A 121,896-nucleotide genomic window follows, 5' to 3' on the forward strand; every position below is an offset into this window, starting at 1 on the left:
TGTCATCTTTTGTCAGGCCCTGCTCCACTCCTGCTCTCTTTACATGGCTGAAATTTCAGTCCAGCCGGCAGGGATTTGGCAGCAAAGCTGGTATCTGCCCCTGGAACAATGCCATTTGTCTTTCTTGAGAAACACTGAAACTTGGCTGGCGACGCGCCTCGTCACTTCCCCTCAAAAGCTGAAAGAGGGGAACCATAGACAGGGACATACACCGGTATACTGTATGCCCACATACAGTGTATACGTACACACACAGACACACACACACACACACACACACAGGACTGCATTTGACGACACAACTTAATGAAACACATCTCATATGCCTTTGCCAGATCTGCCCTGGAAATTGAAAGGAAATACTTCTGAAATGTGTTTAATCAGTGGCTCTTGGAGTCTGGAGGATATACCCTTTTGATCTCGGAGCGTGTGTGTCCAGGAAAAAGGGTCAATTACCCATGGAAAGTATTTATACTCATGTCAGATAATTCGTATTACAGTTCTCTCGTTGTCACGGGCTGCCAAGTCTGGGGAAAGTACAAACCAAATCAGAACATCAGAAGTCAGCCAGCGAAGTGGTCTTTTTTCTGAAAATACACAGATGATTGTGACCTATTAGCATTCTTGAGCCAGCTTAGCACTCTTTGACCGCAGTCCTTTTTTCTGAAACTTAAAGCATACAAACTGAGTGAGGTAAAGCCACGATCCTCCAAACAGTCCTCAATTTATTGAAAATGTGGTTAATTACAGAGTTATTATGCATCGAAAACCCAGTTGTTTAAAGTAGTAACCTTTTAAAAGTCATTTAATGTGGAAAATGAGCAGAAAGCTTGGGCTGCGGTCTTGTCGAACACATCATAGCCGTGTGTTTAACTGGTGTTAAATCCCCTCTCAAATGTCCCGTTAAGAATCAAATTCACAGCATCCATCAACACACCGGCCCCGCGCATTTTGCTCTCCTCCATCCGTGCACCTCACACTTTGTTTCACACGCTTTCTTTTCACACCACACATGCAATTTGTGGACTGGCTCTGCACAGTCTGTGGCTGTCTGCGACACACCAAATCAATTTCACAAATATGCTGAGGAATCAGGCGGCGCTGATTTTTAATGGAGGCAGAATATACTTTCCAGATCTCAGCGGGATTTAGCGCCTCGCAGACACTGGATGTCTGAGGTCAAAGCAATGTGTAGTGTGCAGGAACTTTCTAACAACTGACGGAAATTCTCAACGTTAAGTTCATCAATTTTGGCACGTACATTTATAAGGTGGTTTTTGGTTTCTCATGTGACACACACACGATAGTCTCTTGGTCAAAAGTCATGTGTTTGGCCCATCCCTCCAGTCTACGTGGTCTCTCTATTTATTCTACCTCACCTGAAACCATCCTTTGCTCCCCTCACAATTTCCCCTGTCGCCAGAGGTCGTGGACAACATTAACATCGGCCGCTTTGACACCAGTTTTGCCTGTGACGACGGACTGTTTATCGGCTGAAACTGAACTTATCAAGAGTGGGTTCAAACTTCCTCCACGCGACTTCTTGGATTCATTACATGATATGTTTTAGGAACTGATGCCGCTACTCAAGATTGTGATATACAAACACGTTCTCACTCCCAATAAGTTCAGCAGTTTGGTCAGGCTTCAAACTCTGATGTTCTACTTGCCCCTGTAGGGTAAGTTTTGCACATGAAGGGCTCTGCGGTTAAATGAGGCACAAAAACTATTTAGGAAATACATTTTGTTGCACTTTCAAAGTAAATCTTGCTGACAAACACGTTACATATGACTTATGACTTTTGGACGGCTATTAATGTTGTCAAATGGTTGTGGTTTGATGAGGTTTTGGAAAACATCCTGCTTTGTGTTAATTATTAATGTGACTAATTTCATTTCTATAACTCCTATTGGTGAGCTAGTTGATTCTTGAGTCTCAGTCCCAATGAATGGTGGCCAACCTGATCAACTATCCAAAAGCAGTATTTGACGAGTTGGGAAACCCAAAGCATCAGTATTATTATCTTAGCAACAGAAGCATTGACTTTCTTACAAACATAACTTAAAAACAAATCAGTATTGACACTTTTCACACAGAGAACTCAAACCCCAGTATCTCTTTAAAATAAGAGCCAGGGAAAGAAATAAAAATGTATGAGATGTAATGGAGACTCACAGAATGAGTGAAAATTAAATCCAGGACCCCCACGAGTGTACACTGTTACAGTATGAGTTCTTAAAGTACCTGAAAAGTATTCCATGTAGCTCACATCGATTTTACACAGGCCTTAGTGTCCTCTGGGAGGTCACCTGACATGTCAGATGAGCTAAAGCATACACCAAAAAGCTTGTAGGACAACATGTCGTGTCCTTGGCGAAATTGGACTGTTGTGTGTGCTTCTTTGTCATGGTTACACAAGGACAGCTTGTTGAATCTCTGTTTATAAAAGGATTTTTTTTTTTTTTTTTCCCCCGGATTTCCCGAGCAGAGTAGTCTCTTAGTCTGTCCTTTACACCCTTGCCAAAAACATCCATCGTTGTCTACTTGGACATGGTGGAAGAGGGTCCTGCAGAGGCTGATTCTGTGAAAACCCGTGACCAACAGGCTTCCAGCACGTCTCTGATCTGCAGCCTAACAATTTTACAATTTTCTTCATGGATGACTTAAAGAGATGCAGAAAGCACATGTTTTTAACAAGGCGTTGGAAGAAAAACATTGCCTTGAAAGGTCCGATATGTTTTTGGATTTGTTTGTGTTTTGATGCTAAGTCCTTACTAACGCCTGCACTTCTGAAACAACACTTCATTAAAGCTGAATCATGGGTTTACTGAGGTCGCGGAGGAGAAATCTAAACATGCATATTTGGCTATGGCTCACTGTAGTGGCCTCTGTTTGCTGAGGGTCAAATTCAAAATGATCACCAACTTTGCAGAATCCTAATGAGAAACTGCTTGTTGAGTCACAAATGTGGCATCTGCACAGACAGACAGAATCAATGTTTAGATCGTAACTGACAGCGTGTAGAACAAATATATTCCCATCATTTCATTCTAATGCCACTGCAGCTGCTCTGAGCCAAAGAGGCCGGCGTGTGAAAAGAGACAATGCTGGGAAAACAACAGGCCTTTGTCAGACACAGACAGACAGACAGACAGGAGCACTGCTGCCATTTGTAGCCAGTGAAGGAATGTGACAGCACCGAGGTCTATAGATATGATACAGAACATCACTGCTCCGAGCAGATACTTTTAGAATAGCTCAGTGGAGCAAGGAACTGCCATTATGCAGTGCGTCGAGTTGTCACTGTTTAAAAATAAGAATAAAAACCGTGTATATTTTAAGATACTGCACGGATCCACTGGGAATACTGAATAACACACTTTTATTATTCCACCTTTTTCTCATTGCCAGCTTCACTACTGCCCTGGAGAAAGTGTTCTCTTCCTTTCACCTGCCAGACAGCCAAACCAATCAGTAGGAGGGGCTATTGTGGCAGCAATAACATCGTCACTCAGTCCTGAGTTGTTCGATCTAAATCAGATTTTCAGATAGTATGCACAGGAAAAAGGAAATGAAAATGCCTTTTGCATTCACTCGTGTAAATATTAGAAATTGAGGGCAGCGAGATAAACTGTTGGTGGTGCGATGTGCTGCCCCTGTAGGTGAAAACATTTCTGATATCTTAGTGCATGTGCATATGTTTTTATCTTCAGGTGTACCTGCTCTGGCCTGATTGGGGCAAAACCTTTGTATATACACACAATGGGCAGCAGAGAAGAGGAGGGCACTCTGGTGGCACAATGCTACAAACCACGTAAAAACATGATGAAATATGAAAGTGCCTCTTTGGGGGATAATGAAACTGAAATATACTTCTTTTACTGCATCCAAAGTCCTCAATGAAATGGAAATGAATTTGGATATCAAAGGGTTCATTTAAGACAGAAAACAGAGGTAAACTTGCGGGTGCCAGGCCGTTGAAAAGCCACCTCAACCAGAAAGAACAAGAGCAGCGAAGAAATGTCAATAGGGCCTAAACAGACAAGAGTTTTTTTGGCTCATAATGTTTTTGGATGAGGTCTGCAGTGTATTAAGGAAAGAACCAGACTGACCTGGGAGCCATTCTCCACCTCTCTTAAGCCTTCACAAAAGGGCATTGTTAGATTCTGATTGGCCATGAGGGGAATGCCTCAAGCTGCTCTCACTCTTTGTCAAGTGTTTTAAAATGACTTCTCATTTTTTCCATGCATTAATTTAAAATGCACATAAGAACAGACACACAGTTTGAAGAAAAAAAAATTGTATTCACTGGCATCCCACCTGCCAATGTAATGCCGAAAGAAAGATGTAACCAAATTGTAGGCAAAGCTTCCAGGAACTGAACATTATCTCGAGCAGGGGTGCCCAGACTATAGCTACCCCAACTGACTCTAGTTCATTTTTGAATATTTGTGACTCAAATCCTTATATAATGAAACTTAAAAAGATTATATGTCTTTTCTCTAGTAATATCTGGTGGGACGAATCTAATTGTAGAACAACTTTGGCCCACGGGCACCACATTGGGCAGCGAGCTTTACCTCTGCAACACCCATCCACAAAAACTCAAAAACTCACAAACCATTATTTCTGCATAAGGATATGAGTCACCATAGATGTGAAGTATCTGTGTGATGTATTTTCGGTGGCAAAATGAGCAGCTGTCGTCCTTGTTTTTAGCCGTATGTCACTTGCTATCTTTTCTGAAAATTGCTTTTGGAATTGTGGGTAGGTTGAGACCTCAATCAGGGTCAGATTCCTTGTATATGACTATACTTGGCCAGTAGAGCCGATTCTGATGCAAGAGTTGCATGAGATTAGGATGGTTAATCTCATCTTGTCTGTTTGTATCCCTCACCAGGTGTATCTCACAGCTTGTCTCCATCTTGGTTTGCCGCTACAAATTCCAGATGGCTTGCATTCAGGGGATGAGCCTAAACAAACATTCCGGGAGAATCAGCTGTAGACAAAAGAAATGGGGGTAAACTCCAGTCCGCAAATACTGTAAAACAGGCCTATCATTTCCACTACAGCCACGGCTCTGTAATAAAAATGCTTCCATCAGCAAATTACCCATCCATGCACTTGCACCTGATATAAATCAGATGGAAGAAAAATTCCAACTCCTGCTCTAATAAGCATCTAGTGTGTGCAGACTCAACATTCAAGCAAAGATCAAACATTCCAGCAACATTCTTTGAGATATAGTGAGTGTGTGTGCCAACACAAAATTACAACTTGGCAAAAAGAGAAGAAGAAAAAAAAACAAAAAACATACATCTCATTGCTTATGATGTGCATTTTGAACAATAAGGCTTGACATGTAGGGCAAAAGCATTTAAGATTCTCCCAGATAGCTATAATACCTTTTGAAGAACACCCAGAAGAGATAATTTAGATAGTTTGAAGCCTTTGTCTCCGTCTGCAGGCCTATCTCCCACCGGAGAAAAGGATCCCTTAAGCTTTATTGTGTGCGCCGATTCATGCAGGGATGACAGCATGTCAGTGAAGGGCCGTGCAACAATAGTTCAAGATGAGAGAGGTGTAAAGGTGCGACGGAGAGCTAACAACACATGGTTTTGCTTTGACTATGCCATGCCTATCTAGCGAAACATCAACAACACTCCAATAGCCTCTCTGTGTGGCCCTGGTTTCATCCAATGTCTTTGAAAGCTGCTTTTTCTGCCGTGGCCTCACACTAGAAAAATACCTTGAAAAGTACTGAGACGACAAAAAAGATAAGAGCTTTGGGGAAAAGAAAAAACAAAAACGTGTGTTTGCTGGTTTTCTATTTGATGCCATGGAGACAAACCAGTTGAGTGAATTCCAGGCAAAAGTAAAAACACAAACACAAGTTAATCAAGGCAAACTGCAGACATTATGGTATCTCTAAATGAGAGGTATAAGATTAAATTGTTTCTGTATGAGACACATGCTATTTTAACTTCTTAATCAATCCTAAATGCAGCAATAATAGGCACAAAGTATGAGCTGGCTATAGAAAGCCACCTATAAAGTGTATATTTGGCTGTCTGCAGTCAGAGGTAATCAGACAGAAGAAAGAAATAGGAGATGATATAACAGTAACACTTCACTACTGTATATTACAATAGTAACTGAGAGTAAATCTCACTCACAAATCAGTATGCACCAAGCGTGTCTAATTAGAATACATCTAATCATGTGTCTAACAAGTCGTCTGGGCCAATTAATCTGAGTCAAATCTTGTCCTTATGGCAGCTGACAGACAGTCTGGTCAAAGTGGCCACTGATGCTGCACTTTGTGCCAATAAATGTGTCACAAGCAGCTGGGTAGTGTACGTTGCTGAGCTGCGGTACCATATGGAGTGCTAAAACGGAATCAGAAATCCTCCTGCCATCATGGCATGTTAAGCGCTCGTGAATCTTCCTTACAGGACACAGAATGTTTCGTTGAATGCTGTCTGGGATGCTAAATGGGAACAATGGCAAGAGGTAGTGGCATTAGGCTTGACAGACGGCAGACGGTGGCTACGTGGTTCATTTTTAGAGTGCCAGCAGACAAACGGATACAAAGTGCTCGGATGTGAAAGCAGAGAATATATGTTGGTTACTTCAGATGTTTCAGAGTAGCCATCGTCTATGTAAGTTCAAACATGCCTAGTTCGAACGTAATTTCTTAAGTAGGAATAGGTTACAACTTATTTGTAAGAATTAAGGATTGAAATGTCTATAAATTACTAAACCTTTGTTTAGCCAGACTATAGATAACTTTACATAATCTGTTAACTAGCAAACAACTGCACACAAAGGGTGTTTGTTAGTGTTGTGTCGGTTGCGAATGTGTCCTTCGAACGAACAAATCTTTTGAGTGAACGAAGTGAACAGAATCACTTCATGAACTGTAAATTCCTTTCTCAGTTCAGTTGAGCTCAGCCGCAAGCACATAGACATATTATACGTAGACGCCTCATGACGTGCTGGAACGTAACCCAGCGTCGCCGCCATCTTGGTTGGGTCTCCTCACTGTATGCTAGCACCAGAGTCAATCGGAATCAACGGAGAGCGAGCAACTATGCCCGTATTTTGTGCAGTTTACGGTTGCAATAACCGGCGCAGTATTGTTAGCAGATCGTGGTTGATTACCTTTCACAAGTAAGATTAAAAAAAAATGTTTTTTATAATTTCTGTGACAGCGCCCTGTATCATAACTAAAGCTCTGCCGTTTGTAACCGTGTGAAAATCCGGTAAAAATTCGGGGAGTTATGATTATTGTAGTTGTGGATAGACCTTCCTCAGTAGAAATAAATGCAGGGGGGGGCGCATTAGGGACCCATCCAAGATGGCGGCCACTCTGATACGTCAGCTCCAATAGGCAGCGTCAGTCTATGAGGCGTCTACGTATATTATGTCTATGCGCGAGCATGCCGGCCGGGAGTGGGACTGCAGCGACTCACACAGAGAACTGTGAGGACGTGATTCACGTTCGCGCTGTGATTCGTTCATGATTCGCGAACCTACTGCACACAGAGAACTGTCGCTGAGGACGTGATGATTCTCGTTCATGTACTTTGCTGAAAGTGGCGCTGTGTCACTCACTCACTCACTCAGGGCAGAGGAGTTGATTCACGTTCAGTAACCTGCTAAAATTAGCGCTGTGTTGCTAACATCCGTGTAGCATCATGTTAAGTCATTTTACTGCACAGTAAAAGTCACTCACGTTCGCGAACGACCTGCTGAGGACATGAATCACGTTTCTCAACAGGTCGTTCGCGAACGAGGGACGCCAGGACGTGAATCACGTTCGCGCCGTCACTCACTCATGATTCGAGTGGCTGAGGACGTGATTCTCGTTCACGTACTGTGCTGAAAGTGGCGCTGTGTCACTCACTCAGTCAGGGCGGAGGAGTTGATTCACGTTCAGCAACCATACTGCTAAAATCAGCGCTGTGTTGCTAACATCCGTGTAGCATCATGTCAAGGGATTTTACTGTGCACAGAGGACACTTTCACCGTGTAATAATTTAGTGTATGTATAACGTTACCACTCAAAGCAGCGCTGCGTCTCGAATGATTGTGTACTATAGTCCGTGAACGCACCGTCCCTCAGTAAGTGAACGTGAACCTCAGGGCTGGATCATGAACTGAATGACGGATCGTTTGGCTGCTTATCAGTTCAGGGAGTTGGAGAGCACTGAACGATTCGGTGAACGAATCTTTTGAACAAATTATTTTAATGAACAGATTCTAGAGATTCAGTACAGTAAAAAGAACTGCCGTTCCCATCACTAGTGTTTGTGTCAGTGTTTCTCGGTTCAGGTCAACTACCACTGCATTCAGCACTCACCAGAGACTATTTCACATTTTCCCCTCTCTTATCTGTATTGTTGTTCATGAAGTAAAGTGACATCCCCCCCTGCCAAGCTCCACTCGGCTGCAGACACCACAGTAAACACCCAACAATGGAGGCCTCCTCTGCAGATTGCTGCTGTAGTGAGCAATAACAGGTTGATAAATTGGATAAGAGTGAAGATAAATGTACTTTTTAGTTCCAAAAGTAAAAAAGGAAATGTCTAAGCTCTCTAAACATCTTTGGGTGTTTATTTTTCCACAGAGTTGTGGCCCTGCACCAGACTCTCGTCCCATACCGTTCCTTACAGTTTTACAGGTAATTAAAAAAAAAAGATTCAACAGTATATTCTTTAAGACAGATTTTCATTCATCATGTAAAGAAATTCAAAGCTGCCTGATTGCAGCATGTTAAGATCAATTGAAAACCTCAAAAACTGATCTCAAAGTTACACAAAATAAAGGTGTCTGCTACTGTTGCAGAGCACCCTTTCACTCTCTGGGTAATCAGCATCTCCGCTCCTCCTTCACTCCAGCTTGTAAAACGCGACTAATTCTCCCTCAAATCCTCCCCTCAAACCTCAGCGCAGGCATCAAGTGGATGGCTAAAGAAGTGCCTTGAATTTATTTGAGTACGTTTGAATTTAAGTGTACTCTATTATATCAAATTAGAACTTCCTCAGATGGCAAATGGAGGCTGGAGGGGCTTTGTTAGGGACTACAGTGTGATAAAAGCTTTTCGTGGCTATTGTACCGGCCTATTGAAGTGGCTTTGTCTGTGTTTGAGTAGCACTACCACCAGACAGACTGGAATGAGTGCCCCTCTTGCCACGCTAATAGACTAGCTGTGTGTGTGAGTGTGTGTGATTGTGGTCATACTTGAGTGTGTTGGAAGCACACGCACAGACACAATCAAACAAACAGACTTATTCAAAGAGATACCCAAACACACACACACACACACACACACACACACACACACACACACACACACACACACTGCCTGTGGCCCAGACAAGAAGACATGCTCAACAAGAGAGCAACCCTCAGACTGGCTCTTAATTAGAGCAGGTAGACAGAGGGGTGGGGATGTTTTGGGGGGGAAGGACATTGTTGGGTTTTGAGGGTCTTTTGAAGGATGACTAGCTGGACAATAGCGGAGCCTTTCTTGTGGGATAAATATGATCACGCCCTCATGCAAAGACAAAATGATTGATAACCAGAGCAGACGTTATTTTCATTGAGTCTCGGTGATAGAGAGTGAGCAACCAAACGTTTAAGTGTCGAGGAATTTCCCCATTTTTCTCCTGTCCAGAGATGGTATCTGTGTTTGACAGAAGAGGGCTAGTCTACATGTCTCTCGGGCACGAGAAACCAGAACCCATTATTTAGGCGAGCGCAGAGAAGCAGTGGACCTTCAGGGAAGTGATTGATGTGAGTTAACCCTGTCAAATGCAGGGTTATGGATCAGTGCAAAATGGGACATAAATCACTTCCAAATGGTTGTACCTACCATTGTTAGATCAGGCTGATACACTCTGTGCTCTTTCTGGGGCAATTATGAATGCCCAGAATATGTTGTTGTAAATCTATTCTGTAGGTATTTTTATAATAGCAGTAAAACAGCAGAAGTTAGATTGTGGCACACTTGTTGAGGATAACAGTGCCCTCCTTAGCTCATATGAAGCAAGGCCACTGTTTTATTTATTCATGTATTTTCTGAGTGTCCTCCAAATACAATTTACATGAGTAAAATATAGTGATATACAAAAATGTATTCGTCGGCATAAACAAAATGTTCATTTTGTTGTCCAACACAGCAACGTTACTTCTGTCAGGGGTCAGTTAGAGCCCAGAGAGGTGAAACTCCCTGTTAGACGCCCTGCCAACAAACTGCTCTCCAATAACTGCTCTCTGCTCTCTGTTTAATCTGGATAAGGAGGAGCTGGGATTCTGTAGTTCTGTCAACATCTATTGTTCTGGCTAATTTAATTAATTGATACACACCATCTAATTTAGGAGCAATTTTCATACAATTTGGACAAGTTATGAAGTATTAAGGTGGTAAAGCAATGTTAAGTACATTTGTGGAGCTGTTAAACTGGAGCTGGGGTCCCTGAGACCCCCAAACAGAACATAACAGCGTCGTTCGATCTAGTAACACTGGTTGGGCTTTTATCTTTTGATGCGTCCCCTCTAGTCCGGTCCTCTGCAGAAGGGAAACAATTGAGTAAATGGAAAAACGGACGTAATCTATTCTGAGCCACCTTGACAAGAATCCCCTCGTAACCGCTGGTGTCTGTTTTCCACTGAACACATTCAGCATGTCGCTTCTCATTCACACACAATGCGAAAACCCCAAAATGCTGAAGCCACAAGACAGAAAATGTGGTGTTTTCTTGGGAAGGATTTCAGTTGCTTGTATGGTCTCTTGTGTCATCACATGACAGGGTGTGTGTGTGTATGTGTGTGCGTGTGTGTGCGCGTATGTGTGTGTGTAACTGGATTGTACTGTACCACGCGGGCATCTTGTTAGTGTGAAATGCAGGGGAACAAAGGCGACATTCTGTTAAGGGGTTTAATGTACCCTGGTGACGTGAGCCACAACAGTGTGTAAAAATCTCCAGAAAGCTTGTTTGATTGGAGTGCTAAGCTGTTAAAAATAATTAGCTTTTTTCCCCCCTCCTCTCCTCTTATCCAGTGTCTTGCCCGCTAGGTTCACACACAAAAGAGCGGCAGCGGCTCTCAGCTGCAGCCGAGTCTGGCCTTTGCCTCATTCACTCTAACTATGCTGACATGGGGCAACATTTTCCAGGCTGCTTAACGGCCTACAGTTTTACAATGGGAAAGTATTTTCTGCAACCAAAACACTGCCACTGGTCATAATGTGTGCATTACCTAAATGACTGTCAGCAGGCTTTTATGACTATTTTGCTTTGTTCAGTGTGAGAACTAGAGCTTTACCCGTGCAAAGAAAGGAAACTTTAGCCTCAATAATGGCAACAGCATATGATTTGTCAAAATATATCTTGCCTTATTGCTCTGTTAGCATTAATGTGCGATTCACACCAGGGCCTCACGTTCAAACGATGACAATCGATTTTTCACCACACCACATGTGCCTATGAGGTATTGGCACATACATACAGACCCCAGGGGGCCAGACACCAACCCCCCCACCCCCTTCATACCTCCTCCAGTTGGACCATGCCTGTCTCTGACAACATACCATCCTGCCATGTGCAGCGAATAGGTGGTCAGCTTTGGACCGAGGCTGCCGTCCGCCACACATCGCACACAGCTGTTACAAAATGGACACTCTAGACGTGTAACATAATACCCAAAAATGACCTCATTCAGTCTCAGCCAGTTAAAGTCAAAGCTGACATGATTTCCTTCAAAAGCGCTGGCAGCCGAGCTGACAGTACAGTCTATAATGCCTGTGAGGGCAAAGTGCCAACAGCTTCAGAACTACTGATAGCCCAGTTGGCAGCAGAGATAACTGTGTAATCGTGTGTGGTTTTCATGGATTTTGAAGCAGACATGGTGCATCGAAAGATGAAACTGATACTGTTCGAGGCCAACTGTTCCACTATAGGATGGATGGATAGATGGATGTGTGTCAGTAGACCTTCTTCTACTGAAACAGCTTTCAGTGTTGTGAGAACATCTGAATTACAAAGCTTGATGGTTTCGACTTACTGTTTATGTAGTAGTACATATTGCTACCTGGGGGGAAAAAAAAAGAAATGCATGTAACACTGAAAAATTCCAGAACATATTGCCATTACCTGATGATAAAACCACTTGAATTAATCAAATCAGACTTAACAGCAGGCAGCATTTAATGACAGACATTAAGATTTCACAAACACAACAAAGTCTGTGCTATGACACATGGGGTGGATTTTAGAATTTGTAGGAATAACTAATGAAAAAATATACTAAACAAGACATAGACAAAATAGCAAGATCATTAACTGTGTGTCTGTTGTCACAGTTGAAGCTGTCAATAGGGAACCATGGAAGGAAGCCGGTTAGTGGCTCACTGATGCTTTACCACCATCTACTGGCCAGCGACAAAAGATGCAATACAAAGTTCACAGAAAACTTCAACATGTTACCACATTGATTCAGCTCCATTGGAGGTAAGTGAGGCTGATTTGAACTACAGTAAGAAGTGAAACAAAAATGTAAGGGTGTTCTTGCACTTCACCAAGAAGTCTGTGATTGGGCCATCACAATTAACATGTTCTGACCTGTTTAACTCAAAAATCATTAGACTTTTCTTTGTATATGCATTTCTTTTTCCAGTTTTGACACACAACATTGGGGTGGGGGGAAGCACACGTGCAAATAATACAGATATCGATGTCTGAGTTCCATTTAGCTGTTTAGTGGAACAAAACTGGAATAAGATTAAGCAATATTCTTTGTGATATCTGTGATTTTCCCACAGTGACAAGTGTTAATGTCTGCTGTGAAAAAGATGTAATTCCAAGGCAGTAGGTGCATCAGTCAACACTGTCCTTTGTTAGCTGACCGTTGAGAAAATGTTCCAGAAAACAATCGAACCAGTTTTGCTGCAGTGTCTCTTTCAATACAGTTTTACACTGGTGATAATGAGATGATGCTGCGAGCCAGCTGGTTCACCAAAGAGACATCATGCACAAATATATAAACACAGTATCAGTATACGACTGCTGGGCTGTAGTTTTATGCTTGCTCTAACTTTTTTTGCTAGAGCAAGCATTTTGTTGCAGCACTGTACATCATGATTCTATTGTTTGAGTGCTAAAGTTTTCTACAGACATTCCACTTTGTCTTTGTCTCATTCAGTTCTGCTCTTAAGAATTAAGCATAACGTAACATAACATAACCCATCACAGCTGCACAGCTATAGCAGAGGCAGGGAATGTAGGATCTCGTTTGATGCAATAGGGGTCACTGTCTGCTCAGTTTAAGGACGTGTTTCTTTGTGAAACTAGTTTGTTTACCTTTAAGAATATTATTCCCAACAGATATCACTGGAAGTAATGGTGTGTTATGAGAGCCCTATATTTATTTATTCATAAAATACATGGTTATATTTGTTGGAGAATTTAAATTAGGATTACATCTGTAGATACACTACTTCTTTTGAAGCCATATAGGATATTAAATTGTGGTCTGACAAAAAAACAAACAAAGAATCTGATATATGGTTCATTCAAATTGTGAAATGCCACTTACAACCTTCAGCGTTTGTCTGGATCCATGCTCTCTACTGCAGGTTGCAGCTGCAGATTGCACTGGAATGTCTGCGCTGTTACCTCGAAGCAGACTGTGCTTCATGGTAAACATCAATCATTAGTGTCTTTTATGGGGATTCTCTGCGCAGGTTTGTGTTTTTTTCGCCTCAGTCATTAAAGAAGTCTGGTTTATGCTCACAGCAAGCAGGCCGGGGGAAGCGTTTCTCCTTACTTGTCCATGGCCTGGAGAGTTGGGAAGTTTCACTGGAAAACTGCATTTGATGGGAGTTGTTGTCATGCTTCAGGACTCCTCCAAATCCTGAGATTAGATTTTTAAGAAACAAGGCAGGCTTCTGGCACGAAATCAAAGCTGTTCTTGAGGGACCAAAGTATCTGTTTTCATTTAAGCTATCTCTGTGCAATGAGCCCTGGAAAAGTGGCTTTCATATAAACAGTTTGCCTTTTGCTGAAGTACCTGCACCTTTATTATCGTCTTCCTGGTGACATAGGTACTTTCCACCTCTTGAAGTTTTCAAAGCTTACACGAAACTTACCTCATTGTTTGATTTGACATAACAATTTGATGAGTCATCGTGCAGTTGACAGCTGCAGCTGTTTCCAGAACTGGAGAATATGTGTACTTCACTGAGAAATGGACTTTAAAGGTGTTTGCTTTGTTTATGTGTCTCGTAAGTGGAGCTGAACTCTAGAAAGCCATGTTGTGGAAATGCAACCTGCACCACTAAGTGAATCCACATGGCTCTGGTGAGCACAGGCACCCACCCAGCGCTGACCTGCTGCCCTTCTCTATCAAGCAATTGGTGTCTTTGTAGTCGAGAGAAACTTTGCTATGGTGATAACAAAAACTTTGTTAAAGACAAAATTATGTTTTAAGCCTTGGTTTAATGTCACTTAAATTTTTGACCCACACTCTGCAGAATGATGTATGTGAAAACTTTGACGCAAGAAAGCTGTTTTTAATCTGCTGAAGGCGAGTTTTGTCCGTGGATATCTTAGATTAGGCTTATAGTTTAGATGTGAACATATGAGCGCGGTTTAGTGACATCAATTGATAATTTTTTTTCAAAATCTGGTGGGCAGCGTTATGCAGGAAGTCAGTTAATTAAGGGGACATGGGACACTATTTTTCTATTTTACAATACAACGTTGTTTTTACGCTTGTCTGTGCCTTTGTCCCACCATTAAGTGTCCGATTTGGCAACCAACAGAAATGATTCTGGGCACCCCTAACTTCGATGAACTTACAAGAGCTAAATGCTAAAGTAAGCATGTAACATGCTCACAATGACAATACTGTGCTGATTAGCAGGTATAATTTTCACTTGATGATGTTCACTTAATTACCAAATTTTTGATAATTCACCTGAGGTTAAAGGGAATGGAACTGACATCCATGTGGACATAAACCAATGTATTGGTCAACCTACAAATTTGACCTAATGACAGCTTGAAGAAAAATGCAGGTCCCTAAGTCTCAATAGATGATCTTTTTTAATATTGTGCAAACAACTCATTGTCTCATCTGTGCAATAGCTTTTTTACTGTGTGCACATGATAGAAAAAATTATCACCTCAGTTGACTTTTGGGTTTCCGTAAATAAAAGTCAGGGAATCTCCTAATTGATAACACCTTTTCCTGATGGGAACATTAATATCTGCGCCTAATTTCAATATTGGTAATCTAGCCAATAATTGTTGCGTTATTTCGCACACACAGAAAAAATGAAATGTCAACCTTATGCTGGTGCTAGAGGAAACATTCAAGATCAACAAAGTCGGTAGGATTCATCCTCTGGGGACCCTGAGTGTCCGTACAAATTGTCATGGAAATCCACTGAATAACTGTTGTAATACTGCTGGACCAGAGTGGTGAACCAGTGGAGTGACACTGCTGCCCCCCGAGTCATGCCGCTACTTAAGAATAGAGTGTCAATATTCAAAATGTTTATGCATTAAAAATAATCTTAAATAAACTTGTAAGTCAGCTGAAAAGCATCTTTTATTATTACTTATTTTATACAGCGTTAGTACAGTAGCAAGATGTACAGTATTGGTATGATTAATAATCATAGCACCAGAATCAATCATTCATCTCTTTTATACAGGCTACATACATACTGTAGGTATATATGATTCTTAAAAAACATCTTTGGATAAAGCATGGCAAACAAGCACACTGTTTCTCTATTCAGTACCAATGCCCATTCAATATTTAGCACACTGTTTACAATTCAAGTATGAATATTAAAAATACACATATATCATAAGTTACAAATCTTAACGGTTATTACAAAAAACAAACAGGATTACATTTCTACAAAATGTATGGCACATAGTGCATCAAGTATTCTTTAACTTTCTGATACAGACCTCATAGAACAATTGACCATCATAAAAATGAACGACGGTCAAAGGTTTGCTAGCTGCTCATTGACTTCTTTTTTTAATTGATTTTTCAGCCACTCTTTAAATCAAAAGAAGCTGCATTGTCTGAGAAGAAAAAAATATCTGCATCTATCTTCTAACTTTGGTTAAAGCTTAACATCAGAGTACCAGCTTGTTAGGTTGCTTTAAAACGTTGTAGTAGTGGTCATGGTGGAAAGTCATTTATGATGAGTTAAGTGCTCAATGGCAGATTTCCTCATGTAGTGGTTCATCTGATATATCTTGCAACCTTGCAGCTAGATTTTCAGCTATATTAATGAGAGGCCATTACATGCGTTAAAGGCAGATCCCACATCTGCTAAAGAGCCCAAAGCCAGTGTTTTCCTTCTCAAGATCAGAGGTAATTCCAGTAGTTCAAAAGCACCATTCAAAAGATCCTCATTTAAGGTTAGTGGTTACACACTACAAATAGTAGTCGGCTAACACCTTTTTTAGCAAAGCAGACACAGGACAAAAAAAAACATCAGACAATGGCTTCTCCATTGGTAGTAGTCATCGTACCTTAAAACATACATATCTACAGTCATTACAGAATAAATATGGTCAAACATAAATATATTACAACACATATCTCAGGAGAGTATGGATGTTTGTGAGAGGTAGGGGTTGCAGGTACCTACAGTAGGCCCAATGGAGGGTGTGAGGTGAGACATCACACCTGATACTGTGTCACGGCGTAACAGATGAGAACTTGTCTGTGTGGCGTAATAAAAGACAAAAAAATCCTTGTGGTTTTGAAAAAACAAAAAGCCACATAAAACTTTCACACTACACTTAAACACTAGGAAATAATGAAAGATTTCAGCTATTTCATCACAGCACTACTGTTTATCTCTATACGACAGTCACACGTCAGTCAGTAGACTGTCTAGGCAGGTATAAGTAGTTTCGTGAAATACCTGACAGCAGATGACAACAGACGGACTGTACAAATACACACAAAAATTGTTACTAAAATTATCTGTAGTTGTTCTAAAGGCTCCTCACGTTCTCTTAAGGTTGACCTCTGACATAAGGCAGGTCTGACAAGGATATCAGTGGTTAGTTGCTACCTTACTCTGAATGAATCTTGAGCCTCAAATGAATAGTTCGACATCCACAGAAATACTCTTAGTTAATTTCTTCTAGAGAGTCATATGAGAAGTTCAGTACCACTTATATGTCTACAGTAAATATGATGCTAGTCAGCCAGCAGCCAAATAGCATAGCTTAGCATAAAAACAACACGCGAAACAGATATCCTGGTGTTGTCCAAAGGTAAAGATGCTGAACTAAAGTCACTTCCTGAAGCTTCTGCTGTCTGCTTGGAAAGCTAGCTCCTAGCTGGTTACCCTTGCCCACTCTGCCTAGCCCAGAGACAATCTGGCGGCAAAGAGCTGCTCTGACCCTGTGACCCGGAAGGAGGCTGAAGAGGTTGATGTGTGTACTGGGGAAACTACAGCCCAAAAATTACCATAGTTAACAGTGTGAGTCAAGCGTAGAGAAAGCAAACAGTCACAGGCTGAGTAGGGCGGGTTCTGGCAATTAATAATTTTATATTCATGCTAAACTAAGCTAATGGCTGCTGGTCGTAGCTTCATTTTTACCAATGCTAACCCACCTGAGTAGTATTGATCTTCTGGTTTTACTCTTGACAAAAGAAGTAATTAAGTGTAATTTTGTCAGCATATGTCTTTAAACCCATGTAAAGCCAAGATTATCTGCAGTGTCTCATTTAGTAGTCGCAAACAAAAATAAAAAATTGTATTTTCACATCAGCATATTAGCTGTCATAACCGTGGAAGGTAACATACAACAAGATTAGTTCCAGGTACTTCATGACATTGTTTTTTGTACCAGACAATTTGTTTTACAGAATACACTTCACTTAACGGAACACTATAAGATATCTATATATATTTTTTTAAGATGAGAATTTCTTTCTAGCACAGAGAGAATAACATGAAATATTTTGCTGCTGTTCGTGTAGTTGCTTTCTCACTGTTTTAAAGTACTGTATCCCTTTGTATGATGCTAAGCAAAAATGCATAACAGCGCCAGAAAAAGAAACAATTTTCAATTCTAAAATGCAGACGAGTTTGATTGCAACACTGACAACAAGCACATGTAGCTGGCTCTTTTTCAGAGTTAGCAGTTTGGATGAAGGACCCGACAGTGGCCCTGTAGCACTGCACAGTATGTAGTGTCTTGTATTGTTTTAGCTGCCATGTGGGAACTGGGGATGTTACTGTAGGATGATTACTGTCAAATGCTCCTCCACCACACTCACAGATGACTACGGGGTCCAACAAATCATGATTATTGCATGTTCCTGGGCTACTGTCTGCAGGATAGATTTAGGGGTTTGTTCTCTGCAAGGCCTTCAGTGGACTTGAAGGAGTAGGCCGTTGTGAGCTTGGGGAATGCACTTCCCACAGAAACCACCACAGCGACCGTAGATTCTTGTTCCGTCCTACAGACAAAGACAAATGGAGAGAGGAAAGAGTGGGCAAAGGGCAGCTTTTTTACGCGGAGAATGGACGCTTCGTAAATGTCAGCAGGGATTCCTCCTCAGTGAATCAGACAGAAGTTCAACATGATAATTCAGATGACATTTCAGTGCAACAGTCTCACTCCAACATGAAGCACAGTGACATCACAGTAAACTGACAACGTTAGATGTATTCCATCATCATTTTTAAGAACATAATATCATCAGTCACACAAAGGAAAACCTTTCATCACATCGCCTGTTAGCTCCTTACCTCAGATCTGTGGACTTTGACGGAAACATAGTTGCCCTGAGATGTCCACTTGGTGGCCTCAGCTACTTTGAGGCCGGTGCCGATCAGATTAATGCTGAACTGGCCCTTAAAAAAACACACACACACACACACAGCAGTTATTTAACCAGGAAGTTCATTCATATCTGCAGAGAAGGTCTGTGGCATTAACACCTTTAGTGGTGTAATAGAGTAGTTAGAAGTTAGATCAAGAGCAGATTCCCTGCAGCAGTATAAGGGAATTATAGCGTCACTGTTTTTTATGTCTTAGATTCTCATTCCTTTCAAGTGAGCAAGAATTGCCTCACTGTACTCTTCCTTCACTTTTCCCTGAGAGCACAATATACAGTATTTCACCAACCTGCGGACACTTGGCTGCACTGTAACAGTCTCCGGCCGTAGCAAAGGGCACCGGTCGACCAAGCAGAGTCTGGGAAAACTGGAGATCTGTGACTGGTAAACGGCAAAGATACAAATCTGGAGTCACAATGTGCAGAAGTAAACATAGACTGAAGACAGCTGCTCTAAGGTAAATAACCACAAAGAGTACAACTACAGTTTATGCAACTAAATTACACCATAAGGTTCATGTCACATCACCAGATGTTTTCACTCTAGCTATGAAAAAAGTGCATGCTCTGAGATTCTCAGGTGGGGCTATTTTGAAGTTATAAACCTGGATATGTCCTCAGAAAAACACAAGTTAAGCGTCCCTTTTCAGTGACAGCGTTATTAAATTTGAACTCAGACAATGTACGACTATACAATGCGGTCTCATTGTGTTTTCCAGCTAACAGGGGCAGTTACAGGTCATCTCCAGGCTTGTTTCTGCATTAAAGAACTCAGGCGAGAAAAATAAATGAATAATTTGTAGTGTTTAAACATTGATGTGATGAATCCAGGGCTTTCACCAACCTGGATCCAGAACAAAACGATCCCCTATTTACAGTGCGCCCACCCTATTACGGCATATTTGTGAGTAAACTGGTGTAAATCAAATCTTTTGTTTCACATTTCAACCTAATTGATTCAATCTGAAGCTTAATTCCCTGAAGCTCCTGTTCATTCCCATTTTACTCTGTGTTGTCACACATGATAACCGTGACCGGTACCTTTTCCTGCCCTGTATAAAATGATGATAAAAGTTCAAGAGATGCTTCCCTTCATCTTGAACTCATTACGGCCCCATCCCCCGCTCCCTCCAAGCTGCCTGAAAGCCAAATTAGTACCATGCAGTTGGAGGGAGGGAACATGTGCTGTCAGGACTAAGACCAGACGAAGAGGATCGGAGGATGACAATGTAGGTTCTAATCCAACTTCCCCTCAGCGCGCGCACACACACACACACACACACACACACACACTGTACACTTACCCACATACTCTAATCAAAGGAATACTTGAACACAACAGGGAAGATGGAGCTGACTTAAGTAATGAGCAGAGGAATATGGCCTGAAGATGTGTGCGTATGTGTTTGCGAGTATTCCATCCTGATGCAGCTGCGTGCATGGGTGTGTGCGTTGTGTCTTCAGCCCTCCTCGTGTACCCCTGCCAAAGAAAAGACGTGCGAGGCAGCATCGCATATTGTCTGTCTGCGCTCGGGAGCAGGCACGCACTTCTCTACTGTATGTGCACGCATGCATTCCTTTATTCCCGTGCTCACGTGTTTGCGCTGAGAGGCCCCGGCTTTCAAGTCCTCGCCTAGTGATGTGAACACATAGCGCTGAAAGGTCATTATTTGGATTTCAGAGGGCGAGAGTGTAGGGAAAGCAGCGCACACTGCACTCGGACAGCCGGGGTGGTGTTAAACACTAGGGGGACGAGGCGTCTGAGGGTTAAAACAACACTGATGTGTGGTCTCATTACAGTAGACAGTGTAAGGCAATCACGCTGTAATTACGCACTCATTATCCTCAGGGAGCTCAGGTCCAGGCGAACTTTGTGGAAGAGTGTGTAGCCCGCTGCTGAGTAGTCGTTCCTACAGTCGCAGTCCTGTCTTCGGCTGCCATTGTATGGACATTCAAAGGGGTTTAGCAACCTTTATAGAAAGAAAGGGATTTAATTTAGACAAACAAAGTAATCTTAACACTATATTTTATACACGTGCTCCAATCTACAGCAGAGAAGTTCTGATTTACAAGATACATAATTCTATTTGAGTCACAGCTCAGGCAATTGCAGCGTTATACACACCTGTGTCCGTACACCTCGGAGTAGTTGTCCGTCTGACCGCTGCGCAAGGTCACATACTCCTTGGGGAAATCAGTCTGCATCTCAGCACAGTAAATCTGAGGCCAAACACATTGAGACAACACATGAGCACCTGTGGAGGAGCAGTGGGCTGAGTCATGATGGAGCAATCCTGACAGGACAGACGCACCTGTAGGATCCGGGACTTGACTTTGAGATAGTATTCCCCATCTATCTTCACGCCCTGTCTCATCTGGACCTCTCGACAGGAAGCGAACAACTGGCCTGGGAGAAGTTATATGAAGGGGAGGAAGTTTTAATGAAACAGCGAGGAAACGGGAAACTTTGACATTTAGCGCCATGCTCTTTGGCCGCCCGACTTGCGCAAGCCCGTCCATAAATCTGTCGTCAAGCTGTAGTCCAAAGCTGATAAATTAAACCCTACTGCGAGAAAGGATTGTGACCTGGCTCATACTTCTTAAAAAAAAAGAGCTGTTTCATTACTTGCGTTACCTCCTCTGTTTTTTCAGAGCGCTGCAGAGCTCATATCAAGCTGATTAACTGATTAGCATTAATACTTGACTGCAGAACTGGCTGTCACCAGAGCATATCGTTTTAATTTCGCCATTGCCTGACTTGGCAGAAGCCAAACCAGGGAATGTTCAGCCCAATGCGCCAGTACTGTAACAACAGAAATGTGGGGGGGCTGAACCTACAAACATTGGCCCGCTGCCGGGTTTTACAGCAAGTTCACAATGAAGGCTGCCTCAGCCCGGGCACACACCCCCGAGGCGTTTTGACAGACTGTCCGTATCACAATTTGTAGAAAACTGCTGACTGTCTATTTATTGTTCCGCTAAGTGATCACTCCAAGAGGCTTTAAGCGGAGGTCACTGTTCTGCCTAATGTGTTAAAACAAAGCAAAAAGTTGAGCTTCTATAAACACAATCAGATACGGTGCTGGGTGCCACATATGCAGCACAGTCGATTCAATACTGTACACATTCCTGCCTGGTAGTAAGTACTACGGATATCAGGAAAGTTGGACACAATGGAAGGAGGAGAGGAGAGGAGAGGAGAGGAGAAGAAAGGAGAGGAGAAGAGAAGAGAAGAGAAGTTTGACTCACATTCTCTTTCTTGACATGCAGCTTGAGACTCTGGTCTTTCTGAAGGACGGCAGTGTTTGGATGGTTGGCCTTTGGAAGTCAAACACTCCACTCTGCGCTCCATAACTCCTGCCCCGCAAGTCTGCGAGCACTGTTTCACACACACACACACACACACACCCACACACACACACACACACACACACACACACACACACACACACACACACACAGTAATAAACAAACAGGCATTAAGTCTCACACAGCTACAAACAATGAACAAATAATCTGCAGCCAGATCCAAATCCACAAATGAGATCTATCAGCAGAACCGTAAAAATGCTCAGGTCATCAAATGTTTTGTGAAAATGGCGATGAGCTCGAGAGGATTTCTCTCTGCCTAATGAGCATTTTTTTTTTCTGTTTCACCTTGCTCCAGGGGCCAACTTTCCAGTAGGTTGTGTGTAGGCAGTCCCTGAGGAGGCATGGCCGGGTGCCAGGAGGGTGGGGCTCGGGGCAATGGGTGCTGGCAGAGGAGGACTGGGCGGCAGTGTAAGGGCGCACAGCCTGAGAGGAGGGCGTCACGGAGCAGGAGACGATGCGCTGCTGGTAGCCCACACCGCAGCTGGCAGAGCACTGGGACACACATTTTCACGGACTCAAAATTAAGTATACAGCTAAAAATTAACATTTTGATGGACCTTTAAAAGTGCAATATGCAATTCTCATTTAGAACATTCCAAAAAATTATTCAAATTATCAACAGAATGAAAAGAAATACCAGTTTTGAAATCATGTAAAAGGCATCTATGGCTTATGTTGCAGTCACAGCTATTGAAGTTAGCATGCTATCCAGCTAGCCCCTAGCCACTTTGTAGGTTGATAGTCCATTAGTTAACAACAGAAAAACTCCCCCAGTGCCCCCAGTTTCCAGTCCAAGCAGAGTCAGCTAATACAACCGCTGGCTGCACGGTCAGCTGAGCTTTGCAGCTAATGGCAGCTACAGTTAGCAACAGGTAGCAGCTACCCTGATCATATATGCCCCCTATTTGTTTGGAGTTGGAATTTGATAGGTGGCCAATTCTTACATAGTGCACCTTTCAAGTAAATTAATAATTTGGAAGCATGACACACTAATCCACTCAAACGTGCAACATTTGCCATATAACAGTCCTTTGTCCTCATTTATTTCCCACCTGTGACCACTCCGCTGTAATCCACATGTAGTGGCAAGGCGCTCCTTTGCAGGGCTGGTGTGACGGTGGCCGGGATGATGGCTCGCAGTAATCGTCCTGGACAGATGTCATCCCTGGGCCCATGCACCCTAACTTCCTGCTCCTCACGCCTTCTCCACAGGTTGCATTACACTACGAGTTAATTATAACATGGGAAAAATTCAGTAAGCGTGAAGAAGACTTGGCAGAGGGAGCGGGCAGTGTTGTACTTTGGTTCCATATGTACACTCTTTATTACGTCAAGGTTTTGTAAGGCAAGTGCTGTGCGACAGTGGCAACCTTAGCTCTCAAGGAACACAATCCAAAACATGTGCTCTGGTTACTATAAAAGATAAAAGTTAAGCCAGTTTCCCTCAGGCCCAATAATAGTTTACAGGGGCATTTAAAAGTAATGATATGGGCCAGAATTTTAAAATTAATTCACGAAGAAAGTCTGCTGTGGGGATTTTTATGACAATGTCTTCGTATTTTTTGAGAACGGAACATTTTTTAGGGGTAAACTGTAAAAGAAACGAGGCTGTAAGTTCTCAAGGAAAGAGAGACAGGGATCTGAATGCTGCAAACATTCCTGCAGGAGGATACAGTGCTATGTCCCTACATGGTGCCCCTCTTTTATGCCTCACTTTCGAGAACAAAACGTAAGACATTAAAGAAAGATGCAAAAGCAAGGAAAGAAAAAAAAAAAACAGTCTGCTAGCGTGACACAGAGCAGTGATATCCAGCAGGACAAAAGAGATGATGGCCATCTGTATTTTGAGGTTGGATGTGATCTGCCGACTGATGGTTATCAAAAAAGCCTTTACGATTAACGCAAGAGGCCAAGGGTACCTGCAGGTTGTCCTTTTAATGGTGCGGGGGAAAAGAGAGAGAGTGAAGATGTCAGCCAATAAAAACCTTAATAAGATGTTTGAACATCCGCTCATCTGTCTCACACCGGGTGACTGAGAGCAAGGAAAGTAGAAGGGAGGTTGGACATAGGACAAGAGAGAAAAGATAAGTGGGTACTTACTTCCTCCCATTCGCCGGCAACCCAAGTGTAATGTGAGCATTCTGCAATTTGGCAAGGCCGGACAACGGCGGGACGCTGGTGACCATCACATAGATCCTCTCTGACCCACCCAGTGCCTTTTAGTCTACAGTAAACATCTCGGTTCTGAACGCCGACTCCACAGGTGACAGAACACTAGTAAAACAGAGACAGAACACACATCTGATTGAGAAAAAGGCAGTCAGTGGAAACAAAATTTGTGGGATATGTATTTGTTCTTGTGTTTGTTGTTGTTGTGTCATATTCTATAGTAAACAGCTAAGAATCTAAGTTATAATGGTTATCTCAGAGACTTACAATGTATATAATTCAATGCTTTTGGAGAATATTTTTGATTAAAAGTGCGGATATTTTGGACTCTGCTGTGTCTTGTGAATTTCCTTATGAAAGTATACTACTACTAACAATACTAAACACTAGAGCACCTCTTTAAATTGAAACTATGCAATTATGATGTAACTAATATCGCCATTTTGGTGTTGTTCCTAGAGCATCATAATTCATGTTGTTCCAGGACCATGACTGCAGCTGACTAATCACACTGTTGTGATGTCTTAGCTTTGCCATTCATGTTGGTGTTGGCTCTGGAGCATCATAATGAATGCTGCCCAAGGGCCATCATTTCAACCTACAAAACAGCAACAAACACACATTTGGAGGAAGCTATTTGTGACTTAATGGCTTAATTATATGACTATTTTTACTCTGTTCTCTGTCACTGTTTGGTAAGCTTTAGGGAACAAAAAGTCTTGGTTGGGTTCGAGGAACAATAATACTTTGTGGGTTTATTGAACACCAATGGTTAGGTCTAGGAAAACAGAGTTTGGGTTCAAATCTACCCCTTTACAACGTTAAATGTGTTTAAAATTATTCAAACTCCTGTGTGTAAATTTTTCAAGCCTTCCCTCCAAGTCCCTGGGCTAGGACATTAGAAAAATGGGACTAGCCACTTGCACTGATGGTCCTGGAGCAACCATAATTATGATGCTCGAGTAACAACACCCACACAGCAATATCAGAACACAGACAATTACATGATAATTGCACACTGAATTCCTCTATATCTCCCCAGATTCTCTTCTGTTAATTTTGTTAAAGGCGTCCTCATTAAGGGACCTGACAGAGAGTGACGCAAGTGCCTGGATGTATTATTTGATATGGCTAACCACAGTACTGCTGCGGGGGGAATCATGCATCATCATTCATTAGAAAAAGCCATCCTGTAAACAGCCGATGGGACACCTTGACATGCTAGGAAGTTCCAGTATTCCAGTAGGAGAAAACATCTAACATGCCTTCTGGTAATCCCAAACTCATATAAAAGAAAAAGAGTCTTTACAGCCACTAAAGTCACTTGTTAGGTTTCTTCGTAGTGACTGTCTGAAATCTGCTAACATGAGCCACCATTAGCAACTACTCATAAGAGATGAAGTAGCGCTGTAGCAGCAGAGTGTATTCAGTTAAAGTTACGGTGTTTTTTATTTCTTATGAACTCAAGTGTTCATTAGCAAGAGAAGGACTGTATGATCTCTTATTTTTAAAAGTTGTATTTACTCATTTTAATGGAACAGTGTTTTTGAATGTTTGTTTGGTCTTTAGTGTGCAGAGTCGCAGCTTTGATGCTCCTGCACAATGCACTAAATTACATCTGAAGTCCAAAGCCAGTTTGTCGCTTCTTTGTGAGAGACGTATATCTGGGGTCACACAGAGGTCTATCTCAGACATCTCTTTGATGTGCTCTGAGAAGCATACCTGCATACTGAGGAAGCACTCTGTAAGGCTTGAGCTGATCAGCCTGATTTCTCAACCGAGTCTCCTACAGACCTCAAAGAGCATTGCCAGTCCTCAGCGATTTCACACAGTCAGAAACTCAGCGCATTATACACCGAGTCTCGAGTTTCCCCCGAAAACTTCCAGATGTGTTTGTGTTGTTCGTGTTTCACTGCGGTCGCGTGTTATCATTACAGTGGGGCTGAATGTGAAGGGTCAAGTCTTTGAGTTTGGAAAGAGAACAAAAGGCACCATGGGAAATCTGACCTCCGAATAAAAAAAAAAAAATGCTTTTCTTTAAATCTTACAAAGCATGAAAATAGAACCTGCTGTTAGAGTGATTTCAGTCGGTGTTAACTGCTACAGCTAAAGAAACCTGATTCTCTGTTCGTGCAAAATACTGTGGCCCGCTTATCAGAGATGGTTTGGGCATCATGAAACAAGAGATGAAAAAAATGCTGGACTATTTTATGGTTTCATGATTGTGTTTAGTGAGCCTTGAAAGACTTTAAAGGGTAATTTCACCCAAATAAGAAACCACATTTTCTCACTTGCGTTACGTGGTATCTAGCCATGCAGATAATTTTGTTTTTTGCCCAGACCTTTGAGATTTCTGCCACTGTCTCAATACAATGGATGTTTCACACTGTATCTTTTCCAAAAATGTTTATTTTACTCTGGATAAATTACAAAACTAAATATTTTCCTTTGGAAACCACTTTATAGGTACTAAATAGACTGCTGACAGGCTCATCTATGGATTATCCATTGAAACTGGATCACTTTTATTGGAAAAAGATGTTTCTGATTATTTCTTATATGTATTTTCTGTATGCACTATAAAAAAAAAGTTCGTTCTCCTTCATTGTATGAGGGTGGAGGCATATATTTCAGAAAATCTGAGAAAACATGGGCAATTAAAACCAAACCAAAACTATCTCTATAGCTAAAAATGCTTGAGGCAAAATGCAGAAAATATATTCTTTGCGATTTGGATAAATTAACCAACAGAAATTTAACATATAACACTGAAAATGTGTACACAGCACATTACAAACAATCACTACAAGGTGGAAAGTGATTCTTTGATGGGCAGTCCTCATCCTCCCCCCAGGCTCCCCTAACACGTTGCCCATTAAACTCCCTAGTCAGAGGTGAGTGAGCGGGCCGGGTAGCTGTGGAACAGCTCCAACGGTGGGTACTGAGGTTTCAAAGTTGTCACATGCATGGATATTAAGATATAAAACATGTCTTTATGCTCTAGTTGAGGATTTCATGGTTGCTGGTGGTATGTAGACGAAGATGATTGCTTCCAGACACCGACGGGGGAGAGAGTGAGAGGGGAGGAGGACACCCTCAAAGAGTGGGGAGTGGCAGGAGTCCTGTGGTTGGAGGCAGACGTAGGTCTTCATGGACCTTCTGGGATATAACACTTTCTTGGACATGGGGGAGGGATATGTTTGATTTTCAAGCAGGATATGGAATGATTTTGGAGAGTATCTTTGGATTTTTGAAAATGTGGAAACATTTATCAGTCAATGAGTGACAGAGTAAACGTGTTAAATCATGTTTATCTCAACAACAGGGGTGACCTCAGCCTGATAGCATCTTTTTAATCATTATTTTGGCGTTCCTGTTCCAAACTTCAGTGTTTCAGTGTGATTTTAGAAAATAGGTTCTAAAAACCCACTGTATGCAACCTTCCCAGCACCGAATCCTGATGAACCTCCAATCTTTAGTCAAATAATCAAGTTGCTCCAAAGAAAATGTACTGCCAACAAAGTTAGCAACTAGCTGGGGAACAAAGTGGAACATTTTGCTGCTAAAGAGACAGATACTTTGCTCAGGAGAGCTGGCGAAGACCAAATCAGAGCTAAAAGGAGATCGAATACTGGATTTGCACAGAGCAGTTCATCTAGACAAATGCTAAGGATGGTCCATATCTGCTGGAATATTGATAGTACATTAGTCAGATTTTTCCCAATAGATTGCGGGTTTAAGAGGCAACTATGCAAGCACTTTGTGTGTGTGTGTGCGTGATGTTGTTCCTCCGGCTCGTTACAAAAAGCATGACGGCGCATTCCTCCATTAGTCTGCTCTACGACATGTGATAAATTTGGCCCTGAAGATTCTCCTCCCTGCAGGAGTTCGACATGACTTTGGTCGCAGGTATCAGGGCTCTGTGGTCGGCTCCACAATGACTGTGACCTTATCGCCCCGGGGCGACTCTATGCACGGCGGCCTTTAACCCCCCAGTCTCTGGCTGCTCGAGTGTACAATGGTCCAGAAACCTGCTGTGCTTCGGGATGTGTGTCATCCTTAACGTGCTTTCATCTGCATGGGAGGCCTTGGATCTCCATGTTTACTGTGTTTCATAACGATGGCTAGTTTAGATAGATAATTTCTACATAACACGCAGTCAGTGTGTGGTCTGATGAAAAGCTTCAAGAGAAGAACTCAGTCAGCATAAAGTTGTATTGCAGCTAAACAACTGTTTCAACGCTTTGAATAGCCGAAACCTCACATCTAAATGTGAAGTGCACGACATAAACAGCTTTAGAAATCCAGCCTGGGGTGTTTAGTTCACACTTGAGGAAATGACACATTGCTCTTGAACAAGAATAAACTGAGTCATGATTGGACAGGTGCTCCCTGTGTGTACATGTCCTACATCTGCGACCTTTGGGAAGTGTTTGTGCTTGTGTCTCAGCTGCTAGCACCATTTATTGTTAGTATGGTCACCGAAAGGCCTGGCAGGCTATTTTGTGAACCAGGAGAGATTGCGAGTACAGAAAAACATACCTCCTTCCACCTGTTGGCCTTCCACGTGGGGCATCCCCGCGCCCGACAGGCCTTCTGTGTCCGCGGCCGAGGCAGATGACTGCAGTGCTCCTCCTCTATTTTGGTTTGGTTCTGATAAACACAGGCTATCTCCCGCTGCTTGGTCCCCCGACCACAAGTCACTGAGCACTGCGGAGGGGAGGGGAAAGAAAGGGTGGTGTTGAGACAGAGAATGTGGGAAAAGAAGGGCATACGGCGGTCATGATCATGGTTGCTAACCGGTTTTTGAAAAACTGTAAGCTCTAAAGTTGCATTATGCTGTAATATGTTGCTGTTTGCCAGTTGGTTTGTCAGCAGGATTACACAAAAACTACGGAAAGGATTTCCATGAAACTTGGAAGGATGGAGGATGGGTCTCGTGGGTCCTGTTAACTTTCGTTGGGGACATTTTTGTTAACAACTCAAGGAACTCAACAAATGTGTTATTTCGATTTTAAATGATCATAAGAAACTATTTAAGGCTTGTATTAATGTTCTTAAGCTTCTAAAAACTCTTAACAATGTTTAACTTCACTCTTATAAGAGTTTATAAATGTAAAAATATGATGCTATCATCAACAACTGTATATTCCAATAAACACATAGTAATGTTAATTAGCATCTTTAAAAGGCTTTATTTCCTATTTACTAACGCTTATAAGAGAGATGTGGTTATAGACTGTATTAGGAATATCCAGAAATACAAGGACATTGTTTCTGAAGACACAATTCTGTTTAATGCTTAAATGCTGCGATAACCACAAAAAACCTTTAGTACTACACATACAGCGTGTAGACCTCAACACAAGGTGCATCCAACAGCCTCCTTGCTGCATTTCATGCCCAGATGAACACACTGCAAACAAATGCAACCAATCAACTTAAATGGATTTCACCAAAACCTTCTGGCAGACACTCGCAAGCCACTGGAATGCAGCCAGCTATTTAACCTGTAAACAGAGGAATTACTTTCAGAGCTGGTGTGAACAGCAGAGGCTGGGGCAACAGGAGGGAAAGATGCAAAGCATCAGAAACACGTATGCATGCGCACGGCTAGACAATCATCTGGTACGGATGAGGAACCAAGAAATACTTCAGGAAGGCTAGAGAGACGAGGAGAAAAAAAATATGATGAATAAAACCAGACTCTCTGACGAAAGCTCTGAAGAGGCCTTTGCCTGAGATCGTAGAGGAAAATATTCCAGAGTCTTCGGCCCCCATGAGGCCAGACAGCAATTAGGGTGCCTATTTCTACTTGACGAGTGAGCGCCCCTATACAAAGCCATTCTAAAAATGGGATGCTGGAATCGAATACACAAGACGAGGAGAGTTGCATTTTGTCTTAGCATATTTTCCAGTCCAGATAATAAACATAATATTGCATTGTCCTCTAATTATGATCTCAGAATGTTGCATAACACAAAACGCATTTTTCTTCCCTATGTGCTCATACTACAGATGATGGTCAATGGAAAGGAATAACCTAAAATTCATAATTGCCTTGGACCTCAAAGTCGTTTTTTTTTTGTTTTTTTTAAATATTAAAAATATCTACTGGTCATGGTTTGAGTATCCCTCAAACAAAGTCACCTCCAGCCTTTTCTTCCGAAGTGTGGTGCGGGCTTGCGGTTGACACTGTACACACATGCATCATACACGCTGTAATTATCGAGGCATTTTAAACACAGGGCTGGCTCAGCTGACGGAGAACATCAAAGCCGAGGCCAGAGCCGAGTGACTTAGTTCCTGAGCATGGCAGATTCCCATACCCGCTGCACACTCGCTCGAAAAATGATAACAGAACTCCCTCTACCTCAGACAAGAGCAGAGACAGGCAAACATGTTGGAGGTGGTGGGGGGTGGAGGATGGTGGGCTGGCCCCTCCTTACTGCTGTAAAAGCAGGAGGGGAAAAAAAAAGAAAAAAAAGGGGGGAAGAAAGGAAATCGCAGCCATACGGGCTACGCTCCCCCGGCTGAACTGTATCTGCATTTTGTAACGGTGGGAGAAAAAGACGCTATATGGCGATGTGCTCCTCCCTCTAGCCCTGCCAACCTCATCTGTCAGCCATTAGTTAATCAGCGCCCGTAACACAGAAAGCAGAGAGCTGGCACGGCTCGTGGGACCAGAGGACAGATTCACCTCTGAGAGCAAGAAGAGGGCAAGGACTCAGAGACCTCTGCTTCACCGATCTACAGCTGGGCTGCTTCACTCAGCAGCACTCACTCAGGTAAGACTCTTCCACTTATCACTTATTTTCAGCAGCTAAGAGTGCAACAAGTAAACGTCTCCGTACTTGAGAAAAGAGCTGTGCCTGTGTTTGGAGAAATGTGAAATGGATGTTTGAAAGATCATGATAGCATTTGGTGCTTTGTACCGATTAAGAATTAATCTGAACTTCTGTGTCATGTTAAATTCAAAGAGGTTGAATTCTGGTGGTATCTGATTAGTTGTTCTAAGAGAGTTTTGACTGTATTTGAAAAAAACATCTCAGGCTCACTTTAACGTGAAGGAGAAGAGCAACTCCAAGAGAAAAACACATAAATCAATGGGTCTCATGGGAAACAAAACACCCCTAGAGACGGATCCGCCCTCCCACGTTGTCCCGGCAATTAATTTCACATGATTAGGTGGGCTAAATCTCGTATAATCCGGTGAGTTTGATCTAGGCATACTGTGGATTACTACGAAATGGAATGACTCACCCGCTTTAGATTTTGGCACAAAGTTGAAAACCAGCCAAGTAAAACAGCTTTTGTAAAACAAGCAGAACAGAACTTCTGCAGGGAGAGATATAAGTGAGATTTAAAGCCATATCTGACGAACAGGGAGCTCCTAATTGTTCTACTTAGCGGCTCCGAGGCGGCATTCTTGATTTCACAGTTCTGGAACAAATCAGATAATTGAGTGATAACCAGACCCAGCTAATTCATGCAACTTTTTCTGCGTGCTGCGAAAACCATAAAACAGCCCGGGGACGTTTTTTGAAGATAGATGTCTGATTTAAATTAAATTAGCATACTACGATCTCACACAGACAGATTTATTACAGATAAATTCTAACAGACTGATTTCAGACACTTTTTTTTAAGAGCGTCAGTGTCATTCTGTCTAGGACCAGCAGCCTGCAAATCTGACATGACCCCACCTACTGCTCCGCCGCGAACAGGTAAGCCAACAAGACACATGGAAACTTTTAGACATCCAAGAGAAACTCCACTGGGGTTTAGATATCTGTCACTCAGCCAATATGGTAATCAAAGCAGCTAACACTGTTTAATACCTCACAGAGAGGAGCTGAATTCCCCCCCGAAACCAACTAACCCTTTTGGCTTGGATCAAAACGGGCTTTGTTTGATTACTGATCGCTACGGCCTCAAGCAGTTCGTGAAAACATTAATTACTGTGAAAACTATAATAAAAGTCCTTTTGTTTGGGGATAAAGATGAACTGAGTGTTTTGAAAATAATGGTTTATCTCGGGGGCTTAAAAAAATCAAACAGATGCTCTCAAACATCCCAATGAGAGCTCTGCCAAATGTCGGATCAGTGATAAAGATATCTGTGTTTAACATTATTGTTTGACATGCTGGTTTATTCCGAAATGTCATCTTTTTTTATAATCTAATATGGTATCCTGCGGAACAATGAAACATCAGCTGAAAGGACTACAGCCAGGTTAGTAACATACCATGAACGTTTACAAGAGATGATGCATAATTAGGTGCAAAGTGAAGGCTGCTAAAAGGCACGTTTTGACCATGCATTTCATTTTATTCTATGTTTCCTATATTCAGTGGTTCTAAGTGAGACCATATCTCAAAATGTCAGAGCCAAGGTCGAATTCCAATCACATTGCAGCACGTTTGTAATGCAAGAGGGTGGTAATACCGAGCATATGGTAACTGTAGTTGCATAGAATCTTCAAAGGAGCACAGTGTTGACCCGGAGCAAGAACAAACTTGCATAGAATTATACCTTGGGCTACATGTTGTCAAGGCTGTGAGATACAGAGTGTTCAAACAAAGATAAATGCTCTTTCGCATCAACCGTGCTCACGCAAAATACTGACTCATCTGCACGCTAAAATCAAGCGAGGAGCAAGTAGAAACAGTTTGAAACTGAACGCACTGTAAGATAATGTCCTGTCTCTTGTTTTATCAGTGTCACCGTGTTCTCTGGCGCATAGATTACACTGCAAATGACAGAAAGAAGGAGGCGAGAAGAAGGAACCTGAAGGGTCATAGAGGATTCAGGCTACTTTTCTGTTCGTGCTCTTGTTTTGCAGGGAGGTTTTAAACAACACATGTCAACACGGGAACAGCTGGTACGAGTGGCGTCATGGGGCAGAGGAATGTCAAGAGTCATAGATCTTTTATTCATCAGGCCAAAATGGCCACTGAGACGTGGTTGAAACCACGCACAGGAGCAGTGTGAAATCCTAACATTTACATATCCGACACAGCTCACGCTAATCTTCACTCGCTTTAACGATCTAAGAATCTTAAAATATGGTTTGAAATATAGACATGACATGACAAAATTCAAAGTACATGCAAATGTATCCACATGAGATGATGAATTTCAGATGTGACAAGTTGATTTTGCCATATTATTCATCCCAGGATGGGACTGATTGTAAGATGTGGGAATAATTTCCTGTCTCTGTCATTGCAGTTCCTGACAGACAGTCAGCTGCAGGAGCTGCAGTCGACTTCTGATTGGCCAAAAAAAGTAGAACTTTGCCATCTTTAAGGAGTTTAAATAAACAACTGGTTGAGTAGGCATATACAGTTTCTTCAACACGGTTTCCTTTTTAAGTCAACACCACTCAGAAAAGATACACCGAGCGACCATAAGTCAAAACGAAATGACAAAACAGCCGAGTTATTCCGCCTGTCTAAACATTCCACTAAGAGCTTTTTCCATGTTGTACTGAAACATCCAGCGCTGCTCAAGACTGTGCTGCAGATGTTGGGAATGAAGAATTACTGTAGAAAAGATAGAAGAAAAAAAAGCTGATTCTTGATGACAGAACTTGAAAAACACAAACAGCCGACCAGCCCAGAGTTATAAAGTGGTGACCTTTGACACGGGACGTTCAAGTCTAACTCCCTCTTTTCCTGCTAAATGTTACACAGCTGCTTTTCTAATCCGTCACAGCAACCAGCTTGCCACCACTTGCATGGAGGGTATGTAAGTATGGAGAAGGAACATCCTGACCTTACATTGACACTTACAAGAAAAAGCAATACAAATTCAAAGCAAATATAGAAAAAAAGGAGACTGATATAGTTTTTAATTGTTGTTGAAATAGAAATGTAAAAAGAAGTGGAGGAAAATCAACACCTGCTATGCTTTTGTCTTCTTATCACCAGAACGCTATGTACAATATTCAATTAATAGCAACATTATATACAGCCCTTTGGTATTTGAGTGCAAATGTCATTTGTTTGTTGTTGTTTTTTGTCCACCACTAACTCTTTCTTCCACGCCCTGCTAAACGTCTGTTTTCTGATCTCAGCAAAGTCCATGGATTGTGCCAAGTCCTGACGTAAGACAAAATTCTCCCTTTATCGGTGAAAAAATAAATAAATTAACTGATATTCTTAATGGACCCTTCAAGCACACCTACAAAAGATGCTTAACTGTCCACAACATCAAATAATAAACATCAGGGTCTGGTTTCAGCCCTCAGACCAACCAGTTCCCATCGAGGTAAACATTTAGCCAAGAGAAAAAACCATGGCTGAAAACAAGAGATCTTGGTAATGGTCGTAGCAGCTGGTGATTACTCAAGTGATATGCTGCCCCCTATTTGTTTGGAATATAAATTCCACAGGTGGCCAACTCTTACATATTGCACCTTTAACCAGGTAGTTAATACACAGAACATTTAATGGCAATCTTTTTGACAATTGATTAATTAAGTCAAAATTTTGCCTGGACTGGAAACTGAAAGGAACATTTTCACTATCTATGGACCCAACAATGGATCAGCCAGTCAGTTGCAGCCCAAAAAACATACAGCGAACGAATACTGAAGCATCAATTTTTCCTTTAATTGCTGGTGTATTTGAGCAGCCAGGAGAGAAGGGTCTCAAGAAATAAGACTGCATGAAGAGTGCATCAGGCACCGACAGACATACTGCCAACATAGAAACAGTGAACCATGAGAAACAGACCTGACTGGTAACCAACTACATATGCACTCAAATACTATGATGTGAGCACGGCTACATCCCTAACCCTCCCTGGTGTAGCTAAAATGTCACACTTGTAAGTTGCATGTTGGAGTTGAATTGAACCTGTCCATTAGCTCCCCCGTTACTTAAAGTGGGCTGGGACACCTAATCTATCACTGTCTCTCCCATACGAGGGAGAAAAAGCCCTCTTGACAGAGATGTCGAGTCCCACAGACTCCATTTCACTCCATCAACTTGATAGCATCGACAGGCCCAAACAGGACCAGGCCCCATCAAGTCTGACATGGTAGCCTCACGTGAGAAGAATATACATCTAACTGAAGGCTAAGAAGCGACTCCTAGAGGCCTAAAAGCACTTTATAATACTTGACGAGTTGAGGAAAAGCAGGCGCTCTCCTCTTGTGTCAAAGTAAGGCCATGTTCCCTATCATTCGATGAGCCTGGGGTGGACCAGCCTAAATGCTTCCAGACTTTCACACCCCGTCTCCCTTAATTTCATCCAACCGCATCTGCTCCCAACTCAGATCACCGACAAAATAACATCTAGCCTTACTGGATGGGCTCCGTTCTTAATTTTCTCCCATTGCCTGGCTCTCACTGCAGTTGGGAGTCAAATTCGTACTACCTCATGTACGGCTATTCTGCCACAGGGACAGCATTAATGTCTTTTAGAGGTCCAATGTGTAGGATAGTTGATTGTAAAGTCTCATTCCCAACTTGTCAAATACCGAAACTTTGAGTTGGTAGCTAGCCCAACTTGCCAACCCAAAGCGTCAGTATTTGACAACCCAAATAGCAAACAGAAGTATTGAGGACGACAAATAGAACTTACATAGTATTGGAGAAAGATTGGGGAGCATTTTCTAATTGGTAAGAAGTTATCAAGAAGTATGAGTGCTATTGGGGGAGTTGGGGAGTTGGGAATAACACCCAACTATCTTTGACATTTAAGTGCTCCCTGAGCTACAATAAATTGCAAAGATATTTATGCAAGTGCTGACAAAGAAAAATCTGACCTAAAAAGAGACTTCCATTCCTAATGTCCTTACGCCATGCTGTGATCCAAATATTTTAAATCTTCAGATAACATCTCACACCATCTGGTTGTTCTGCTTCCCAAGTCTGTATGGTTTGCCAAGATCTGTGGGCCATAGTCCTTGACTTGTAACCAGCAAATCATCAACTGAACTATTTAGCTTGCTCTCAAAGGCCGAAATGAAACATTATCCCCCAACTCAGATTTAAATTAAAGCCATAACAAGAACCATGCTTGTGTGTGTGTGTGTGTGTTGGGGGGGGGGGGGGGGGTGGGGGGGGGGGGGGTTTCAATTTCGATTGCTCACACTCGACTGGCATGTGGGCAGGATCAGGAAAGACAAGCCCAACGATGTCACGACCAACTGACCCCAGGGTGACAGGTTTGGAGTATGTTCATGCCTAATGCCCTCAGGCCAAAGTCAAGTATGTCAATGTTGTGCATGTGGATTTCATTTGAAGCAGCGTGATTAGCTCACAGACGCTCAGCTGCGATCCCCCCTCCATGGGAAACCCTCTCTCAACAGGAAACAGTATGTTTTTGTTAGCAACAAACAGACATAAATTACTAAAATGGTACCTCGGTTGCCAATTTATCACACACAGTCTTATTGTTGCTGCTCGCACACGTTTGACATTGACATCGCTTTTAAGGTAATCACCGTTAGTTAATGATATTTACCTTCCTGATAATTTATGTTGAAATATGTGCCTGTGATCCTGAAATTGTGCAATAAATGTGATAATTGTTTCGTGTCTTTTCTTTTTTATACATGATGAATGTGTTTTGATGATCTGTTTTTTGAAAATGAATGTTCTTTTGAAACCTATTAATATTCAAGCTGTCACTGCAATATTAAAATGATTGAGAGTCTAAAGGGGGGAAATAGGGCAGGTTATAGTGCAGAGACAAACAAATTAAAGGTGTGTTCAATCAGAACAGTTGCTTTCGGACATTGTGTCCTTGTATAGTCAAATGCCAACATACAAGATTACTCATCTTGACCAGGGAGCAATGCAAATCTGTGAATATTGTAGTATACCATCATTTATCAAGCCATTTCCCTATTCACAAGTCTTTAAGTTAATTTTCAGGATTTCAAGCTTCCTCTTAAACATGAATAAAGTTAAATATTGAAGAAATGGATCAGCTAGAATGCCTGACAAGTAACTGTTACTAAATAGAACTTAAATAATAAATCACAGTTTAACAGAACAGAGAATTTATGAGAGATTTTAGAGAATGTGTATTTTGATAAGAATATACCTGACTGATAAAATCATCTTTAATGACATAAAACAGGATTTCACTCAGGAGCTAATCCTGCCAGCTGACGTGATTGATTTTGTTGATAGCGGGTTTTGTTGAGCATAGTGAAATAACTGGGGGGAAACTACCGACAGAAGAGGCCATTAAATAAGGTAAGACAACCTTTGAAGCAACGAGAAATACTTTTATGGCGTTAAGTAAAGAAGAAGTCAATTTTATGTTCCTCTGGCCTCTTAAAGAGCATCAACAGGGGTCAATATTTGATTTTTGGTAATGGTACAGTATCTCCTGCGATGTACAAGAGAGGTCACATGTGTGAGAGTGATCAATCAATCAATATTGGCCTCTGATTTAAGTTTAATTATTCTGATAAGCACTTGATGCCTTAGGCTACACTGTTGCTTTATATGGAGCTATATAAATGAATGTGTCATTGCAGTTGTTAAATTAGAGATTTCCTAGTACAGAAACAGTAATGTGGTCTATTTGAGTTGCTTATAGCATTTGGTAATGTATTTACTTGAATTAATAAACTATTTGAGTGTACCACCTTATATCACGTTTGCTTTCCTTCAAAGAATGACTGCTCCTAAAGAAAGCAAATACTACATAATTCAATCAAGTCTGTAAATACTGGCTTTCTAGGGCTTTCTTTTGGATCCCCTCAACTAAACAACCTTCACCAGCATGAATTAATACCAATGATTGTTGTAGAAAAAGTAATACTCAGGCGGTCTCCTGCCAAATGCATTACAGAGAGCTCCATTAATGCAATGGTAAACAGATGTGCCACCCAGCGCCAAAGTTTGATTTGGACTGTGCAGGTCTTCTCCGGGGACATTACAAAATAAAATGTTAAAAACACATAAAAGGAGAACGCCTGCTGTGTTTTTACACCACATTATGCAGCGGTATGTAGCGTACTACACATGCTATAGAAAACAGATTTTTAAGTATTCCCCCAAAGGCCTAATTATTATAAGGATTACTGAAAAAAAGGCTGCTAAACAGATGGAAGTCAATTGAGGGTCAAATACCAAAATTCAAGTTAAGTTAAGTCTTTTCTCTGAGCTGTTTACAGTAACTCACCTACACCATATACTGCATTAACATGATGTACTTGTATTGTATAGAAGTATTCTGTGAAGCCATCTTATATAAAAGAATAACTGCTATCTAAACAACAAGCTGTTCCCCTGTTAAAGCAATAAACTTTATTGTCCATGATTTACTATTTTGCAGATTCTTGTGTCTTATTTTCTTGTCGCATCTTGTAAGGCTGTTCCCCAGAGAGATGTGTCTAAGATTTATGTGTGTTTATAACCTACATAACGTATATTATGCTCCTAAAAAGTACAATTACTTAAGTTGTTAAAGGTGCAGTCTAGTATCTTTTTTTGTCAGGAAAATATTGCATTGAGAAACAACACAAATTTCAGTTATGTTTCTTTAATAATCTTTACAATGGGAGAAAAAAGCTAATTCAACATGTTCATGTATTTTTTGCACGTGAATGAAATAAATAGCAAAAAAAAAGAGGACAACAACGAACCAAAATATGCAAAATAACGTCTTTGCACCACGGCGTTAAAAAAAGAAAATGAAGGAGCGGGAGTGAAACTGCCAGGGCTGAGGAGTCTTGGTTGCAGCGGAAGTCTTGGTTGAGCATGACACACACACAGCGAGAGAGGCAAAGAAACAAAGGAGGAGACTGCAGACATCCTCACTGAGAGGACATAAATAAAGACCCAACTGCAACACTTAACCTGAAATATGTGTCATGATGAGTTCATGTTGCCATAACCATGATGCTAGTCAGGATGCTTACGTGGCACATTTTTGCAGGAGCCTAAATCTGCACAACCGCTGCAGAGTGCCAAACTCAGAATGCAACACATACTCTATAAGGCAAATGTATTGTGGATCCTGTCTTGGGTGAGAGCAGTAAGTTTGGTCTTAATATGTTACTTTGTTGTCATTTAAACCATGAACTGACCTTGATAGCTGCAGGAATAAGTCCTGACTTGGAAATAAGTTTGCATTTTTTGCACTTGTAGTGAAAAGGTTAACGTGATCACTCCGAACACGGACACTTATCCACTCACTCGCCCCTTCTTGTGGGCAGATTTTTACCTGCAAACAATTCTAACTCAAACTTTCCAACCTGTGGATGTCATCAGTTTATAGTCAAGTAAAGTATTATGTAGTACAAAACTTGGTCGCGGTGGTGTTGAAGTCATGCACGTAGTTTGTTTATAGCCTAATGTTCGCTTTTTATTTGTGGCAAATACATGCATTTCATAATAGTAGTGTTCATCTGTGAAGATTGCCTTGCTGAACAAATAGGGGAGCATGTTGATCTTAGACACTGACGGCGGTGGCTTGGGGTAATATTTGTTTTATTTTTGACTGTAAATGGCCCCAACCAGTAGTGTTCAGGTGACATGGGTGTATAATGACAAATAATTCAAGTTCAGTGTTACATCAATCTGGAACAAAAACATTAAAGCTGCAACAATTAGTAATCTATTGTAAACAAATAAATAAGTTTAATTTGAAAAAAAAAAAATCCTTCAGGAAAAAAAAAAAAAAAAAAAACTGGCCAAAGGAATAAAGAGGCACAGCAACAAATGACTATAACTTTATAAGGAGGAGGTATCTGTGTGTGTTATGTTGCTTTATGGAAAATGATGAAAGCTGTAAAAGAGCGGCACAATGAAAACCTCGATTCACTGCGCCAGCATTTTTTATATTATATAAGCTGCACTGATGCTGCATACCATTAACAGAATAAATAAACTCTTCTTAGCCACAGAAACATGATACAACTCTGTCTTCATGATACCAACAATGCACCATTGTATAATGTAAAAATGAAATAGTACCATATCATCAAGACAGGCAAAAATAGCACAATATCAGCATAAACTGCATTTTAAGAGAAACCGGGTTTAACCTCAGACTGTCGTCCTCTCACAGATGTATTGTAAGGCTTAAGTCCAAAGTGATTTAAATTAACACATAAGATGATTTATTCCGACAGGCCAACACAATTGCTTGTGCCCAAAAGCTTGAATGAAGCACCAGGTGAAGAAAGAATGTGTAGTAACTGTGCAGTTAATAAGCATTTATGCCTGTTTTCCTATGTGACGTAGACTACATCATTTAACGGAAAATATACCTTATTGAAACATAAAATAAAAACTTATATTTCAATAAAAGAATCTTTCTTGTATGGCTTATTTTTCAAGGCACTTACTTTTTCATGTAGTTTTTGGATATAGTTTTTAAAAGTGTATTTGTATCTTTTGCTTAATATGTTTTGTTGCTATTCTGTTAATGTTTAACCTGACAGAGATGAAGCCTTTCTAAATTGCATTTCAACTTAAGTAAAAAAAAAACAACAAATTATCAAAAATAGGAATGAAACATGTTTTGAAAATATTTTCCTCTGTACAAACTGCATTTACTCATAAAGAGATATGAGAGGTCTGACCAAAAGCACCAGCAAAAATATTAAATATAATATTCAGTAATGAAAAACTAGCTACTTGATAAACAAAGTCATACTGTACAAAGATACATATACAAGATACACTGACAGTCATTTGTTGCTGTTCAATAAAGTTCATAATATTAACTCTTATACACAAATATACACTTGTGTACTGCGGATACAGGGTGAAGATAGCAATAACAACAAAGAACATTTACTTCACGCCTCATATATGAAATAAATATCTTCTAGAGTTATGCCTCTACAAATATATGGCATTGTTGGACAACACTGTCCTGATTTATACGTTTTAATTTGGAGCCTTGGCTCAAAATGGGATCCATGTGTTTTTAATGATCCCCTAAGTGGAGCAGCATTGTGTTTTTGTGTATTTTTCTCTTTTTTTTTCTTCTTGATCCTAATCAGCACCATGCCACTGCAGGGCCCATCTGGGTGGGCTGGAGCTGGCTAGCCAACAGTGGCGCGAGAATACCCGCACTCACTTCAGGATTCCCTACAGTTTTAGGCTAAAAAGCACGCTCAGTACACAGGTCTGATGTCATTTTAGCACACACCATGTCTACTCACAGTGACGCGCCTTCAGTGAGGAGGATAAGTGTTGGAGGAAAACAAGTTAGTACTATCGTACCGGCTTCCATGGTCGGCGGTGCCAGGAGGCAGAGCCTGGACAGGGCTGCAGGTTGCATTGCTCCATGTTGGGCGGCTTGTCCAGGACGTCGCAGTTGTAGTCATTGAGCCTCTGTCCGTTGGGCCTTTGACAAACCACAAGTCGAGTCCTCCGCCCTCCACCACAGGTCAGTGTGCACTGAGGTTAGCAAACAAAAGATGATGTTTAACAATGATGCATAATAACATTCTATAATAATAGTGTGACTCATAATGTGTGTATGTGTGTGTGTGACTTTATAAGACCAGCGTCCTTTGACCCAACTAACAGTTCTCTCAGAGTGAGAGGAGACAAATTCCTGTGTTTAAGTGATAAGACGGCGAGTTACATGTAGACAGAGAAGACACAACAGACGATAAGGGTGAAACTCAGGAGTTGTGTGGGAATCGTAATGAGGTTCACAATGAGTGAGTGGTGCTTTGAACTCTAGATCGAGCCTCACCTCTCCCCAGACGCCGTAGTTCCACAGAGGGCACGGCCCAGAGTCGCAGCTCTTAGACTCGGCAGGTTTGACCCTCTCGTCACAGTAGCTGTTGCTGCGTCCATCAGCATCCTGACAGACCACCACTCGCCTCTGGAAGCCTCCGGCACAGGTACTGGAACACTACAGAGCACATAAAATGTGTCAGTTCGGACTATAACACACACTAATAGACAGAGAAAACTCACAGACCATAATCCATTGGATTTAGTTGGTCGTCAAGTACTTTAATTTGCATAAAGATACTTTATGCACAAAGGCCCATTATGAGTCATGGAAATTCATTTTAATGGAAGTGGTGGGATGGAAATATATATTTTGTTTTGCCATGTAGTATATACTATGATACTTTACTCCAGTAAAATATTCTTAACTCAAACTTTGTAGATGTGTTTGTGAAAATGTATCTATTAGTATTTTATAATTGTCTTTCTCAGTCTTTCTTTTTATATCCAGGTCAAATACAACACATTTAAAAAAATGGGATGATGGGAATTTGGTTTCTTCAGTGTTCACCAGCCAGGAAACACAGGTGCACATATAAAAACACAAACAGAAGTACATACGCAGCACAGAGCCTGCATTACTGAATTTACCTGAGTTTGACTGAAAGCAAACCCAGCTGCACTGTTCAAAATGGAAACATCAGTCCATGAAAGACTGTTCTCAGACATCGAACAACACAGCCTTGGACGGAGCAGCAGGTACACTCTGCATCCAATTAAAATGACACATCCCCACTGTCAACGGGAGTGAGTACATTCAGTGCTCTCAACATGTGAGGGAGGACATCACAGAGTGAGAATGAACAGCAGTGCTTCCAGTCAAGTTCATTATGTGAGACTGAACAGTGTACTGCGATGAATGCCTCTGCTGGGGGGGGGAGGATTCAGAAAACAGAACAATGTTTTTCCTCATGGCTTTCAGAAGAAGAAACTGCACAAAACAGGTATCTACTCTAAAGGAGAGTTTCACGGTAAAATAGCCAGGTGTTTTTAACCTATTCAAAATTCACCACTTTTGTCAATTAGAACAAATTAGTACTCTATTTAAAACTACACACTGGGCTCCCCACAAATGCAAATGCAACATGAGGAAAAAACTTATACTGAAAGAGTACATGGCTCCAGGGATTACATCAACTGAAAATGAAGGGCCGCATGCATTCTACAAGTGGTTGGGGAAGCCATCGTTCGTAACAATCACCCGTTACTTTTGGTCATGTGCAAGTCACAATTTGTTAAAGGTTCATTTGCACCTTCACCATACAAAGCCAGAAATAGATCTTTCCACTTGATGAAGGGAAGATAAAACAGGTTTCAACCGACACATGGAGCTGAAGGCCTGTCTTTCGCTCTGTTCACTCTTGGTCCACGAGGGCTATTGATGGCAAAATGGATGACAGAATATTTGTTTGTGTCCAATCAATTTCAGCTTAAGAATCAAGAGTTTAGCTGGAAGTAACCTATAATTTTTTCTGGGTTATACACCTACTGGATAGAGCCCTGAATGGTGAAACATGCACTGAACCATGTATATACAGTATACTCTAGTCGTATACTCTATAGCCCTTGTATTGCATTGCAATCGGGCCCTTGGTGCTTTTTCTAAAATCCTTTACCATGTACGGCTCCCTGACATGAAAACATCTGCTACCTCCATGTTAATGGACAACACCTATGAACTCTGCTGTCCATAAATAACAAAAACATTTAATTCTTCATTGGATTCTCTATTAACGATAAGTCATGCGGGCATTCAAAGATATTAATTAGTGCCTTGATACTTGACAAGTGGGACATTTTAGTTTCTGTGCAAGTTTTTTTTGATTAGGCATGTTAAGCCCCATATCTTGTTCAATTTAAATATGGAGACAACGTGGAAGGAGCCTTGGCTTGCCATACTTGCCATATCTTGAATTCTGATGGTGTTATAGCTCTTGAAACTTGGTACAACATCAATCAAACACTATTTTAGCAAGCAAAATGGAAGTATCCATATGTATTTACTAGCTGAGATTCCATTTTCAAGAGCGAGTAATGAAAAACAAGGCATCTGCTTTTGCCTTTCAATCATTTGGATCCATTGAACACCATTTTCTCTGTGTCCCTTCCAAATGGCATGGCTCTCTGAGTTATATTTCAAAACATATTGAACCCTAAAAATGACTTCCCATCTTAGACATGGAGCAAACACCTATATCTGACTAACACAGAATGACCAAAGCAAATAATGCAAAATCTGACTGGAATTTCTTAAATGAATCTATCACAAGAAAAAAAACATCTCTGCACAAGATCACAGTCTGAACATACTGCTCCCCAGGGTCCGGTCCTCCACTGGTTGTCTGCTGAGGGCACATTCCAGCTGCTGTGGCCGGGATGGCGTCCTGGATCCTGAGGATATCCGTAAGGCTGGTCGTTGATGCGCTGGCGATGGTAGGAGCAGGGTGCAACGTTACACTCCTGTTCTGTTGCAGGCTTCTCGTCTGGGTCACAGAAAGACTCTCCCACCGGCTGGTGGTAGTTGGAGCAGACCACCTGTCGAGTGAGTCGTCCCACGCCACAAGTCACTGAACACTGGGGCAAAAGGGGAGAGACCATGGTGTTAAAAACTGAGGTGATGGGGAGGCTGTCAATTTCACAAGAAAACAATGATTTACACCATTTAAAAGTAATTTAATCTTGAAATAGGTCGAAATCTCATTTAAGATAATGACTACATCACCTGCAATGCTATGAGAACTTTGTAATTGACTGATGTGATGAGAGGGAGTAAGGAAATGTCACAATATCCCGTTGTTTACCCATTTTCAGTTATCTTTTCAAGACATTTCCTTCATGTATTTCCCTAGTGGGATTACTGTAGGACATTTTCAGGTTCTAAATCAGTTTTTTGTGAGTGTTGTTTTTATTGATTGCTCCCATGTATTGATTCATGATGTGCAGCCTTGTGATGTGAAGCCCCTTGAGTCCGGAACTGCGACTACAGCAGGAGTAGAAATCATCTTAAAAAGATGTGAATTCAATTAACTTAGACGTTGTGGTCAGAGATGTTTTTTGAGGCGCTTTCATTTCACATGAACACATGATTAAAAGATTTGCGACAGCATCACTGTAAATCATCCCTGGCTCCCCTGACTGCCAGTTAAACAGTCCCAATGCTGGTATGTTGGTGTCGTCATCGAGAGTTTTGGCTCCCTTGCCTTGCCGTTATTCACGAACCAATACCGAAATGCCCAAAATCACAGCAAATGCCAACTTTGTTTCAGGGTGATTTTAACACTGTCAGAAGAGTGAACATGCGGGTGATCACTGGAAGTCTCCAGAGTGGAAAACATCTGTATTGATTAGACACAGTGATGGATGTTTTAACTCACAGGAGACCATTCCCCGGAACGCCACTGGCCACAGGGGCTGAAGCAGGAGGAGGTCTCTGGGGGGCGGGGCAGGTGGACGCAGTGTGATTCGTCAGCCACTCCTCCCTGGGCATCTCTGCAGCTGACATAACGCGCTCGCTTCCCCTTGCCACAGGACACCGAGCACTGGAGGACATGCAGATAGAAACAGAGCTGGGATAAATATGTGTCTAATGTAGAATTTTAAAATGGTTTGGTTCACCCATTGCGTTCCACTTGTTTCTGATTGCATTTCGGTGCAATAAGATTTTTGTGTCTGCATCTCATTCATCTGAACTACATGTCTGATGCTTTAACATCTCATTAATAACAACACTTTCACTAACATTAGTTTGGAGACCATAGTCTGGGGTTCCTTTCAAAGATGCTCACAAAGCAACACGGTACATGAAGAAGCACAGCAAAAGCTCTGGTAAGTCAGAGCGAAGTATTTAACTATATGTTACAGTAAAAACTGCAACAGAAATAAACAAGTTTGCAGATTTCACGCATGACTGCTTTGCAAATCAAACACCAGTTGTACACCCAGAATTGACTGTTAGCACAACGTTGGTATATATTGCAGTGAGTTAGGGTTAGGGGGTAGGGCTGGAACTCGAGGTGGAGCTAGACCAGACCAGACCACTTGTAGGCCTCTCCTGTATTGTAGATTATTTACCTGATGTCACAAATGCATGTATGATTTTCTCAAACATTACTCTTGTCCTGAAATGACTGTTTCTGAGCTACTTCCACCCACTTAAACTCTCTATAGAAGTATCCCTACCACCTCTGTGACACATCACAGTAAATACATGTGAGGGGATGAATACCTAATGCAATCAAATGGCTCCAGCTCAAATAGGCACTTTAATATCCCCCTCATATCAATGACACCCTGAAGAGGATGGGAGTTCGGCTTGCTCTGGGGGAATGTAGGCATGTGTTTGTATGCATGTGTTGTGTGTAATATGTGTGTGGTGTCTCTAAGACCACACTGGCGCTGGCCTCTTTGACATGTGAGCTCATACCGACGTTCAGATTGACAGACGGGGTTCAATCTAAGAAACCGTAGACTCGTGTTTAGATGGAATCTGGTTTTCATTTGCGACAAGTAACAATGCAAAGTATCAGAGAGACAGAGGGGCCTCTCAGCCCAGACAGTGGAGCCTGTGTGTGTGTGTGTGTGTGTGTGTGTGTGAGTGTGTAGATGCAGCAGGGGGTAGAAGAGACAATGCCAAAGAGGATCATGGTCCTGTACAGTCTGTACTATCTGAAGGAATGCTGGGGTATACAATAAAGTTTAATACCTCAACCTAATATGTGCACACACACATGCAGGTGACCCATCACACACACACACACACACAAAAATGTTTACAAACTTTTTCATCGCTATTCCCAATTTGCATACAGAGCTTAATTTGATTCCAGAGCCCAGCAGATCATTTTCCTTCAAGCTACAAATGCAGAGAGATGAATTTGTTTACCTTGCTTTAGTATATTCTCTGGACTCTTTAAAGTAAACCTACAGGCTGTAATATGCTCAGATGGACCCAATAAACCCTTTTTGATTCCTTACCGCGGTCCAGGATCCGTATCTCCACTGGGTCAGCAGCTGGGCGGAGTTGTCGGGCCGAGGTGTGCTCTGTGCCGGAGAGGCCCATGGACAAGCCGGCATCTCACAGTCCTACGAATCCAAACATGTAAAATAAAGTCAAATACACTGAAGTGGTGGTCTTAAATGTGCCAAAGACATTTCTAAACAAATTTAAAAGACTCCCTTTGATGCAACGATTTAGTACGTTTTGGGACACTAATAATTAAAGTTGTCCTGAAGGAAGAGGTCATAGAGAAAAACATTGAGGGCAAACAAAATGCTCATGGACATCATGTACACATCGGTAGAGGATGCCGACAGCTGTAAAATGCTTTTTAAATGTTTAGTTCCAACTTCCAAAAGCTTGTAGACCCGCCTCATACATCGGCTGTCCGTACTGATGTGACTTCACTTCCAGCTGCTGAGACAGATCCCTATCTGGAGACTGAAAGGTCATCAGCTCAACGCGCTCTGTGTCCATCACTGTCAAAGAGCCCTCATGCAATACACTTGAACTGCTACGGTAGGCGTGTGCTGCAGCCTCATGCTCTTTGTCCACTTTGACACTGGACTTTGGGTCAAAGCACAGCAGGACAGGCGAACATATAAAGAGGCTGCTGACGTAAACCAGGTCACGACTTTTGCTTCACTTAAGTTTGTATAGAGGTCATTTGGGAGCATCATCAAAGAGAGCAGATCAGGGGCACTTTGCAGGTGATTGGATCTGCTTTGAATGACCACATGACTGACAAGAGCTCTCTAAATCTAAAACATCCAAATAAATCAATAATTGTGGTGGTTCACTGAGCAGTAAAATTGCACCAAAATTTTCCCTCTTAATAGACTCTGATTAACAGAAGATATATCATGTAGTTGCTTGACGCTTAATTTTTGGACTTAATGTGATTGGTTTAAGTCATTGCTCACAAAGAATGTGAGCTGTCATTATCTAAGCCATTGAAGTTCCTGATTGGTCTAGCAGTTGTGAGGCTCAATTAACCCACAGTATGTGTCTACTGGCTCAAATCATATTGCAAACAATAAACTGATGAGATTTAAAGTTGTACTAATACAATTTTGATCGAATGAAACCTCACAGTGATGAACCTAAGAATTACATTAGTACATTAGTACATTTTACAGTTCTTTCCTGTCAGCTGAGACATATTCTGAGCTGTCATAGAGCACCCTGCTTATTACAAACTGCATTCTCGACTTATTGGATACATAAAATCAGGATGAAAATAACTTCTAACCATTGCACTCCTTGTAAAAAAAATCTGAGCAGTAAAATTTCAATTACAGTAATTATGATGAGCTCCACGTCTTGTTTTCAATCTCATATGATGTACATGACATCTGCACTCAATCTTGTGTGCAGCATTTTATGCTATTAAGACATGCATTTTTATTTTTTTACCCCAAGAGCAAACTGCCGACTCTGGAACAAATAAGGGTGAAATCTTGATTCAGTTAAGAGTGTGTGAGAAGCTATGAACAGTTTTGTTTTTTTCGTGTGTTTTTTTTCACCTGACTGTCTCTGGGCCTCGCCGCTGCATTGCACTCCCTGTCGTCTACCGTGTCACCATAGTTCCCCGACACACACCTCACAGCTCTCATCTGGTAGCCATGGCCACAGGTCACTGCACACTGGAAGACAAAATCACACACATACACAGAGAAGTCCAGTCAACGAAAGCTATCTCAAACTCTATCTAAGTATGTCAAGGTTGATATCTCAGACGGGGCCTCAAGTCAAGGTTCAGCTCAGTCGAGCCTGGGTAAGCCTTTAACATGCACACTCACACACATATGGACACATGCGTTCGCGTACGCTTCCAGAGTCTCGTCTCGACCCTTAACCCAATTCTGTGAGGCAGTGTGACCACACTAAGGTACAACGCGAGAGCAGAGGAAGTGCCACAGGATAGGTTTATTTGAGCAGCAAATTATAATCACACAGGCATTAACCAGCCAATATATTCCAGCTCTGTAAATACCACTAACTTCATTCAAACATGTGTGGGGAGGGAATTAGATTTATATGTATAATCTAGACTATGAATGGCCAAAGACGCCCATTCATACGCGTTTCATTCAATTTGTGCTAAATCTATACAGAAACAGTTGGAAACGTAGAAATTTGAATGCACGGAAAAGTGTGTACGTGTGTGCGTGCATGTGTGTGTGTGTGTGTGTGTGTGTGTGTGTGTGTGCACCATGGGTCAGGTTTAGTCTGACAGGATATGAGGGCAAAGTGAAAGCACCGTGGAGGAAATGGCAGCTGGAGTCGGAGCACACTCCTCCGTAACTCGCCGGTATATCATGTTACAAACACACTCACTCACTCACACACACACACACGCACACACACGCACACACACACACACACACACACACACACACACACACACACACACACACACAAACTTGAAATATACACTGTCACTCCCACACACCACATTCACTCACTGTGACCACACACACACATGCACACACTCACTCACAGAGTATCAGATACGAGTCAAACTCCTAGACAGCGAGAAGCACGTGAAACCCATTTCCTCAGTCAAACACTGCAAGTCACAGTGTGTCTGTGTCTTATCTGTGTGTGTGTGCATGTATGTGTTTGTGTGTGTCTGCATGACTTACCGCTCCCCAGACGCCGACCTGCCAGGACGCACACTCGGGCAGCTCGCAGCTCCCGACGGCGGAGGGTTTGCTGGACAGGTCGCAGAAGTGCTCACTCAGTTTTTCTTGCCCGGCTCCCGAGCTGCAGGACACTTGTCTGTGCCTCATCCCCTTCCCACAAGTTACCAGGCACTGAGCGAGGAAGGTGGGGGTGACGCGATGATGGAGAATGTAGAGAAAAAAATGTGATTCATTTTAAAATGTGAGTATGTGTTGACAACACGACTGCATTTCTACCCTGTTTCTGCCATTGGGGGAGAACAACTATGACGGAAAGCATCTAAGTATCGTACTTGTGTACAATTTGCAGGTACTTTTACTCTTACTTGAGTATGATCTGTATTGATGAGTATAATCTCTAGTATGTGTGATGTTTGTGAAGCGTTCCTACCTCACTCCACTCGCTAAGAGTCCACTTCGGACACAGCTGTTCGTTGCAGGCCTCAGTGTCCCCCCTCTGGTATTCGTTGCACTCCCTGTCAACCAGCCGTCTTCCCAGGTTGTTCATACAGTACGACTCTCTCCTGCGGCTCCCACGTCCACACGTCTTAGAGCACTGAGGAGAAGAGAGCATTTGACATGTTCAGTTAATCATTGTGGTCATCCAAGTTGAACTTTTGATTTTTTTTAATGTCCAAAAAGGATATTTTGCAGATACAATGTACACTATCCTATATCCATGGAACTAAATAAATGTACAGAATAAACAGTACATACATTATTATATGTTTCACAGCTTTCAAGATGGCCTGAGATGTTCCATAAACCTTTCCCTGCAAAAGGTGACATAAGATCGACCCAAAAGATGCAGACAGGGGACAAATTAAAGGAAAAGGGACTCATACTTGTATCAATTTGCAAAGACCCTTCCATCGAAGGGGACAAGTTGACTGAAATCATACCAACAAAAAAAGAAAGTGTCACTGTTTCTTCTCCACTCAATTATTTAGGTTTTTCCTTTAATTTGACACCTGCCTATCTGGGCACAGTGTAACCCTTGAAAATATGCCCAAAATTAGACCGGGGCCTCACGTTTGATTCCTTTCAAAGTCTAAAATTCTTCCATTGACTGTACCTGTGACCAGGCACTGTACTGCCAGCTCTTAAGCAGACAGTCCCCGTGGCAGGGCTCTCTGGTCTGAGGTTTGACAGCATCTCCACAGGCGCTGGTCTCCATCCTCTCACTCTGCCTCTTCATCAGGCTGTACTTCATACACTGGACATCCAGGCTGCGGTAGCCTGGGCCACATTTAGCAGAACATTCGCTCTTTCCAGCAACATGCCACCTGTGTGAGAGGAGATGCAGATAAATGTTTCTCTGTGTGTGATCAGTAGGCAGCTGTTTTCTATGTGTGTGTGTGTGTGTGTGTCTTTGTGTATTAATGCGCACCTGACTTCACAGTCAGCGTTGCAGGGCTCAGCAACAGCAAGAGGACGAGGTAAATGTTCACAGCGTTGGTCCGACACCTCGAGGTGGTCACTCTTACGCACGCACACTGCCTTTCGTCTTCGCTCACCTGCAAACACCACACGTGCACAGAGACAGATGAGGAAAAGCCGAGCTTAAATCTGACAACATCTGGCAGACAGGTCACTCGACAAAATATCACATTTTTCCACCTTTAGCAAGTCTAACCAGCTTTCTGACATCGGGTTCTTCATCGCACAGCCTTAGGGGTCCATGTTGGTCCCAGACCCCACAAATATATCCTTTACTGGATCCCACTGTGCACTCTGACCTGCTGGAAGCCTGACTAGCTTGCTTCTTAAAGGGAAATTTGAGGAGCTTAGTCGGGTTAAGGCACAGGGCTAAAGGGAAGGTGTCGGGCGATGTGATAGGCCGGGGTCATATTGGGGTTGCCAGGAAAGGGGATTTATGGAGGGAGGGGTGAGTGAGTACATTTTTTAAATCCAGAGGTGTGTGTAAGTGATGCAAGAGAAATGCTAATCCTAATGTGGTCTGACACTTGGATCCATGTTCATGTAATAAGAGTTGCAGGACACAGTGTGGTTCCTATAAATCTCACACTTTTTAGAGTTTTGGTAGTAAATTTCTTGGGTTTGTATCAAAAGGAGGGGTGAAATTTGTGTGTCAGGGGGACCATGAGGCTCCACGACAATAAACCTTTCTAGACAAGAATGAATATTGCAAAATGTGAAACAAATATAGCCCTAATGTGCCTGAAATATGTCCTTGTTCATGTATAATGGGTGCACAACAGCTCCTAGATCTTAAGTGCACTTGTAACACTCTGACAAATGAACGGAAACCAAACAGAAATTATCATGTTGTAAAGATTTGGCGGAGCATTTACCCTGACAGATGCGGCTGCACTCAAGCCAGGAGCCTGAGGGATCCCACACAAACTGCTCCCTGTGTTCCTCGATGGGTATGTTGAAGGAGTAACGGACATCAGGGTTGTAGAGGTTTCCAACACACAAGACCTGCGTAAAAAAAAAAAAAAAGCATTATGGTAAAGGCAAAGTCGCAACACTGATAAAGAAAACAAAGATGGGAAAGCTTCCTGCCAATACCTGCAGAATGAGCTCCTCCTCGATGCGGTCAGTGCAATTGATGCGCTCCACTTTTGTGTCCGAGCCGCTGTACTCGATGACGGTTCCCTTGAAGGTGATTTCCCTTTTGAACATGGCCACCACAAAGTTCCCATTCAGGAGGGAGTTGGACTGGCTATCAGATAATGCTGGAATAAGAAATGGGTAGATAAGAACAACGTTGTGTGACCACAAACCATAAACAAAACAGGGCTCCATATGCGAAAGAGCTCAGCGTTAAGTAAAGGAATGTTTCCTAAAGTGAGTTTGTTTCTCTTGCATAATTGAGGTTTTGGGAATGTTTACGAGATGTGGCATTTATCATTTCAGACTATATGTTAAGTAAACAGTCTCCAGGCTGCCAAACCATTGTTCTGCAAAGCCATCGTTGCAGTGGAGGTATGTTGTAACACTGGTGGCACTAAATTGCAGTTATTTGGAGTTAGACTGTGTGACTCTTCTTAATGGCTGACATTGCAATTCAAACAAGGGAGTACAAAAACATACAAATAACACACACTCACACAAGCAAACTAGCATATAAGCCCACAATGAAGCGACCACCTCCTTTTCTCTACCTCGAACACTGTGGTTTCGAGAAACATGCAGTTAATTACAATCTGCGCGAGCATGCCAGAACAATGTATGTGATTAAGTCTCTAGACGCAGCTTTGTTTACATTTAAGTCTGCACAATGTTGGATGCCAGCTAGTCTTTAGCCTAAAGACGACTGTGGGGGTTTGACAATAATCTGCAGACTCTGGTTGTCATCACTGATGCTTTGCAGAAATGGAAAAAAAACAACAATGCCTCAGAAAATGCACATGCACACATACACACACACACACACACACTAACAGTGAACTTGATGGGTAAAACATAAGAACAGCTTCAGCTCTCCCTGAGCTTTTCAACGATTATTCAACTCTCTGTTACTCAGCTGAAAGGATTAACATCTTTCTTCCAGGAGATTTACTCTCATATGGTGCTGTGAGGATTGGTGAGGAGCGCTGCCTGTTACGTCGTTCCAAAATCTTCCATAGGTGTGCCTGGTTGCGATTTGAGCGACTATGGCAAATGCTAGAAGAGGTAGTAGAAGTACTACTGACAATAACGTCTGTCATCACCCGGAAAATAAGTTTTTGAGAGAATCATCGGAATCTTAACGCAGCGCTGCAGCTCTTTAAAAGAATGGAATGTATTCACATTATTTTATTTTCATGATTGACCTCCAGCATTGATTTATCCTCCTCTTTTCTACATTTTGCATTTGTAGACTTTCATTGGGAATGACAACTGTGAACTGCTTCTATTATTACAATTATTTTCATTATAATAAAATTCTTATAAATCGGTGAAAAATGCTGATCACTGTTTCCTAAAGCAAGAGGTGACAACCACACGTCTTGTTTTGTCCACAATCCAAAGATACTCAGTTTACTATGATAGAGGAAATAATCAAGAACATATTCACATTTAAAAAGCTAGAATCACAGTCCAAATAACATTAAAAGAGTATCAAAGCAGTGCAATTAATCTAACAGTTGACAACAAATCTTATTAACCATTGCAACTGTGCACTGGACCCTAAGGCTACCTCCACAGTAATATAAGTGAAAACAAAGTTTTAAAACATCAACAGTCTTCGTCCAGATGAGTGTTTTACCACTTTTTCAGATCTAATCTCCATCCATAACAGCATTATCGTTCATCCACACTGGGAAAGCACATGCGGATGGTAATAATGCAAATATGCTACAAATACCACAGTTTATGCTCTTTTTGCATCATAGCATTGTAAGAAAAATGTATTGTTATATAGCAAAATAGAGATTAAAAATAAGTTAAAAGAACTAGGCAAAGGTGAAATGAGACAGGTGGGACGCTGCTTTTTAAAAGTGAAGTCAGTTCTCTATGCCAAGTCCAACAGGCGAGAGCTTCAAAGCGGAGGAGTCACAACTTCAAAGCCTCCTTTTTATGTCATGACTGCTGTGGTCTTCTCCAAATCGTTTTCTACACACTGTACGAGCCGGAATGACAAAATCGACAAGGCGTTGCAAATAGCAACCACGTTTAATTCAGACACCACCCGCCCAGTGTGCGGCTGCGGCACTCGTCAAACAGCGGGAGTCGACCTGTTCACAGCAGCACGTCGACGAGATTCTGCCAGATGTGTTTTCGGACAATCTGGCTTAAAACATCTTGAACCTGACTTGAACCATCTGAAAATGGGAGGCCGCCCTTACAGCAAAACTCCTTTTTATGCTTTTTTTTTCTCTTTCTGTCTGTCTCTTTCCCTCACATGCACGCACACACACAGACAGAAACGCACACACACACAAACACACTCACACACACACACAAACACACACACACACACACACACGCACACACACACACTGAGCCTGGTGGGTCCATCTAACCCTATACCCCTATATCCACTTTCATGCGGCCTGGGCTCCACATGCCTCTAATTAGCACCTATTGCTGCCTCATTTATCTTTCTCCTGAGCTGACACTCCATTTGCTTTCCCAACCAACCCTCTCTGCCATGTCCAGATGGACCAACGCCCCTCCACGTTTCCTCCGTATACGCTCAGTACAAATGACAGTTTCCTTTCCTTTATGCAAACGCTCTGACAACAGTTTACCCCATGTCTCCTTTACTAAAAGCCTGCCTCTACAGCTCAGGGTCACCAAGCCTGGGTGGTTTATGGTCATGTTAGGGGATAATGGCATTGACCTATGAGATGGGAACTGAAGGGGCGTAATATATACATCTTATTAGCTTGGACGGCTTCCATTTTGGTTTGAGTTTCCCAAGAAGACCATGCAATTCGATACGGTGTTGCTTAAAACCACATCGTTTCACTGACACACACATGCGGCACACTCACCGAGGTAGTTGTCGTCTTCTGGCTTTCCAGAGTAGCTGACCTGTTTGATATCAATGTTGGTGGCTCCGGCTGGGATCCGCACCACTGTGTTGTAACCTGTGGGAAAAGACAGAAAACAGAGTAAGACAGAGAGTTCCACAATTTTTTTAAGCGGTCTCAAAGGGGAACAAAGCAGCCACAATACCAGCAGTGAGCAGTCCCACCTTGATTTTCATAATAGCTTCACTATGGTACACCAAACTCCAGTCAGGGAAGTCCGCTTCCAACCTTCAGGGATTTAAATGTCACACTTGAAAAAATAAAAAAAAGGGTCTAGTCCTCTCAAATATCCTGCAGGAGACCTTGTTTTAGCCTCAGGGGCCCGACCGCGAAATGATATGTAATTATTCCCTGGACCTACCTTTGGCCTGTAATTACTACACCGGGACTGTTGTCCCATGATAAACTAACATAGAAAACGAATGAGCATGAGGGAGAGAGATCACGTGAAAGCTGACAACACAAATGTAGGGCCGGAGACTGAACAGGGGGCGAGGGGTGTGAATTAGAAAAAAATAAAGAAGATGAGACCAGTTAGTGGAGAAAATAAGGAGAAAATCAAGAATCTGTATCTTGATGTGAGAAGCGTGAAACCTAAATGCTTTTGTGTTACAGCGACTGAAAAGGATATTTCAAGGCAAGTGTAAATTTGAAGAGCCACTGAAAGCACGGGTGACTGCCCTGCTCATGAGAGTAACTGCTACAAGTTATGTACATCATAGTCAACATCAAACAGATAATAAATGTGACATTTAACAGGTAAGACTCAAAGACGCAGCTGCATTTTAACTGCTGAATGGGGATGCAACAAACGATTTTCATTATCAGAGATTTCTATGATTAATTGTTTTAAAAAAATCACAATTTTATTGTCCAAACCAACAAACCAAAGATTCCTCATTTACTATCATGAATTACATAAAAATAGTAGTATTATTTAGTAAATCCATGTATTTGAGGAACTGGAACCAGCAAATGTTTTACAATGTTTGTTGAAAAATTATTATTTATATATAATGTATATAGTGTTTTTGGCCACTAATTAAGTCCACTAAAATCAGAGGAGATTCAAAGAGGTTACCACAAGTGGAATAATGGTTAATGAGACTGTTAGTATTAACTCTATTCTTTGAGCTTGAGAGTTCAGGTTAGGGATTTGAACCAACAACTGTTTGCTCAGAACGTCCACATATTTCCTTCAACCTGAATGGAACGAGAGGAAAGGTGTGGGCTGGTGATGGTTAGTCTGACACCTTGAGCCACTCGGGGGCAGCACTTGGTTTACATATCTTTCTCTCATCAGTCATGTAGATCTTTTCACACACAGACACAGAAACATACACAAGTACTCTACTGTAATTCCATCACAAGCCAATCATGACAGAAAAGCTTCTCCCTCTACTTTACAGTCATAAAAAAACGCAGTGAAAAGAAACTACTTTGCATATTCCTTCAAAATGAAACCACAAGACAAAGAAAAATTAAAATACCATGTGTCATGTCAAATTTCCTCCCTAAACACTGGGGACAGGATAAGCTCATAGAAAAAACAGGGGCACATGAACTCTGAGGAAATATGGTATCCACAAGCCACCAGAGGCCTCAGAGATCCCCCGGCTCAGCAACTGACCACACAGACAATCCTCCGTCACCACAGAGTGACCCAGGAAAGAACAGTGAACACAACCGTACTGCACTGGGAATGCTTGGGTTTACCTCAAACATCGCTTCTCTATGCCAATATCAAGAACTAAGATGATGTATTAATGGGCTGCGGAGTAAAATTAGAGGGTGTCACAAGCTCACCCTGATGGAAGCTGTCAGTGGGTACTGGCTGAGTCGATGACAAATGTTTGCTTGATTTGTAGCGGCCGTGATTCAAGTAGCTTTCAATTCTGAAGCAGGATGCATTTAACCTCCAAGTTTTTCTTTTTCTTTTTCTTGATTTCAACACTCGCTGCTTTAGTTTTTGTCAAGAAAACATAAGCATGTACAAACTCTTCTTATAAATCTCCTGTAAAATGTCCAGACATCCACTATGTAGCATTAAGCTGTTTATAACGGAAACTTATCCTCCTGATTTCATCCAGAATCAGTAGAGTGCTGAGATTTAAGTTTATGCAGAGATGAAACTACACAACATTTATGTCTTCTGAGATCATCAAGGTGCTGGAGACTGACTTAAACCTGGAACAAAAGGTTTTCTTCAACTATGATGAACTACATGGGGAAAAAGTAAAGCACCAGCACATCATCAAGACCTGATTGCTTTGAGTCAGGCTGAGCTGCATGGCTGACTGAGGCAACTAGCTAAACATGTCTTCAGTTAGCAGCAGTTAACAGTTGGTCAGATAATATGCTGCACCCTGTTTGTTGGGAGCGTGAATTCAACAAAAATGTTCAAATGCTGTGTCATTTCAATGGTCTGTATTCATAATGTAAGACATCTTGAAGCATCTTTGCGTGTGACTAAGACTAAAAAAATTAGAAAGAAATGCTCAAATTCAGTTTGTCTAGTCTGGCGATGAGAACAAAGACAGACACAGAAAGCAAAGTAAAAAAAAAAAAAAAAAAAGACAGAGACAAAAATAGCGAGGCATTATCAGAAAAGGACAAAGGGCTGAAAGACAGAACGACAGGCCTCGGCCCAGGAGCAGAGGGATATCCCGCCTGGGCAGCACTCCCACTCGCGTTCTCTGTTTTAAGGTCCAGCCACACTACCAAGGCTGAGGACAGTGCCGGGTTCAGTTCAATATAGTTCTTAAACTACCCCTAGCCAAGAGAAAGAGTGTGGGGAGAGAGAAGATGATAGAGACGCTAAAGCTCAGTGCCAAACTAATACGGAGTAAAAATGATGAGGCCACACCCAGAGCTTTTATGCTAATGTCTCTGCTGTTGTGCTGCCCAGACCTAAGAAGGATTGCATACAATCAGCAGTTGGCCCACATCAAAGCACCACATTAAGCGGGACAGTGCAAAAGGCTGACGTCAGATTTCTGTTTGCTATCGAAGGACCCACCCGAGTGAGATTGCTCTGTTAATCAGTTTCGAAAGCTTTAGTAATGATTGGTATTCTACATTTTTCAAAGTTTTGGCTGAGGCGCACGTTGCTGCTGAAAGTCAAGCGCAATAAAGTTTAAACATATCCAGACGTGACATCAGCACCTAAAGTGTGTATCATGTCAGCGTTGCAGTCACGTGGAACTAAAGTCTTTCTTAGCTCGTCTATGTTTACTGCACATCAGATATATCATGGCTCATGTGCAGAAGCCGCTGACATACAGTGTGTTTAATAGCAACACCGTTTTTGTGGACAGTCAGCTATTAGTATGCCTTACATGTAATCTGAGCAGCGGGACTCACCATACTGAGCATCGTTGAAGGTCCCTGCCAGAGTTTTACACGACGAGTTGTCCCCGCCACACACTCCGCACTTGTCATTCCTGGCCTTCGAGTTGAGAACGTGGTCGCAGCCTGCTTGCTGAAGAGGCACGGATGAGAAGATGCAAATTTGTGATTTAGGATGATGACATGCTGTACTTAAAAAGATTGGTTTGAATGATACATTTGTCAGCGGTGTTTCACCTTGACATCATGAACTTTGCAAATGCAGGTGTTTCTAAACCGTGAACTACAAACACTTCACTGAAAACTCAAGCTTAATCCTTTCCCGTAATCAAAAACATGAATCGAGCATGTGTGGGGCGGGAGCGGTAAGTTTGATTGCTCATGATAGCATGAGGAGAAGTTAAGGCTAAGCCGACGTTGATGTTGAAGCTTGCGTGTGCGTGTTGTTGTGTACACTCATCATAAAAGATGAAACGGACAGAAATACCCTGCAGAGGCCTTGAACACAGATGTCGTAAGTATCTGGCCCACACGGCGTGCCGTCGATGACACGGTCCTTCAGCTGATAGTACGCCGTCGTCCCAGCGACCCGGCAGAAGAGCTTGCAGCGATCCTTCATTAGTACTGGATGGAGAAAAAGAAAACAAATCATGGAAAAAGCTGGACTATAGCTCATTAAGTTAATGACATTAATAAAAACACAAATCCTGAGCAGTAACAAGATGAAAAGAATGTTTTTGATATTACTCCTATTTACACTTTTTTTTTGCAAAGCTCAGCAAACTCTTGCTAAGAAGTGCCAATTTTTGATCTGCTGTTTGGAAAAAAATCACATTCTCTCTGACGGCACACTGGCCCCAGGGCTTGGCCTGTTCGCTTGTCTAGCATCAATTAAATAAATGAATCACTTGCAGTAACTTAGACATGGTGGGCTTTGCCAGATGGTAATCTTACGTAGCTGGGCAGGCCATCTCGGAAAGGAATGAGATACGGCTGCAAGAGGGACTGCTGCCAGGACCTTCATATGGAAGGGCTGTGTTGCTTTAATGTTGTTGTGTGTGTCAAATAAAAGTGTACCCCGGCTGGCTCTTATCATGGGTATGCGAAGTATGACAAAAGAATGACACAACAGATGCGTGCTTTCTATCTTCTCGCCTCACAATTTAGCATGTTTCTGCTCGACACCCCAGCTACACACACTGTGGACTGTGTGAAACTGCAGGAGATGTTTACCCAAATAACAACTGAGACGAGAAAAAAAATGATTTTGAAATGGAGACATGCAGTGTTTAAGTTAAATGTACCAAATTTACTGCATCACTATGCTCAAACTTTATTGTGTAGTTGGATGTAAATAGTATCTGTCTCTGATGTAGGAGCTCAGGTGACCACAAGACTCAAATGACATGCTCTTTGATTACATTGGTGTACTTACTGCCGCTGTACTTGGGGACCCAGCGGACGGTGGGAGGTAGACCGTTGATGTTGAAGTGCTTGCCGTCAAACTGAGAGCACTGCTCTTCGCGGAAATCTTTCCGTCCACGCGGACATGGCTCAGTGTTGCAGGAGCGGAACTTCATCCTGCGACCCACACAGAACTTCCCGCCATTTCTGGGCCTAAGTGTGAGACGGGACGGATCAGGACAGGAGCGCTACACTTAGTTTCAGTCTACAGATCGTGTCTGCTTCTGTTTGACTGGCGCTTTATGACTTCAAACTCACTGTGTTTACATATAAATTCAAACTAATGAAAAAAGCGTCCTCTAACTGTTGCTGAAAATCAAGCAGAGACTAACTGAATCTGACATGCCAGTTTGCTACTCACTTTAGGTTGTTTACGAATCTTATTCAGTCATGACTTCTCTTACACATATTTAGTTTCTGTATTGACTTGGATTGTCATAACTGTCCGATCCTTTCTTACTCAGGCTTGTTGCAGTCTCTGCTGGTGCTCCGGGTTCCTCCACCACAGGACCTGGAGCAAGCATTGTAGGGCCCCCAAGGACCCCACTCCCCGTGAACTGGCTGCAGGTCCAACTCCTTGTTTACACACATCCCGTGTCTGCAGTACTGCATGTGAATAGACAGGTAGATCCTGTTAAAAACCATGACTGCTACTCCTGCAATCCCGAACGCAAACACAGACTGTTTTGTGCATGACTCTACAGCAGAATTAGTCCACGCACAGCTGGGAGTGGTGTTCCTCTTTGAATACTTAATCCTCTGTTTAGATCTCAAGCTATATTTAAAAAGAAATCCTAATTCAGCTATTGTTTACCCTCACTGAAGGCGTCCAACTCCTCCAGCTGTCCAAAGAGAAATAGGAGAGGGAGGGAGCGAGATGGATACAGACAAAGTAGAGAAAAACCATAACATGTATAGTTCAATATGTGAGACACTACTTTCCTTTTACAGCATCTATACTGTATTTGGTAATGCCCTTCTTGAAGGGAGGGATGTCAAAAGTTCAGTTCCTGCTCTGTTGATGACATCACAACTATTTTTAGTCACGAACTAATCAAAAAGTAAGAAAGATGCATTTTATCATCACAATATGGGAGTCTTCAGTTAGTTGCTGTAGTTGTTGTTAGTCTGAAATTAAGAAACATGTCAAATTAAAAAATATTTGCTTTTCCAACAGAAAATGGAAGAAATCCAGACTAAAATCACTTCTTAAATCAGCTTCAGCTTATACGGGAAATACTGAATTATATAATACAGATCTTTCATGCAGCAGACCTGCTTGGACATAGAAAATAAGGTCCCTGATATCAAACAGTGTGTACCAAGCGACCAGCCTTTGCCAAGATGTGCTAACACAGCTTTCATAAGCAAAGCACGGCAGGCCCATTTGCCTTTGTGTGTAACCGAATCCCCTTCTCAGTGGCTAAGATATCGGTGGGTCCTGTTCGCTGAAAGAATGCAGGACAAGACGGCGTCTGTCTGGGTACGTAGCCCTGCCGTCCGGGCACACAGGCACGGGGAGCAGTGGCACAGTGATAAGGAAACTCTAGAGTTGCGATAACAAGAGGAACAAAGTTCATTACTGGCTTGACATCAGGAACTCCCTTCTCTTGCTCGGCTGTCTATCTACTCATGTCCACAGCTTTAAAACTGTAACCTGAAAAGGAGGATGCTCCACTTCAGTTTATCCATTTTCTCACCGTGTTATAGAGTTGGGTGTGTGAGGTTGATGCACCAGGTCTTTACTTCCATTACTGACTCGTTCCAGATGAGAAATGCAACTGCTATTATTTCCACTGGCCAAACGCCCAATCCAATGCAAGATATTCAATCCCGTACTCCAGATAAAAAGAAAAAACTTAGACTGCCAGACTCCAGAGAACTGAGAGCAAACATCTCTTGAGTGGACTTTCATAATTACACCAACAAACAAGGGAGGATATCAATCAAAGTCATCTCCTGGACAATAGTCAATCTGGCCAGTTTCTACTTAAGCATCATTTCACAACTTGAACACCTGCAAAAGTGCAAAGTCATACACGCAAACACGTGTAAATACGCACAGAATTTGGCACGGCTGCCTCTACTACCCTGGCCTGGTTTGCATGTGTTTTTTACACACTTGTGGGCCTAATGATGGAGTGTAAAGTCTGCGCACAACGACAGACAGGTGTTAACAGCTGCAGGGTATGGACTAAACAAGCCACAAACATTTCCATCGCCGAGACCTGGTTTGAGTCATGGCCTGGCCCTTTCTTCCTGTCTCGCCCCACTGTAAATGCAAACTGAAGGTACTGATAATGTTGACATTGGATTTAGAGAACAATTCAAATAAAAGGCACTAAAAGGAATGTGATAAAACATCCATATGAGTTAAAATGGCTTCCACACCGTGAAAAAAGGGCAAACAGAGGATGGCCCTTGTTGGTTGAGCAACTTCCTTCATAGAGAAATAGCGCTTAACAACCAGAGTTCATCGGAAAACATTTTTTAAAGAATTTTTTCAAGAGTTTTCCTCTTGTCACAAAAAAGAGTTTCCCTTCTCTTATAGCCCTCATACCCCCTTCCCCCACCTCAGCTTAAGGACTGTCCCCCCAGACCTGTGCATCCCTTCTATACCTCCTCTCCACAGCCTCCCATCCCCCTTACCCCCTTATGGGAAACTGCAAGGGCCACACAGGGACCACCGCAGTGCAACCAGGCGGCAGGACCCAAGGAACTGTCAAACACAAGGCGGACTGTCTGTCAGAGAGGACCAAAGCCTGTGTAAGCCTCTGAGGCATTCCACTCCCCCCCACTGGCACCCTGTGTTTACAACCGTTTTGTTTGGCTTGAAAAGGTGATGTGGGTGAAAAGAAGAAAGAAGGAGGGGGGGAGTGGAAGGAAAAAAAACATCTGTGCGAGATGATGTATATGCATGTGCGTGTGTGTGTGTGTGTGTGTGTCTGTGTGCGTGTTTGTGTTTGTGTGTATGTGTGTGTGTGCACATGTGTGAATGTGTGTCAAGTGTGAGAGTGATTGCTCAGAGTCTGGAGGCATCTGGGGGCCACGCTCAATTCCAATTAGCCTCTCTTTCCAAAGTGCACAAACACACCCTTGGAAAACGCTGGGTTGAGAGGCAGTCTTGGTAAAGTTCAAACTAGCACCGAGGACACCGTCAGACCCTTCCCTCGAAAGATTGTCAAACTTAGCCCTTAATTGGGATTGTGGTGAGACATTTGAAGGTCTAGTGAGAGAAACCTGTCCAGCTGTGACTAGCATGTGTTTCAAATTAGGAATTTCGCAAAAACACACACGCCGACACACCCGACTCACACCACAACATGTGCATAAGAGCACACACATGCATGCATTTTGCACAAACTGTACACGACTACACTTTGCTCTCAAAATCGCACATGGACAAACTACGTAAACTTTGACCAACTCAGCCACACGGCCACAGAGAGCGGTCACCAGCACGCTCACCCCCACAGCGGCAACACTTTCTAAGGACAGCAGCTGCTCGGAGCTTCTCCGCTGGCTGGTTTGGAAGTTAGCGCCCTGTAATTGCCAGGAAACTGTTGCAGAGAGCACCTCATTTCTGAACCCAAGCCATACATCACTGCAGGAATGAGAAGGCAGCGGACTGATTTAAAAAGCCCTTTCATTTTAACACAGCCATTTCCAAAAGGCATCACCTTTCATGTTGCAGTGTCTTTCTCATGGCTCTGGGTCACCTTGGCCATGGCCTGTTGGGGGGTTTTGTGTCTCCATCTCTGATTAGCCCTCTTTCTTTTTTCACAATCACAACTAAAAGTGCCTGCAATCCCCCCAAAAATCTCAAACATCTGGAGTCACCTGCCAAACAGCCCAACACAGACCACCAGTGTGGTTTTCAATAAGGCATTAATCACTGTTACATGTCTAATAACTTGACCTGGAGGTGAGAGGAAACAGAGAGGCCATATGAAGCCATACAGTAGTGACGGATCCTGGAAATAAGTCAAGTGACAGCTGTTATTATAGACTGGATTTCCACTGACTCATTTTTTAACTGAGGCATGTTATGTTTTCTCCCTGTCAGTTCCATATTTCCTCTTTCCATTGTGCTGAAAGGGTGTGAAGACAGGAGGAGGAGAAGGGAGCAGGAGGTGGGTGCAAGAGAGACAACATGACGCAACCGTGACCCAAGCCAACCTCTCTCTTCTTACTCAGTTTCCTATCCTCTTTTTCCACTGTGTGTGATCTCTCCTCCCCCTACAGCTTTTCTAGGAGTGTAAGGGTTGTTATTACAGTGAATGAGTAGTTTGGTGTGATCAGCTGTTCCATCACGTGCACACTTTTACTGTCGGTCTTTCTTACTTGTTATCATCTCTGCACAACTACTGGGACAAACACACAACTTGTAGTATTCTGAAACTTGCCTAAATCATCATTTTTAGTACTAACATCTAACAAAATGATGATATGTAAAGGTGACCCTTGGTGGTTATCATCCAACTCTGCTGCTCCCCAGACGATTTTCTTTTACTCTTTTAGCTCATTATTTTATTTTATTCATTAATTTTTAATACAGCATTTTTTGGCCACTTGTAAGGAGATGTGTTTCTTATATATGCACTCTCCTTTAGCTCTGTTAAATCTTCACTGTATTCATCTGCTAATCGCTAGCCAATAAAAACATTGATTATAAAGCTAGCCTAAATTAAACAAAGCTTAACTAATAGTTAGTCAACAGACATTTGCTTATTAGTTGGTGGAGCTTAGAAGTATCAGGCTTACTTTGTCAGGGACATTAGCGCCAAATTAATGCTAATGTTGCTCCATATGTGCTCGATGCTAGGGGATCAGTGGGCCACTATGAATTCACTGTTTAATCACAACACAAATGAGGCAATAATTCGCTAGTTGGTGTGCTTTTTCCGAACTGTTCAGTGGTTGTCTCGCATTAATGGGTACTGTGTTTTTCTTGTAAATCAAACAGGCACCAGTGGAGCTGATACAGACAATTGTGAGCTGTTGATTTCCAGGTAAACAAACCAACCTCTTCGGGGCCTCTGGAATGGTAGCCCGTCCTGGGGTACACCCAGCCTGTCCACTCTGCATAAACCCAGAGACACTCTAACGAGGATGAGTAGCCCAAGAGGAGCAGCAGCAGACCAGAAAGGAGGCCGCAGAGGTCAGTGTGTGAAACTACAACTTGTAAACCACCACATCAGGACCACAAGAAAAATAGGCCAGAGCTACACTATATGATAACAGTTTGAGTGCAACAGTTTGCGTCAAGTGTAGACAATGCAAAGAGCAGGCAACCAATCAGAGGTGGAGTGATGCAGGTCTTGCAAGAAAACCAGTGGGATCCATAACAACGGCTGCTAGATGTGTATGAGGATAATTACAATGGGCTTTATCGTAGGCAACTGGACTTATGTTACTTTCTTGAGGACGATTCACCTCTCATCCAAGAGGCTTACTCATCAATAAGAGGACAATTGTATGCTAATACATAACCATTAATACTTTACGAGGTAATCTGCTGTCTCTGCTAGACTGTGTGTTTTAACCAGAGCTCATGTTTTCTAATCACCTTTCACATAATAGTTTGATTTTAATAACTGTGTATGAAGGAACACATTTTTTTGTCACATTTTGACACCAAACTATAATCATGCAAATACTTCCCTTCCTACTCCACAGCCAGCAATGACAGCTCTACTCACTCGCTACCGGACACAGTAATTCCATCAGCAAACTACATCAATGCTAAAACAACAATCCTCTTGTTAGCCCAAATCCACAGATATGTCTGTGATGATGGCGAATCAAAGTGGCAACATCCTGCAAATATCCAGAGATTAGCTGGGAGTGACACTGATACCAGTCTCACAATCCCAAGCTCCAGTACAGCCACATGCACACACACAAACACACACCCCGTCCCAGCATCGTACGACAAGTCTGTCAGGCTGCCAGGGAGCTCCAGCCAACACTCACCGCCTCCGCCAACAGACTCCATTCTGCCCTGGCTTCACTTTTCAAGACCTCACTATCTCACTCTAATTGGCTGAAGAGCAGGTTGTCATTCTTTTCCGAAGAATGTTCTGGAAATCAAAAACAACTTCCCGTTTATTCACTTACACTAACCACTCAATTAAGCCCCCTATTAAGAGAATCTGGGAAAGTTTGTTGGGTTTTACACTTACCCAGCAAGCTCAGCAGGCACTATTCATAATGAATAAAATCAAAAACACTTCAATATTTAATTCGCTCTTTTGATTCCGCTGGAAAAAATAAATGGCTTTCAAGGGAGCTTTCAGTCAAGAACACATTCAAGTTGACAATAAAAGGGACAAAACTGGGAACAATAAGAACTTCGCCAACAAAACACCACAGTTTATTCAAGCTCCGTCGCCACCTCTTTCTCTCCGCCACCCACTGAGCGACGACGTGGTGAGAAGCAGCGCGGGGAACTTCAAATGGTCGGGACGGGGATACAGGGCCAAGCAGTCCCCAGCTTCGGCTTGACAGGCGCTTATTGACCATGCTGTCTGGCCCCTAATCTACACACATGCACACGCGCACACGCGCACACACGCACACACACACACACACGCGCGCACACACACACACACACACACACACATTATCAGTACTAATAGTGTGCATGTCTTTACACTTTAAATGAGTTACATTAAATGCCATTGATACTGCAATCAAATAGATGCAACAAACACAGTGCAACGCACACACAGTCAAGACACACACACACACACACATACACACACACAAAGATGCACCGGCAGGATCCTTTTGAAGAGTGAGAGGGACCCGAAAAGGGGGGGGAGTAAGGGAGAAAGAGCAGGAGAGTAGAGGATGGAGGGGAGGGAGGGTGGTGGTGGCGGTATTTATAGACAACAAGTGATGGGATGCCCTCGTTAGTGCACGGCCCACTGAGCCAGATGACAGACGCGCCGCCGAGAGGTCATGTGACCGCATTACTCACTCCGGCGCCCTGTGAGAGGTCCCGTTGAGCAACAGAGAGGGAGGGAGAGAGAGAGAGAGAGAGAGAGAGAGGCACAAGTGGAGAGGCAGAGAGAGTCGGAGGAGAAGGGAACAGAGGGGGTAGAAAACTACCCATGAACCCTGCAGTGCCCATTGCCCTATTTCAACTAAGCTGTATACAAACAAACTTTTTTTCACTCTTCATTTAGGGGGACGTGCCTCTCTCCCACTTTTTGGGCACTGACCTCAATTACCCGATGCGGTCACTACATTGTTTCATAACCCGACAGAACAAAAACCTCTCTCCAGACAGCACGAGCGCAAGAGGTGACAGCTCAGAAGATGTGCTTTTTTTTTTACGGGAGATGACGTTTCCCATGTAATCACTTAGAATGACATGGCAGGCTTTGGTCTAATGATAGGCTACGGAGAAGATCTTCAAAGGGGAGCTGTGGTTGCTAAGACAATACCTGCTGCTAGTTTCCCCCCATAGAAGCCTTAGCTGTAATCCTCCAGATCTGACACTCCCCCCCAACACACACACACACACACATACACACACACACCCCTTAGGGCTCTGCAGACACCTCAGAGCCAGGACCCAAGACCCTGTAAAGCCTTAGACCTGAGCCTCATGACTTCTTTGCAGAACGAATGGGAAAGGAGTCGAGGAAGAGGTGAAAAGGTGTGATGGATGAAGTATATTAAGAATGTCTGGGGAAAAAAAATAAAGATGGACGCAGTGGACAAAACGTACGAGAGGCCCCGTGAGATACAAAGACAGAAAAACACAATACTGACACAAGAGAATCAAAAAGAATTATCTGGGTTTGGAGGTTATCAGACCTTTTTTGAGGCTGGCATAAGGATGAACACAAACACACCATACCGAAACACCACATAAAAGAGCTCTTGTGCGGGCAGGTGAGTGTCGGTGCAGGGTCCCCATCTCTTTCAACTCGTCCTACTTCAAACAGCCCCCTGCATGAAGATGAAACTGGGCCCTCGGCACACAAACAAAGGTGGTGCCTCCGCTCGAACGCACAAAGAAACGAAGGAAAAAATCTTTGTGTGTTTTTTCATAGGAAAAACAACCACCACTAAAAGGTCTGTCGGGTGGTCCACTTTGGTTCAAACTGAAATATCTCAGCAGTTATTGGATGGACTAACTTTAAGGACATTCATAGTCCGCAGAGGATATATCTTAATGGCTTCGGTGACCGTCAGATTTTTCCTCTAAAGCCATCACAAGGTTGACATTTTTGGATTTTCAATGAAATGTTTCAACAATTACTTGATGGATATCTGTGTTCCAACAGGATGAATATATCACTTGGGTGATCCCTAAACTCTTCTTCTAGAGTTACAAATCTGCCAAGCTAACAGCATTTCCATCATCCTGAGCTGAAGTCATTGTGAGCATGTTAACATCAATAATGTCAGAATACAACTAACAGCACTGTTACACTGAGATACTGCATCACAGAGCCGCTAGGAGACCCTTAGTTTGGTTAAATAAGGCAGAAGGAATTCTAAAATGTGATTTGGCTATCATCACACATTTAGATGGAAAATGCAACTGAATGTGGTCAGAAGTTAACAAAACTGTTGTTACATGAGTACAGTACGTTCACGACGTCTCAAAAATGTCCACTTGTCAAACAGATTTAACCTGGTTGTAACCCTGATGCTTGGGCCTCTCTGGAGCTGCACATTACCAAATCAGTGTTTACAGGCTTCCAATAAAGACCAGACATCTACTGTAATCTAGCTGAGTAAGCTCAAATTGAGTTGAGGGTTTGTAGCTTATTAAAGCAACACCGCACGGTGTGACTAAACACCGTGTCTCCTCAGACGTCTCTCCCACGGACAGAGCTGAGAGCAGCTTGAGAGCTGCAGTCCCAGGACATTACTGTTTAGTCGGGTTGTTGTGGTTGGATTAAGATGTTAGCTATCCCCCGTTAACCTCTCCTCACTAGACAGGGCTGATCCAGGACCTAACATGGTGAGGAGGGAGATGGAGCCAGATGAAAGGATATAAGGGATATAAGACTTACATGGGCCCACACTGAAAAAGACTCCTGGAGGGCAGAAGGTTAAGGAGAGTAGAGAACCCTCCTTCTCTCTCTCTCCCTCTCTTTCTCCCTCTCATGCATGTTCCGAATGCTAAACACCAGCCCACCACATCCTCCTCATTCTCCTCCCTCCCTCTTCTCCTGCGCTGCAGAATCACTGATGTGAGGTCTTTTGTGAGAGCGCTGGCTGGTCTCAGCCTGGGCTCTGTTACGGCCTGACCACTGACCCACTCACCCGCCTTTTAAAGAGGTTTTAGGGTCATGGGTTCACAACAAGGTGACTCAACTGTGAACGGCGGGCGGCATCCTCTTTCAAAGGGCCTACGTCTTCACCTTTCCCTTTCAAGACTCTCTCTCCCTCTTTTTCGCCCCCTCTGTCTCTCTTTTCTTTCCTCTTTCTCTCTTTCGCCCTCTGCCCCCCCTTCCCCTCCCCTGCAGCCCTTCTTTCCATGTATCCTCAGTGACTGACCCGACGTCTCAGCCCTAATTAGCATAGCATCCCAGAGCGAGGAGAACATGAAGGCTAATGGGGGTTGGGGCCCCCGCAACAACACTGAGGGTAAAGCTTCAAGTTTCTAACTAGGGCCATCACCTGACCACATTTACATGGGTTTCTGCAACCAGAAGGCAGGCAGGAGAGTAATGGATGATAAATTATTCCTTTTTCTTGGTAGGGGAATTGAAGTAGAAGGGAAAGGCATCAGGATTCAAAGCGGCACTGCAAGGGAGTTTTGGCTTGTGTCACTAATGTATTTAGTCTAAAATGCAACGAGGCCAGCTTTAACAACAATGCTGTTGAGGGAACAGAGGAAATACATTCAGTGTTGCAATATGGTGAAAACAAGTATTTACATTTAACCCATATTTAAAGCGAACTCTGGTTCATGGTAGCTGCAAACGATTCCTCATGTTTTTCTGCTTTTAATACTAAGTGACTTGGTCGTTCTGCATCACAATAACCCATTTTAGGAGACCTATTGTGCTTTTTTAGTTTTTTCCGCTCCATCTGTGTTTCATATATGTTCTTGTGCATGTAAAAAGTTTTGGAAGTTAAAAAGTTAAAAGTCTGCAACAATATAATCTCCCGCAGAAAACACTGCTCCTGAAACGCATCGTCAATAGTCTCGCCTTTAAATCTGTGACTTTGTGACATCACACGACGTCACAGGTTCACACACTTGCATAATTTATGCCTTGCGGCTAGTTTGGTATGTAAGAATATATTTCGTACAGCTGCTCTGTTATTGTTCGCTTTGCTGGGTCAGGATTTGTATAAATTGACAAATCAGAGGAGAATGGAGACTCAAGGAGGACGGCCTTAAAGAGACAGGAGCTAAAACATAGCGTTAGCAGTACTGGGCTTAATATCGGTCCGATAATTAACCAGGCTGATAATCACTTAATTCATAATAAACAGTATGTACATACGCATAAAATATGTTTAATTTCCTCTCATTTTACTTTTGATACCTTAATACATTTTAATTTCCTCGAGTTATATACGTATGGGCAACTTTCACTTAAATATTTTAACACACTTTTGTTCAAGTACAACCTTTGGGTCCTTTTATAAACAACAAGTTTGCTGCAGAGTGTTACAACTCAGTTTTTCTAACAATATGACGGAAGCTGTATTGACATCTACACACACCCCCCAAAACTGACAGCATTTAACATTTACAGCAGCAACGTAAGTGCCAGTCAGTCTACTTACAAACCATCTGGGATTTAATTTTGTTTAGTTTAGGGAATCAAACTCATGTAATCTCTTCCTTAAGCAATACAGATGTGAACGGACTCACCATTCCATGTCCACAGTCGGTCCCATCAGCCAGTGGCATGTGCTGTGTACGACATCCTTTATGGTCCCCCTCTGCACTCGTACACCACAGCCTCTTGCACTGTTTCTGTGGGAGTAAAAACGAGCAATAGCAATTAATCATTTTGTCGGAAAAAGGAAAAGAGCTAATCCATAATGTTGAGTGAGAACATTTGGCAAGCTTCCAACCAATACGAAAAAAAACACACACTGGACATGTTCAATTTATACAATAACTTTTGACTCTGTTGCACTGATGGAAACATTTAACAGTTATTTCCTCCTATATGCCTCTTGTCTTTTGGCAGGAAGAGTGTGTGATTGCAGATTGACATTGTTTTTCTTAAGAGAATATTTCATATTTCAGACATGTGAGCTATGCATTTCTAATGGCCCAACATCAGGTTTTAATTAGTGGCCATGCATTCAACAATAGACTGAGTTAAACTGCCTCTTTGTATGTATGCATTCCCCTGTAAATTACCATAAACTACACAACACACAATAAACAGACCACCCATTTATACCAGTTGGTCTATATGTGTAACTGCTCTGCTCGAATGTCTGAGGGTTCATTGAAACAAAGTTCTTCTGTACGTCTGGGCAGATGACAGCCGTATCAGATCAACTTCCTCCTGACGTCTTAATTTTTCACTTGTTCAATGTGGCTTTGCTTACTTTGATGGCAAGCCAACTTACCATGTAAGGGCAAATTTGAGAACCGGGTCCAAACATCAGTTCACATTGTCTGTTGGCATTGTAGATTTGACCAGGGAGGAGGGTGGGCAGCTCGTATGTCCTGCCTACGGGCTCATCGAGGAGGCACTCCCCGTAGCCGGTGCTAAAAAAACAGTGAGAATGTGTGTACAGTAAATGAAGAAGCACAAAGGTGTATGCACAAACAGGAAAATAACAAACGTGTATACACAGGTATACGAGGCAAAAGTTGACAGTTTGAACATTTTCAGGATAAACAAAAAGTATCAACATGCGTCATCATCTTTCATGAACACAGAGTAAACTATTCTGTGTCATTGTCTGTGATCATCCTCAGACGCGTTTTCCCCTGTGGGTGGTCTGTAAAGTTACCTAACAGGGAGACTGATACCACTTCCCCTCAATGGCCTGTTAGTAAATGCTGTCACTATGAAACTGGAGTCAGGCGCCACAGACTGAATAAAAAAGCATTTCGGTACAGACTGAGGAGGATCTGCACGCTGCACACTGCACACATTTTTATCCGAGACTGTGCATTCCTCTGCGCAGAAGGGAAAAAAAAGAGAATTTGAACTCATGAAGCACCTTGATTACGTTACTTAAATCTGTGCCAGCACCAGCATTGCACTCTAATGACAGATTGCGCTGTATGTCAGCCACACCTTGAGCCATGACAGAGGAACAGAGACAACAAAAGCACAGCTGGACTGAATGTATGCACCAACATCCTGCATATAAAATCATCAGCCTTCACGCTTGTGAAAAGGCACCAGTAAAACATGTTAGCAGAGCGCGCCAGGCCTCAAAGAATCTCTTCTTTCTTTGTTTACTTTCAAAAAAAGGAAACTGACGGGTGAGACATGCATGGATGTGTAATTACACGACGTGTCTGCATCGCTCTGACAAATTTAATCCAGGTTTGAGCTGCAAAAACACCTGTTCCATACAGTACCAGCTGATGTGACGAGCCAATAATTACACTGGATTATCCTGAGTTACCGTCACTTTGTTTCTTTCCCCTTTCATTTCCAGCCATAACATAAGAAACTGCAGCAAACAGCGCTGGGTGGCAGGGTAATGATTGCATGAGAAGAATAAACCCGCAGTGGAAGATACTGTGAATGAAGACTATAGAGCAGCCTGTCAGGGAATCATACAGACAGTCCCATATTACAGCATCTTTCAGCAGTTGGTCATCTGTCTAATCAGTGTCCTGGAATCTAATGGAACTATTATTAAGACCAGGACAGACAGACAGACAGAGGGAGAAGGGGTCAATGTGGTCATTTCTTAAATGAATTTTTTTTTTTCTTAAAGAATATCAGCTGTGCGGTTTTCGAGACAGCAAGGCAATTCCTTCCTGGCACCAGAAGAGATTCCACACCTGGCAGCCATTGAGAAACTTGAAAGTGGGTTTATTTATAAGATGACTTATGGTTGGCTGTTGTGCGCTAGTCATAAGAGACTAAACAATAATAGTTTCCATGTACACTACACTGGGTTTCCCTCAGCAAACAGCGCAAGAGCTCTTCTGATGTCAGAAAGATGGTTTTTGCTGAGGCACAGGGCATCACTGTACAGTGTTTGATCAAACAGCGGTAAGTAAACTGCAGTGATGCTGTCATGTTGGAGTATTGTCTCTGACAGCATGTAAAGATTACTGAACATGGAGACATAGAAGAAGATAATGACAGAGCTTCATCTAAAGCATAAAAATTCATCTTGGTTTTATCGAGAAAATTGAAAAAAGTAGTTAAATATGAGATCATGTGGGAGCTGCTGTTAGGGTGGTTAGCCTAATTTTCAAGGTGTGTAATCGAAAAGGATAGGGCTCGCCCACTGCTAATGAGTATGCGGTTTCAATACTCAGCGAACACAACAATTAGTGGGTGGCGACAGTCAAAGATTTGCATTTTACCTTTATATTTGGATTTTGAGGCTTAAATCAAACGGCACAGTGCCAGAGAGGAATGAATGGTTGCTTTATGTAGTGGTTGACACATAATAGCACTGCACAACAGCGGGACGCTTTTCATCGGCTCTCAGGTGCGGGAGTTCAGTGCACATTATTATAGCGACAGTGAGATAAGGGCGACAGGAAGGGGAATCTTTGCATTTTGAAAAGGGACATTCAAGAGGTGGTGTGGCCCTTTCGTTTTTTAAACTGCCAGGAGAGGGGTGCATATTGAATTTGCTCTTTAGGGAGAATGGGCAGTCAAAACACTGACGTACTTGACCAGGTCAGCCGGCTGAGCAGGAGTAGTACTGTAGAAGTGCTAGTTCGAATCAATGCTCCTCATTGTTGGCTGGAGACAGATTTCAAAAGCACTTGGACTACACTCTCAAGGGCCTTTCCCACCACTGTGGCTCCCACACTGCAGTGCTGCTTTACTCTCTTCATACCTGCACTGTTTGTTGTATATCTCATATGGTTAACCAATTCAAGTTTTACCACAAATGTATTTGAAATCTACATCATGCACTTCCTGATTTTTGTCATATAAAAAAGAACAGAGTGACAATGCATCACTGAGTCTTGCTGGTGACAGACTCTGGTGTCAGCTGTATTGAAGTCAATAAGAGATGCATGGAGAAACACGCAACATATCTGCATGGTATGAAATTGTGTTTCATTGTTCCTATTCCTATTCTGTGAAGTGTGTTCTTTCATTTTCTGCAAGCGTTTCTTCATCAGATGTAGATATGCTGGGTAGATCCGTGCATCTCCCATTGACTTCATTACAGCTGGACACCACACTCTGGCACCAAAGCAAGAATCGGTGATGTAATGCCCCATCCTGCTTTTTCGATGTTCCTTGATTTTTGTGCATTAATCAGCCACACACACAGAACCCAAACAGCTGACATGGCCCAGTCCATCCAATACAGTGATTCATGGAAATTCTCGTCCTTCTTTAGCTGAATATTCCGACCAGTCAATGTTGAGGTCATTGTTGACTGGAAACTATATGAAGCACAACCTTTAAACATACGATGCATCTCCTAAAACTGCGCTCTCGAGATGCATCTGGTCAACAAAACCGTCCTTTGTGAAGACCTCCACAATCAACAGAGGAAAAAGAACGCAAAGATTAAAGGGTCATGTCCAGGGAAGATCTAATTATAACTGACATTTCCCATCTTAAAGGGGAGCCTTTCACCAGGATCAGGAACTACAGTGCTGGTTAGGAGTTGCTGAATGAGCCGTTGCCCCATGCTACAGGTTTTGGTGTGGAAAGCAGGCTAGTGACTCGATTACTGTTTGCCCAGCATCTTGAGAGCAGGACTCTGTCTGAGCAGAGAGACAGCTGAGGGGCTGCAGGATATCCATCGCTCAGGTCAGCCGTGGAAGACCCCCGGATTCAAACAGGAAATACTCTTTCAACACCAGGCAATAACAACTCCACACAGTTTACATTGCACTGACCTGTCTACAGAGCATTTCAAGGGATGTGGAACCAGACTGTTTGGCCTGCCACGTCACAACAAGTAAAATGGAACACTTCAAATGTGGATGTGATAATATGAAATTGGAAAAGAAATGGAGAAGCATGCCTTTCTTTTTTCCATGAGATTTGATTTTTTTTTCTTGTTTTGATAATGAATCAGTTTTAACCTGGAGAGGAGAGCTGGTACCTACTCGAGAAACTCTGTGATGTACTTGCGACTGCACTTGGACCACGACCAGGGATTGGTGTCGTAGTTAAGGGTTGGAGCCATGACGTGATACTGGTGCTTCATGCCTGCCTCCCGGCACTTCGGGTTGTCATCATGGGGCATGTTGAACCTGGTACAGAGAAACAGAGGGGTGTTAAAGATGGAGAGAGGGCTATAAGGAACACACACAAAGTGATTATCGGCTGCTTAATGGCTAAGTCGCAGCAAGGAGGATAAATGTCACAGGATTTACATTCAACCATTTTGAACAGGGGATCACCTCACACCATCCCTGTGGGCCACCACGGAGACACATCTCTGAGTAATACCACACACTCTGCACCTTCCTCTTGAGCACATGTTTATACAGTAAAACCATTGCAAGGCTTCAACTGGCCAGTAGTATGTCATGCTTAATTTATCAACATCTGTCGCTGCCACCATCGTGGCTAGCATCACGTCACGGTATCCAGAGGTCAAAGGTCTTCATCTCATTCTCATTGTCCAAGAGCTTAATGCAGAGGAGAAGGTATGGGTAGTAACACAATGAAGATTTAAATACGTGCATTTAAAATGTAAGCTTAGAGTAGATGTGAATGAGAAGTTGTTGCTCTTGTTGTCTCTTGTACCAGAAAATTGTGAGAAGTGTGTTCCTAAAAGCACAAAGTGAGATCTTTGAATTCCCAAACTGAAAAATATTCAGTTAGCACTGCTGTACAACAGAGAACGGCATCAAGTCCTATTTTTTTTTAGGGAAGCCGGAGCCAGAGAATGTTTGGTATTCCAGCTAAATAAATGACTTAAAAGCTTAAACTACTATCAGAGTTGTTGGTAATTCATTTTCTGTTGATCCACTTACAGTAACAGTTAATCAAATGGTTGTTTCTACTCAGTCATAATGACCAGTAAAACGAGTACTTCATAGGACAACAGCTGCACAAAATGAAACACACAGCATGGCATCTGCAAATTAATGAATTCATCCAGCCTGTCTGCAGTTGGCAGCCTAATAAAGCAAGTTTTCTCGATCATGTCCAGAATAGCGCAGTCCAGTGCGGATGTCCTGTTTTGTGCTGCGGTTTGGCATCTAACCATAAATACATGGAACGATTGCACACATGCTTGCACACGTATATATACACACACGCAGGGACCCTTACAGCTGTATGATGTCGGAGATGTTTACAACAGGATGTAGGCCAGCGCTGAGCTCTGGACTGTGGCTGAGGGTCAATCCATACAGCCACATAAACAAGACCTAGCATGGCTGGCATGAGGCCCACCCTACAGGGGCCGAGGGCCTGAAGGCAAACGTCCAGGGAATAATTACAGTAAGCCTCTGGCACAGTAATGAGCTCGGCACACACAAATCAAGCTGTTGGCTGATGCTGACAAAATCAAAACAGAATGATATTTCCAAACTATTCTTCGTCACTTACGATGCTTCAAAGGATGCATAATGATGATGCAGACACTTATAGGCAGGTTTAAAATAAAGCTAAACTCCTCGACGCTTTGCCCTCAGGCCCTCATGATGGGGATACGTGAGAGGCTCAGAACAATTTGTACAAGTTATAATGATTTAGCTGACCCAGATATGAAGGGCACAAATGGGGATCCTGGCTTCGGATCCTGAGATGAGATCCTTTTAGTGTAATTGGGTCGTAAATCAGGAAGTTTAGTGGCTCTCTGTTTTGCAACCTCTGCAGACAGATCAATAACTGAATCAATTCCAGTGGGAGAGTACCAACCCCAGCACTTAATTATTAGCATCCAGACTATAATGTGATTACTTGAAGTCCACTCACTTTAAGATAGAGCTCTCAGTAAAACAAACTGCTTTGCTGTTCTTCACATCACACCCTAAATGCCATGCTGTCAGACAAGAACACATTTCTTGTGATGAAATGCCTCTAAATAACCGTGAGCGAGATGTGCTGACGGGCCTGATTGTGAATTCCTCCAGATGGGCTGTACATAAATAAGAACCACAGCAAAACAGCATTGTTTGCAGGAACAGCACTTTATCAGCTCAGTGGCACCAAAGGGGGAAAACGCATTGCAACATGTGAGTGGATTAAACACTTTAATTTCTCCACATGTATTAGTCTATCTGTGCATCTCGCCCAATCAGTGTTAAATATGTGCATCTATCAACAGAGATGAGGGGAAAGCAAGACTGCTCACCCGTGGGCTACTTCAATCAACAAGTTTTATTGCCTTCTTGATGCAATCTGATGAAGTATATGATAAGGTGACTTATATGTACATGACATCTATAAACATCTATGGTGTGACACACGTGGACATACACACTATGTATGAAGTTAAACATTTTGTAACATAGATACCTCACTGGCCTGTTGTTGTATGTTGTGATCTGCTCATCTAACTTATCAGTTCCAAGCCAAAGTGTGAATGCCCATGTATATCTAACATATATATGATCATCGGTGCGATGTCAGCACAAGTCACCACATATACTCATGTCATAAACCTCATCAGACTGCATCCGGAAGACATTAAAACTCGTTCGAAACTTGAATGACGGCCTTGGCCACCATGCACCAGCCATGGTGCTGCTCCTTAGTTATGACCTTCTGAAGATATTAAAAAAGGAAATCAGAGGCCCACATCAAAATGTCAGGACGATTTATCCGATATCCAACACATTTGAAACCTTGGCGTTGTCTAATGACAAACTTGATTATGTGTGTCACCTTTGAACAGCTATCGAGTGACACCACCTCGCCAGAAAATCCCCAGGATGGCTATTAGAAATCACACGTCCTCGCAGTCATCTGAGAAAGGCCTCCTGTCCATTAGTCTAAGTCTTTCTTTAATCTGCAATACTCTTGAGTGGCTCCCACTACCTGACACTAGCTTTCCCAGAGCGCTAAACACTCTCAAGAAACTCACGCCTGTGAACGCAGCGATTAACCACGCCAAGAGGCAGAGCCAACTGGGCCTCCAGCTGCTTGAACTTTAGCATAAACAGATCCACACGAGACACAGAACGGAGGAAGGGAGGGGGGGTTGTAGACTCGTCCATCTGGCTGCTCTAGTCCGATCTCTCCACTGGAACAATGTGTGAGCAGGACAGAGGTGGTAGAGGAATATCTGTCATTCTTAACGAATGGCTCACAAGCTCACACGACACTGGTCCTTTTTATTGTCCTACACAAATGGACAGGCAGACCAGAAGGAAACATTTCACCTTTATGCGCTGCGAGGGAGTTGGGGAGGCAGGAGGAGAGACCGGGGATGGGCAAGAAAAGAAAAATGCTTCGTCTTGCTCATAAAATATGCCCAAAAGTTCAAGATAAGATTTGCAGTCGACAAAACATTTCAAGAGCTGCACAACAAAACAGTGTTTTCCCAAAAAAACTTAAGCAATTGGGGACTTAAATAATGTAAAAAAACAACTGCCAATAATCATACAGCTCAATGCAGCTTACCTGGCACAGGCCAAGTCTCCAGGAACCCCGAGAACAAGATGTTATCTGAACCCTTTTATATGCCTAAAGCTTCAGTGTAACTGCCAAGCTAAAAAACATTAGCGTGCATCCCATTTAAAGTGGTTGCACAAGCTGGACTACAGGTTGAGGTCTTGGGGCTTCCGGAGTCTTGAAGTACACCCTTCAAGCTGTATGGACCCATTTCATATTCTAATTTGTGTTGTTTTTTAAAATGTTAAAACAAGTCCTCATCTGATTCAGTTGTTTAGGAGAATCCTGCAATTGCATATTTCAATTAACTAAACATGACCACAAAAAAAAAAGGTGGTAATGAGTGATTTATGTGTGCCTGATGGATGTTTGGAGTAATAAGCGATAAAATCACATGTTTTGACTTGGTCACTTGGATAGAGTTGAGTCTTTTCTCACTTCACACATGTGGCAATATTTGCTTGTTGTGAAAACACACTCTGGCAGACAGGCGTGTTGTGATAACACCAACACGACTCGCAAAACAGACAAGTTACATATGACGGCACTGTGACATCTTCGGCTTGTTTTATCCAACTTCGTAGACGATATCTGGAAAAGTTCTGGGAACAAGGCCTTGCACGGCCTGATAAAGTTCTCAATGATAAAGTACTTACTGTATTCAAGGAACACAGAACCCAAACAAAGATGAAGCTCTGACACATACAGGGTTAACTTCTTGAGCTGTATAGTAACATACTGTCGGCTGGCATGTTATTAAAAGTTTTTCACTTTATTATGTTTTGCACCTGTGTCTGCTGTGGCCTACGTCTCTTGATAAGAGGTCTTTTGTTGGTTAAAGCTGGCTGTGAGGGGGTGAGACAGAGTGAGTATGTGTGTGTGTGTGTGTGTGTGTGTGTGTGTGTGTGTGTGTGTGTGTGTGTGTGTGTGTACGTTGCTGCAACTTACACATGGCCCAGCTCATGAGCGATAGTGAAGGAGGCACTAATTCCATTTTCCTCACTGATGGAGCAGCTCCGGTACTGGTCGCACATGGTCCCCAGCTCCGCAAGCCCTACAGGGTCACGTACACACACGGAAAAACATGCAGATGAACATAAACACATAAAGACACACTTTGAGAAAAAAAAAAAAAAAAAAAAACCTGCTTGAGTGCTAAAGGCGATTAAACCATCAAAACTTCTGTTCCGTAAGAGAGAGATTAGCACCGCCACCGACTCACTCCATCCTCCCTCCCTCCTCCCCTTTCTACCACTCTGTTCTGTCACTATAATATTATTAGCTGACAGCTTGCCATAAACTCATTACGGCACAGTTTATGAGCTGTGGTTAACAGAGTGGAAAGATAATTGAATCTGAATTGAGGTGGAGGTATTTTTGAAAAAGAGAAAAAGGAGTTTACCTAACGTGTCACATTTATCTTTCGCACGGCAGATGTCTTCCCTGAAACAACAAACAAAAACATTCAGTGATTTGACGGAGATTTGAGAAACATGGCTTTGCTTTCATAGCGACAACTTGAGATGAGTGCATACCTGGTGATGAGGAGTGCTGTGTCATGGTGAGAGGGATGGCTGTCATCCTGGACGTTTTGGCCCTGCTGCCACACACAGAAGTTGTGGAGAGTGGTGGCAGCATTGAAGCTGACAGTGGGCCCTTCCTGTTTCGAGGAAAAAGAATGGTTACTTTTACGTTTAAATCTAACGTTGCAGTATATCCCTTTTTTTTGGAACAATGACAGATCGGGGCTAAGATGAGAAGTATCCTACTGCTTTCCAACAACTCCATCACGTCACAAACCTTGTCTTAGTTAAAGTGCAAGATGACACAAGGGTTGAAGCTAAGTACCCGTTATTAACCCATATTAATATTATTAAGAATACATACATTTATCACAATTCATGTCTATCAGGATATAACATTTTGTGAAATTCTAAGAACATGTTTGTTCACCTTCTGTTTTCTATAAATTATCTATGAAGCTGCAAGAGGATCACGATCTTTACCCCGACTGACCGTATTGCTATTATGAACAATAGTCATAACAGACAACAGATGTGAATAATACAGAGATTAGCAAACACTGGAACTGAATTGTAACTATTTAACAATCAGCTACTATGACAAAGCAAAACACAGCCAGCCTCTTTAGCCACCTCTCATTCGCAGGTGGCTAGTGGCCTCACTATAGTATCGTTTGTTTTCCAGGGAGACCTCTCTTGAGACTTGAGACTGACAAGGCAGGCAGTGTCCTTTCAAACAGAAAGAGAAAAAGGCCAGACCAGGGACACCTGCACTGACGTAAGCCATACTGTAGACCTGTACTGGATACGGTTAGCATTCAGGACCCCACACTCACCTGTTCATTGTGGACGACAACCAGCTTGACAATCATGATGTTGATGAGGTTTCCTACGCTGGGGTCCCTGTACACCGCTGCTACCTGTAACAAACACAAAACACACAGACAAAAAATGCAAACCTCCACTAACCTGAACCACAGTGCAGGAACACTATCAGACCTAGCCTGCTCAAATACTTGGAATGAGACATTTCTGGTGTCTGGTTGAGCTCCATGGGGTTTAATCAAAACAGCAACAGTTCATTGAAGTCAGAGGAAACAAAAAAAATGTCTCCTTCAGGGTAAGTTTAATCAACAGGGTATTAAAGCCAATTACTATTCCCTCGCAGACCTTAGCGAAGAAAAAATAAACTGAAACCTGGACACAGAAACAAACGGCAAACTCCAGCAAAGCTGCAGCTCAGAGCCCCTCTGCGAGGACAGCAAAACACTCCCTCTGTAGTTTTTTCCCCTCTCTTGCTTTTCTCGTGCACCCCGTCACGGTCGGCCAGCGGTCTCCTGAGGCTGCGTGCGGCCTCCTGACAGGAACTCATTAGTCCACTATAAACATTTAGCTTGTCTTAGCCTGAGGGGAAGCAAACATGTCCCAGGCGTGTCCAGCGTGGGCAAAGGGGGCCTGTTTGTGCACGCTCGATGTCCATCTGTGACACTGGACATTGTTCTGTATGCTCTCACCCAGATATACAAGATATAGTTGTAAGATCTGTGCAAGAATCAGAAGCGCGGGGGCTGCAGCCTACACTGGACCATCACTACAGTGTCTCATACAGCCAGTTAACTAAAAAGCTACAACATCAGCAGGCCGTAGTTACCGCTGGGGTCATTCTGGGAATCTTTAGGGTCAAATAACCTGAGGAGGTGTTTACATATTACAGCTGATTCTGGTCAATTTCTTGGGAGGGTGGAGGTCTTCAGGGATTCTGGCCTATTCAAAGGTGCACTAGGTAGGAAATCTTTAAAATGACGTGTATGTGTGCATGTGCGTGCACTGCTTGCCTGCAGACATGGCAGAACCAATGTTTTAACCTCAATCCTTAACATTGACTGTGCCCTCTCTGCTTTACTTATGGGTAACACTCCACTGACAATCATCTCCTCAGCTCCTTTATAAGTTAATGAGTGTTTTGAACATGCCGTCTGTCATACTGCAGACGGTACACACAGTTCAGTACAACTGATAACCTATCCTGCTTTGACACACAGACTCCCCCACCCCCGACCCCCAACACATTTTATTCTAAAATATAGACAGACAGTCAACTGGCTTGATTACAAGAGAGCTCTCTCAGACAGATATGGGACTCGTAAAGAGGTCAAGGGGGCTGAGTCAGGATTTTACCAATTAACTGGCCCAGTTTTGTTAAAGCAGCAGCATGCTGGGGTTGCAACAGGGTTTACAAGCAAAATGTCAATTAGTAACATGTGAGGCTAAAAAACACACAGACCACAACGGCTGGATTTAGTTTTTACATTTTAAAGGGTTTGTTCACCAAATTAAGAAACTTTTCTTCATTGCCTTATGCCATGGAGATAGTTTGGGCTTTATTCACCTTTTCTGAGATTTCTGCATAGAGTTTTTTTTTTTTTTAGCTTCTGCTTTAAATTAACTCTCCTCTGCTGGTACATAAACTGTTCCAGAAAAGAGGCAGGACACACCTCTTGAAGAAACTCCTCATGAACATATTTCCTGTTAGCAACAAAGCTAGCTCGGGTCTGACTGGGAGATAATTGACCGTTAGCAAGCTAGCTAGCCCAGGAAACTATTTTAACCAAAGATTTCTAAGAAAATACTGATTGCAAAAATGGCCGCTATGCTGTACACCCTAATGAGTATTGCTCACCTGGCACGCACACCAAAAACTTTCTCTAGCTTCTGACTTTACTTCCTGGGTATGCAGTCTATTGAATATGCATGGTAGTGTTTCTCCCTCTGGCCCCGCCCACAAGTTCCTGACTGGCCCGTAGACTTTTACACTGATGACATAATGGCCAGCACTGGCATGTTCCCAGTTGGCTGTTGTGCTAGCAGTTAGCTCACCAGTTAATAACAGTTAGCCTTCATGTAGTCATTCAATCATCACTTATAATACAAAAAAAACAGACCAATTCACTCTCTGTTCTGTCTGCAGTGGGGGCAGAAATCTCAGAGATGGATATCTCAAAACCTGGATAGATACTGTCAAACCAAAACTATCTAGATAGCAGTACAGGTCACCCACAATAATATATCCTCAAAACATGTGATAACAATGACAACATCTTCAACATTTAGACATAAGAATAATTTTAAAAACATTGTTTTACTTACTACTGACATGATTGTTAGGATGTAGTGCTCCAGGTTACGTCCATGTTGACGCACCATTTTGGCATCCGCTGTCACCATCAGCTCAACGTAACGAGGGTAGGAGAGGAAACGCTTGCGTCTGCGTGGGGATCTGGGGTGTGTGCTGTTGGAGTCGCTGTCATACACGTGTTGGTCGTCTATCGTGGCTCTGAGGGAGTCCAACTCCTCTCCCATGTTCCCTCCGCTCTCGAACATGACTGGCTTCTTGGAGTCCTCTGTTTCAGGAGAGAAAAATCAACATAAGTGATCATTTAGGGAGGAAAAGATGTTTGTAACAAAAACATGTATCATACAGGAGAAGTGCGATCACAAATATTCAAATTCTTACACTTTCCTGGAGGGAGCATGGTACAACTACAGTTAAGAGCCAAGGGTCTTTAGCTTAGCCGAATTCCAATGACATAACAGAAGGACGCCGGACTTCTATGTCAAAACCCCGCCATAAATGATTGTGTCATTCCAGTGCTCTGGAAAACAGCCGTACCAAGAGACACGGGGTCAGTGGCGAGCTTTGTCAGGCAGTGTACATTCTGCATGAATTTAAGCCACGCAAAAAGAAAATCCCATGATGACATATTAACCAACTCAAAGGTACCAGTCTCAGTCCGCACTCTGCAATAGGATATACCAATCCTAAAATGATCCCTCCCTAATCCTGACCAGTATACAATCTGGATGTTGGACACTCGTGCTGAATGGCAACAAATGAAATAGATACGATGCCGGATTAAATCCATTTACAGGAGCAAAGGTGAACACTTTTCCCAACAGCAACAGATGAGAAAAAAATACTGTGCACACTCAACTGCCATTCCCTCAGCTGAACTGCACGTGTCGAGCTGGCCATGAGTGATAGATTCCATCATCATGACAGACTGAAGTTAAAAGAGGGAGACAGAGGCAGAGACAAGTGTGAAGGGCGTGTTTCATTGGAGGGAAGGAAAAGACAAAATCTGCAAAGGCTGAGGTCAAAGCAGATTTGATTACACATATACGTGTATGACTGTGTCCACAGGGATGTGTTCTGTAGCCTGAGTAGAGAGAAACAAGAAGGGGGGGCAGGGTTTCTACTGTCCACAGAGGCAAGCTCAGTTTTGTTTGGGACACACAGCTGAAGTATATTCCTGTTACAAACCAGAAAACCACCTCAAACTGAAAAATAAGTGATGGATCCTTGTCAAGAAAAATCTCTTTTTAACATCATCAATCAAGTTAATGACAAACACATCAAACATCGCCTGTATAGTCTGAATGTCAAAATGTTTTCGGCCAGTGTGAAGCATTCATCAGTCCTGGATGGATTTTTGTGCCTTTTGAGGACTACGTGTATGCTTACAGGCCATTGTGCTGTCGGGATTTGTAGTGATACATAGCCACATGCCATACTATGCGAGAAAGATTGCTTGCAGTAGTTTTCTGCAATCTCTCAGCTGGGGAAAGATGGATTTAAGCAGCCGCCAGACAAAGTGCCACGATAATGAAGCAGGGGGTTAACAGTAAATCATGCAAACACACAATTTGAGGTTTCTTGTAGCGCCATAACTTAAAAGCATTTTGCACAGATGAGGAATGACGTGACTCGTGTAAAGAGCTTATTTATTATGTGATCCTTATCAGCTCTGTTATATGAAGGATAGAACGTTAGAATGCATTTTTTATGAGTTGTGTGCCATGTTAAAAAACACATTCACAAAAAATAGAGCTAGAGTCTAGTGGAGTATGAATTAAACATGAAATGACATTCAGTGAACATTATATAACTGTGAGTGTTTACGAGCCAAGCATAGTTCGGAGTCCGTCATCCTAAACAACCTCCTCAACTTTGGATAACCCGATAATAGTGAAGAGTTTCATTGTCTTCTCAACACTCAATCTTTCCAGACAGTCAGACAGAGAGAGATTGTGTGTAACTGTTAGCTCACTTAAAAGCGGAAAAAAAAAAGAGGAAAGAAAACTTGTTCAGTGCTCCGAGATTATTCAAGCGATGCCCCCAGTGGGCACGCGAGGTGGAGCGTGACTCCCTGGCACAATGGCACACAGCTCTTGCCGCCGTGAGGCCCAGCCCCATGCCAGCGCCAGCATCCAAGTCAGCGCCAAGGCCGCCTGTGCCTGCGCACACAGCCCGGGCAGCTGGGCCAGAACAGAGCTTTGTGTTTTCCAGGAAAGATCTCTCCGAGGCCAAGCCCACTACACTAAACCCCTTAAACAGACTCATCACCACAGACAGTCTGACATCAAAGGGATTATCAAAGCGCAGACGAGTATCTACATCTGCAGAAATCGGTGTTAAGACTCGAGTGAGTGTGAGATGAAAAAAGAGAAGAAGAAGAGGAGGAGGAGAAATTGTGGTCTGTTGTAATAGCCTTTGAATCAGTGCAGATTAGCCACACACAACCTTTCCCCAAATCTCCTCTGGTCAAATCCCCCTCTCACTAGGTAGTGAGCCGCTACTTACACCATGAGATGACAGGAGTGACCGCCCTGACCCACCGACCCCAAAACACACAGACATGACCTTGACCTAAATGGACATCACATTTACATTTGTAAATTCACATTTACATCTCAGTATTTTACATGTTGGAGTTGATCTCCAAACATCACACTTCAGTTTAATGAGTTTGAGCCAATAAAACTGAATTCCAGCGGTTTTTCATCACAGAGAACAATAAAATGAGCCCTGCACGGCACATAAATGTCTATAAATGTTATAATCTGGTTGGCACCTCTCTGCATGCGCAAAGCAGAACAGACCCACACTCACTTTTCTGCTCAAACGCCCACTTGACTTGCGAACTTGCAAAAAAATTTTTTATCACTCTGCCAAAAAATAATGAAAAAACTTTATAAACGTTTGTCTATTCACTCAATAAAATGTTTATTTGCACACCGAGTTTTCCTGCACGCACTATGACTGAAAATGTTCCATACGTAGCTCAAGATTACAGATTGGTTTGAACACGTCCATTTGTTTACACCCATTTATAAACATTCGAGTATGGGAGCATTTTCATGCTTGTGTATACGCACTTTCTGCTCTCGCCCGTTCATGTACATCCGGCCTGTCGGTAAGGATCTCATTGAGGTTTCAATCCAGATCAAAGACTTGCTCTCTGACTCTCCTTCAGTTCTCTGTCAAAAGTATCAATGCCAAGAGCCCAACAATGGAGCGCACACATTTCATTGTTGAACTAATTAACATTCTTCTACAGTGGCTCGCTGAGAGTTAAAGCGCCCTGTTCCCCGGGTGCCAATTAAATAGACGGTATGCCTTACATCGAGTATGGGTTGTGTCCTGGTTCTATACGAGGGCAGACACTTTGGCTAACAGACAGTACACCTCACAAGAGGGGGGAGAAATGTTGAAACTCCTGCAGACAGAGGCACAATTAAATGCAATTCTGTGGTTAGACAGAGAGAAGCAAAGGCAGCTAATTGTTGCTGCCTAAGAAGGCTTTTAAAAGTGAAGTGGCATGGCTTTTGACCTCACTGGAAGACGGTGGGGTTTGTACACTTACAGTGCTCTCAGAGTTCATTTGTTATTTTCAGTTCAGAGACATACTAAAGACAGCATGGTGGTCAGCTGAAGAATGTGTTTGGAGTAGCAGACCTCCTCTAAGGAGACAAAACACCACTTATGGATCTGGACTCCTAATGATGGGCAGGGCCCTGGGGTGTTTTCTTTTGTCAGATCCAAACGGAGAGTTTCTCAGAATCAGGTTTAAAGACATCGGTCCTATGATACTGTAGATGAAATGACTGATGGATGACTGAAGTTATTAAAACTAATAACCAGCCAGGAATTGCATACCTCCACCAAACTCCTGGAAGATTATCTTGATAATAGATGTGTTTTAAAGTGTACATCTGGCTCTGCATACAAATATACATGACACTGAACAATTCACGCTTGAAAAAGTAAAAAAAAACGATATCAAAATGTACAGGTTTGAAATGTAAAATGTTCACTGACGATTGTGTGCGTCTGCACGATTCATTCAAGAGCTATGGGAGTTTAAGTTAAAGAGGGATAATGTGGCGGACCAGTTGAAGGCATCCAGGACAGAATATCAAAAAGCAAAAAGGACCTTTTTGGAGGCTCATCTAAATATGTCATGTACCAAAACTGGTGAAGATTGGATGAAATTTGAAGGATAGCTATGGAAATAAAATGGTAGGCAGTCTTAATTGGTGCCGTTAGATCCAGATTCATTTGAAAACTTATCAGTACCGTCTTGGTTCATGGCAAAACTTTCAATCAAGCTGCATTCATATAACTTGCAAGAACTCTTGATTATAGATTTTTTGGGAGAACAGAGCTCCTTGTCTGTTGTCCTTAAAGGAGAAAGTTCTGTATCTTTATTGCATAAGGAATCAATTTTGAGAAAGCAGTTTACGATTTACAGTGCAAAGTTAAGGATTAAATGATTCTTAAAACCACAGCATCATGAAACCAACAATTAACATAGCTTCTGACTGTGGTATCTAACAAGAACTTAGAGGATAATTCTGGCTAATTACAAATCTGATTCTTAGTTTTGGCTGACATTCCAACACGTGATGAATGTTGGGATAGCAATGTTGCCATGTGAACAGATCCCAGAAATTACTCTGGAGGGTAGGTTATCATAGAGAGGAGAAAACACAACTGTGACTACAATTTGTGAGCTAGAATGGCACTCAGTAGGGCGCATACCTCTGCCAAGGCCCGACCATCCCCTTAAATTCAATTAGGCCTAATCCAATGTCAAACTTGATAGCCCTGTATTGCTCTACATTTTAAACCACCAATTACTACCAAACAAAATTCCTGGATCTGTTCCCTTTATTTGGATCAAACGTTAATGGAGTCCCTTCTGGGCAAGGACCCATCCTCCATCCAGTTTTGTGGAAATAGTGTCAGTAGTACCATACCAAAAACCTGATCGTGAAACAAATATTTTTACCATGACACAAGCAAAGCAGATCTGCAGTTTTGAGTGATGTCGGGCCTCTCAGATGATTAACAGCCATGGCTGCAGGCGATGACACTGATGTTTCACTGGCCACCTCTCAGCACTGCGTCTCCTGTGTCCACCTCAATGGGAAACTGTCGCTCACCTGTCACCCCCTCTCACCTCTGACTGTCCCCCATGCCACCATGCAGCCAGTCACTGTCACTCAAAGTGCTCTAACCATCCCAACCAGCCCCCATCTGTTAAGAATGCCCAGACAGTAGACAGTGGCAGAAAATAGCCCCAGCTGGAATCTGTCACGGGAACCCCCGAGACAACACAACACGTTGGGTTCAATAGGGCTGAGGCCTCGGGGCAGGCGAACACATGGCAGCTATTAAAGTTATAGACTGTCTGTAGCTGCCCAGCCCTGTTCAGAGCTGTCCGGAGTATCTGTCATCTTAAAATCAGAAGACAATGAGCGCGATGGACCATATCATCTGTCGCTGTTATGAAATTTGAGGCAATGATGTGACAACCATTGAGGGAAAACTTGCACATTATGCAAAATGTATGTGTTTGCTCACAACATACAACCAGTGCATGGCAAAACAAAGTTTTCAGCACATTTGATGATTATGACAAACACTATCATCTTGACATTCTAAAGACAACAATCAATCAATCAATCAAAGACATTCTGACTCCTTTTCCAGGTAGATGAATAGCAAGGCAGTGGGTGAGAAACTAACTTTAGAGAAGCAGGTGTAAAAGAAGAATGGCGGGCGGTGGGAGTTTGAGAAAAAGCTGGGGCCTCTGCCAAGCTCTGGAGCAAAACCGACAGGCACATGCAGTGCAGGCCAGGAGTGCTCAAACAAATGAAGAAAGGAGCTCCTTTCTCCATTCCTCTGCACTGCTTGCTCAGCAATTCCCAATACTCTGCAGGGCACTTCATCCACTGACAGGCCAGTGAGAAGACACTCACAAGCAAACCACATCTATGCCTGCACACAAAAGGCCAGAAACAAACTTTTTCTTTTTTTTGCTGACAACAATAGACACTTCCTGAGATGGGGGAGGTTAGGCCTGTCCAAGAGGCATGAGGGCACAGAGCAAGCTTAAGCCTTTTGGAGACATCTGACATTCAGAAGCTCCACACCAGCCAAAGAGAGACCCTAAAGGTGAAAGAGGTTGTCTGAGTGATCTGCGCCCGTCCATCACACCCTGGCTGGCCACCTTTCCTGACCCCTGTCAAGAGCCGGAGTTAAGAGGAAAACAAAACGCTGAATGCATATATAGTTTGAACTTTTGAGGCCCAGCAAACAAACCAGTAAGCCCAGTAAAGACGCACCTCTCTAGGAGGGGAGAAAACTCAAGGTCAAATCCACCCATCCAGTGAGTGACTCCAAACAAAGAGGGAAGTGAGGTCACAATCAACAAGTGCTTCCATTCACATACATGAAAGCGCAAAGGGAGAGCGGGCAGCGATTCAAGTCGGCTAGTTCAAACCCCAGGCGGGGGAGGGCATTTTTTCCATGTAAATGAACCCATTGACCAAAAACCTGATGCTAGCATTTGAACTACCATGTATACACAGTGGGCACCAAGGGGGGAATCCTATACAATGATTGTGTTGAGGGTCAGGGGGCACAGATGCCATGTGTGCCAAGTATTGCCGCATCAAAGCCAGTCACTTTGCTGTCCCAGCTGCCCTCACTTAGCCATCAAGAAATCGGGTGAAACACTTGCAAGCTGACAGTGGAACACTGGTGTTTGGGTTTACGGCTGTCAAGCTGTCTGTATTGAATTCACTGTTTCTAATTCAGACAAAATATGACACCCTACAGCTTTGGACACGCAGCCAACAACTGTGAGAAAGAGATATGGCACAGCTCTCCTTCACTCTGTCTCTTGCCTTTCTTCACATGGATTTTAGAAAGCAAAGGAAAGAGAGCAAGTGAACAGTCCGCCCCTATCTGCAGCCACCCTCATCCTTGTTGCTATCTCTATCGAAAGACGACGCAGGGATTCACATGCAAGCTCAGAGATAGATACCCTGTAAAATGTGTCATTAAAGGTCGGAGCAGTGTTGTGATTTGAGCCCGGTAAGCTCCTTTACCCCAAGGCTTTTAAAAGCCAGAACCCGGCACAACAAGGCACTCTGACTTTAAAACATTAATCACCCACTCAACAGCTACCTACACTAGAGGTATTCTAAACAGCAAAGAAGCCACCCAGGTTGGCCGACACAGACAGACGACTGATACAGTTTCAAGCAATGTCAGTCAGTGAGACCAGTAGTCATGACGTAGCCATGTAGATCAGGTTTGATCACTCTTACATTTCTGAATTGCTTTATCAGTTTGTTGTGGTTTTGAGTGAAATCTCTCTTTGTAAGTTTTGCATCTAAACACATTTTTACTCACATCCATTGAACAGCACTGTGGTCTGAACACACACAGTGAAGAAAAGCAGCTGAAGACAGGTATATAGCCATGTCATTACTGCTGAAATAACAAAACTTCATTTCCTATCAAGGTAACACTTTAAAAGCCCTTATCATTGCAGTTCTACCGCTGACACTTCACAGGTAGTGACGGTACATTTTTAAAAAAACAGTCAAGTATTTGTACTGACAGGCACTAATCTGAGAAGTTCATCCTTGTCCAATTCAGGTGGAAACTTAGCCTTCCTCTCCTTTCAACACATTTTTGCAGAGGTGTGCAGGGACAGTACAAACTCTGGAAACTCTTACTGTCTTAATAGATACAGAAGAGCCAGTTGTTGTTCTGGCACTGTCTGTAGCACACTGAGGCAGAAGTGAGACATCATATCTGAGGGAAAGCTTATCTCACTAGAGGTATCTTTCTGTTGATACACATTTTGTTTCCATGTGATGAAACACAACTTGTTTCATCTTTGTCATTTTTAAAAAGATGTTTTCTTTTGGGCAAAGAGAACAGTGGGTGAACAGTGGTAGTCACCACAGTGAGTCAAACAATGTCTTTACAGATAGTAAAGTATGCCTGGCCAGCAGATTGGAGGCATTGGTGGCCATTCAGCATTCCCATGTGTTTGAGATAGTTGACGTGTTTCAGACCTACAAGGCCTCTAAAGCTTTCAAGCCCCTTCAAAGTCCCAAACCTGCCAAACCCCTCAGCACTCAAACTCCGGATCTCAATTTTGATTTAAGAAAAGACAGAGGGCCATAAGATGACTGATCTGACAAAGGGTGCTTTTATAGCTCTTAAAAAAGTAGAGATACTGCGAAAGGAATCTGCCCCCCGCTAACAACATAAGCTGAATAGTCTGTCATTTATGTGATAAAATAAATCAAAAACTTTTGTTTCTTAACCGGCTACAGATCAGATGCATTGGGAGGTTATACAAAGACAGAAATGTACTACACTGAGATAAAATTAAATAACCTTGTACATAAAATAATCTCTTCACAGTTTCCAATTAACTAGGTGACGCTAAATCAATGCAGTCCAATACAACAGTTAATATACTGGGTTACAAACAATCCCCATAATCTGCTACTGAGAAACCTTCAGCTTTAGGTAGTCAGTAGTATTTTGAATGTGATCCACCCCACAATTTTTAAATTAGATGGTCTATGGTCTTTATTGGAATATACAAAAAGGTACACCGTTCAGTTTCAATGGCACAGTCCAAAAATACAGCTGTTTAAAGATACAAGTCTTGTTTCTCAATCCAACAAGGATTCTACCTGATGCTTCTGTGTTTCTCTACACTTTTTTTCTCCCTCAGCAAGTAGGCCGTGGTTAGGAGCCCCATAGTTAGACAGTGATTTAGCCTGATGGGGAACTTCAGGAAAAGAAAGAAAGACATTCTGGGCAGACGTTGTGTAGAGAGGAGGAAAGAGAAGCAAAGAGATGCAAGAACTAGACAGTAGCTGGATGTGTGTTCTCTCAAAGATTCTGAGAGCCCAAAGCCGACGGGCATATGTCCAAATCCAAGAACAGGAGCAGCCACTGCAAATGTTTTGCAGGCAGCAAAACACGCTTCAAACCAGTGTTTACATCTAACCTGCTAGTAGCAGCGTGCACTGCACTTCTCGCCATAAAAAGACAGGACAGGCCTGTTAGTCTTGGCTCAGTATGGTCTTCAAAGAGCCCATTTATCGCTGCATCTGGAGAGGGGCCTATCTGATAAAGCTGAGGAGCCACAGCCTGGGACACCTCACAGTCCTAATCCAGCCCCACTGATTCTTTAATCCTGCTGCTCATTGTTACCTGCTGCCCTTTGATGATGCCCCACAGGTGTTTCATCCTATAGGTTTTTCTTGCAACTATTTCCTATTTATTCTGTATATAATTTCCACAAGGAGTATATCAGTTTATAGATAAGATTATGAGATGAAAAGTCGGATGTATTTTATTGAGGATTAATTAAATATTCAAGGACAACTGGCAAAGACTTTAACGATCACTGAATGATGACAGTGGTATCCCCGGGACATCAGAAGTCAGGGGTCATTCACCAGGCTTTAACTTACCCGGTTCTTAAGGAAGAGTATATTTAAAAGTGCCTCAGAGTGGGGGCTGAGAGACTCTCCAGATTTCCCAGTCGCTGTTTACCACACACAGACTGAGAGAGTGAAAGGGCAAAGCATACAAGGAGGTATTGGCCTGGCCCATCAGGTCAGTCCAAGTCCTTTAAACCGCCGCCACACACAATGGCCACCACCAGGCGACAATGGCTGGGTTCAGACAACAAGCAAATCAAGCAGTCTGCACATAAAAGATTTATTGCATTGCTCAACAAAGGCCGCCCAAGGAGCTCCCTGCGTGGACGACTCTAAGACCCTTCCATGGAGGTGAGCTCCACTCGGTCACCATGCTTTCTCTTGAGGGCCTCTCCACCACCCAAAGACCTCGGCTATAAAAATTCAAATGAAACAGGGTGAACTTTCAAGCAGCCTTCGAAGCGGAAAACCTCTCCAGTTCTTTTCATCGCATCTGCAAACTAAAAAGTAATTATTCCTTCCCTCTGAGCTCCTGCCTCGAACCTGGGATTGAATGCTCCAGGAGAACATGAATGAAAACACCAGGCAGTGCTGGAGCCTGCGTTGCTTAATTAAGTTGAGGAGTTTTCAGTCACACCCCTTAATCAAGGCTGAAGTCTCTCGGGCATCCTACAAGCCAAAGATCGTGACTGAGAGTAATTTACATCTGAGGGCTTTATTGTTTATTGCCGTGGCTCAGAAAAGTGAATGCAGGTCACCAGAAAAGTAAGTGTTTGTGGGCAACAGTCAGACAGACAGTGGTTACAGGCAGTATAGTTAGGCAGTCTGTAGTCTGTTACCTGAGGCAGCACAGGGCGCTGTGTAGTTATCGGTTCTCGAGATGTTCTTATTCCTCTCGTGCCGGTAGACAAGATGAGGTTTGTTGTGCTCCTCGTCATATTCCTCCCCCACAGCATTTAAAAGGGGCTCCAAGAAGTATTGGCCATGTGGCGTCGTAAAAGTTCCAATCTAGAGCAGGAAAAAGAAGAGACGTCATTGATTGCTTTGGTGCAAAGCATGCGCTCACACGTATGCACACTGTACTCCATGTGAGCAGGTTTCACTTACAGATTATTTGTATTGAAAGAGGTTGTGGTCTAATCACATTCATTCTGTACTGCCCTCGGGCGCCAAATGTGCTTTTGAACATCATTTTTTTGACAGGTGCACATGGAAAGAACAGGCTGACTCCAAAGGTCACAGGTCTGTCATTGCTAAAAATCATGCGACATTTTAAGCCCTTTATACATTTATCATCGTCATCACTACTCAGTAAACCATTTCACACCTTCGTGCACAGGCTGCGGCAGTGCTTGTCCGGACTGTGGTAATGCATTTCCCCCTCACAACATGACACTGGGAGGAGTGATATCATCATATATGGACAGGGCTGCTGACAGAGGAATGCTAATATTGATTTGGCAGCTCGGTCCCTCACAAAGCTTCTTAGCTCACTCAGCCATGAGGCACAATGGTGTTTGTATGGTAATTTCATGTGCACACTTAAACAGGATATTGGACACTGGAATGTTATCTTAAAGGCAACGTTATTCCATTATTCCATAACCGTCCCCAGAGTTGATGGACACTTGACAATGGAAAACATACAAATCGGATATGGAGGACATGTACAAACTTTCCTCTCCACCTTTCAAAGGGTGAAGGATTAGTTGTCTTGCACGTATGCGCCATACGTCCTCGAAGGTGCTACGGGCCTTGAGTGCTACATGTGTTCAGAGCGGTGGCGTAATGAGCTTGTGAAAACATGACACAGGATAGAAACAACAAGACCACTGCACAGGGAAAATAAATCAGAGCCCAAAGCTTTTCATTGTGCTGTACTTTTAAATGCTATATTACTGTTCCTTCAGCTCTGATGGATGTGTGGATAAGTAAACTGCTTCTGCCATGCAGGAATGAATCAAGCATTGACTCTAATTTAGGGGTGGGGGGATCTGCCTAAAAAATATTACAATCTGTTCAAATGCCATCACGTTCCATGATCTAACATTCAATTGTTCTCTCTGTTGCCAAATAATGTGCACCATTTGCACCATTAAATCACAATGTTTCATAAGGATAGTTATGTTACATAAGGCAAGATTTGCCTCAAAAGTCGACTGAGGACCCATTCGAGATCAATCCCAATGATACGTTATACGTCCCAAGTAACAGGCAGTTCAGGCACAAAGCACGCTCTGACAAAATGCTTTTCTGGAGTAGTTGAGAATGAAATGAAAGTGTTCATGAAACTATCCTGGTAGTCGAGATTATGGAGCCCATTATGGAGCCTATTCCAGCATGTGCAGAGCAAAAAGTAGGGATATAGCCTTCATAGCCAGCAGGGTTTCTCACACATATAGTTTACTTGGGCTGGGCGCCCAGGTATATTAAGCGACCTATTGAAGCATTTTATACTGTTATTTTCTAAATCTGTGTGAGAACAAAGCCATCTGTGACCACTTACATAGGTGACAGTCTGCCCTGGCTCTTCCCCTCCCCTCTACTGTCAATCACACACAAACTTGTAAGTGCCCCTGGTTGTTGTGATTGTTAAGTGCACGTTTACTCCATAGACTTAAGTTCTATATGTTGATCTAAAACAACATAGGTTCTTTTGGCAACTGTGCTGGAGCTTTCAGTCATGTCACATGATTTTCAGCAGGCGGTGATTGGCCAGTTGTCATGCAACTGTGGATGCTGTAATTTCCTTTATGTAGAATACTCCCACGACTTAGAACGTTCAGTTGAGTCGCATCTGATTGTGAGACATCAGACGTTTGTCTAATTACGCTTGCTCAAAGATTTAGGTACCTTTTAATTAAATATGAGAACGTTGCAGCCTAACTACAACTACTGTTGTAGTGATCTAAACGTAATGAATGATTTATGCAAGGAAACAACTGGTAGATGTTTACCTGTATCTTGTAAATCACTATCTACGGTGAGTTAACTTTAATTAGATGATTATGGTTGAGCCTCTCTAAAGTTCTCATGCGGTGTTAACGGAAGTCTGAACAGACAAATGCTCTGTTTAGTCAATGGAGGGGGCAGAGTTTCAGGGTTTCCCAGCATTAGCTCAGCAGCAACTCTGGCAAAAGTTTGGACAGACACAATGGTTGCTGTTCAGCAGTGGGTGCTGAACCAGACCTTACAACTTCTATTTGAAGTTAGGTCACACTCATGACACGGACGGAATGACTGTTGGCACAAATCTGTTTTTATCAAATGTCACAAAGGCACTTTCAAACCCTGTGGTCGCTGAGTCACGCAAAAGTGACGTACAGATGCAGTCAATCTCTAAAGTTAAATAGGACATAAAGCTGTCATGGACCTGATCTTTACACAGAGGTGCATCGCCCAGTGCTGGAAGGAAAACTTTGCAGGACGGGCTGACTCACCACCCCCTTTATTATGTGAGTGAGCTGAGAGAGCGAGCTCCTTCAGGAACTAACGTTTCCCACGGTGTGAGCAATCCTTATGTTCCACACAACTTTCATTGGCAGTTGTCTCTTCCTCACAGCATTTTCTTCTCTTCTCTGCCCGTCACAGCATACTTTGAAAAGGCCAAAAGCTCCTCAACCCTGCATCCCCCGCCAATTCCCCACTGATTCCCCCCTGGGGATGGCTTTGAGCAACTCTGGACGAAAGGGGAACCTGCTTTTTCTAGAATGACCCCTTTGTTTTAGGTCTTAATTATTCCTTAATGACCTCATCGAAACAAAATGTGCAGACACATTTATGACCCAATAGCCTCCAGTGCTGTCTCCATTGTCCTGTCATTCTCAATGGTTGATGATGCAGATAAGCAACAGATTGGCTTGAAAAAGGACGCAAACATGTTTGGATAAGCGAGTCATACATCAAAGTTGGGCAGAGGGGCCAATTAAAGGCTTATTACCCTGATGATTCCAGCATACCTCCAGTCTTAGATGCTATACACACACGTGACAAAACTTCATTTGGTGGTCTCTTTTCTCAAAAGCTACACTTAATGGGACCTAATCCCGGCAGCGTGATAACAACATAGTATTTTTTTATCATTATGTCAGGCTTCAGCAGGAGCACAATCACTGCATGCATTGTGAATGTACTAGCTCAAAAAGCCTTACAATGCAGCTGATACCCATTCTGTGACATGCTATCCTGGTACTGTACACACTGCACCTATCTAAAATAAGGATTATGTCACTGATAGGGGAGGTAGACGCCAAGGCTATGTGGTACTCCCGTCTGTGTGTAGCTGCGGCAAGCAAAACACCCCCACCATGAAGAGTACACACCAGAATCCGGCTGGCGCGACTGAGGTCAACCCCCTGCCCCTGGACCAGTAACCCTATGTGACCCATGAAGTCATCCCCTTCAACACTTATCAGATTCTCTCACACAGGAGTCAGCAAACAAAAGGACTCGGGCATCAGGATCCTCATATGGTATAATGGGGCCGTTAAATCATTCTTACTCAATAACTCTGTTACAGCCTCGTCAGAGTCAACAGATGATGAAGGGCAATCAAGAAGGAAACAGCAGCTGTAAAATGAAGGATAATATCTATTGCTTGGGGCTGTGGGTAACGATCACCCTCACTAACTGACCTGAAGATCATTTTCCCCTTGAATCAATTACTTCTTAAGTCTACGAAAAGTACAAAACTCTGAAACTCTGATGACAAGATCCCAGAACTTTAAGGTGACATCCTCAAATAGCCGGTTTTGTTTGTCTAACAGTCCCAAATATAAAGTTGTAAACTTACAGTGTTATAAAATAGATAAAAGGCAGCAAGTCGTCACATTTACATAGCAGGAACCAGCGAATATTTTGCATTTGTGAAGGATAAATTACTTAAATTATTAACCCATTTTCAAACATTACCGGTGAGCATGTCTGCTGTTATCATCTCCACAAAGGAGGTTAGGTTTTCAGCCATTTTCGTCTGCTTGTTGGTTGGTTGGTTTGTTTCCCGGATTACAAAAAAACTATTGAACGGATTTTCACAAAATTTGAATGGAGGATGGTTCTCAGCCCAGAATAAACCCTTTTAAGTTTTGGTGTGGATCTAGGAACTTTTCCTCACTTTTTTTAACATTGCGAGATAGGGCTTTTGTTTTACATTTCAGTTAATTTCTCAGGAGACAAAGCAAAATAAATCATATTTAGGTGGCTGGTATCTGTTGGACCTTGGCGGAGGTATGCACTCTACCGAGTGCCATTCTTTGTTTTGCATAGATATAAAAATGTCTTGCCTCAGCTAAGAAATGGCCGACAAAGCACAGAGATGACAACAAACAGCTGCACACACTGTGGGTTTAACGCTTTAGGAGTTCCAATCATACGATACTGATCTTTGTGAGGTGGGTTGAATTTGCCTTTTATGTTTGGCCCTTGCTCAAGAGCATTTCAGCAGAGAGTGGACTGACTGCTGTCACGTCAGACCACAGTCTCTACCAACCCCGATGCCCTCGAGACTGCTCAGTGCACCGGCAGCATCACCCCCACAGACACTGAGATGCTCTCCTCCTCCTCTGTGACACGACTCCAGTAACACTTGCTCCTGTTTCACTCCCGCACACTTGACTTAAGCTAGTGAAACGGGAGAAAGCGTGCAGGACCTGTCAGCGTGGCTGAATTTTTTTTTTTTTAAAAAAGGAAGAAAAAAAAAAAGCGTCTAAAATAACATTCGGAAGCATCAATACTCACAAGGCCGGTGCACAGGCTGAAGACGGCCGGGTACGCGCTCTTGGCGTTGACGTGTCCGCGGAAAAAGCAGTGGCGCATATCGCTCGGGTCATGGAAGTGGGAGTCCGTGGCGTCGCTCTGTTCCGCTCCCAAGTGTGTCACTGCGTAAGAGGGGGCGATGAAGCCGGAGTGTGCGGTCAGATTGAGATGGAAGCGTTCCCCGAACGCATCGATCCTGTAGTGAACCCGTAAGCCCGACAGGTCACCATTCAAACTCCTCCGTCTCCTCCTGTAGTGCAATTTGTGGGGGAACGACTCTCCGAAGTCGTTCACGCGCTGCGGGGTGATGATTTCGTACGATGACAGCTGCTTGATGAAGCTTTCTGCAAAAGTAAATGAATAAAAAAAAAAGTCAGAGAAAGTTGTGAGAGAGGAGAAGAGAAAAAACAGTGCGGTGAAATGCAGCTGCAGCCCCTGGAGAACCTGCGATCACACACCGGGAACATCATCATCATCATCATCCACCAAAACACCCTTCATCATGCATGACTCATAAATCAAATCAAAACACAACGCTACCTTGTTTCGGATGCAATCGGTGTTGCAAAGTTTCCCGGACGAGCGCTGACAGATGACACATTAGTCCAACCAGCCAGATTGCAAACTGCATGATTTCCCCTCCGCGAAGAAAAAACCCCGGGCTGTCGTCTCCAAGGCAGTAACCTTCCGTCTTCTCCCGAGCGGCTCCCCCCTCTCTCCCTCTCCTTCTTCCGCGGCTTGTCAGCAACAGGTCGTGGGATCCGCGGAGGCTCTCTGCAGCGCAAGTCTTGCAAAGTGCACTGGCCTCATCGCATTGCTACACATGCATCCACTGCCCCTCTATTAAACGCGAACTATGTATGACACATTCATCCCCCTGACACAGACGCACAAAAAAAAAAAAAAAAAAAAAAAAAAAGTTGTTGCTGCCTAATGTAAAATGTGCAGTCTTTGCTGAAAGGAGGGATCAGTGCCAAGTACGCTTTCCCTTAGCCATCCCTGGAACACCCCGTGCACCCTAAGCACTCACCAACTGGGAAGCAACGCCCCCACAGGCGCCCGAGCCAATGGTGAGTGCGCCTCGACCACCACACATGGGGCAGGCTGGAGTGCTGCAGTGTTAAACCAAAAAAAAAAAAAGTCTGTAAATGAAGTGCTGCACTCATGGTGTGAAAATCAAGCAAGGAAACAGAATCATCTTGAATTAGAGGGATGTAGTTACAAATGTGAAGGACACAGAAACGATATTAGGCCAGTGTTATAGAGACTTGTGAAGTGTCTAAGACTGTAGAGATAGAATATGAGAGCAGCCCATGTTGATAATATCTGTATAGGATGTATTGTTATACAGTGTAAGTCACAAGAATTTGGAGCAACAATGTGTTCAGGCTTGGCTCAGGTTAATCATTTTGCATATCGTTAGCCTCATAGCATAATTGCCTAAGTCATTTTTTGGCCAAATTGTGATATCTGCCTAACTTTACTCTCCTACCACTGCTGCATCATCCTGCCTTTCTGCCTATGTCCTTGGCCAATCACAACACTCATTAGAATCCAAAAACACTATATGCCTTAGTCATCTCTTTGACTTAGGCAGTTTTGATGATACAACAAAAATGGCAGAAAACATGAGAAAGAGGGCTCGGCTGTCCACAAGTGAAGCATTAGCTCTTCTCTTTGATTCGTTTTTATCTGGTAAGAGTTCATATTTATTCAATATCCAGTGACAAACTTTCAGTGTGGACAATGGACCATCAATGCGTTCTTCTGTGCCCCCAGACAAAAGCAAGTACAATGTATTATAAAACTAAATTACAGATGCACAACTTTGCTTGCCTGAGTAACAAAGATGGGTATTGTTATGCTTGGGAGGAGCATGAAGGCTCCCTCAGCAGTGAGGTTTTTGCCCATCTGCAGTCCAAACACTTTGAATCAATCCTAGAGGCCAACGGAAACATCGAGAGAGTCATTGTCTGGAGTGATGGCTGTGGATATCAAAATTGGTGTGGTACCATCAGCAACACCTACCTTCATCTGGCCATGAAGCATGGTGTCACCATTGAACAAAAGTTTGTGGTTGCAGGGCACATACAAATGGAGTGTGACTCCATGCATAGCCTCATTGAACGGCGCATCATCAAAGATATTCACACTCCACGTGATTACATTGTCATCTTTGAGACTGCACGAATGCATCCATCCCCATACAATGTGACTCAGCTATACCACAATGACTTCATGAAGTTATCTGGGGCCTATGTCATCAATATTCGACCAGGTAAAAAAGTTGGTGACCCCACAGTCCATGACCTCCGGGCTCTCCAGTACTTGGCTGATGGTCGAATCTGGTACAAGTTGGATTTTGAGTCTGACTGGGAGGACCTGCCTCAGCGAATCAGCATCTCCGAAGAACCATCCCAGAGGAAAATGTTACTGCTCAAAGCTTGCTCCTTTATGGCTATGGAGCCATAAAGGAGCTCAATGAGAGTTCTCATTTCAGTCTCGTTGTAGTCTTTTTTGGTCTCAAACATTTCTCATTTGTTTCTCCTAAAATTCCTTAGGATCAATAGGTGAGACTTGAGACTTTACCACTTAAACCTTGCTCCTTTCCAGCAATGGGGAGACATTCTGAAACTTCATTGAGAGCTTGATGAGATCTCCTTTGAAACTTACAGGGAGCCCAAGTTGAGATTTTCTGCACCTGTTTCTCAGGAGAAACAATTGAGAAACAGAAGAAATCAGCCACAGCCTCACTTTGGTCTCACATAGATCTCATAGTTGTCTAGGAGAAATTAATGAGACACTACTGAGATCTCTTTACCAATTTTCGTTTCCTCTGGGATTCCACTGGGTCCCACTCTTTCCTTCCCAATTGCCAATTACTCTCAGGAAATTCAATGACTTGCAGGCAATGAAACCAGTACTACCAAGAGTGGCCCACCAGTACTATGACAACCTCCCTCATCAATAGACAGTGTGAAAATGAGTTTGCACAGCACCTGAGTGGAACTTTGATTAAGGGTGGGAAAGGAAAACAGTGATTAAGGTTAGACATTAATAAACAACTTGGTTAAGGTTGACAAGTTAAACATCTTGGTTATATTTAGGAGAGTAAAACAACTTTGGTTATGTGATGTTTGCATTTATATGTAAGAGCGAAAAATGCCTAAGTCATGGCATATTCTGCCTAAGTCACTTTTTATTTGTTAGGGAATTGATGATGGGTCTTTTTCTTTTTGCATACTTGTTCACACATCTGGTTGAATGTATTGTTACAATATCAATAAAAAATATCAATATGTTTTCTAAAAATTATGTTTTTTCTTGTTTTCCAAAAACATTAAAATATGACTTAGGCAATTATGCTATGAGGCTGACGATATGTGGGATGTTGACAAAATCAACAAAAACTGATGTGGGGTGCTCTTTTGTGTGTTTCTCCAACTCTGAAAATGAGGTCTTTGCAGATGACAGAAACGGGACATTCTTGTTCTTGTGTTGCTCATTTTGGGAGTCGAAGCGACAGCGGCAATATTGCCAGGAGTGGAAGTCTGTTTATGAGCGGCTGCTGTAGCTCGAACCTTCCACCTCAAGTCGACGTCATTCTTTTATCCCGCCCGCCAAAGTGGAGCATTTGTCCGAGAAACCCTGTATGTCAAAGTTTCATAACTTTAACAATTTAAACGTAATTAGGAAATCCTCGAAATCGTGATTATAATAACCCTCTTCGTCAAATGCAACCTGGTCTGATTGGTTACTTATTTTCTGTAACCTGATTATGTCATTCTGATTACATGTTATCCTTTTACTACCCAATCCTGGATGTGTTTGTTTAGACACAGGGCCTCCATTGAATCGTTTGTCCAACAGAGAGCCAAGCAGTGTTGAGTTACTTTACAGACATTACAATTTGAAATCTAGTAATGACGTTAAACTAAAGTTTGTCAGTTTGTACGAAGTTGATACAGGGTTGTCTCTTTTTGTTCTGTGACCAGACAGGTTGACACGTGTTAGAGACCTGAGACGTGGGGAGACAATCTCTACCATAGACTGCATAAATAACGGAGGAAACTTCTGGGTCTTTAAAGTAAAGCCAACACCGAAGTGCCTTAAACCTGCATTCTTTCCACTGTCCAGCAGGGGGCGACTCCACCAGTTTCAAAAGGAAGTCTGATTGAATGTAAGCTTACGAGACAAAGACACATCGTCTCACTTGATTTATCACGTCAGTTAACAGTTTCCTAATGATTTTATGGTCTTAAACACTAGTTTAGAGTCTTCTTCGATACACCATGATCTTGTCCTAATGTTGTTACTTTTGGCTCCAGAGAAATAAGCCTAGGGCGACACGACGGAAGTCCACAAACCAATAGGAGACGGCACTGTGGGTTCACGCTTGGCTTCTTGTATGTTTCATTTTCGGCGTGCAAACGTCAAAAGCTGGACTTCAGGCATATCTGTGTTAAAGATGGAGTTTATTTTGAAGACAATAATATCTTTTTAATTTGTGATATGTAGCGTTTTGTTAAAATGTTCCAGTACCTTCCCCAATACTGTTGCTGGCAAGTTTATTTTTCAGCAGTAAAATGACCCACCCACAGTATGATCACAGTTCTTTATTAAATACATATAATGATAGAGGTTTGGCTGTAATAGATCATATTTCTTTGACACCATCATAATAAGCTTTTGTTGAAGCTGTCGGAGAAGTATTTGTTCAGGGGGATGATCGTGACGTCCACAGGCAGGACACGTCGAAAGAAACAGAAATGTTTCCAACCAGTGGGTGTGGAAATATAAATATACAATCGTCGTTCATATTGGAGTATGGGTGACGTCACTGTGTGGCTGCTGGTAATGTTTGAGTACGTCGTAAAAGGAATATAGAAAAGGTTGATTCAACATCTGATATAATGAGCCTCACAAAGGACAGATCCATCAGAAGGTGGATGTATTGAACTGCGCAGCATGAAGCTACATAGGTGAACTTAATAACCTACAGTATACTAACCCTGTAGCAACCTCCAGTGGTGTAGCATGTCTATCATTGTAGGCTTGCAATAATAATGCTCACTGACCAAAGTATGTGTAATGTATTATTTGGGCTATAGAAGAATCCACATGAATATGTAATTACAACTCGTGGGAAAATATTAGGCAATAGACAATCAAAGCACAAACTAATCAGCTCAGAGCACATTATAAGTCATCCTTCACTGTCATCTGGTGGAGGGAGCAGACTTCCTTGGCCGTGATGTGGTCAGCTTCTCGTAAATCATTTGGGCAACGCAAAGTCCTCCACAAAGTTGATAGACGTGTGAAAGGAGTCTTGTTTTTCACGTCCTTTGAAGACTAATGTCACAGCATTGTGAGTAATTAGACTCGGTCTGCTCACCGGATGTAGTTACAAATGTGAAGGACACAGAAACGATATTAGGCCAGTGTTATAGAGACTTGTGAAGTGTCTAAGACTGTAGAGATAGAATATGAGAGCAGCCCATGTTGATAATATCTGTATAGGATGTATTGTTATACAGTGTAAGTCACAAGAATTTGGAGCAACAATGTGTTCAGGCTTGGCTCAGGTTAATCATTTTGCATATCGTTAGCCTCATAGCATAATTGCCTAAGTCATTTTTTGGCCAAATTGTGATATCTGCCTAACTTTACTCTCCTACCACTGCTGCATCATCCTGCCTTTCTGCCTATGTCCTTGGCCAATCACAACACTCATTAGAATCCAAAAACACTATATGCCTTAGTCATCTCTTTGACTTAGGCAGTTTTGATGATACAACAAAAATGGCAGAAAACATGAGAAAGAGGGCTCGGCTGTCCACAAGTGAAGCATTAGCTCTTCTCTTTGATTCGTTTTTATCTGGTAAGAGTTCATATTTATTCAATATCCAGTGACAAACTTTCAGTGTGGACAATGGACCATCAATGCGTTCTTCTGTGCCCCCAGACAAAAGCAAGTACAATGTATTATAAAACTAAATTACAGATGCACAACTTTGCTTGCCTGAGTAACAAAGATGGGTATTGTTATGCTTGGGAGGAGCATGAAGGCTCCCTCAGCAGTGAGGTTTTTGCCCATCTGCAGTCCAAACACTTTGAATCAATCCTAGAGGCCAACGGAAACATCGAGAGAGTCATTGTCTGGAGTGATGGCTGTGGATATCAAAATTGGTGTGGTACCATCAGCAACACCTACCTTCATCTGGCCATGAAGCATGGTGTCACCATTGAACAAAAGTTTGTGGTTGCAGGGCACATACAAATGGAGTGTGACTCCATGCATAGCCTCATTGAACGGCGCATCATCAAAGATATTCACACTCCACGTGATTACATTGTCATCTTTGAGACTGCACGAATGCATCCATCCCCATACAATGTGACTCAGCTATACCACAATGACTTCATGAAGTTATCTGGGGCCTATGTCATCAATATTCGACCAGGTAAAAAAGTTGGTGACCCCACAGTCCATGACCTCCGGGCTCTCCAGTACTTGGCTGATGGTCGAATCTGGTACAAGTTGGATTTTGAGTCTGACTGGGAGGACCTGCCTCAGCGAATCAGCATCTCCGAAGAACCATCCCAGAGGAAAATGTTACTGCTCAAAGCTTGCTCCTTTATGGCTATGGAGCCATAAAGGAGCTCAATGAGAGTTCTCATTTCAGTCTCGTTGTAGTCTTTTTTGGTCTCAAACATTTCTCATTTGTTTCTCCTAAAATTCCTTAGGATCAATAGGTGAGACTTGAGACTTTACCACTTAAACCTTGCTCCTTTCCAGCAATGGGGAGACATTCTGAAACTTCATTGAGAGCTTGATGAGATCTCCTTTGAAACTTACAGGGAGCCCAAGTTGAGATTTTCTGCACCTGTTTCTCAGGAGAAACAATTGAGAAACAGAAGAAATCAGCCACAGCCTCACTTTGGTCTCACATAGATCTCATAGTTGTCTAGGAGAAATTAATGAGACACTACTGAGATCTCTTTACCAATTTTCGTTTCCTCTGGGATTCCACTGGGTCCCACTCTTTCCTTCCCAATTGCCAATTACTCTCAGGAAATTCAATGACTTGCAGGCAATGAAACCAGTACTACCAAGAGTGGCCCACCAGTACTATGACAACCTCCCTCATCAATAGACAGTGTGAAAATGAGTTTGCACAGCACCTGAGTGGAACTTTGATTAAGGGTGGGAAAGGAAAACAGTGATTAAGGTTAGACATTAATAAACAACTTGGTTAAGGTTGACAAGTTAAACATCTTGGTTATATTTAGGAGAGTAAAACAACTTTGGTTATGTGATGTTTGCATTTATATGTAAGAGCGAAAAATGCCTAAGTCATGGCATATTCTGCCTAAGTCACTTTTTATTTGTTAGGGAATTGATGATGGGTCTTTTTCTTTTTGCATACTTGTTCACACATCTGGTTGAATGTATTGTTACAATATCAATAAAAAATATCAATATGTTTTCTAAAAATTATGTTTTTTCTTGTTTTCCAAAAACATTAAAATATGACTTAGGCAATTATGCTATGAGGCTGACGATATGTGGGATGTTGACAAAATCAACAAAAACTGATGTGGGGTGCTCTTTTGTGTGTTTCTCCAACTCTGAAAATGAGGTCTTTGCAGATGACAGAAACGGGACATTCTTGTTCTTGTGTTGCTCATTTTGGGAGTCGAAGCGACAGCGGCAATATTGCCAGGAGTGGAAGTCTGTTTATGAGCGGCTGCTGTAGCTCGAACCTTCCACCTCAAGTCGACGTCATTCTTTTATCCCGCCCGCCAAAGTGGAGCATTTGTCCGAGAAACCCTGTATGTCAAAGTTTCATAACTTTAACAATTTAAACGTAATTAGGAAATCCTCGAAATCGTGATTATAATAACCCTCTTCGTCAAATGCAACCTGGTCTGATTGGTTACTTATTTTCTGTAACCTGATTATGTCATTCTGATTACATGTTATCCTTTTACTACCCAATCCTGGATGTGTTTGTTTAGACACAGGGCCTCCATTGAATCGTTTGTCCAACAGAGAGCCAAGCAGTGTTGAGTTACTTTACAGACATTACAATTTGAAATCTAGTAATGACGTTAAACTAAAGTTTGTCAGTTTGTACGAAGTTGATACAGGGTTGTCTCTTTTTGTTCTGTGACCAGACAGGTTGACACGTGTTAGAGACCTGAGACGTGGGGAGACAATCTCTACCATAGACTGCATAAATAACGGAGGAAACTTCTGGGTCTTTAAAGTAAAGCCAACACCGAAGTGCCTTAAACCTGCATTCTTTCCACTGTCCAGCAGGGGGCGACTCCACCAGTTTCAAAAGGAAGTCTGATTGAATGTAAGCTTACGAGACAAAGACACATCGTCTAACTTGATTTATCACGTCAGTTAACAGTTTCCTAATGATTTTATGGTCTTAAACACTAGTTTAGAGTCTTCTTCGATACACCATGATCTTGTCCTAATGTTGTTACTTTTGGCTCCAGAGAAATAAGCCTAGGGCGACACGACGGAAGTCCACAAACCAATAGGAGACGGCACTGTGGGTTCACGCTTGGCTTCTTGTATGTTTCATTTTCGGCGTGCAAACGTCAAAAGCTGGACTTCAGGCATATCTGTGTTAAAGATGGAGTTTATTTTGAAGACAATAATATCTTTTTAATTTGTGATATGTAGCGTTTTGTTAAAATGTTCCAGTACCTTCCCCAATACTGTTGCTGGCAAGTTTATTTTTCAGCAGTAAAATGACCCACCCACAGTATGATCACAGTTCTTTATTAAATACATATAATGATAGAGGTTTGGCTGTAATAGATCATATTTCTTTGACACCATCATAATAAGCTTTTGTTGAAGCTGTCGGAGAAGTATTTGTTCAGGGGGATGATCGTGACGTCCACAGGCAGGACACGTCGAAAGAAACAGAAATGTTTCCAACCAGTGGGTGTGGAAATATAAATATACAATCGTCGTTCATATTGGAGTATGGGTGACGTCACTGTGTGGCTGCTGGTAATGTTTGAGTACGTCGTAAAAGGAATATAGAAAAGGTTGATTCAACATCTGATATAATGAGCCTCACAAAGGACAGATCCATCAGAAGGTGGATGTATTGAACTGCGCAGCATGAAGCTACATAGGTGAACTTAATAACCTACAGTATACTAACCCTGTAGCAACCTCCAGTGGTGTAGCATGTCTATCATTGTAGGCTTGCAATAATAATGCTCACTGACCAAAGTATGTGTAATGTATTATTTGGGCTATAGAAGAATCCACATGAATATGTAATTACAACTCGTGGGAAAATATTAGGCAATAGACAATCAAAGCACAAACTAATCAGCTCAGAGCACATTATAAGTCATCCTTCACTGTCATCTGGTGGAGGGAGCAGACTTCCTTGGCCGTGATGTGGTCAGCTTCTCGTAAATCATTTGGGCAACGCAAAGTCCTCCACAAAGTTGATAGACGTGTGAAAGGAGTCTTGTTTTTCACGTCCTTTGAAGACTAATGTCACAGCATTGTGAGTAATTAGACTCGGTCTGCTCACCGGAAACACTTTTGGATCCTGTAAGCTCTTTCTTTGACACAAAACGTCTCGTCTCCAAGTCATTACTTTTTTTTTTAAGGTCTCTCCCTCGCTCCATCTCTTCCTCTTTCTCTCTCTCTCTGTGGTTTCATAGACACATTTCAGCTAAAATCAGAGTGAGGTCAGTGGTAGACCAAAACTTGTGGGGTGTTTTTGCTCAATATCAGAAGTGTCCCCGTCATTGTTGTTGTCACAGCTACGAGTTATAAAACAAACTCTAAAACCGACTTGTGTTTTGTTGGTATGCACCTTGTTATCGCTATGGGTTAATTCTTGTGAAGTGAGATCAACGCACCTCAGAATTTCCTCATCATGATTGATTTTGAATTTGTCAACATCTACAAAAATGAGTTATGTTAAGTTATTAAACTTGCTGAAATAACGACGAGAATAAAAGAAAATAACCGATTATCTTTCTTGTTGAAAGGTAGTTTGATGCATCTTTGCCTGTTGACAAGGTCCCAGCTCCCATTTGTTGTAGATTTCGAAATCTACATCTTGCAAAAATAATACTATTTTTAGTATCCATCAAACATTTTTCCGTCATCACTTTTTGAAAAAAACCCACTTGAATGGTCATATGTACAGATGAAAATGTTCGTATATCATCATCCAGAACAGTTTTTAACATAAATTTGATTAGGTAATTGCAGATCTTATTACATTTTCAATTATTACATTAATGGGTGCTACAGCACATCTGGAAACAGTTCACAACTCACAAATAAAACACACATTTAGTTGTGTTAAAGTTGGAAGCTCACATAAAAGAATGAACCGGGTCCATTTAAATGCATTGCAATGCTCAGTGTTCCGGCCGAGCTGCATCTGGATTTCCACACTCCTGCGATGAAGTTATTGTTATTTTGAGCAGGATCTCCCCACTGTAACTCCCCTCATGCCTCCCTGATGTGTTATTCATTCGGCCTCCAAAACCTCCTGTGAGGCTTTTCATTCTTCTAAACCACGGGCACTGTTCTTTAATCATCGAGAGTCGAGTGAGATTCTGCAAAAAATTATTGAATTTGACAGAAACAGAAACAGAAACCAGTTGTGACAAAAAGAACGCTTATATGATGTGTGTAAACAAACACCGCTCTGATATGTTGTTGTCAGTCCTAAAGCCAGTAATAGACATTTTTTTTTGGTCATTTTCCTGGCAGGGGTCAACACACAAACAGCTGACCTTGCGAGGTCTGCCCCTATGGCTTCGCAAGGTCAACTTTTTGTGTGTGAAAACAACAATAAGGCCCAGATGTTCCGCTTTCTCAGACTGTGGCAGCCGCTGCAGGGAGTTTACCTGTGCTGCATGGCACACAGGTGCCAGGGTCCCCAGCCACTAACTAGCTTTTATCCCCTGAGGGCACATTTTAAACTTAGCCATATAAAATGCAGTGGATAGCTTATTCAGAGACAGTGTATTTACCCACATACTCATTAATTCTCCACAGATGCCACAGTTAATGGAAGAAAACATCCCCAATTTCTGCCAGATGTGTTGAGTCAGGTCTCTGTGCGAGCGTGAGTCAGTTGCTGCCTTAGGCCTCTATATATTGTGGAATCCTCAAATCTGGAATGTGTTCGCACTGTAATGAGTCTAACTTGGCTTATTTCATGTGGACTAATGGTTGTAAAGACTAAGAGCACCCATATCCATCAGCCCTCCAGTTAACCAGTGAAGCTTCCATTTATTATAAGTCTTCAACAGAATCGAGTGGGAAGTTTTGTGCACAGATCAAATGACAATGTCTTAATAACACAATGCTTTTGGTTGTCACATATGTTAACCATGTCTTTCCCTCAGTTCTGCAGTGATACATTCTGGGCTGGCCCTCCTCCTTGCTTGGCCCTTGGCCACAGTTGACCCTGTGAGGTCAGGGAAAGAAGGTTGAGGTCTGGTGAATGAGGACTAATGACTGAGGACATGATTTTTTCCCAGGATGAAGCAATTAACATCTGAGTAATTAACATATAATGACTAACGTTTTAGGCCTCACCGTATCCATTGTATTTAGTTGTTTACATAAACTTTGCATCTCATTTTCATCATCGTACATTAAAGAATCAGCATCAGTGTTGATGTAAACGCGTGTCCATTCTATCCGCATGCACGTGTTGTTTTTTAGACTGACCACTGGCTAAAAGACAGGGGTGTTCTTGAAGGTTCCTCCAGCCATGTATGCATGTTGAGGATTGTGTGGCCAAGCTTTTTGCCTCCTTCTGGGAGCAATCAATTGTGGTGAACCGCTGCACATCAATAGAATTCATGTATCAAGTACGGTACATTTGATTTTATAGCTTTTAATGGTTTATGATGCTGGCCGCAAAAAACACTTCTGGCCTTGTCCTCCATTCATATTTTTCATTAATCACCATGTGGCTCATTCTGGCTCATATGCCGTTATTTATAAAACAATAAAGCAGCTCTTATTTTCTTTGTTTCCTCTCTAACTAGCTTGATCTTTCAGTGCTTGGTTTGTTTTGACACTGATTTATACCATGATAGCAGCAGTTCCGTTGCTTCATTTTTGCTTACAGTTATCTTCCAATTCAAGAAGATACATTTGAGCTTAACTTCACAGAGGTGTCTGACCCATACGGATAAAAAAAAAGGCCGTCATATTAACACATCATATTACACTGTATCAACATCAGAGATTCCTGCCAGATACATTTGCAGCTCTCCAAGAATCACTGTACAAAGCACCGCTCTGTCCTTCAAAGCAGCAGTGGAGGCTCCTCCACTGACATGACAGGTGATTTATCATCCAGGGTTCAAACCCCCCAGCCCCCCTTCTTCTTTTCCCCCAAACTTTAGCAAAGCGCAGGCCAGAGATCTCAAACAGCTCCAGAGCCACTCTGCTTCTCATGGTTCGATGCGTTTGAACTCCTCAGTCATAACAGTGATCCATACCTCCCGATGTACACCAGGGCCTTACCTTTACCCACCCTGCAGTGTTGAAACTTGTAAGAGGCGACGCGCACCGTGTAAGAGGTCTGCAACACGACCGCAGAGAGAAACCCAAAACTGCAATACATCACTGCATATTGTTATAGTTGGTTCTGACAACAGGTCCATTATGACAGTCAACAGAGCTTAGGGAAGTACTCTGTAGCGCTGCATGGCAGGTATTGTGTTGCAACAACATAAATATGTGTATCCGACTCTTCCCGTGGTGTAATCTGCACGGTGCAGTGACTTTAAAGCATCTGAGGATAAATGAAAAATCAAGGAGTTACCATGACATACTAGCCACACCTCCCCTTTCTGTCATCCCACCCTCCCCCATCTCTGACCGTTCAGGTGCTTCTCATGGTGCGGTGATCAAGGAGCTCGGCCACCTGAGACTTGTGTTGGCTTGCACTGCAGATTAAGGCGCCTCCTCCCCAAAAGAGGCTTCCGCCCCCCATTGCCTCAACGGAGCTTCATAAGCCGCTGAATTCCAAGTGCCCTTTAAACACAGTGGTCTGTCAACCTCTTTCCTGCTCCCATTGAGTGAGGCATTGTCTGTTTTAGCCCTGCAGACAGCTGTAAAACAAGGTCAAAGCAGCGCTCTCTCACCACTCTCCTGAGCACCGGCTCATAGATGAATCGTCATATCATGGCAAAATAACAACCCACAAAAGGTTGACTGACAACAGAAAGATTCCTGTTTGCTGAAAGAACCAAAACAATGAGGCTTTTAATTTTACATCGTGAAGACAGTTGAGGTGTTGCTGCTTTTACAAATACAAATCTTGTATTTTGACGTCCTCTTTTCATGACAGGGTCAGTGTTTATTATCGTACTGCTGATGTCATTTCATCACGAGCAAAAGCCTGTTGAGTGATCTAAGTAGGAAGGCTTGTGCAAGGCAATTATCAGTTACACATTACAATATAGAACAAAGAGTACTAACCAAGGAACAAATTGTGATTAAAAGGGTAATTAGAGAATCACTAAGTTCTTAATTAATTAACAACTGCATGGTTGATAATATTAAATGACAACAGACTATGAAATACTAAGTTAATGAAACAGTGGGTAATAATTGAATCTTACATATCTGTGAGGCCACTTTCTTGATGAGTTGCTCCTGAATGAGTCTGAATCAGACACTGAGAGACACAGTTTAATTGATATATCCATTCATTTCCATTGGTGGATAATAACGACTTACTGGTTTTCTTTTGATGTTCCTCTTAAAAATGTTACTTCTGTCCTTTACACGATTATATTTTGAGCCAATAATCCACATTTCACTCCACTACATTGCCATTTATACACCTGTTACAACTCTCTTATACAAAGTAAATATATTTCCTATATATGTATATCTAATATATTAACGTTTTTGTTTTGTTTTTTTTCATCATTTGTGCCAATTAAACAGTGTTATGAAAAAGTTACCACAGGCTTATGTTTGAAGTGTCATCTTCATTTGTATTTTAATAAAATACATATTTTATTTAGCCTGTGGTAACTTTTTCATAACACTGTGTATATTATATATATATATATATATATATATATATATATATATATATATATATATACACACATATATATCAGGGCATGTGAGCGGAGCGGAGCGCGGAGCAGAGCGAGCGGGGAGCGGAGCGTGCAAAATATAGTCAGAGCGCAGAGCGGGTTTTAATCCAAAGGCCAGAGCGATGGTTCCGTTTCGCTCCAGTTCCGCTCCGATACCGCCCTCCACGAGTCTAGGGCATGCACAAGTCCACACAGACTCATGTGTGCCTTCAAGGAGATCATTCGTTGAGAGATGGAGTTTGTAAAAATATTTCGAAAAGCAAGCAGACAGGCGCACTGTCAGCCGGGGGGGAGCGTCCGTCCTTTTTTTACAAAAAGACCGCGGCAGCCCACTAACACCCGCTATAAAGCAGCTATCATTGAAAATGAGTATAGCAGCGCAGCGCCGCTGTTCCACCGTCTGGGGAGAACCCTGTAGGTCATATAAGTGCAACGTCAGGAATTGCTCCCTCTTTTAAATTTGAGCGAGCTTCTAGGGGGGGCTCTTAAAGTGAAACTCTCACCAAAAAGCAACCAAGGCTTTATTTGTGATTGAATATGAGTCAAACCTTTGTGTAAAAGCATAACTACGACAAAGAAGCACTTTTAAGATTTACTGTCATTTCGTTTTCAGGAAAGCTAATTTTCAATGGAGTGTGGGGGCACTGGTACGCTAGCATCAAAATTGCTATTTTTAAAACACTAAGAAGCCTCTACACAACATCAACAACATCGATTGAGTGCGACCTAACAGGAAGGCTTGAGGAGCGGTCCACCATTACTCTCCTGCCTGTTAGGTCGCACTGTGAGTATCACAAATAAAGCCTTGGTTGCTTTTTGGCAAGAGTTTCACTTTAAATGCCCAACTCCATAAGATCAACATCACACACAGGTTTGACACATTAAAGGGATAGTTCGGGTTTTTTGAAGTGGGGTCATATAAAGTACATATCTATAGTCGATCTGTTTCCTACCGTAATCACCGATCAGCGCAGCCTCAGTTTGGAGAAGTAGAGAGCTGCTTCAGCCCAGACGCTCAGCTTTGTACTGCAGTGAACGGGGTTCAGCAAAAAAGCGGATTTAACCACCTAAAACAAGGCTCACCAAAAAAAATCTATATCAGGTCAAGTGTACATTGTATAGGTAAAATTCACACCACTTTACATTGCAGTCAGACCGCGCTTTCTTTTGGCACTACATTTTCTCAACCGCAGAACCCCTGTATCCCTACGCATGAGCGCTAATGCGGAAGGATACGGAGAGTTAAGTTTCGTTTTTATCAAAGTAAACCTCTTGTCCAGCCGCCGCTCGCAGATCAGCTGTTGCCCAGTTACGCTAGTGCGTAGGGATACGTAGGGTCAACACAACAGTTTTGTGATGACTTGCAGGACTTTACTGCTTTTGAGTTAAAAATGAATGACTCAACTCAAAAGTGCTCAGTATGTATTCAGACAGACAGATTACATGCTGTTAATAAACACAGTGTCCTGAGGAAGTTTGTTCTTAAGCAAGTTATCATTATCTATGTTGTCTCTGATTAAGGGTAACTCAGGAACAACTGATTCATTAAGTATCAGTTTGTTCCTGTTGGCAGCTACGCAAGATTTCGTACACCACAGGCCGAAGTCATCCTTGTTCATACCAATTAGAGTGTTTTGTTTCATTTGGAAGGAGGGTCTCACAACCACAAAGGTGCTTTTGCTCTCTGTTCTGTCTTTTTCCAGCCCAGATTTGCACCATATGTGCACTCTATCAGCCAATATATAGGTTTAACCTTGGAAGCAACAGCCTAATTCCACATATGCACAGTTTCAAACACCCTCGATCTGTACTTTGTGATTTCTCACATTATCCCTTCAAGGGCCAACACTTACTTGGCTCTGGTTTCCATACCGGTGTACCTTTCCACCGCTAATATGGACTGTAGGGATACAGAACTTAGAGGAAAAAGTGGGGCTGGTCTGCATGTCTGTGTGTTTGGGTAAGAGCTAGGATATGAAAGGGAAAGGTCTGGTGTCATAAAGACCAAATTTAATTCATCACATGATTGTATCAATTACTCTAAAAGGGGGAGAGACAAATAATAAAAGCCAAGCGAAGTGAGATCATGTTTAATGCTGAAACTGACTTAAAAAAGATCGGGAGGGGGGAGTCATAAACTGTAATAAGACATTACACTCATAAACGTTACGCAGAGTGGACGATGATCTAAAGAGAAGCTATGCGAGCGGTGCAAGGCCAGGATCCACCCACCGTGACTCCCCTCACAACATGACGCCTGCTACGCAAGTCATGTGACTCTGACATGTGTCTCTGAGAGATTAGGTTTCACTGAGATATGTATTCTCTTGCTGTAGCTGTCTGCGGGCAATCATGCATCCATCCTCGCGATAGAAATAGTGGGGGCTGATTTTTTTTGTTCTCACATGTCTCACCAGCAAGTTTTGATTCCCACCCCCGGGAAATGCATTTTTCTTCTCCAGCAGGTGGAAATAGGTTCAGCATGGAACTCCTCACTGATGGATGCATACGTAGATATCAGTGTTTCAGTTTGCTAGTTCCAGTTGACAAGAGGACACATTTTGACATTTAATGCAAGACCTTCCTCTGTAACAAACATTAATAGCCATCTGATGTGTTTCTACTCACCAGCACTCACGTTTTACTCAAAGTACGTCCAGGAGGATAAATGCTGACCATTTCACTTTGAGAGGCTTTGTGTTTCCTTCACATGTCACATAGTGGACTAATCTGGTAGTGATAAGTGGCTCAGGCCATGCCAGCGACAGCTGCCCAGTATTTGGGATATTAACAGCTGTGAACTTTAAGCAAGCAGTGACTCATGAGATTTGATGACAGTCCAGTAGGGGGTCCTTGGATCTTTCTTCTGGTACACTTATAGTATACACAGAAACATCCTGGGGATGGAGCCATGTACGTGAGGTCATGGGCTCTTTTTACCAGTTTGCCTAATAAATATTATTACCTATGAGTGATGAGCATTAACACGGTGCATAATAATACATATATATACTTTTATATGCTATGTGTAGTGTGAAGGATTGCAATTTGGAATTAAGCAATTTTGTTTGCAATCATGTTTGCTGTTACCAGGAGATGGAGGTTTTGTCCCTCTTTGTTCAGTGGACAGTTTGGTTGAGACGTGTTAGCTCGGTGCAGGCACTGAGTTGTGGGGAGGCCTTTTGTCAAAGAGGAGAATATAAACTCTGGACTCCAAACTCCTGTTTACATGTGTTGCATTGAGTCATCAGGGCTAGCCAGCTCATGGTGATCAGTCTATCCAAACTATTTGCTTCTACTTGTTAAATTACAATGTCTCCTTTTTTATTTCTGCGCATTTTGAATACAGAATGTGTCATGTTGACGTTGAGCATTTGAAGCTGTTTGAAGCTCTGTCTTTTGACAGAGCTGTGTTCAGTAATGAGGGTAATGAAAATGACCAATGTAACTAATTATTTTTGCAGATCAAGTAGAGTACACTTATTTAATACACAATGATAACTTAATTTTTTAAACTTTTAAAATAAATACAGGTTTGATATTCACTGAGATGGACTACACAATTCAAGTTAAGAGATAGCTAGTTGGTTTTCATGGATTATGGAAATGAGGCTGACTGGAAAAGTTGTTGTAAAAAGCAACAAAATATCCAAAATGATTTTGCTGTCTTTCCTAGAGTTAGTTGAGAAAATTGATATTTATGTCTGTACATTAACTGCAGAGCAAAAGCCAGAGGGCGATTAGCCTAGCTTAGCATAATAACTGGAGGCAGGAGGAAACAGCAAGCTCACCAATTAACATGCCGTAACATGTTTGTTTAATATGCCCCCCAAAACAAATGTATGAATAATAAATTGTGGTTTTAAGGGGAGTGACTCAGTGTAACAATATCTTTGAGAACAACATACATTCCATCCACCGTCTCTCCGGTTGTCACAGAAATAGTAAGCCAGAACCATAACTCTGTCTAAAACTAAAAACTGATGTTTGTATGTTACTTGTACAGATTAAACAAATGAGATTTGGTGTGTTGTTAAATAGCGAGCTTTAAAGGTGACGCAAATGTTTTTAGAAGGTAAGGCTTGTTGCTTGTTAGCTAATCATTAGCTAGGTTAGCTCTTTCTCCGTACCTAACAAAAAGACATGAGAGTGGTGTGGATGCTCTCATCCTATAGACAGCGAATACAAGAAATGTTTCCCAAAATATAGCACCTACTTACCTTCCCCCCCTTTTTTTCCTCCTTCTTTTTGTCCCTCACTATTGTTTAAATACAGACGCAGACATGCTAGCTCCGTCTCCCAGCCCACCAACCGCTCATTTCAGTCTGTTTGTATTGGTCAGGTTTAACAGGTGATTTCAAGATATCCCACGGCTCATGGGGAAATGCTTTACTCCATTAGCCTTTAACTTAATGGCTTCACGCCTTTAGATGACATCCTTGCTACTACTTGCTCTAGGTTTGGCACCAACTAACTACAGTGGTTATAGCACATAACCAAGCTTTGCATTTATCCATAAGTGCTCAGACACAGCGTATAATTAAAAAATTGCCCTGTGATTTCCATGTGTCTGAATAGAAAAGAAGAAATTACGGGTTAAAGTCATAAATCCCCACAGACCACAGGAAGGACAGCTGCCCCACTATTTGTGACCAGCGACCAAATATAACAGTGAGGTCACATGGGGTGGAAACAGATAACACCGCCCAATGAGAGTTTGGCATGAGGGTTCTCTACTTCCATCGTGGTTGCCCAGAGAAGAGTCTAGGGTCTTGATTGGAGAAAATCTTATAATATCCTTAAAAAACTAACCAGCTCAAGCAAGTGGTCACAGTAGTTTTAGTAAATCAGACTGACTTTTAAATTGGAATACTTGATTCAAAAGACCCTGGGTCTTGCAAACCTGTTTTTGTGTCATTGTCACATTATTTCAAGTGAAGAACATAAAGCGGATGCAGCTCACAAGCAGTGTGAAATTTCTAAGCTCCATTACACAACATACACTTTTCATCAGAAATGAGGATGTAGAAAAGGGAAGCAAGAACTCGCCGGCCGGTGTTCATTTTACCATGCAGGACAGAGACAGTGATAAATCTGGAAATGTAAACTTTTTTTTTTCTTTTTTTTTTGCACACCCATAAATACAGATGGCAGCAGAAATATGCATATCTCCTGTTTTTGGTCTGTATTTTGACAATTTTTGATTCTGTTTTGATCCATTTCCAGTTGTGGCAAAGTCCAAAATGTTTAGGGACAGAAGAACGGAACTTCAATGTTAGACACCAACCTTCAAGGCAGGGAAGGTGATTCTGGAGAAAGACATCTGATTGTTGAATCCCATTTCCAGGTTGTCAAATACCAACGACTCAACAATCAACCATCTTTATCAAGATTGCACTGCTGTGTATGTGCACATTACAATAGCAAATAAAGTGCATATATTCAAACTAACTACACTAAAACACTACTGAAAGGAAAAGAAACTCTTTAGCAACAAACTTAAATAAAAAAACAATCAGCCTGGCATCCACATGGCTGCAATGTTTTCACTGCACCTGTTGGTGGTTTTGATGCTGTGGCTGATTAATGTATATCTAGTTAACCAGGATGGCGTTTACATGGAAAGTGGTAGGTTTTGGTTCAACTTATTGTTCAATTTAAAATGCTTTCATAACAGGCCTTATAATTGCATAGCTTTCCGCATAGCTTTTTTTTTTTTGTATGTATGAAAATTCAGATAGAACCAACATTACGCAATGTTGCCGTTGAATGATATCTTCCTGTTACACCATGACTTGCACAGGGCTTACAAAAGCTGTGTTCAGTTGAATTTTTGACCTCAGAGGCTGCTGAAAACAAAGAGGAAATCATCATCCATCGGTTAAGAAATCTACAAAAGGTAATGTATATTTAATACTTGACACAGATGACATTGATCAAACAAAGAGGGGGATAGGTGAAAAACTTTTAATTATTCCGTTGATTGATGGATGATGAATTTTTGCGTCACCGTTCTTCCAAAACACAAGGATGACTTGGATTTTCCTAGTGATTCTCTGCCTTTTGTTCATGACCAGGACCGGCCAGCTTCAGTGTGTCAGAGGTGCGATTTTTTAAAACTGCAGTCAATTGGAATAAATACATCCCGCATTTAACATTGAAATTAAAAGTGATTTTGCTTTCTTGGGCAGAAACTTTAAACGACAAAGAGTTCTCCATTACTGTGACCCCCACAACCATTGAAGTGAAATCCGGTGACTGCTTTTGGATCGAGTATGATTTCACCTTTCCAATGAACAAAGTGACGTTCCCTCTTCGCATTTGGTTCCAAGAAGATCCGCAGAACAAAAAAACTCACATAGAACAAAACAAAAAAGTTGTAAACCATGAACAATCTGGGACAAGACACCGTGTTAAGATGAAGTCCCTACCGCAAGGAGAGTATGAATTTGGCTTCAAGTTGAAATGGGGATGTAATCAGACGTATGTTTTTCCAAAGAAGGTTCGGATCATAGTTTCTGGTGAGAAAAAAATCTTCTGGTTATTTAATGTTGATTGGTTTCACTGTGTTAGAATGAACTGTATGTCACATATGGAGAATTCAAAATTGTGAAACATTTGACACCGACTTTGCCTGACAGACTCACTGCATGGTTGAGGAGCAAACCAGAATGTCAGCGTTCAGTGCTAAATAATAAAAACTGAGAAAAAAAAAAAGTGGTCTGTCATCGTCCATTGCACCAGTCAGAGAACAGATCATACAACAGATGATAATCTTGATCCTGTTTATTTTCAGCATTAACACAAAAACCAAGCGTGAGCATTCCACCTTTGCTGGAAGGACAAAAGGCTACACTACTATGTACTGCTCCAAGTATATGCTCGGATATCACTCCAAAAATTTACTGGAAGGGGATCAAGGATGTTCTGTCCATGAGAGGAGCTCCTTCTCGGTTGATTTTAACCTTCACTCCCGCAGCAGACTATCACAATGCCAACATCACTTGTGTGGCAAAATTTGATTCCATCCGTGCTGAGACGACTGTCACCTTAACTGTGAAGTGTAAGCACCCTGCACTGTTTGTAGTTCTACACATGATCAATATGGTATTAGTATCTATATGGGCTTGCAAGGTGTCCCCAAATTATCATAATTGCTCTGTCTGTCCATCTCTTCTGTCAGTTGCTCCTCAGATCCTAAACAGTTCCCAGTGCATGGTCGACAGCAGGCTTCTGGTCTTTGTGTGCATCAGTTGGGGTAATCCCCTGCCACTGATCACCTGGCCTTTAGCTTCGCTCACAGACTTCTCAGTCACCAGCTCTAGGAGTGACCAAACAGTGAACAGCACCGTCGTAATGCCCACTGCTGACTACCACAACTCCAGTGTAAGATGCATCAGCGGCAACGCATTGGGCCGGGCTGACATTGAAATCCCACTCCATTACTACAGAGGGGATTTAAGCGTGAAGTGTGAGTAGTCTGTCATATCTGCTCAGTGCACAGTACAAATTCATAATTGAATTTATATTTATTTAGTAATACATCTGCTGTTGTCTGTTGTCTTGGTTCAAATCCATTAGTTTGAAACATATTTGAATGGAAATATGAATTTCTTTAGATGGGTTAGATTCCAGTCCCAGGTCTGATGCAGTCCACTGCTGGCCAATCACTGGTGTGTCTTTAAGTGTGAACGTGGCCCTCCTCACAGCCCTGATCGTCTGCACTGTCAAACGGTAAGAATGTGAAACTGTCCACAACCAAGTAGCTCCAAATGTATTTGTCTCAAAACAGATTAACACTCAATTTAAGGACGATTTTTTTTTTTATTTTGCATTTTTGTTCATTTGCAGGGGTAAAAGTCAAGAACAAAGGAAGGAACTTGGTGAAGAAATGTCCCCTTACGCTTCCCTGAATCGGGCAGACAATGATCAAAATACCTACAGCAATATTTCTCCGTCACAAAGACAAAGTACTTAAGTTCACCTTTTGCTTGTTTCCTCTTTTTCTTTTCTTTTCTTTTTTTTTTTTTTTCTTAGTTGCAACAGCAAAGATACAGACATGGCGTGCAGATGGGGAGATATGGGAGAATGCAGGTTAACAACAGGAGTGATTTAGAGAAATCAATATAAGCTGTAGATGTACAAAGAGAAGATGGTTGTAAAAAAGTCCGAAAAGGTATTTGGGTCATAACCCAAGGACCCAAGGATCAAAACCTTCAGATGCATTGATTATGATGTCTGTGGCGGTGGTGACAATAGAATCAAGCAAAAGGACAGTCTGTAGAAATAATATAAACAAAGATAATAGAATATTGATTTTGTGTTTGCTATAGTGTAGGCAAGTCTATAGTCCCCTCTGTGTTTATCCGTGTGAATGTACATGGATGTCAGCCCTGTACCCTCCGCCTCTCCTACGGCTTGCATCCATCCTACATTTTTGTCTTTTGGTTTTCTTATGATTTGTGCTATCCTTGTTTTAATAAATCCCTCTTGCGCCCTCCTTGTCACATGCCCTGAGACAGTTTGTGACAGCTTCATTCAATAAAAGACAGTGAGAATTCTGGGAATGAGGTGTGAAGTGTGTGAAATTGTCTAACACTGAATAACATCCCAATAGGTCCTGTCTCTGGTACAAATATCAACCTTGGATGCATCTGTGGTTTGCAGAAACATTAACATTATTTCCTGACGACTGGGCTGATAAAGTAACCAAAAACGGTAAATACACAAAGACCGAGTAGTTCAAAATTGTATCTAAGTGCAGCGCTTGAGTAAATGTACTTAGTTACGTTCCATCACTGAAAACATATGGATGAATCACAAGACCTGGCGCCTCCTGACAAAAGATGACCAGCATTAGAATAATATTCTCTTTTTTTAAAATGCAGTATTATTGTCGTATTATTGACAGTAGTCATCATTTTCAGACTTTCTCAAAAGCTACATGTGATGGTCAGGATTAATGGAGGGCACCGGCTGTACATGGGGCACAGC

The 121,896-nt window shown here is 42.4% G+C and overlaps 2 protein-coding genes across 3 annotated transcripts; one reads left to right on the forward strand and one right to left on the reverse strand.

Annotated features, from left to right (window-relative positions):
- Positions 1-15,589: 15,589 nt before the first annotated feature.
- Positions 15,590-99,647, reverse strand: LOC115586796 (A disintegrin and metalloproteinase with thrombospondin motifs 20). The gene is made up of 39 exons (XM_030426148.1): positions 99,292-99,647; positions 98,734-99,095; positions 93,837-94,005; positions 83,533-83,786; positions 81,222-81,305; positions 80,398-80,522; positions 80,265-80,305; positions 79,811-79,916; positions 75,397-75,543; positions 71,739-71,880; positions 71,023-71,127; positions 60,622-60,767; positions 60,133-60,314; positions 59,185-59,321; positions 58,713-58,830; positions 55,311-55,406; positions 52,396-52,562; positions 52,176-52,305; positions 51,251-51,377; positions 50,936-51,146; positions 50,252-50,416; positions 49,822-49,992; positions 48,700-48,819; positions 47,152-47,259; positions 45,552-45,716; positions 44,488-44,751; positions 42,134-42,295; positions 41,653-41,829; positions 28,982-29,149; positions 24,371-24,544; positions 23,323-23,493; positions 22,556-22,762; positions 22,148-22,277; positions 21,211-21,305; positions 21,024-21,118; positions 20,735-20,868; positions 19,189-19,280; positions 18,810-18,914; positions 15,590-18,517 (listed from the first exon to the last, which is right to left on the reverse strand). Exons 1-39 carry the CDS (start codon positions 99,380-99,382, stop codon positions 18,428-18,430), a joined length of 5,733 nt encoding a protein of 1,910 aa, XP_030282008.1. The 5' UTR covers positions 99,383-99,647; the 3' UTR covers positions 15,590-18,427.
- Positions 99,648-118,712: 19,065 nt separating this feature from the next.
- Positions 118,713-121,469, forward strand: LOC115586243 (sialic acid-binding Ig-like lectin 16). 2 transcript variants are annotated; one of them, XM_030425094.1, is made up of 7 exons: positions 118,713-118,801; positions 118,932-119,005; positions 119,094-119,423; positions 119,699-119,965; positions 120,086-120,373; positions 120,522-120,636; positions 120,754-121,469. In XM_030425094.1, exons 2-7 carry the CDS (start codon positions 118,933-118,935, stop codon positions 120,878-120,880), a joined length of 1,200 nt encoding a protein of 399 aa, XP_030280954.1. In that variant the 5' UTR covers positions 118,713-118,801; position 118,932; the 3' UTR covers positions 120,881-121,469. The 2 variants fall into 2 exon arrangements, with proteins under 2 accessions (XP_030280954.1, XP_030280955.1); XM_030425095.1 differs by having other exon boundaries at positions 118,741-118,801; positions 118,980-119,005.
- Positions 121,470-121,896: the final 427 nt, after the last annotated feature.

The sequence above is a fragment of the Sparus aurata genome, chromosome 8, assembly GCF_900880675.1.
Source record: "Sparus aurata chromosome 8, fSpaAur1.1, whole genome shotgun sequence".
Lineage (NCBI taxonomy): Eukaryota > Metazoa > Chordata > Actinopteri > Spariformes > Sparidae > Sparus > Sparus aurata.

Coding starts and splice junctions, on each gene's coding strand:
- LOC115586796 (XM_030426148.1), bottom strand. CDS start 99,382: ATGCAGTTTGCAATCTGGCTGGTTGGACTAATGTGTCATCTGTCAGCG. Junction 80,523..81,221: donor TTGTCGTCCACAATGAACAG/GTGAGTGTGGGG, acceptor TCCTCGAAACAG/GAAGGGCCCACTGTCAGCTT. Junction 71,128..71,738: donor CTCAAATTTGCCCTTACATG/GTAAGTTGGCTT, acceptor TTACTCCCACAG/AAACAGTGCAAGAGGCTGTG.
- LOC115586243 (XM_030425094.1), top strand. CDS start 118,933: ATGACTTGGATTTTCCTAGTGATTCTCTGCCTTTTGTTCATGACCAGG. Junction 119,006..119,093: donor CCAGCTTCAGTGTGTCAGAG/GTGCGATTTTTT, acceptor TTTCTTGGGCAG/AAACTTTAAACGACAAAGAG. Junction 119,424..119,698: donor GGTTCGGATCATAGTTTCTG/GTGAGAAAAAAA, acceptor GTTTATTTTCAG/CATTAACACAAAAACCAAGC.